Source organism: Patiria miniata, unplaced genomic scaffold (genome assembly GCF_015706575.1).
Source record: "Patiria miniata isolate m_02_andy unplaced genomic scaffold, ASM1570657v1 HiC_scaffold_19, whole genome shotgun sequence".
Classification (NCBI taxonomy): Eukaryota; Metazoa; Echinodermata; class Asteroidea; order Valvatida; family Asterinidae; genus Patiria; species Patiria miniata.
This window is the reverse complement of record NW_024037057.1, coordinates 7747391-7887771: the sequence shown is the minus strand read 5'-3', so window position 1 is coordinate 7887771 and position 140381 is coordinate 7747391. Positions and strand designations below refer to the sequence as shown.

Genomic DNA, 140381 nt, shown 5'->3' with positions numbered 1-140381 from the left:
CATCCGGTATATTCGGTAATAACGGTTACCGAATTTTTTCAAACGTTAAATCTTTTCAAACGTTTGGGGATTTTTCTCCGCATTTCATTTTACAAAAACACTTTGTATTTTGACTTTTGTAAGATTTTTCAATGACAGATAACTCAGGAACGTGCATCCCGGTTAAAGTACACACATGCAAGCATGATTAGTATAAAGGTAAAGTGCCTCGTTAATAAAAATAAAAAAAAAATAAAAAAAAAAAAAGTAAAAGCCGAACACGGTAAACAGAATGCCACATTCTGTTTTTTTTTTGTTCGATAGAATGGACGACAGAAGCGGAATTCCTTGAATTATGACTTCGGCATAATAATTATGTGTCCGTGAGAAAAGTGATTTTTTTTTTCGCTACTCGACGAACTCATTTCTGTTTAACATAACTTATACGTTTTGCCAAATTGTCATGATGAATCTCTTTAAGTTTACCTGGGTTGCTTGAGGCCATGTCTTTCAGAGCCTTTTCCAACGTATCCTTTGCTTGTGTGTCACTTTCCTGCCTTCTCCACCAGGTGGTTAGCATCTCAAAGCACTGCTTTACAACACTGCATCGGTAATCATGCTGTATTATTTCAATGTCTCCAGCTGTAAATGCCAATCGTTTGGCCAATGCTACCCAACGAACTCCTATCTCCTCAGATTTGTTCCAGCAGAACAAATCGCAAGATTCTGCGAATAAATAAGTAAGGTGCATCACAATTTATGTGCAACAGGATCTAGTTTTTTGGAAACGGGGGCGACATGAAGGTGGTATGAAATCTACGATGCCTTCTCCCGCAAAAGGCAATCTGAGAATACATTTAGGAAGCTATACTTCCGATGGATTATTTTGGGCCACAATTTACAAGCAACATAACATTAAACAGAGGCTAAAAGGGCTTGCACCCCAGCCCTAAATCCACTACTGCCCCCTTCGATACTGAGATCATGAAGACTGTCGTAACTCATGGATTCATTAAAGGCCCACGACGCGAGCGCGTCACTTTGTTGGGTCTCAGACTAGTGTTCGCTATGAATTATGTCCCTGCCTGATGTATAATTATACAATGGAGGACAAAAAGTGGCCATTTGCTTTCTGTTTTCAGAGGACCATGCCGATCGAACATTTGGTTACGACCATTGTCCTGCACTTCTGCTTTTCAAGTTGCTAAAAGAAGGCTCAACACAATTTACCAAGGTCGATCTTATATAGACAATGAAAGATCCCGGTTTTTCAATGGAAGTATATTGGATGTCGAGTATGACATGCATGAGGCAGCCAATTACAAACCGGATATGCCTACGTTATTGAAGAACACCTTTGTGAATTGATTGCTGAGAATGATGTATGCTCCTGTTATGTTACAAATTGTTACTTTTAATTACGCGCCATGGACCTTATTCACAATGAAGCCAATTTCGGTCGCGTTCCCTGCATGCACTTCATAAATTGGGAACAGTTGAAAGGGATGGTGCCAGACTATTAAGCAGTCTCGCCTCACTTTCATTTGTTTAATGGCTTAAAACATGAGAGAATGTTTAATCACAATTATTCATTAGAGCAGACCGGTATAAATTTTTAATGAACTTTATGTCATTGGTTTCATTTCTATTCGCAAGTTCCAAAATTGAAGATTTTACTTCGCTTTCAATTCAATATGGCCGACTCGTGAATAACGCCCATACGAGAGTTGAGCGCGCGTATCTGCTCTTTTTGTCACTTCTTGGGAATATTAAAGGGTTCGTGCGATACAGATTTCAGAGGAACACATTTGGTGCACATTTCCACTCTTAAATGTATAAAAGTAATTTGACACCCCTTTTTGGTTAAATTGTAAGGGTGCACTAATTTTTCAACATTTAAAAATGTCCATGTTTCTCCGGATACGGCGGACACCAAAATACTTAAAAACATTAAAACATTAAATGAAATTTAAAAATTAACAGGGATAAATGGGACACAAACGTGCATTTTCAAGGACAGAATTCAGAAATTACATTTAAAGCCCTTTAAAGCGCAATAAATCTAAGTGTCTGATTTGCCAATCTTCTCTTCAGTTACTGCATGGGCATACCTGATGTGTCTCGAACCAAGTCTTTCCTGCCCGAATCAATCAGAGCCTTCTCCAACGTCTGTCTTGCTTCTGTGTAATTTTTCTGCTTTCTCCACCATGTGCTTAACATCTCAAAGCACTGCGTTACAGTATCGTTGGAATGATTAGCCTTAATAATATCAATTTCTACTTTTGAAAATTTCAAGATTAAGGCCAATTTTTCCCAGTCTGTTCCAAACTTGACGGATAGATTCCAAACGGAAATTGTCTCAGGTTTAGTATCTATAAATGAATAAAATATAATCGCACCATTAATAAAGCGCGTACAGTTTATTTGTTGTAATGTATACATTGGGAATGACAAAATGTTACAGCATAGTCAAATATCATAATGCGCATGCGTCAGTTGGAAACGGAGGGGCTGTCGGACTTCACCTTTCCTTTCCATTCAATGTCTCAGATAAAAAAAGTGTAATTTATTGTTATCGATCAGAAGGACTTGATAATTCACAATTCAAAAGCGAAAATTCATTTTGGGGACAAAAAGAAAAATGTCAAACATTCTGGACAAATTGCAACATTGCGATCACTGATACCATGGGTTTGGCCGTGGAACCTGATACAACAATATATTAAGTTATTTCCAATCACGACATATGAATTCAATTGCCTGATTTGGGCAGGCAGCCTTCGAATGTTGCTGGCCCATAGAAGATAAATGTGTTTCCCGCCACTTTTACAGTCTCGATAATGAAGGCGCCTAGAACAAGTCTACACGCTGACAAGATATGGTCACGCGCAAAATATACCCAGAATTAGAGGTTAACAACCGCAGAACCTAAAAATAAAGGAGTTATATCTGTCATATATAACATTTAATAGTTGAAACTTCGTTGTGAGAAAAAGAGCAAATTAAAACAAAACATTCACAGTTCATCTTTGACATAAGTTGAAACCTTATAATATAGAGAGAAACAAATGAAAATAGAAGGTACAACAGTGTGCGGCATAATGGATTCTTTGCAATTATTTACCTGATTTGCTTTCTGTCTCGGTCACCCCCACGTGAGTCTCAGGTTTAGATTTGGCTGGATGACCAACGTCCTCCTTTCCCTTTCGCTGTCCCTCAGATGATGAAGTCCCTTGTCTCGGTCTCTGCTCTTTTAATGGGATCATTGAGACCAGGTCAAAACGCCCGGATGAAATACACAAGTTTCTCACAATCTGAAGAAATTGCTGTCTCGGTATCCCCCCCTTAGATGTCGTAGTCTCTTCCTGCATGCTCCGTTCTTTGGCCCCTCCCACTTGTACCTCTGGTTGCAGTTTGTCTGGATGACCAATTTCCTCCCGTCTCGGTCTCTGCCCCTCAGATGTCGTAGTCTCTTTCTGCCTGCTCCGTTCTTTGGCCTCTCCCTCTTGTAGCTCTGATTGAGGTTTGTCTCGTTGACCAACTTCGTCTTGTCTTGGTCTTTCTCCATAAGATGATGTAGTACCTTTCTGCTTTTCTTTTACCCCTCTCACTTGAATCTCTGGTTGGGGTTTATCTCGAGGACACTCTAATTCCCCATGCCTCGATCCATGTTCCTCGGATGACGTCGTCCTCTGTTGAACGTTCTTCTCGAATTCCCCTAGTTTCTGTTTTTTTGGCGGAAGCTCCTGACTCGGTCTCTGTTCCTCATTAGCTGGTTTTGACCGCTTCTGTTTGCCCTGTTCTTGAGCCATTTCTTCTTGTACGTGTAGCTGAGGTTTTCCTTGTTCGGCAACTTCCTCCTGTCTTTGTTCCTGTCCCTGAGATGATGTAGTCTCTTTCTGTCTTCGATGTTTCATAGCCCCTCCCATTTGTACATTTGTCTTACGTTTTCCTCGCTCGGCAACTTCCTCCTGTTCTAGTCCCTGTCCCTCAGACGATGTAGTCCCTTTCTGCGTGTTGTGTTCTCGAGATTCTCCCGTTCGTACCAATGGTTGAGGTTTGTGTCGATGACCAAGTTTCTCCTGTTTCATCCTCTGTTGCTCAGCTGATGGAATCATTGAAGCCAGTTCAGCACGCCCGATTGAATTTAACGCGTCTCTCAAACTCTGAAACCCTTCCTCGCGACTTGTTTGCTTTCCCCACCAAGAAAGCAACATCTGTAGGCTCCTTTCTTTGTTTTCTTGGGAGGTTGTTTGGAATTGCTTGATTTCTGCCTCTTCAAATCTCAGGGATTTGGCAAATTCTTCCCAGCATGATTCAGTTTTCGAAGCCAAGTCCCGGAAGAATTGATCATCAACAAGGAGTTTGTCTGCCAAACGAAAAGGAGCCTTTTTACTTATTACCTAAAGACGTATATATGAGTATGTGATTGATAGCTGCCATTTCCTAATGAAAGGCAATGAACTTTACACTTTAGTTGAAGTAAAAGCAAATATTAATGTGATTTCTGCTGACGGTTTAGATATCTGATTTTTTTTCTATTTTTGGTTTATCTCTTATGAAGTGAGTGGGTAGCAAATGCTGGGAAATGGTGAACAATTACAGCGGAGGAGGCGGTACAGCATATTAATTTATCTCGCTCTTTAACTACAAGTGCTTGCACCCCTGCTACTCACCATGTTGACAAAAATAGAGAATAGAGCGTCGATCATATTTTCATAACTGCACTTTCCAGGAGGCATTTGGAGGAGTTGCCGATGCCGTTTGTTTTTCTGTGACATGAATCTAGTTAGAGAGGCGGATGTGGCATCCCCAGCTAACATAATAAGGCCCGTAGGTTTTTCCCAGTCTAGAAACATTTCCCATGAGCATTTACCTTTTGGTCCACCGCCCAGTAGGCCATCAGTACACAGACGGAGTGAGATGTTCTCGTCCTGATGAATTCCACAATCTTGGAGTGTCAGCAAGTTACAAAGCTGGCAAAACAATGTTTAAGATCCTGATAAAATACACAGTCTTTGGAACCAATGTTTTTAAAACGACACTTTGGTTGTTGGGATTGCAAAACACGGGTAAAAAAAATATCAACGATAAACTTGACTTTTTTATTGTGAAACTAATTCATTGGGGCAAAAACAAACAATTAATTGTTGATTGTTTCTACTCAGCTGCTAAAAAAACACTCTATGTACTGACATCAAAAGCAGCACTTTTTTAATATACCCTCATGTTATTTTGAAACAGAAGAGATTGTGACTAAAACCCACGATGCATTGCCTTTAATTTGATCAAAGGTTGATTGGTATACTTTACGACATGTTTAATTTGTAAAATATGGAGCCATCTTTACCTCAAAGTTACGAAAGTTCCTTCGGATGTACAGTCGTTGTTGTTGAGGCTGGACACTGATTTTCTCTTTTATCATATGCTTCAAGGTAAAGACAGATGTCTCTGCATTCATTCGAAAACAAAGTGTCTTTGCTTTGTGTGATACGTGGCATTGGATGAAGACTTGCACATATCTGAAACTGTCAGAAAGGAGGATTTGCATGTTAAGGCCCTTTGAATAATTTCAATCACATTTAATTATATGAATGAAGATCATAAACCATTTGTAATATTCCGCCAATCGACATGTTGGCTACTCTACTAACTGTTATTGTGTACTGTCATGACCCCTGACCCGCGTACTGAACTCTGTTACATTCACACACGCGGTGTATACATTTTCGCTCTGTACATGTACGTGCATTGCTGTAGTTGTGTAGTGTGTACTACAGTGTGGAATAAATAGTGCTCTCCAGTGCCGAGCCAAGAAATCGAGAATAAACCAGGTTATCACAGCTCATTACAAATTGGCGACGAGGATAGTTGATTACCATGGCTGCCTTGATCGGTAAAATCGAGGAATTTCGCGAAGGAAAGGAGGAATGGTTGCAGTACGTCGACAGATTGGGACATTATTTTGTCGCCAACGATGTCACGACTGCAGCAAAGAAACAAGCCGTGCTTCTCACTGTGATTGGGCCCGACACCTACAAGTTGCTTCGCAATCTCGTGGCCCCCGCTAAACCTGGAGAAAAATCGTATGACGAACTGGTCAAATGTATGACTCAACACCACAACCCAGTACCGTCGGAAATCGTCCAACGATTCAAGTTCAACAGCCATGACAGCAGATATCGTGAAGAGGGTGAGTCTGTAGCCCAATATATCGCTGCTCTGCGTTCTCTCGCAGAAGTTTGAAACTATGGAGGCACATTGGACGATATGTTGCGGGATCGATTAGTTTGCGGTGTCCGAAATGACCGCATTCAACGTAGCCTTCTTGCTGAAAAAACTCTGACACTTGAGAAAGCATTGGCAACGGCTTTGAGCATGGAGAGAGCGGCCAAAAATGTGAAAGATTTGCAGGCCACGCAAACCCACAGTGAACGAACATTGAACAAACTGTCGCAAAGCCAACCAACAGTTGCACGAAAACCTGTATTCAGTGCAAGTAAGAAGCAAGAGCATGTGCAGAAAGCCTGTTATCGCTGTGGTAAAGACAACCACCATTCCGACAAGTGCAGATTCAAGAACAATACTTGTTTCAACTGCCAGAAACGAGGACATATCGCAAGTGTCTGTCGCAGTGGAAAAAGTGGAAAAAGACCACATGTCAAGCAAATGAGTGCCGCTGTGGACAGTAATTTCAATGAAAGTGAAAGTGATGAGAATGCGTCTGATCTTGACATGAACACACCCATGTACTCGCTCTTCGGATGTTCGACTGACCGCCCGGGCATGAAGGCAATCAAAGTCACCATGTCCGTTGACAACATCGACCTCGTCATGGAGGTTGACACCGGAGCATCGCTTTTGCTTGTATTCAGAACAGACATTCAAGTCACGGTGGCCAAACGCGAACCTGCAAAAGACAAAACTGAAACTCCGCACCTACACCGGGGAACAAGTCTCAGTTCTCGGAAACTTCAATGTGGAAGTTGACTACAACGCAAGTATGTTCAACCTCCCGCTACTCGTTGTTAAAGGCGATGGACCAAGCCTTCTTGGACGAAACTGGCTTCAAGAAATTAAACTTGGCTGGCAGCAAATCAACGTTCTGCACACGACTACAAGCGTTGAGGAAGTACTTAAAACTCATTCTGCAGTATTTAAGGATGAGTTGGGTACTTTGAAGGGAACAACCGCCAAGATCTACGTCGACAAGGACGTCCGACCACGATTTTGCAAAGCACACGTAGTACCCTACGCCATGCGAACATTGGTGGACAATGAACTTGACCGTCTGCAAGCTGCAGGAATCATCGAACCGGTTGAGTTCTCCGAGTGGGCAGCGCCCATAGTTCCAGTCCTCAAGTCAGACAAGTCTTCCGTGAGAATCTGCGGGGACTATAAGCTAACGGTGAATCAAGTCGCGAAGTTGGATAAATATCCAATACCCAGATTGAGGATTTGTTCGCGTCTCTCGCGGGTGGAACCAAATTCACCAAGCTTGATCTCTCTCAAGTATATCAGCAGCTGATTTTGAATGAGGAGTCGCGTACCTACGTGGTGATTAACACGCATCGCGGCCTATTCCGCTACACCCGCCTGCCCTTCGGTATTGCCTCTGCACCCGCGATTTTTCAGCGCACAATGGAGAACATTCTGCAAGGCATACCGCATGTGACTGTGTATCTGGATGATATCCTGATCACAGGCGCCGATGACCAGTCTCATCTCACTACGCTGTCAACTGTGCTGGCTCGCTTAGAACAAGCTGGCCTTCGCCTCAAGTTGAGCAAGTGCACATTCATGGCTCCTTCCGTTGTGTACTTGGGCCATACTATCGACGCTCAAGGTCTGCACCCAACCGCAGATAAAGTCAACGCTATCCGTAACGCACCAGAACCGACAAATGTGACTGAACTGAGAGCATACCTTGGACTGCTTACCTATTATGGTAAGTTCTTGCCTCAGCTTTCAACAACGCTCGCCGCCTTGTATCGCCTCTTACGCAAGGACACCCGATGGAGATGGGGTACTGAGGAAAAGCAAGCCTTCAGTGCTTCTAAGGATCTTCTGCTATCGTCGAACTTGTTGGTACACTTCGACCCCAAGAAAGACGTCATCGTGTCATGTGATGCATCCCAATATGGGATCGGCGCCGTTCTCGCCCACAGAATGCCGGATGGTTCGGAAAAACTAGTCGGTTTCGCCTCACGCACACTGGCTCCTGCGGAAAAGAAATACTCCCAGATTGAAAAGGAGGGCCTCGCCTGCGTCTTCGGTGTAACTAGATTTCACAGTTACATCTACGGTCGTCATTTCACACTAGTGACTGACCACAAGCCTCTTCTGAGTCTCTTCAACGAGGAACGCGCAGTACCGCCCCAAGCCTCTGCTCGCATTCAACGATGGGCACTTACCTTGGCGATGTATTGAATACACGCTGAGACCGTACTCCTAATGGAGCACATTGACGCGTCCCCTCTCTCCACCACGCACATTCGCAACTGGACTCCACGTGACCCCGTCCTATCAAAGGTACTCCAGTTCGTCGAGGGAGGATGGCCTCCACATGATAAGGTGAAGGACTTGAAACCGTACACCACTCGCAGTACTGAGCTCTCAGTACAAGACGGCTGTCTCATGACTTTTGTGGGGCAGTAGAGTGATCGTTCCGCCAAAGGGACGTAAACGCGTCCTACAGTGTCTACATGAAGGTCATCCTGGGATCGCTAGGATGAAAAGCCTCGCTCGAGGATTCGCATGGTGGCCAAAGATGGACTCTGACATTGAATTCGAAGTCAAGGGATGCCACAATTGCCAACAAAACCAACCGATGCCACCAAAGAATGAACTGCATCTTTGGAAATGGCCTGAACGCCCATGGTCGAGACTACATATCGACTATGCGGGCCCCTTCCTGGGCAAGATGTTTCTCATCATCGTGGACTCGCATTCGAAGTGGATGGAAGTCTTCCCACTGAACCATGTCACAACACACGCGACCATCGAGAAACTTAGGCAAGCCTTTGCCACCCATGGGTTGCCAGACAAAGTTGTGTCTGACAATGGCACACCATTCACTAGCGCAGAGTTTCACGAATTCATGACCAAGAATGGTATCCTGCATATTCGCACCTCGCCATATCACCCAGCCTCAAACGGATTAGCTGAGCGTGCAGTCCGTACCTTCAAGCACAATATGAAGCGAATGGACACAGGGACAGTTGAAACTAAGGTTGCAAGATTCCTGTTTCACTACAGAACTACTCCGCACACTTCAACAGGTCTGTCTCCCGCGGAAATGCTGATGGTTCGACGCTTACGCTCCCACCTTGATCAGATTCGCCCTGATGTAGCTCAGCGTGTCATCAAACAACAGGAAAAACAGAAACATCATCACGACAAGCACGCCAAGACACGTGTGTTTGAGATTGGTGACACAGTCCTAGTTCGCAACTTCACTAAGACTGGCTACTTATGGCTACCAGGCACCATCGCAGGCTATGCTGGTCCAGTCTCCTACAAAATTCGTTTAGTTCACAATGGTTGCGAGATCAAACGACATGTGGATCATCTTCGCAAACAAGACAGCGTACCACATGAACCGCATCACGAGTCGCACAACCTGGACGACGACATTGACTTTGGGTCTGCTACCGCCATCCCACTTCAAGAACAACCTCCCGTGGAAAATGTCATCCCTCCAGCAAGCAACGACCAGCCTGAACCACAAGCACCGGCAGAACCAGAACCACAAGCACCGGCCGAACCTGAACCGCAACCTGTTCCACCAGCTGACAGGAAATACCCAGCTCGCATCAGGAATGCACCTGACCGCTATGGATTCAAAAACACTTAATCTGCATGTTCACATAGGTTAAGTACAGCTGCACACATCTGAGGCAGAATAATCCTCAGTGCAGTTTGTTGCAAGTCAGGGTAGTCCACCCCTGTACTTACTTAAAAGTTTATCATGTTTGTTATTTGTTGCAAGTTGCAAACGTTTTTAAAAACACATAACAGTTTTCGATTCGGCCTGGATAAAGTGATTTCTATAACAATCAGTTATGCTAAGATTTTGAAATTGATCCATAACTTGCTTTGCATAAGTTAAAGCTTTAATTGGACAGGTTTCATTATAGGGAGGAGGAGTGTAATATTCCGCCAATCGACATGTTGGCTACTCTACTAACTGTTATTGTGTACTGTCATGACCCCTGACCCGCGTACTGAACTCTGTTACATTCACACACGCGGTGTATACATTTTCGTTCTGTACATGTACGTGCATTGCTGTAGTTGTGTTGTGTGTACTGCAGTATGTAATAAAGAGTGCTCTCCAGTGCTGAGCCAAGAAATCGAGAATAAACCAGGTTATCACAGCTCATTACACCATTATTGTACACATTATCTACACTATTGTTTAGGTAAGAAAAGACTGTTTTCCAAGGAATTTTAGCTGTCTTCAAAACAACATTTGATGCTGATTAAATTCTTCAAACACGGGGGCAGTACGAATAACAGCATTTCATCATGTTTTACCAGAAAGGCCGAGGTTTGTCTTGATTGCCAACTTGTTCCTTTTTCAGTTTCTCTTCCTCGGTTGATGCCGCCCCGTTTTGTTTGCTCTCCTCGTCTTCTCCTGCCTCTTGACGCCTTTCTGGCTCGGGTCCAGCTGCTTCGTCTCTCGAATAGCCCGTTACTGATGCAAGTAGGAATCAGAGTGCATCATAATTATTGTTTACAAATAATGTTTAACTAATTTCGAACTTTTCTTTTAATTAGCAAGGCAGTTTTTTTCTGACAATACAGCGTCTGATATAAGGTCTAGTCTTCATCTTCTAGCTCACCTGGTACATTTTGGGCCAAATCAGTCAACCCGATGGCCTCCAATGCTCGTCTCAGCTTCTTAGCTGCTTCGTCGCGATCTGTCGTCTTTTCCCACCAAGTGAGTAGCATGTGACGGCTCTCTTCAGTGCTGCCTTCGTTGGTGGTTTGGATTGTTGCAATTTCCGCTTCTTCATATCCTAGGTGTTTGGCCACTTCCTTCCATGATGATTCAATTTTCAAAGACAAGTCCTTGAGGTACTCATCATCAATGGCGGCTTTGTCTGCCAAAAGAATTTTCAACTAAACCTTCAGTGAAACATTTTCAACAGCTACAACAACAAAGGCCATCGTTTTTTTATAAACGGCTAAGTAATGATAACACAATCTCCATAGGAACGTGTTTTATTCCAGAAATTTGCCATTTACCTTTTGGTACTTTGTCGCAATTCTCATCGTCTTCAGATAGACGGAGAGAGATGATTTCATCCTTGTCGACACCATTCTCCTCAAGGGTGAGTAAGTCACAGAGCTGATAGTAGATAATTGTAAAAGTAAAGGACTTTGTTTAAACGACTATTCGTAAATACCTCAGACAGTTTACGCATTCCTATTGGTCGAGAGCCCGTCACGTGGCCGGTCTTAAACGGATGATAAAGACATGGCTAGCTGGTCTTAAACACTTTTCCAGTGTCACAATAAAATGTGGACTCCTAAAAATCCAGTGCCTCTTATCGTTTCACTGGATGAACGTTCACAATCCTCACGTAGGCATGCGCAACACTACCAGGGAGTCAAAATTTTATAGTTCTAAATTCAACACGTAACGCACCAGGTGCATTCTGCGCGACATCGCGCAGAACACGATACGCGCGCGTCAATCTCCATAAAAGGGTTGTTTACATCTTACTCGCCAGCTGAACACTCCATTATTTTGCAAGAGGGATGTTTCAAAAAGCATAAAGTGAATTTGTTGAACAAAATCGGGATGTTTTGAACGAATTATATGATTTTTTCTTACCGAAAAGGTATTTATGAATGGGAATAAATATGTGCTCCGTCGGTATTTATCACTCTGTTTAAGACCACTTAGAATCTGGGTACTGATAATTACCCGAGCCTCCGGCTAAGTGGTCTTAAACAGATTGATAAAAACCTCCAGAGCACACATTTATTCCCTTATTATTACACACTGTGTTGGTTTTAGGGGTTTCTTAAATATTGGGTTTAGGTTTTGTCTTTAGTTTTAGGTTGTGGTTTATTATCATGTTTAAGCTGGTTATTGGTCTTCGGTCGTATGTTTCTGATTTTAAGTAATTTAGCTCTTTAGTTATTGTTGGTCCCTTAGCTTACATTTTGGTTTTATTTTGGCCCTTGTACTTCCCCGAGGAATGAGGGAGGACATTTATCGCAGTCTTCATCAAAGCATGAAAACACTTGGAAATGGGCAGGTCCTCAAGCTGGTTAGACATAACGAGACTATGGGCTCTATGCGGCAGTATAGGAGGAGAGTGCAGCAACAGGAGTCGTCTACACCTGCATTTTAGATCGCCTACTGTAGCATTGCACCTCCAGAGGAGTTCCAGGATCCATGATGTGGTGTGTCATGGCAACTCAGCCAGAGTTTGAGCTATACTTGAGGATCCCGATAGATTCGGTGTCTGTGTCTCTATTCATTCAATTTCCTCGCGACCGTTCCCTTCAAAGATCCTGAGTTTAGTTTAGTTTGGTTAGTCAATAATCTTGAATTTTCAAAATGCAACTATGCGCAAACTTCGTATCTTTCAAATGTAATTATATTGTACATTAAAACATACCGACCTGAACGTTTCGCCGGATGTACAGACGCTGACGCCGCGCCTCGACACCAATTTGCTTTTCAATGAGCTCTTTTAGCGATTGGACGGATTTCTCCGGATCCAGTTGGAAGCTAAGCGTCTGTGGTGCATCATCGTTGGCATTTTCGGGAGTTTGGAGAGAGATGTTCAACTTCTGTTTCGCGTTACTGATGACACTGTCAACAAAAATATGGCAGTAACAGAAACAATAAGGTTCGGAATTTGGTTTCACAGCAAAAACGGAATATAATGAAACTAGTTTTTGATCACAAAGGACGAGTTTAACAAGGTGATTTTATTTCAACCGCAATTATTCTTTAAATGAAGATATAAACAAATTCATATTTATGTTGTAATAATATTTCTGTTTTAAGTTTAACTTGGAAGTTAAAAAAAAAATTCCTTTGCTCGCCACGCCCCACAATTTATATTTAAAAAAAATGTTTAACCTTCCAAGAATAAACCTTTTCACTGATAATAATTATATGTGCGCATGCGCATATTTGGTCGCGATGCATTGAAAATGTACAGGGGTACAAAAATTCGGGTCCTTTTTGTAGATTCCAGGATTTCTCGCCTTTTTCTGTAGAAAAGTTCCTTAAATCGTCACAGGTAATAATATTCATCCTAATCGTGTTTTCTTTTGTGATGCACAAAATAAAAGCTTACAAAATATTGCTTACGTCGCGTGCAACGGGGTCGAAGGAAATTAGCAGGGCTCCTTTTTCAGTGATCATTTTATTCGCGTGAAGAGCAATATTATTTTTTAGGGGCCGGTTTTCTATCTTGAGAGGGGCACAAGTTTAATGTTGCGAGCGGGGCACTAATTGTGCTTTCGAGGGGCAGTTTTCCATCTCGATAAATTATCGCGAGAGGAGCACTTGTTTTTGATGGCCAATTATCCATCTCGAGAGGGGCACATTTGTATTATTGCGAGAGGGGCATTTTGTGCTTTCGAGGTGTAGTTTTTCATCGGGGTACTTGTGTTTTTTGACATGTTTCTCTTAAAGAGAAATAAAGTCCCAAATTGTAAAACCATCTGATTCCAATGATAGCGCAAAACAAGACTAAGATAGAATTTAAATAAGTCACTGCGAATGTTCATGCATGCCTATGGCAAATAATTAGCGTTTACTAAAAGATAACCGGATCCGTTAAAAATACACTGCCTTTCTATTACGAAATCTCTTACCTTTCTTTCTTGGGTTTACTTCTTGGTTTGTGGGTAATCAATGATGATGTCTTTCTCTCATGGGAGTGGTGATGAGACGACGGTTTCCTGTATGGAAGCACAGAAAGAAACGCCTCCTTCCTACGCCTGCTGACTCTAGTCTTCCTGCTGACGAGTTTGGTGTTGGAGTGGTCGTACACGACGGCTGTTGCCTTAATGTAGGCATCCAACTGTTGAATGGTCTTTTGCGGCATCTTGGTATATCGGATTGACTGTGAAGAAAGGTGATAAGATTCACTCACAGACACAGAAAGGAAAAACAACTCGAAGACATGTACTGCTATTCAATGCCCTACTGCGAGCGATTGTGTATAAATCAGCTACCCCCCCCCCCCCCCCCCCCCCCATAATGTTTACATTAACAGCCAGGCTGCAGATGCGCACACTTCTCGTTTTGGTAATCAACCCTGGCAAGGTAGCACAGACTACACCCGACCTTCTCGTTTTTCAACTGGTTTGCACATGACGAGGCAGGACACCAGATCCTGGTTTTTGTCTTTGGGGGTTTTCGAAACCACGGATTTGTCTCCAGCTGCGGCTTTGTCTCTCACTAATTGAGAATCGTTTTTGGAGCTTATAGTATCAAAACTCTTTGGAAATGTTAAGAATATTGGCTAAGCATATTATAAAAATTAATGTTGCTGAAGCAAAACAAGGGCCTGTACGGAGCCGGATTGCCCTAAGTCAGGGGCCTCGATAGTTCGAACTTTCCCGAAGCAAAAAAACTGAACCGAGCAGTGCACAGGAAACCCACTTATACTTGGCTTTATCTAGCCAAGGCGACATCAGACTTTGTAAACTATCGCATTAAATCTGTAAACACTTCAATTTTGGACCTTTGGAACATGGCGTCAATAATTAAGCGCCAATGAAGAATATTGGCATTGTGAGAACGCGAATGATGCTTATACATGGACAACAACCAGTTATAACCAAGCATTAACCAGAAACTATACCCCAATTTGTGGGAAAAGCCGTTAATATATAAAACCCGGCAACCAAAATTTGGAAACCAAATCATTTTAATATAAACTCCGTAGATCAGCGCATTTTGAACTTATTATCACTAACTGATGGCTTTGCGTAGTTCTGATTTGAATCACCTTAGGAATCTATATAGTTCTGAGTCATTCAAATTAGTCCATATGTTCGCATACCACTTACAGCGAAACTTTTGGCATGGCATTACTTTGGGACTAAAGAGAATTGAATGCCTTGTTAGGCCAAAAAAAATATTCGGTCTCTGGTCAGACCAAAGTTCCGGAATTGACGCGGCCACGTGGCTTTTTTTTTTTTTTCCCCCCTTCAAGCTTGGATTGTACAGACAAGGTGGGGTACTATTTTGCTTTTTTGGTGTCCTCATGTACATTGGTGTCCTCCATAATTTGCCTTGGTGCTTTCGATCATTTGCCTCAGTGCAATTGCCCATTCCTTGGGGCTCTTTGGTAAAAAAAAATGAGGAGTTGCGGAAATAGAGGGCGCTGTTGGAGCTACCGCGGAACATTTTGAAGAAAAAAAAGATAAAAGATCGACCAATTTAGTATAGGCAACATATCCGCTGAAGCGGTAAATGAGGTTCATTTAAAGATCATCCGTGCGGCTGTTTGCAGACATTTATTGAAAATGTCGTGAGATATGCATAGGCGTAGCCAGTATAGGAGGGGAAGAGGGGTAAGGGGTGGGGTTATTTACCCCCTCCAATTATATGTTGTAAAGACTGTGCCTTTTACCGTTGTATAGGTTGAACGTTCACAGTCCTCATCTAGGCATGCGCTAATTACAGTGAGTCAGTATTATACAAATACAGCATGGTGTGAGGGGAAGTAGTGGGAATTACTGGTCCCGAGGTGTAGGTCAGCTTGACTACCTCCCGACACGAAGCAGAGGGAGGTAGTCAAGATGACCTACACCGAGGGACCAGTAATTCCAAGTACTTTCCAGAAAAAAAACCATGCTGTATTTTGTTTTACTACACCTCATAAATATTTAGCAGCCTCCCTGTCTTTTTAGTAGCCTCACCGCCATGTCGATAACGGCCTTCGTAGAATTTGCATCTTTATTAAGCACAATTCAAGTTCTTTGTCATAGGCCATGAAGTAGTCTGGTGCCAACCCTCTTTAATGTTTTTTTTTTTTACTTCAGTAATAACAATGATAACAACAACAGACTGGTTCTGTAAAGATTACAAGCCATAGACTACATGTCTACAAGGCGGGTTCCAGAGGGACTTTTTGGTGCTACCAGAAAAAACTACCGCACGGCAGCGAGCTGGATACTCACCGGGATGACGTCACCTGGGCGCGTATCATTTTTACTTCCCGGATGCGCGGCGGAAACGGCCAATGACACGCTCCAATTTGATCATGCATATTTATGAGGTGTAGTAATTGTATATTACTACACCTCATTTGATCATGAATATTTATGAGGTTCAGTAATTGTAGAAATTGTAAAGTGGAAAGATCACTCGGTGAGCTGAGCTGACACCCTCGCGCGGCCCCACGTACGCGCATTTTACTTCGGGTTGCCATTTCACCTAAATATTATTGCAGAATGATTTCTAACTATGACCTCCCCTACAAACACTCACGTTGAAATTGTATCTTGGTATTTTTGAGTAAAATTGAGGATACTTGGAAATGAGTGAATTTGAATTTCGTTTTCGACCTTTTACATGGGTCATTCCATGTCAGAGCAACGCACTTTTTTACCTAAGGTCTTTCGATTTTTATAGAAATTGCTGTAATTGTAGGTCCTGATGAGCAATGCATGCCCACCAATTTTTAGCCGAATCCGACCTACCATTATGGTCAGGGCAGAAACCGAAAAAATGAACATTTTTAAGTTAACAATCACCCTTTGGGTAAAAATATATCATAACCATGTCAATTTTCATCAAATAAATGCAAATTTGGTATTAAAATAATGAGAATTGCACGCTCACCTCAAACCTTTTGTCAAAATTAAATTTTCTGAAAAGTAGGCCACCATGACCGTTAATATGTCACCGCAACGTTTGACCAAATGTTTGTAACATTGTATCATTCCAAAAATCAACGAAATTAAAAAAAAGACTTGATAGAGCATGTCATCAGAATCCACTAAAAAAAAAATTGGATACTACAAATCTTATGTTTTGTTTGGATGTAAAAATGTTAGGATATTTAATTTATGTCTTAGTTGATTTCAAAGCATGAAAAGAAGACAATAATCGTAAATACAGTTTTTGAAAGGAATTATCCCCGATGCCATAGGCATGCAGGTAGTCATTGTTTATTGTTGGAATCAGCGGCGCAGCTACGGGGGGGGGGGGGGGGGGCGCCTGCCCCCCCCCCCCAACAAAGTTCGCGCCCCCCTAGTCACACCCCCACTAGAAATTTGGCATCCGGAGAAAATCACAGCCGTAAGAGTTTTCATGATTAGCTGGAAGAACATAAAATCCCATTTTCTGCGCTTGTGTGCGTATTTTTCACCAAACCCTGTCTTTTCGCGAGTGGCTGTTTATCTAAACGTCTGTGGAAAGCAAAAAGCGATAGTTTTTGTCTAACATTAAATATGAAATAGGTTTTGAACAGCGCCCCCCGGGAAGATGGTGTTTAACACCCCCCCCCCCTCCCTTAACCCGCTATTTGATTTTACGGAGGTCGGGTGGGCGCCCCTCCATTGTAACCTCAAGCCCAGGCGCGGTTCTAGAGCCAATAATATTGGGGGGGGGGGCTAGCAGGGATGGGATCCAGAATTTTTTTCAGGTAGGCGTGCTGAAATGTTGACCGGTTATTTTCTCCGGACAGTGGGGGCGGACACTTAGGCCTCCGAAAATCAATAATGGGTCGGGGGGGGGGGGCCTCGTGCCATATTTTCAATGGTGAGCGCTGATAAAATCCTACAATCAGGCACACTATATTAACTCAATTGTAAAAAATGCACCCTTCTCACGACTATTTATTTTTATGGATTTTTTTTAAGGGGGGATAGACACAATTTTTTTTGGGGGGGGGGGGGGCTAAAGGGGGGGGGGGCTAGGGGGCTTTTGCCCCCCCCCCCGGATGAGAACCCTGGCTACGCCACTGGTTGGAACGCTTTGCCACGGCCCTAACTGGTGTAGACCGGTTTGTATAGTACTCGGGGCGTAAACCAGACTTTGTTCTATTCGTTACCATAACAACCGGTGACTGCACGCACAGAGTTCAGTGTGTGAGGATGACTCTACAGTGGTGTGATTTGACGTAAACACTCATTAAACCATAATAAATATGCTTATCTTTTATTTTATCTCAAAAATGAATTATTCCTGCGTCAGAATCAACAAATAGATCAAGTAGTGGGTTAATTGGTGATACTGCGTTCTCAACGTGTGCGGTCATCATCAAGATTGTTAGTCGGTCAATAGAGCCTAAAAGTAAAAAGGTCACTCGGTGAGCTTCTGAAACCCTCGCGCGTCCCGTCTACGCGCATTTTACATCGGTTTACCCTTTCACCTGAAAACTATTGCAGAATGATTTCTGACTATGACCTCCCCTACAGACACGCACGTTGGAATTGAATCTTGGTATTCTTCGAGTAAAATTGAGATGCTTGGAAATGGGTGAAATTGACTTTCATTTGCGACCTCTTAAATCAGGCATTGTCGTTCGTAGGTCTCCCTGCCCTGGGCAGTTGTGTTTTCATATCGTCTACTTGCGTGGGAACGAGAATGCATAAAACGTTGAGAAAATGTACCAACCTACAGCCAATGGGTTCTAGATTAGCGGGGTTGGCTTGAGCAACTCTTGAGTGCAATCTGTAAACGGTCAGTTTTAGATTTTTTTTTTTAATGTCATCTAAGTCCTTTTATCAATTTTCTTGCATCTTAAACTCTTAAACGACATCTTAGTCTTGGTGGCATGTTCAGTTTCACCTAATGACCGCCACAAATTTCAAGATTTCTGCTCTACGTACACCGATGTTGGGGTATGCTTCCGTATGGTGCACACGTCCGCATGAAATTCGGACGTTAAAGGTCATTTTTGTTACGATATCTCTTTCGATTTATCAGTTTCCACAAAATGATATGGTAGTAACTATATTACAAAGAACCTTTTTTCGGATTTTCAGTGAACCTAAATAATTGAACTTTTACACGCTAATTTTCTTATTCAAGGTTCAGGACGCGCGTCACCAGGGGAGAACTTTCAGACTCTATAGCATTGCAAACCTTGGCGGTCTCCATGACAGTAGAGGGCGCCATCAAGTATTTACTGAATCAAATCCGGTCTTAGGAACTTTGGCAACGCTCCCCCCCCCCCCCCCCCCACAAAAAATATAATAATAACCAGGCATATTTCCCACTCACACAATTCAAATAAATAATTCACAATCCATCCGAAAAGAACCAGAAAGTCAATTTAAACAAAGTTATGAAGTCAGCCGTTTTGCAATATATATTCTGTTCATTTCAAGAAACAACCTTCCCCTTAAAATGGTGATTTGACAAATGACATTTTTCCAAGCCGCATCCGTCTAGTTGTATTTGCATCGTGTTGTATCGCTGTGATATGCATGATAAAAAAAAATCAGAAAATAAATTCAAATGACGAAGAATATCCTTTTAGACACTCGCAATGTAACTTGTTTTCAAAGGCATAGTTTTCTTACCTTTGACGGGCAGTGTATCTACGTTGAATGCAAGAATCCTTGCCTATCGAATAAATCCGTTGCAGGTTCCAGACGGTCTCGGTCCTGGCGGCTAAAACTTTTCCTAAGCTCCTGAAAAGGAATTATCTCCCGATGACATAGGCTCGCAGCTAGTCTGTGGTTATTGTTGGAATGCTTTGCCACGTACGTAACCAGTGCACACCGGATTTGAATTTTAGGGCGTAAAAACCGGACTTTGCTCGTCTCGTTACCGTAAGAACCAGCGATTGAACGCAGAGTCCTAGGTGTGACTGTTGACTCAACAGTGGTGCGAGTTCACGTAAATACTTGAAACCATGACCTTGTGGGTGATAAACGCCCGATTTATATAAAAAAAAAATAATGATTACTGTGTCAAAATCAATAGAAAGATCTATGGGTTAAGATGTAGGGCGTTCAACGTGTACTGTATAGATCGTATTCAAATGTATTGCCATCATCAAGTTTGTGGGTCTGCCATTTTTTTTATTATCGTTCCACGCATTATCACTTCCGTAGTAAAAAGTAGAATACGGAATTTACTTCTGTGTACGAAAGTAAATGCTGATAGTAATTTGCAACTTCGCAGCCATCGAGCCAATAAAATGCTGCTGTGTGTGTGTGGGGGGGGGGGGGGGGGGGGGATCGCCACACCTCCTCCACAACGAGTCTGTTCCCAGCATTGAATAATGCCGGTACCCATTTAACACCTGGGTTGAGAGCCTATTTTGAGGTAAAGCGCCTTACTCAAGGGCACAACACGCATGGCCACGGCGGGGCTCGAACCCACAACCTCACGATCATGAATCCTGTGCTCCACCACTAGACCACGCGTGCCCCAAACATTTTACTTTAAAAAGGGGGAACTGTGTTAATGAAAAAAAACAGTCTTAACAAAATATTACGGGGGTATATCTGCTGGTTGAAAAAAAGGGCACCTGTGTACGTGGAAAGGTACGCTTTATAAAATATTTAGGGTGGTAAATACCCCCTTACCCCCCCCCCCCCCGGCCCCCAATCGCCGCGCTGGCTGCGCCACTTGAGTTATGAAAATATTATCTCACAGTATATTTGCTATGAAAGCTACTTTAGCCCCACCCCACCCCACCCCACCCCACCCCCTCCCTTTGCTACGCCACTGAGAAGTCTAGACAAAAATAATATCAATCCGAACCCCCTCAAAAGTACAGAAAAAAGGAATGACAGGATGTTACACACGATAACTACATTGTTTATTCTCATAAAACAAACCAAACTATAGTGTCGAAAAAAATGATTCTGGGTATATAATTGATGATTTCTGAATTCTCTTCACATATTTTATGCGGAATAAGAAGTACTAATACAATCCTAGAATGGAAAATAATTAGCACAATGGCTCATTGAATATCTATACTCAATAATAAATACAATAGGGATGGACAATCAACATGTTGCATATGTTCAACAACAAAAAACACAACATGACATTCTATAAGGTTAGTTAAATAACAGGCAAACATCCCGCGATGAAACATTAACTTTGCGTCTCTGAAATGACTTATCTTCAATACAAGCTTAAAAAGTTGAGGCAGAATCATTTTATAAATTTTCACTAAATCTACGTGATCGGTCTATTATCAAGGCATATATTCACGACACACTCTACATCTTTGCGGAGATTTTCTGAAACTTCGACCTCACCTCCGGCTGCGGTTTCTGGAAATGAAAGTCAGCTTATTACTTGACATGGTGAACTCGAAATGAAACCGCAGCTGAAATGAAGCCGAAATTCCGAAACTGGTGCCAAATCTGTGAGCTTGCACGCTCTTGATTGAGCGGGAACCAGCGAAGTGCGTGTCGATACAAAATACCCGGATGCCTATGCAATAATGACAAAAACAAACTTTGCACAGTCATCCGGGTATTCTTTTTTTGCCATATGCGATATACATAGATGCATTTTTACTAAGTGCAAGCTTGTGAAAATATAATAAATAAAGAACTTTTTTTTCAACAATATTTGTACACTGCTGCCCATAAAACGGGCTTACTCTTAACACCATTACTTGGTAAATTGAATTCTCTGTGTAAAACAGAAACCATTGATTAGCATCTGTTATTGACAAGTCAATTAATGTCAATTCCAAATTCGAATATCTTCAAACAAACATAGTAACACGAATGTTCTTAAATAAATATCAACATTGCTATTTTTTTCATTACTTAAACATATGTTTGTACTCGCTCAGCGAAAAGTTATAAGAAGTACTTTTTTCATTACTTCAACATGTTTGTACTCGCTCTGCGAAAAATGATAAGAAGTATTAATAACTCAAGAATATCTCAACAAAAAATACTTTTCCGAATATTATTTTTTTGAAATGGAATAACTCGCTCAGCGAAAATTGATGATAAATAGAAACCGTACATGTTAAATAATATAGATTATCTCTAGAAAAAATAGTATACACTCAATATTTTGTTCATCAACATACTGTTCATATTTAGAATTAATGTATTGATGTTGTTTATATCAATAAATATTCATAAATAGTATAGTAAAAAAAATAAGAATTTAAATTGAATTCTAATTTACAGTCAATATTTTGTTCATCATCTTACTGTACAATATTTGGAATTACGTATCGATGTTGTTTATATCAATAAATATTCAGAAATAATATAGTGATAACCATAAGCAATATAAATTGAATTCTAAAGTCTTAACATTGATAACATCTTGAGGATTGTAAGCCATTGCATAAATAAAACGATTGTTGCTGTTTGGCAGAGAATAGTCTTTGAAGAATATAACAAATAAAATATTCTTCTGAAGTTTTCTTTGGTAAACATCCATAAAATATAGTCGATGACAGATCATTTATTCAAACTGTTTTAAACTGCAGCAATCATTAACACGCTTGTAAATCCTCGTTCACTGATTTGTAACTGTTGAGTTTTATAATGAACACCCTCGTTGCTAGGCAACCCTCTACATCACACGAGTCCGTAAACAAATGCGTTAAACTATCTTTGGATTGAGCGCAAAACTCTACAACGACTTTAAAAAGACTTCGGACAAAACCATAAACTCGTATAAAAATGTAAATCACCACAAACACACCTCGGCCAGTCTGTTCCGTGATGCTTGACAGAAATAGTAACGACAGGTTCGGAGTCTGAAAGAGAGCCTCGGTGTCAGTCCTGATGACGTCATTGTTTTCAGTGTACCTCGTGATTCACAAAACCTTTGGGCGAAGGCACGCACAGGCTACTGGGATGTCCTGGTACACGTTATGGTACCTGTTGGGAAACAACATAGATTTCAAATTAGAAGTGTCGAAGCAATAGCAGGAGTTTTTAAAATAGGACCGTTTAGGCTGGCGTGGCGGTGCTTTCTTCGCCTTCCACCGCTGTGACCCGGGCTCGATTCCCACCTGGGCCAATATGTGGATTGGGTTTTCAGTCCCTACCTGATTCCGTGGGTTTTCCCAGTATATTCCTCTGGGTTTTCCTCCCACTTGTAAAAGTTTCATTACTTTACGTGAAGAGATTATTTTGAAAACGCGATATATCCATTTGAAAAAAGGGTGGCACCCCCACAGTTGCAGGGTTTTGAAACTTTAAAGAATAACAACAGTATAACTGCTGTTTCATAACTGATTTTGTTATTGCTTTATTGTACTCTTAAGTTATGTTTAAATATATATAACAGCCGTCGAAATTGACTTTGGGGAGAGATTGGGATTCTAATAAGAACCAAAATGGGGTAATTGCGTTTTCGGAAATGAACTCTTCACATTGTCTTCTCTTACACTGGGCCCATGGGTGACCAGTGGATTCCAATGAATGGGCTACTTAGTTAAAATAAGGATTAAATAGGAAGAAATAAAAGTACCGCTCTTTAATATCCACGTAGGCGCCATGACGGTGCCATCGACATCATGGCGCATGCGCAACACCGTGTGGGAGGGCAGATCCAAAAATCATAGGGGAGGGAGTTTTTTTTAGCATCCCATCCGCCGGTCAGCGTTCGTGCTGGAATCACGGGGAGGGTTATTAAGAGCCGATCGAGCAAAACCAAGGGGCGGAGTTTTTTTGCCACTCCCCGCTCAATAATCTTGGTGACTTACATGTACATTCCGTTGACGCACGGCCCGCGGCGCAGCACCTTCATGCGAAACAAGACTTGATGACAGTCGTTCTCGTTGGAGAAAGCGCCCTCTTGCGCCAGGGATGTGTCAATGCATCTGGGACAACGGCACTTGGCGATCTGAATCGTGCTCGGATAACTGTGAGAAATGTAAAAGAAAAAAAAAAGGTCTCTCATGAATCTAAAAGGACATGGACATTTGGTGGTTATTCATTAATAGTGGTGGTTTTTTTTTTTAAGGAATACGAGTTTCTAATAGTACTGCAATCTCTAAATCGAGTAGGTATGTTTCCCATTGATACTGTTCGCCTTCTGAACAGTGGAATTTGGAAACAGCAAAACAAAACTCATTATTATATTATCATCTGCACAGCCTTTGACCATTGAAACAAACTGCCCATGTGGGGTAATACTACAATTGAAATGTTTACGTAAGGGGCGAAGGGCAAAACAAACACTAAAATTTCCTGCCGCAAAATTCCGTCGTTCAAGATTTCCAAAAAGACTGCTTAGTTCACACGTTTCACTTAGTACAAAAAATTGCTCTTCATGGGAAAAAAGAAGATACTCAGATAACATTGAAGCCTTCTGCTTTTTAATGGTCTATGTTTTTGAATTTTCTTGATGAGATTTCACTTACCGGTCAGGGTCGACATCAGCAACATACGTCCATGGGCACAAACTCCTCTTGTTGACGTCATCAATGCCGCTGACGTGGAGCAACTCCGTTGGGCAGGTCAAATTTACATACTCCTCCACGGGCGGAGCCACCACTGGCCCCGCCTCCTGGTGTGGGGCGACCTCTTGCGGCAGGATGGCGAGCGCGGGAAACTTCAGGTGCTGGTTGTTGCGCTTGAAGTTCAGCCGCAGCTGGTGCTCGGGCGGCTCCTGGCACAGCGTCACGTGGGGTTCCGGCTGAGTTTGGCTGGTATCCGCGCCGCTGCTGCAGTTCTCGCGAGGTGTCGCCGAGCTGTTTCTGGTAAGCGAAGCTGATGACGTCACAGCTTCGGTTGATGACGTCACAGCTTCGGTTGATGACGTCACAGCTTCGGTTGATGACGTCACAGCTTCGGTTGATGACGTCACAGCTTCGGTTGATGACGTCACAGCTTCGGTTGATGACGTCACAGCCTCGATTGATGACGTCACAGCTTCAGTTTGAGAAGTTGTGAATGTCTCATGAGATGTTGTAGGTATGTTTGTTGGTGTTGTGGATGCGACTGTTGAAGTTGTGGTCGAGTCCACAGTCGTTGCTTCAGTTGAGTGGATATCCACATCCTCGTCTTGGATTTGTGAGTCAAAAAAGCCGAGCTGACTATCACCTTCCTCCTCGTAATCTATGGGAAATGCCCCTGGAATGTTATTGACCTCTGAACTCTCCGAAGACTCCCAGAGGACTGGCAGCTGATTGGGGGCGTCGGTCACCTGACCCAAAGCTGGGTCACTAGTCCTAGAGGTCATGACCTCGAGTGGCCTCGTTCTCATAGTAACGGAGGTGGTCTCTTCAGGTGGTGCGTCCCGACGAATGACGAGACTCCTTGACGATGACAGCATGGAAAGGACGAGTAGAATTGTGGCGACATTGCACTGTAAAATAAAACACATTTCAGTAATATATAATAACTGTTTTTGTGTTATTAAGGGGGTTGATTAAGAAATAATTCCTATACTCTTTCCTATGTCCGTCGTATGAGGTTTTGAATACAGGAAGCGCACAACATAGGCCTAAGTGCAGTTTCACTAAAGCAATTTTCCAAACTTCGGCCTATTTTCCGGTTTGGTTACATCTGCTGAAACCGTACCGTAAACTTTGTCCATACTTTCACGTCGATGAAGTGAACGTTGGACACAATACTTAACCGAGGCTTCCTCTTCCGGGATCAAAATCACGAAATAGGAGCCTGAGGCCTCAACTGCAAAGGGAACCGAAGTTTCACAAAAGGGAACCGAAATCATTCTTTTTTTCCCGGCCGCCCATTGATTTTCACGGACCAGGAAGACCAATGGCTGTCAGGCATTAAAATATCTTGAATTTGAAAACTACTTATTTTTTTTGAGGTTTTTTAATTGAGTCTTTAATAAACTGGGGACAGAATCTCATTACTTTTTACCCTCTCTGTATTGACGTCATTACAAAATCCCGGATTGATCATAAAACATTATACGCTCATGAAGCGTGGCTTTTTCATAAAGGCCTATAAAAAAAAGATGTTATTTTTAGATGTCTTTATAAACTCTCGTTTATTAGTTGATTTCATCAAGGATTTTCTTCCTGTGGGCCATTGTGCTTGATGCTAAACATAGACTAGGCCTATAGTTCTTGACGTATCTTCTGGCCTTGATGCCTGTGCGCAGTCTATTGTTGTGAGAATATATCTCTTTATATAGCATTTGGCTACGTGCTCCTGTGGTTAACTTTTTCAGGAAGTTCCGCATAGATATATATTTTGTGTAATCATCGGTGCTTTTTATACTCAAGTTCATCGCACCCTGGGATTTTGTCGTGCCACACTCCGCAGAAAATATCACGAATCTCGTGAGAACGTCCTGATTATTGAGAAAGTCACGTGTATTTCCCGATCGCGTAATTTTTATTCCTAGGAGAGTTAGGAGCAATGTCATGAATAATTCATGTTTATCCATGAGAACGGATAATGTCATCAACAGCATTGTTGTTAGTTACTCAACTAGTTACAATACATTAAAGCATTTTAAAGAACGGTTGTCGTCGAGCTACCACACAGTAGCCTAGTGGATAGCGAGATGAGCTATGGATACAAAGATCCCTGGTTCGAATCCACGTCGTCGCTGCTCATTAGCATCAGCTATTTTTCTTCTCCAAATTTATCACTGAGATAATTTTAAATTAAGGGGAAAATGGAACGAGAACCTAAGTCTTGCAATGATTCAAAGGAAAAACTGAATTATTCATGACATTGCCCCTAACCCTCCTAGGAAAAAAAAATTACGCTTCCCGATCCCTGCCTTGTCTCTGCGCATGCGCCTGACCAATGAGCTCAGTCAAACCAGCAACACCATATATAGCAAAGTCGTTCCCGAAGGCAAAGTTTTGTGCAACCGACCCAATATTGAATTTACACCCCCTCCCCCACCCCCGACGCAGATTTCATCTTATGAATGTGAGAGTTCCAACAAAGTTTACCGATACTTATATTTTCTTTTGGTTCAATGCGAGAACACAATTTTTGAATGTTTGGATGAACGTGGCTACATACTGATAAATAATATTTATCAGTTTGTAGCTATAATGTAGTACGTGCATCCAAACATTCAAATATTGTATTATATTATGACCTTGTTTCAAATCAATACATTTTAAAGTGGGCTTGTTTTACATTTCTGATATTCTGACCGCATTGGAGGTTGTGAACATTCTTAAGATTCTGAGATTTGGAAACTTCTCAATTAAAAGGAGTGCGTCGAATGAACAACACGAATAGCCTTTGAGCTATAAAATACATAGCTCCATGGTATAACCATGCTACATTATTGTTATTATTGGGACAAGCATGCAAGCGTGTTGTTGCAGATTCAAAAAGAAAAGACAACTCTCAATTTTTTACATCGCATGTACATTCCATAAAAATAGAATGACTTGGCAGGTACTCGGCATGACGTCACGGCATGACGTCACTGTTTTAAGTATTGGCTTTCCGGACTTTCCCTTCTTGAGTGGACTCGGCCTGTGGAGGTTTTGCGGGTGAACTCCCGGTTCGTTCACGGGTGGCCACGCGGTGGTTTTTGTCATAAGCACGAGACCGCTGGCCTGAATAGGGGATTGACCTTCCGAGAGTCCGGCCATGCGGACGCAATGAGAGGTCATTTAGACGACCAATTGAAAGGGGTGTGGTGAAAGTGGTTCGAATTATTGACTTGGTCTTGTAACCTTTTAAGAAACAGAACAATACAATCGTAACGAAAATCACGACAGAAAACCGGGCAGAAATCTATTGAAAAGTGCTTCAAATTAATTCATTAGGCTGTTTCAGAATATGCCTAATTGTAATTGTGACATTTTTTTTTAATTTTTGATTGACTTTTTATTCTATTTCTTGATCAAATTATCGAGCTTGACTTTGCCCCAACGTTGATGTAAGCAAATGAATTATTATAGGGACTCGGCACATTTTGAAGAGAATTTAAATCAATTTCTCCATGACTAAAAAAAAAAGTTGCTCTCTGAAGACTGAACTAGAACCCTGGAATTTCTGGGGCTTTAATAAGAAAGGTTTCCATACGTTCACAGGCAAGCTATGCTTTTAGTTTGCTCGGTCACCCGGCCATTGAAAAGAGACCCCCACGCATATTAGGATTAGTGCGGATATGAATATGAATGGAGTGACGTCTTCCTCGTACGTCACAACTCCAGCCGGGAAAGTTCGGGGCTTTCCCTCCACACACGAGTTCCACTGTGCGTGAGCACTGAAGCATGGCACTCGCTAGCGAGTACAGCATCGAACGCTCAACGTGTGCAGTACATGTGCGGTTCAAAGGTCGTAGCTGTTTATGATCGCCATGTACCAGCTGAAACTGCGTGGTGCGTAAAATAGTGTTCGTATTAAACTGTGTATACCTTCCTAAGTCCGAGCCCTGGAAAACTGTCTGTTGGTTTTCTGTTGCATGGACGTGACAACACCCTTTAAGGATCTTTGGTATTTAAGGGACACTTCTTTAGTTTGTTAATTTTCCACCTCGATCGTCTATCGGCAAGTCTGGATGAAGTCATGGGCAGTTCCGTCTGTTTTTCATTTTCGTTTGCTGCAAAAGTTTCCGACATAAATGGATTTGAAGGGTTAGTATGTTATAGCAAATATTGTTAAACTGGCTTGTTTCACGTTTTGGGCTTGCAGATGCTGGAAAAACCAAGAAAACCAATCATGTTCTTGTAGTCTGGTTTCCTGACCCCACTTAAGATGAAACGGAGCAGTTTTAGACTTTGGGGAATTATAAGGTCGGGGAATCAGTCTAGCAGGCTTGTTCTCCTTCACAGGTGTGCAATCAATTGCAAAGAAAATGCGAAATTACTAAACATGAAATTTAGAAGCAGCTTTTGAAAAAAAGCAAGTTTTTCTCCAATGCTGGTCGGCCGACCAGCGTTGGAAAAATACTTCAAGTTTTCTTGAAAATGTTAGCACACCAGGAGCCACGATTTTACATGATGCTTTAGACTGTCAATCCCTAACAATCCAGTAAGGTATGTCGTGATAGCTTGGTCATTTCGTTTTTTTGATGTTTGCAAATGTCGTATCTTCCCTTTAACAGGGGTGGATCTAGGAAACGGGTTGTTGTTGTAAACGGGTGCAGTTGCAGGGGGGGGGGGCGTGCGGAAGGCACGCCCTGCTGGGGGGGGGGGGGGGTCGGGGGCATCTACGATGCTCTCTCCTGCATTCTAAGGCAATTCAAGAGTACATTTAGAAACTGCAGCTTACGCGTTGCATTTATTCTACTAGTATCATAACATATAGTCGGAGGCTGAACGGGCGTTGCATCCCCCGGATCCGCTTCTACGTAAGGACTTCGTAAGATACTTTACGAGACATTCCAAGGTGTTGACTAAGTAATAAGGAAGAGCTCGCTGATTTATTTCAATCCTGTAACTGAGTTACTCGTACCAGAAGGAAATCACACACGTACCCTTCTTATATTTTTTTTCAAGAACAAAAAAGAATGTTTTTTTTTTTTATAAGCTGAAGAGATTCAATGCATCATTCATTATTTTCCATTGCTTCCATTAGATCAGATTGTGAACTCAATGTTTTCGGAAGACACAATTAATATGAATTCGAGTGCGATCAGAATTGTTAGTTTTTATTTGATTATGTTTTTTTTTCCCAATGGATTTCCAGTAAAACGAAGTGGACTGATTGGTGTAGAAAAGTTAAAATATATAATATGTTGCATCATTCTGTCACCTAAGCCATTCTGGTTCGGGGATTATTATGAGACCCATATCATTGGGTAATGCACGTTTTGGTGATACTGATAGACTCCGATTGCTGAGTTTTTTTTATGGTTGTCGCTCCAGTCCCCTGCCCCCCCCCCCCTCACCATACCCCCACCCAAACCTAGGGCCTATCGATACTGAAGTTAGATTTGAACGATTTAATTTTTGAGGAGGAATGATTTCATTTGAGACTTTCTCATTCCCAAGTTGAACAAAAAGCCTTGTGATGTTGATAATAATGTTTATTTTGCATGAAGTAACATTAATTCGTTCAACGACTAAAATAAGAAGTGTAATGATAAAAAAAATGTTTAAAAATAAAATAAAAAGGACGACAGTAGCGGACCGAAGAGAGGGGCTGGGTGTTGCACCCCCCCCTTTCCGTCCACCCATTTTTCAAACTACGGCTTCGCCTGCAATGCGGCTTTCAAGTCCAGCTTCTTGATGATGTTATACACTCCTGAATTTAGAGAAGTCCCCATCTCAATGAAGGTCAAATTACTGTTAAAGACTAATTTGGTGCAAACATGGAGGTAGGGTGCGAACATAAAAACAAACTCAAAGAGCATAGCCTAAGCGGTTCTGGAGCCAGGTTAAAAAGCCATGGTTTCAGAAACGGCGCAGAAGTTCGTAAAGCTTACCAGTGGAGACATGGCTATCACGAAGCTGGCAGATATACTCGGAGATACTCCTTTTAGGTGATTGATGAAACACCTGTTGCTCCTGAACCGATGATGCGGACTGAATGATTCAATCCGGAGTCATCCCGGTGTTTTATACCCCATCCGGCCCAACTTTGTTCCCCTATGCCCAGACCCAATACCCAGGTGTTCCCCCATAAACCCCTTTTCCTTTTCACCCCTGGGATTTCGCAAGTGGACATCTTCTTTCCACTCCATCAGGGGATTCCCGCACTTAGACTATTTTTGGACAAGTGACGCAATTAATGGTAAAACTACCCGGAGCCGGTTTTTTTCCCCTGCCTGATGCACTTTCCACGCGTGTTTTACGAACCATTCCACGCGCCACGGAGCAGGAGGAAAATGTTAAGTCACGACATGAGTCATCACACGGCTTTCCCCGTTTCCCTTTCGAACCCCATAAGTTCCTCTCTACCAACACTTCAAAACTTCGATGAATGGCAACGCTACTGTTACTCCAGACCACACACGGTGCACGCTAACCCGTAAACTTCACAGTCTCTGTCATGCAAAGTTCCCCTTGTGTTCAGTTCACTGAAGCGTGGAGTGGAACTCCCAACGACAGAAAGTCTCCAATTTATGAATATTCATCACCTCGTTTACATTTTCCATCGCGTTCTAGTTTGGACTTGAAAGGTTTGTTTGAGAGCGGGAAGTACCGAAGGGGTTTGTGCTGAATTCTCCCGTCAAGAAGAGTGAACGGATATGGTTAGGATATCTGCACACACAAAACAAAAGGGGAGAATTAATGTATTTCTCCAATACGGATTGCATTGGAAATTAAGTTGGTTAGTATATTAATGCCCTCGGTTTGTTTTTGTACTCGCCGTTTTCAGGTCCTCCTGTTACATCATTTAGAAGCGGAAACTCCGACGAAGGAGAATGAATGTATTCCTCCAATACGGAGTGAGGAAATTTGGTTTTCTTTGGTTTTTGTTCTCGGCATTTTCAGGTCTTCTGTTACAGGACATGCAAGCAGGAACTCTTAACACGTGCCCCTGACGAAGTCTGTGGGCTTTTGACACAGACATGTCTTGTGATGATCACATGACACAGACAATTTCACTTCGTTCCTCAAACGCAAGGCTGATGCCACTGACTCGGTGCGGGTTTCGTAACTTTTACTTCAAACATAGCTTGAAGCGACCGCGGGCTAGGCTTATCTGGGTCTCATATTTCAAATACTGCATTTACCTGTCTTTAAAACAAATTCACATTAATTAGCGCCTTGAGTGACTAATTGTTGGTAGATAAGTGCGCTATGTAAGACCCCGGTATTATTATTTTTATAATCACTTTGACTTTAACCACACACATCTAACCCATGAAAACAAACGGAACATGGTAAGGGCTGTTCTGATAAATTATGATCTTTGAAAACAAAGTGCTTCGTGGGTAATTAAAGCGGTTTAACTTAAAGTGACTGACACAAATGGACATTTCTGATGCCAACTGGCTCTTCTTGTAAAAAAATATATGTCTTGTCATAGGCTCAGCATTTTTTTAACGAAAGGGTCTTTGTAGATTTTTTTTCTAACGAACAAATTAATTTTCAGGATGGAATATTGCTTTTAGATCTGTCAATTATATTCACATTAGACGTCGTGTTTCATTTTTCAGACGCCCCTGTTCACTTTTTCAAACGTCTCAGTTCACTTTTTAAACTTCCTATAATTTAATGAATGTGTTCTAACGTCTCGGTTCACTTTCTAAACGTCATATAGGAACGTTTTCAAACGCCTCGTTTCACTTTCTAAGCGTCCTATATGAACGTGTTTACACGTCTCGGTTCACTTTCTAAACGTCTTATGGCAACTTTTTTCTAACGTCTGGTTCCCATTTCATCCGTCCAGCCTCAAATTTATGTTTTAAATTAAAAAAAACAGCTTGCAAGACCAGACGAACTGGAAAATAAAATGAAAACTTCTTTCGGGAAAGTTTGTAGAATCGTGATCGCATGACACCTTTTTTTTTGGAATACTTTTTTTCCTCCTGAAAATGTGTAAGTGCCAAGTACGAGAAACTGTTGATATGCGAATAGTTATGATACGATTCTGTCGATGCTGTCATCTCGGGTGGGGGGACTGGAGAGGGAGATCCTGGTTATAGAAGTGGAAGAAGATGTTGACTAAACCTACCTCCTAGTTCCTGGATCTGTTATTTGAGATGAGAAAGAAAGCGGATCAGTATTGGACGCTTTGAATGTGCAGGTCGAAAGGAAAGACATTCCATTCAATCATTATTTTGAGTCCGTGCTACATATTTTAACAGGGGGATTTCAAAGTCTGGATCCTAGTGGAGAGAAAATGAATACACTTTTTGCTTTCGTTTTGCTTTCAAATTTGGTTTAACCCTAAAGGAGCCGGGTTATTGTGACACTCACAGCCCCCCCCCCCCCCCCCCCAGATCTCGGTGCAAGCGCAGCACAACTTAATAGAAATATACGCAAGAAATTTCATGACTATAGGTTAAAGGGTTTTTGGAATTATGGCTTATTATGTACCAATGGTAATTCTGCTTTGTGTACACTACACGATGGGGAATTCAGTGTTCACGAACAAAATTTCACTGAGCGACCAGTCGGAATTTTATGCTTTTGGTATCAAAAGATGCGCAAGACTCGAGGCTAAAACGTCAGGAAAGCTCGGGTCGGGAAAATGTTTGCAAGGGTATCGGGGAAAAAGGTTTTTTTTTTTTGGGGGGGGGATTCCGCCCCGGCCCTTTTAGGGTTAAACAGTTATAATATGCGGCCAAAGAATTGCGGTCTTCGATAACGTGAGGGGACGGTTTGAGAGGGGGAATTTTAGATGGAAATTAACTTTCGGGGAAACCTTCCTGGAAAAGTACCAGTGCCAAGCGACCAATACACATTCCGATCTTCACATGTGGCGTGCAATTAATAGAATTATTAGCGATTAAAACGAAGGTAATGCCTATTGTTCATGTTTCATGGGGGAGTAATACAAATTCATGATCACGAAGTGATCACATGAACAAAAATTTACAAGGAAGTTGTTGGTTGGGAAATAGACCGTGAAGCCAGCTATAGAAAGTACGTGAAACAGTAAAAAGCAACAGCAAACCACCACCAACGCACATTACCATATGAATAGCAGAGTCCGGGAGCCGTCCGTTCATTCATGTTTACTGCCGCGTTTGTCAAAACTCGGCTTCGTCTCCGCATTCGGCTGCTTCGGCATGATTTCATCTTCGGCTCCCGAATCCAAGCCCAAAAGACTTATAGCGTATCCAGGTTTTGGACTCCGAGCGCGAGCAAGCGCGGTTCTAGAGCCAATATTTCTGGGGGGCTAGCAGGGTGGATCTAGAACTTTTGGCAGGGAGGCGTGCTTAAATGTAGACCAGTTATTTTCTCTGGACACTTAGGCCTCCGAAACTCAATAGGGGGTGGGGGGGGGGGTGGCGCTGATAAAATCCTACAATCAGGCACATTATATTAACTAATATAAAATGCACCCTTCTGACGACTATTTATTTAGGGGAGGCCCGTTCGCATGTACGTCACATTCTTACATTTGCTAGTGAATGGTTTTTTTTATGGAATTTGTTTGGGGCGGCTAACTGCCCCCCCCCCCCCCCCCGTAGAACAGCCACTGGCTCTGAGGGAAGAGGGACAACATTGTGGTGGCCCTAAAGGGACATCACACATCGACATTTCTGCACAAATTTCTGACATGTCGCACATTTTTATCGCAGATTTCTGCCATATCGCATATTTTATTGCAGATTTATGTTTCAATTTCTGAGAAAAAAATTCCCCCTGGTTAAAAGCTAATTAGAGGAGGAGCCTCTGCCAGTTGCGGTTGAGAAGGTCACGCTAGCCAGTGGCAAATCTGCGGGGAGTTAGGGGGTCCAAACCGCCATCTTGGTAAGCAAAGAAAAATTTAAAAAAATCATTAAAAAGTACGGACAAATAGAAATGTCTGCAAACCCCTCCTCCTCTGAGTAGCTAATCCCTCCTCTTGATCCAAACCTGGTTCCGCCCCCAAAATTGTGTAAAGACCTCCGTCGTGAGAGCTCTCTCCTCTGCCCCTGTTTATTACCCCTGCTCATCAGGCAATGAGACCACTTTATGTAGCAGCTGGAGATCAGTGTATTTTTTGTCTCTACCCATTTTGTACCCCTGGGTGGAGAGAAAATTGTAATAAAGTGTCTCGCCTAAGAGCACAAGCCCTATGTTCCCCGTTTTACATGAGTCGAATTCTAGCACCTTCCTCATCACTTCTTTGCTTTCGATTTATCTTTGTTATTTACTTGTATGTTTTATGTTTATTTGTGGTCATTATGGAAATTATGAAATAAAACTGAATTGAAATAATTTGAACTGTAACCATTGGACCACAGCTTCCCAGTGAATATGTAAATTTTAAAAAAAGAAAGAGTAAATTCCACCTTCAAGCTATCTTTAAAAATTTCTTCTTGACTAACATCGGATGGACAAATTGAGCCTTATCATCAAATATTTCATAATTTGATCAAAAAAATCATTAATAGTTGGCGCATTTAACCTATCAAGCCAAAGAATGGCACAGATTCACGCAACAATACGAAGAAGATTTATGGACGAAAAACGTTTTTTTTTTGCAGCACAATTTTATTCTCCTCATTATACAATGCAGAACAATAACATTTTCACAACCTGTCCTTTGGCTGCATTATTTCATTAAAAATACTCTTTATTATTTATATTTTCGCAAAACCCACCGAGGAATAAGTCCATAAATTATTAGGCTAGTACTTTCGTGAATAGTTTTGGACATAAATAAGTATCAAATGAAGCTATGTTGCAAATACCACGCACAAAATTGCGTATACTAGTTAGTTAGGCTTTGTATATTTACTTATAGCTGATATATTTAATAACTTAAATAATATTTGAGGTATTCCTAACTTTCATAAAATGGGAATTGTTCAAATTATAAGAAATGTACAAAGTTTGCGGTATTTTTTTCAATTTATAAACGAATTTGAAATATATATATATATATAGAAATAGTTATCTTATACAAACTAAATTTTACATAATTTGCTACTAGCAAACACGGTAACAAGCACGTGACACGGTCACTACTGCGTTTTCAAGCCAAAAAAAAATCGGCTGAAAATATCATTTTGCGCACGCAAATACTGTTTTAGTCTTAGGCATTTTAAAGGGAAAATACAACATTTGCAAACATCAAAAAATAAAACTACCAAATCAGCTCCACTCACTTTGTTTTCTACATTTTGTAATCGTTGTACCTGTATATTTAGTATCTACGTACCCTACGGTTGTGTTAGTTAGTTCTGCGTGTTTGAGGAACTACATTGGAATACTTTTTAAAACAGAGTTAAGGGGATATAGTTGAACATGTAGATAATGGCAGGTTCGTTTGCACAAAATGTGCCAAAATCTGTCCGTTTATAATCTTCTCAGTTCGAAAAGAGGAAGCCTTTCTTAATGTTTGTTTACTGCTGTCTTCTGTTTATCTTCTGTATATTTGTTTACATTTTAATTTTCTGTTCGTCAGTCGTTTTGTTGCTTTGTCGTTTCTGATCGGTTTGCATTCCCACCCGCGCGTTCATCATGCGCGCATTATTACCTACTGTATTGGCTTCGTGCACGTTCAAGAGAGGGCGCTTTAAAGAAAAATACAATTTCAAAAGGTCCGTGGACGGGGCTCAACGTCTGCGCGGAACGGCTACCGTTCGCGCGCAAAGCATGAACCAATTATGCAAGACTTATTGTGAATTGACATCAAGCCACAGCCATTGATCTCCACAGTGGATACCAATGGCCACAGCGCCCTCACGTGAGCGTCCCTGTCTCCCTTCCTGTGATCTCCCTTCGCTCGTACCCCCGCCCTGCAAACAGGACGCTGGGATATTCTGATGAATTCACACTCTGATTGGTTGGATTTTGCGTGGCCAGTGACCTGCACGTCATCAAGGTCATGACTCTGCAAGGTTTGAAACGGCCGTTAAGACTGATTCATTACTCTTTTATTCCAGTTTAGAGATGTTTTTTCTCGTTGAAAAGCGCCATAATTCTGTAAAACTTCTCTGTGTTGTTAATTTACAATTCCCGTCACTCACTCAGGCTCCGTTTCGAATCACGAACGGCCGGATTGCATTATGCAACGCTCAAAATTTTGTCCACATGGTCCGCAATGAAACAGAAATCACATCCGGTATGGAATGTACGCAATTCTATGGGACGTTTTCGGATAGCATTTGCGCACATTGTCTAACTGCGGTTTTGAACAGCTGCAGCCAGATGCTTTAAACATAGGTCATAGGCCACTTCCTTCACACGATTTGTGAAGCTTATCAGAGTATCCCAGCGTCCTGTTTGCAGGGCGGGGGATACGAGCAAATGATCTCCCCCACTCTCCCTTTCTAATCGCTGAGGGCGCACTCGCGTGCACGGATCCAACACTGCGCAAGCTCAGTGCATGCCTTCAATGTAAATGATCTACGACTGTTTACACTTGTTGTTCATTCGCTAAGCTACACAATTTGCATCATTGTCAAAATTCTGAAAAATGTATAGTTAACATTTTTTTTAAAAGTCAATAAAATACAAGTTGGCATCCTATAAATTTAAAAACACCTCTCTCTTTAACTGAGGTACCTTCACGACTTTGGCAAGTATACGTTGACTTTATATTCTATCAATAAATAGCTGCATAGAATAAATATTTCATCATGTAAAAATATACACATTTCCTTGACATATATGCACACACATCCCATACACACTCGTTATTTACTTCATAAATAAATAAATAAATAAATAGCGGCGATATTTTTTTCTCCATAAATATTATAAAATGTTTCATTTAATTGCAGTGTCTCTTCAAGCAGTCCTGAATCGATTCTCGCGGTTTTCTGAAGCGAATTGCACTCACGTTTTCCCTGCACATTTTAATATCTTGCTAAATCGCAGACTTTTGAAGAAATTAAAATATGGAGGGGCAAAAAAGTTACCCGCCAACACGACCTCTCGTGAAAACCCGCGCATATTGCCCGTCATGTAGACCTGAGTGGCGCCCTCTTTCGGCGATACTCGTCCGTCCTCTAGTCCTCTTTGTCCAGAACGCATACTCTGGCCACGGCAATTTCAATAGTCTCGTCTCTCCAGCTAAGCAATGGGAAACAACAACCATAACACTCGTGAGAATTTCTCCGTGCTTTGCCTGAAAACTGAGGGCGCTGTTGCTGGAATGTCAATTAACTTGAAAACAGCTTGGCCGAAAAGTTGGCCGATTGGTTTATTGTCATTTTACTGACACAATAATGAATCACCACAGAAAGGATGATTAAATGACAGCAAAATCTGCAATAATGACAATATGTTGGTGCTGAAATAGCTGTGGCATTGCGGCTACTGTCTGTAAATTGACATCACACCTCGTGAATATGGGAAATCGCATAAGCAACACATGCGCATGGGCGTCACCGGTTTTTGTTGGGGGGGGGGGGGGGAATCAATCTCCCCCCCCCCCAATCTTCGTACATTTGCTAGCATATTCTCAATTTATCATTCTTTCGATAGTTGCCCACATGCACCCCACCCCCACTGACAACCCTGCGGATGCCCAGTTTGTCACATGTGTATAAAATTAACAGCAGTATGACCTCACACCTTTTTTTCTTTTCTATTTTTTCCCCAATTTTGTCGAGACTCGTGTTTTTCCCCTTTTTTTCTTTTTCTTTTGCTTCTCGGGGGGAAGGGATCCCACGACTGGCGACGCCCATGCACATGCATCAATTATTCTTGGATCATACCGGGCCAAATTCGCGCAAGGACTATAGTTGACCAATGGTTAACCATAGTTCGACTAATGCTTGCCCGAACTCTGTCTAGTCGACGGTGGTTTACTCTACATAGTCGACTATTTGGAACCAATTACCTACTGGGGCTGGTTGTATCTCTGGTAACCAATAGCCGCGCGCGACGCTAGCAGAGAGCCAGGATCCAGAAGTTTTGCGATGACATTTTGACCAGTGTTACGCTAGGGACGATCGCACGTTGCTATCAGTGCGCAGGCGTAAGGTACGTCACAAATCAACCACTAGTCGACTATAAATGGTCCGTTGCCCAAACTTGGCCCAGGTCTGCTCATAGTCCTAGAATGGCGTCGCGATGTATAGCGCGCTCAATAGTTCGAGAATCAGGCCAAATATTGATAGGTCGAAAATCATTACATTGTGTGCATAATTGCAACAATATCACAGAAGATTTCAGAACGCTATAATTACCTTCCCGTGTTATTCATTTGCACCTGGATGGAGTAATTCACGATTACACAACTGCCCTGATTCGCGGGTTTACCCGAGTTGGGGTCGAGGCACTTGGCACTGCCAGGGGTTGCCTTAGCGACCATCAATTGAGCAGGTCTCCTAGGGGTTAAGGTGGGAGGAGAACAAGTGTTAATGGAAAAGTTGTGTTTCCCCACATTGCATCATTGTGGTCTCCGTGCAACGGACAGCATTCGGTTCTACCCCTCCCCCCTCCCCCTCCCCAACCCGCAAACAGGTCGCTGGGAAGGGTAAATCCGCTTTACGGATAGGCCATTGATCTCCATGTGGAGATCAATGGGATAAGCTATCAGTTTCGGTCAAAAAATTGGGCCACCGGTATCAAATGATCGAAAAGAGCAATGTTCTTAATTATAAATGCAATTGTTTTGGCAAGGTATACACATCTAGAATTTGAAAATGTGTGGTAGCTTTGTAGTGTAAGCGCTGGAAGTTTTGGGGTGTTATCATTTTCATTTTTATTTTCAAAATGGCCGCCAATATGCTTGAAATGGACTAATTGTGGGTAACAAGCATGTTATGGCTGCCACTTTTTTTCTTCAAAAAGGGATAGCACCCAAAAAGCTGCCGCGCTGCAATGCTCTCACATCTTGTCCAACTACAGGGGGTGCATGCATACATTACCAAAAATCACAACGGAGCATTATTCCCCTCATTTTGATAGCGACCAACCCCCAGGCTGATGGCCGATTAAAAGTAGCTTTGGGCAAATCAGCCGACTCCTGTGAAAATTGGACTCCTTTTACCTATTATTGGTTAATCCCTCGCACGTGACCAGTCACTCTCCTAATTATCATACCTATACGCATGCGCAATACTGCGAGTCTATATTTTGTGAAGTCGGATGTTAACGCTTCACTAGTCTAGGGGCTAGACGTTGCCATGGTTTGATACACGATTACCCACCTCAGCGATAACTACTATGATTTGTTTTGAATGCGCGCTGCATATATTAGGGCAAACAGGTGCGCGCGCATAGCACAACCAGTATGAATTGTCCGCGCCTAGGGTTCCAGACCAGTAAATAAACTTCCATTGACCCCAATGATAAATGCTCCGAATTCAGAAATTCGGGAAAAATACTGACAACTCTCCAAGGTGTTCGAGACACACATCAAATTAAAGCTTATGTCATCATCTTTCATTTTCTTTTCAATTTACGGGGGGTCAACTAATCACTTTTAGGAGAAATTTCCATCCGAAGATGATCACCCCTTAAAATAGTCCTGAAGCCCATCGCCATTTTGAAAAACAATGCCTACACTCCATTGCAAAATAGAGCGCTTTTAGGGCCCCAATTTCATCCAAATTGAACGGAACTACAAGCTCACAGTCCTGTGCACGGCTTCCGCCCATATTTTTTACAAACCCTCCAGTTCATGACCCACAGCATGCTCAAATACTGAAGACTTTGAGTGGTCTGCAACCCTAGACGTTGTTCTGACGAGTTCGTGGGTGATATTGGTTGGTCGTGATAGCGCCCTCTCGCGGCGGCGGAGTATCGTGTATCAAACCAACAACGTCTAGCCCCTGAACCAACGCTACACCGATACATTGCACTTGTTTCCCATCCCAGAGATGCCGAATGGGGGAAGCAAATGCTGCTATATTTAGCTCCGACTTCACTCGTCACGTGGCTCAAAACTGCAAGGAAATAACTGGATCTGAAAATAGATTCAGGGATACCCTCATATAGATCCTTGTAGCCGACTTCCACAATGAATGCACATTAAGCGTAAATTACACTATCTACTTCCTTCCTGGGAAAGTGATTTTGTTTGTAAGGAACCCGGACTTATTCTAAAGGGGAAGCTTAACATTTTGGAGGGGAAATTGACACACTGGGCTGCGGTCAACAAGAGAGGGGGCACTTAAAAGTTCACGCATTGTAATGCGAAATACCGACAAATTTTCAGGTGTGCGTGTTACACTCATTCACTCTAAAGACAACAACAACAACAACAACAAACTTTAGCCAGATTTGACTAGAAACCAGTTAAATTTGACTAGCTGTTCAGCGTCAGCTGGGTGCAACTGAAAATCACGTAATCTGACTAGATTTTTCCAGTCGATAGTATTGACTATAGGACAAAATAATAGTAATGCAAATAATTAACATTAAGGTCAAAGCCAACTAATTTTTCTAGTTGTAGTATGAAACTTTAGATGTTTAAATAAATTCCCAGTCGATTTTCAATAACCAGGAAAACCAGACAATATTTTGATTTTGAGTTCTTTTTTAGAATTGAAAGAAACACGACAGATCGCTGCAGATGACACTAGCGCTCACTATAGCCTTAATTGGTTTGTGCTGCTAAGATATGACAGCGAAATACTCGAAATGAAATTTTGAGATCTAGAATGTTAGTACAAGGGTAAAAAAAAAGGAGAAGACTTTAATTACCTGGCTGTATTTTCATCTTTCACATACTCGAACGGGCAGATGGCCCTGGCGGGCAGGTCGTGGCGGTTTCCGTGGGGGCCAGCGGCGCGTTTCCCCGTAGTGGATGTCTCGCTGGCCTGCTGCCCGCTCCCACTCCCGCTCTGCAACAGAGACACATCCCCGGACTGCCAGTTGCCACTGGGGATGCCCTGGGAATTGTCTGCGTTTGTGTTGGAGGGGATCTGGCCCGAGTGGTTTATAGAGATAGAATCGTGATCGTTCTTCCCGTTACCGCTAAAAGCGTTGTGAATGATCTCGGGGGTGAGGAGGGGCTTGTTGAAGGCGGAGTCGCTAGCGCCTCGCTTGATGGTCCCTGCCTCAGCCACACACGCGAACATCACGGCTACGGCTACCAGACCACAGATGAGGGACTCTTTCTGCAGTGAGGCAAGAAACGAAATAGATGTGTTTTGGTTAATTTACATTCAAGTCATTGCTGAAGGTACTGAGCCTTATTGAATTGGTAGGGGACTTTCTGGAACACCATCCCTGCAAGCATTTGGGCATGTTGCTTCAATTGTTTTTAGCTATATCTAGCGTTCCATGGCGCCATCATTAGTTGAAGCCGTTTGCTGTGACGTCTAATTATATCCTATACTATAGTCTGGTGCCTTTATTGCCCGTTGCTCATAACATTTCGTGTTGATTGGGAGTTCAGTACAAATTAAATGCTTATGAATGCAATTTCCCGACCAATGAGGTCAGTGTATGTAGGGCAACTGAGATTCCCTGTATAAAGTCGTGCAGGAAACGAGGTGTTATTAACCCTCTATCGACAAGGAAGCCCTGGTTGTTGTCCCAGCAGACTGTTATTTCTACACTTCCGCTGTGTAGATGATGCATTGAGTTCAAACGAAGTTTAAACCACATTTGTGTCAGGCATAAAACGCCTGCATGATGGGTTTTCTTCATTTTTAAACTAACAGGTGGAATGAGAGTTCGATGAACCGACATCGACCAATTAGTGGCCATTGGACATAATGTCGTCACGCTTGTTTGCATGCGAACTTAAGTGGGGACGTACGCCAGACGCCAATATCCCATAAGAAAGCGCACATTATGTAAAAAGTCATGAATTCAATTCTCTGGACGTGAATATATAGACTACTTTCTCCAGATCTCCTTGTTTTGTTTCGGGAAGAAAGGATAAGTAATAGTTAAAGCCACATTCGGCAGGCAAAATTGTTTTTTACAGTAAGAAGCTTTTTTTTTTTAATAGATTCTTACCTTTTTTTTAACACTTTATTTTGCCAAAGTAGGGATAGTTTACTGGTGTTTTAATATCTTTGTTTTTCTTAGGTTTTGTAAAATTATTATGTGTTTTGATATGTGTACTTTTATGTACGTATTGAGAAGATGAATTTGACTTGTTTTGAATTGTGATGAAGTAAACTATTGTATTGCAGTGATTGCACCATTCAATTAAAACGTTCCGAAATTAATAAAAGAGAGAAATTCAACGAACTTTCCATACCGATTGAATGTCCTTGTTATTGCATTCTTATGGCAAACAGAAACTGAAAGAGCAGCAATGGCATATCTTTTTGTTGGTTGCTCAAGAGTGAAAGCAGTTGCTAAAGCTATAATAAGTAATGCAATGATTGAATTCGCGTCTCGATATCCGCCTGTTCTTGACGATAACAAACACGTCTTTACATGCAGTTTTGTGTTATGGACATTGCACGTGCGGATATAACGTACTGAAACAGATAGATATTCAAAGTTGTGCTTCATGTCACGCAGACATACTCTTACTGAACAAATTGCGAAGCTAACGACATTTAGCTTCCGAAGCTGCAGTAGTTCTGACACTCATGTAAACTGTAATATCTTTGAGCCGTCCTCAACAAACCAGACTTTGTTTCCTAAGTTACGATTGCGCATGCGCACGACGCATGCGCACGAAACGACCGCGCGTTACGTTGTTCATGGCGGTATCAACCTCGTTCCCAGGGTGTTGAGCAGTCCGCTTACACCACTACCTGGTTTTTCACTTTTGGAACGAGGTTGAAAATAAAGTAAGCCATGGGGATAGAGATTGTAGGGATAGCATTATGCCTTTTCTTCCCAGTATTCAGAATATTACTGGCAACGGTGGGTACCAGTGACGAACGTCGATAGCTGGTGCCCTATAGGCACAAAATGTCACCCATTCTCGCATGAACATTTAGGTCAGCTGGCACCATAGCAAGTAGCATATTTGTGCCCATATTTGTTAGAGACACTTCCGTGTCCAGAAACCCCTCGCAACTCGTTTCATGAATTTCTGAGACCAAAAAAAAAACACTATAAGGTTATTTTTATGGGTGTCGTAAAATGTGGACATAATTATGGTGAACAGTCGTAGTGCCCATATCGAAATAAGCACATACTTCACACGTGGCTTTGCATGCGGAAGTTAAGCGCGTCAAGTCTCCAGTACATGTGGCAACTTGAATATCCACTGCTAACGAAAATGATACTCTCAACAAAACTACGACACGAAAATGTAATTCAATCCAAAGGAATACACGGCGTGTGTGATGCAACATCTTGGATGGACGATAAGGAACCGGCTGGGAAACACGAGTGAAAGTCCCGAGTCGTTTATTGACAGACAAGCGAAAGGGAATCAAAATGATAGTTCCGCAAACGTCGTCGCTTGGTGGTAAAAAAAAATAGTGGATACATTTGGACGAGACGGGAACATATTTGTTCTTTTTATCAATAAATAAACACAGATTTTTTTAAATATTATTTTTGGCAAAACATAATCGGAAGAGTGATGGCAAAAATAAACACAACCTCTGACATGATTGAATCGGTTGATTTTCAATTGCCTGTTGTGATCAATAGAGTTTGATTGGTTGTTAAATTGAAATTTTGGAAGATCGGTCGAATGACATTTTGGAATAACTATTATTCGTTATGAAATTGATAACTTGCAGAAAAAATTGTCAAAGTCAGCTTATATACAATAGCATATTATGCATGCAGTTTCTAATAAGGTTCTTCCAAGTGTACAAGGAAAGAGGCTTTAGAGGCAGTAGAATACGATGACTGAAATCGGTCAGCCTGTAAGCGTCAATTGCATGGGAATTTTTGGCAAAACTGAATCATTGTAGATTTTCCGTCAATTTGCAAGCGTTGTCCGAATTTGACGCCGGATCCGATGCCATTTTATCGAATTGGTGACGTCACCTGACTGACTTTTGGTCATTGCACAATTATCCAGGAAATCCCGAAACTCGAGCGGTGGTCAAATGAAGCGGAAGTTCGACCATTGCCTCGGTCAAAGGTCATGACCTATTGACACACACTGTGACAATTATGTGTCCATCACAGATCTGTTTGATTGGATTTCGTTTATTCAAACACAAGCACTCTTCTTGTTGTTTTTTTTTCGTTAGCACAAGCGGGTTACTAGCAAAGCCAATATTCTGGAGATGTTGACTTTTTGCTTAACAAGTCTAACATGCTGAGTAGTTTTTAAGCAGCACCGTCAAATTGACCAGATCGTATAATGATCGCCAGCAGCGTCGTGGCAGATCGTGACAACAATATTAGCGAACACTCAGAGTTTGTTTCTGCATTCAATAGGGGACGTTGAACAATAGAGGACAATAGGGTCCCCAATTCCCAAGAGGTCCCCAATTTGGATTCTGTATGTACAAAACACATAGGAGATCTTCCTAAAAAGGTACATAGGGGGTCCCCCGGATTGCATGCAAATACACACTTGTATGCGTGTATATAGTGAACTGATCACGCACAGTGACATCATGCAACCCAGCTACGAATACGAGTACACGCTGCCAACTTTATGAATGAACTCTCCCCGCCTGTCAATCCACACGCATCGACCAATTAGCTCACGGCTTTCGGTCAGCTGACCACGGACTCAGCAGTCACTTGCGCTGTGAGGAAGGTAAACAAACCAAAAATGGGCGGGGCTTGTGGCCGAATCCGGGACGGTCCACCCGTAAAGTCAACCCAAGCAAGGTCGAAAATGTTATGACAGACTTTCACCAATGATATCAGGTTGATATCCTGGATGGCGCGTGGCGAGCTGATTGCATAATTCACCGTTAGTCTTTCGTCACTCGCTGGTTGTCTGTGTGAATTACACGCTTTACATAACCAGACGGCTCGAAAACCCCGATCTCTCGATCAGTTCCGTGTGAGATCAATGACCACAGAGATAATTGGATTATTGCGCACTAATTTCCTCTAACCTCATTGGGATGGAATGTTTTGCTGCTGTGTGCTTAATTAATCATTGATGTGGTTATTCCCCACTTGAATGATGGAGTCACTTATATTAGTATATATTAGGTGTGAACATCGAGGAATAAAAAAAAACATATTGCTCCATGGTGAGCAGATGCGAGTAGGTATATTCTGGTAGTTGCTGACAGATTTATTGTTTCATTTTATCCAGTCTCGCACAGCTACACACGCGTTAACCACTAGTCAATCACAACTCAATCGCAAGGTATCTCAAGTCAATCACAAGCCTGTCAAAAAATCAATCTAAAGTCAATCACAAGTCAATCACAATTTACTCACAAAAAAGTCAACAGCAAGTCAATCACAAGGCAATCACAAGTCAGTCCAAAATCAATCCGAAGTTAATCACAAGTCCATCACAAGTCAATCGCAAGTCCATCACAAGTCAATCACAAGTAAATCACAAGTCAATCGCAAGTCAATCACAAGTCAAGTCAATTTTAAATATCATGTGATCTTTTTGAATTGAAAGTGAGGTAAATTTTTAATTTTTGGAACTTGCGAAGAATGAAAACATTCCCTAATGTCTAAAGCCAGATTGAAAGGAAAAAAATGACAGTAAAATATAAGGCTGAATAATACCTGCATAAAATAGTCTGGCGCCATCCCATTCAACATACAATCAGGGAACTCGACAAAAATGGCCAACCTGTGCTTAAGGCCCATTGCCTCTTAAAATCAAATGATAATTTTATATACATGTATATCAGAATTCACTATTATAGGCGGAAACGGTGAATAGCGTTTAAACGTGTGGGACATTTCAAAATCAAGGACAGAATTTGCAAGCATGGGATTTCCCATGTTAACAATATCGTCATGGAAAAATTGTACAAAGCGCAAATTGACACTCTTTTTACGCTTTTGGTTTTAGTTTTAGGAGCATTTTTGCTTGAAGCCATGAACTTAAATAGTAATCTCTGATCTTAGAGTAACACTTATTGGAGAGCTTTTCTTTTTCATTATTAAATTTCAGGGAGGAACTGAAGCAGGCCAACGTTTTTGTGCCTCATGAGCCCACATCTTGGGAACTAATTGTGGAAAACTAAATTGTCCGAAAATCTCACAAGTGCGAACCTGTAGTATCGTAAATAAACCACAGAGCTTTTACTTTTTTTTTAGATATAAATAATTGTTACGCCACCCCAGAAAAAGTAGTGTCAAACTATTGCGTTGTTTGTGTTTTCTCTTAATTTCGTTAAATGGCAAAAAAGAAAGAATGAAGAAATTTATAATTGCATCTGAATGAGCGTGTTGAGTAATCCACACTTGCCTCATCGATGCATAAAATATTGCTATAAATTCTGCTGACAGCCGGCCTCAACCAATCTACATCGCATTATCGATTCCTGCTAGTTTAAAGTAAATATTTTCAACTAAACTTCAGGGATACTCCACAAGAATCAGTTTTCAAACCATAAATTTTCGGAGTCCATCTCAAAACTCAAATCAATGAACATCATGCTTGAGGGTTTAAAAAAAAGCAAAAGTCGACAGTCGATCCCACGTAGGCTTAAACAAAAAAATACAATAATGTCATCAACTGTAACTTATTTTACACGCTCAAAAAACTGTGTTTAGCAATTAAACACAATCTTGCTATCACTTTGTAAACATGTTTAGATGCTAAACATTATGTGCCCAATTCCTAAACATCAATGTTCAATAGCTAAACACTATCCATCCTCACTCTAAACATGTCAAGTATTTTAAACATGTTTACAAACTGATAGTAAGAAAGTGTTATAATTGCTAAACGCTGTTTTGTAGTCTTCAGTGAGCATTAACTATTTAGAAAAAAAACCAAGTTGCAATAATATAAACAATTGTTCAATCCAACTTGGATCAACAAATATTTTCATGTCTGTTAACTCACCTCCATTGTACGATACATTCTCACAAACTTTAGATTTGTTTTCATCCAATTCTAAGTTATCTGCTGAATCAATTAGAACTCAGTCGTCTCTCTTAGCTGTCAGGCGTGTTCAAAATTTCGTCTCTTGACTGATGAAAAATGATGATAAAACAATGACTTGGTCTGGGTTATGTTTCTGACTGAATGAATTCTGAAGTTGTCCGCATCGATGGCTTAAAACACAATGATTGATTACCATCAAAGAAGCTGGCTTTTATACACGTTGTCACTTATGTTCATCAGTTCGGCTCTGCGTAGAGCGGGTGGATCGGATGTTTCGGACAGCGCGCGTTCCTCCCCGGGGGAATCCCCGGTCGTTGTTTGTAAATAACTCGCAGTCATCCCGTTCGAGTCATCGTGGGCGGAGCCGGTCCAGAAACATCCTTCTCAATGAACAAGGAACCGGAATGCCGATATATTCTTTTCGGTCCATTGGATTATAAAGTATCCAATTATAATGTGACGCGAGCGAGAAGATAGTACACTTCGGATAAGCTAGATAATTTGGTTAAGAAAGGGGAAAATCGGCGCGCTTAGGATGTTACAATTACGCAATCAAAGTTGCCGATAATGCCTACGTATGCAGTTGATAACAAGCGTGGTATAATTGCCAGGCTATGCGGTTAATTTCGATAATTGAATAAAGAGCATTTAAGGGAAATTATGATTGGAAAATGATGGGGGAAACAGTGGATATTTTTTTTAGACACTATCAAGAAAAAAAGAGAGAAAAATACCAAATTGATAATATTATCGTTTCATGACATCAGCGTGGAAAACTACCAGTGCATTTCCTAATATAAACTAGTGTGAAGTTTTAAAAAGACAATGCGTTCGTCTCTCGTGTATTGAAGGAGCACTCCCCGCACTATTGTTTTTCTGATACGATATTTCATTAATTGTGTCAGTTTTCGTTTGAACAAAAGGAATTATAGCCGGTTGCGCTTAAATAACAGCCTGCATCGAGCTGAATACTGCTTAGGGGCTACGATAGAATTTGGATTGTTTTCAATGGCCCGATGAACAGGGGTAATAATCATAGTGTCACGTGCCTTGAGAACCTGTTTGATTGACTGTACGTTGTGCAAATCCATGTTATTATTATTAAAGGGAAAACGTTTAAAAACTACAAATGAAAATATGGCAAATTTTCGTTGATTTGTTTCGTTTTACAACAGGAATGGCCTTGACTTTAACTCGAAATTTTAACTTGCATCGTGGGAAAATCATGACGTTACAGCCTAATTAACTTCGCCTAATTAAACACTAAATATGGCATTTTTTACGTTCCGACACCGTTTTTGGTCCGACATCAAGCAAAGCCCGGAAGTTGAGGTGGGTGGGGAAGGGAGTGGAACATAAAAACCATTGAATGGGTTGAAAAGGGAAAATTCAACTTCGTTTCAGAACCCAACAAATCAAAACCACAAAAACCTCAAAAACGGACCAGGGAAAGATTAAAAAGCTAAGCTTTTTGGGAAGAAATTTGCGGTGCAATGGTCTTCCTGCTCGGACCGACAACTAGCCAAAGTGGCATCAATCAAACAAAACAAATAACTGGTGGGGTGGGGTTGCAACTCTCTCTCCCCCCCCCCCCCCCCCCCCCCCCCCGTTCAGCCTCCACAACTAATCTTATGATACCATTCAACAAGGGAAACAAGTACAATTAAATGTTAAATTTCCAAAATTTATTTTCCGAATTCTGTAGAATGCAGGCGAAGGTCTCAGTGGCGCACCCAGGATTTGGCTGGGGTGGGGGGAGGGGGGGGCTCAAAACAAATTTCAAAAGAATGTTTCCCAAAAGTTTTGGCCGTAAAAAAAAAGTTTTTTTCGACGTTGGTGGTGCCACTTATTATACTACTCGAAAATAGGCCACATACATATCATCAAGGTCAAATTGTGAGACTAAAAAAAAAAGTCACCAAAAAAAACAAATTGACAACCTCTGGGGGGGGGCTCAAGCCCTCTGAGCCCCCCCCCCCCCCCCCCCCCCCCCCTTTAGGCGCGCCACTGGAAGGCCTCGTAGATTTCAAAATATTCCGGGGCATGTTTCGGACCCTAGCTAGCTCCGCCCCCATGAGGATTTCTTTTAATGTCAAAGAATGAGTAGATTTCAAATTTAAGAAGACTTGTAGTCAAGGCAATTCGAAGATTTGCTTGTACAAAACTGAAGAATTACGATGGGCCAACTACACGTTCTTATGTCATCCGGCGCAGTTTTGTTTTCGTCATTACATTTCGTTTCCCATAAGTTTTAGACCTGATCCCTCGACTACACAACTTCCTGCGCGTAACAAAACCGAAAAAAAAGACAGATTTAAAAAAAAAAGGATTAATTTCGTGGATCATGTAAACAAGTTTAATTAAGGCTCACCCATAATCAACAATTAGCACATACGCAATTATAATTACCGAATGAGGATACGGACCAGATGCGTCAGAATAAATTTGTTGTACGGGAACTCATTGCCACAAAGGGTATCTCTGCCAAAAACAAATCTAAAACAATTTAAGCATTTATTATGATAATTACAATGTAAAAAGAAGCATAATAATAATACCAATGTAAAAAAAAAAACAGTGGCCAACTACGGTTACATTTCTGGGGCTATTACAGGATGCCACCAGAAGTTTAACCCATATAGTAACGTCACTGTTAATAAGACTCACCTTAAATATATACTTGCCTGCTTTCAAACATGATTTATGTAAAAAAAAAAATTAAAAAAGAAGAAAAGAAAGAAAGAAGGAAAGAAAAAGGCTACAATGAAAAGAGAACACAGGGGCGGAGTCTATATCTTGGGTAGGTTTTTTGTTGTTGATATTTTAAAATGGCGTGTCCATGCTATAAAGAAGTCTGGGGACATGCCTTCTTCCCCATTCTAAAGCATTTTCAGATTTTCGGAAGTTTGTGTCAAATGCGGGCGCCTATATAGACCCGCTTGTAGTGATCTGTTTCGAATGTAACGTGTTTGTCAATTTCGTCTCTGTTTATTTCTGCAATCATTAAAAAGGAACATGATATGGATCTTAGTCAAGTTTTATGTGACCTCTGGTATAAGCGTGACTTTATTGCAGAGGAAACAGCTTACGGAGTTTCGCTTATGCCGACACCCGTAGTTGACAACAAAACCTGCCTGAAATGCTGATGGAAATATAAGAACTGTTGCTGTGTACGTATTACAGCGCAGTTTATGTATTCTGAAACTTGATCAAATATCATTCTTACAACACGAGAAGACATTACAGAGGTGGATATCCACACACGTCAATCTAAACACAACTACAAAAATACAAATAATATTACCCAGAGGCGTATAACTAGGGGGGTGCATGGGCGTCGCGGGGGGGGGAGGGGCTGCCACCCCCCCCCCCCGAAAAGACACACACAAAAAAGAAAAAAAAAAGAAAAAAAAGGGAAAAGAGATGTGAAGTCATTTTTGCTATTAATTTAATACACATTTAACAAAATGGTTGTCTGCAGGGTTGTCAATGGGGGTGGGGCGGGGCCCACCCTCGATAAAAATGATAAATTGAGAATACGCAAGCGCAAGTACAACGGAGGAATGTGCTTTGCTCCCCCCTCCCCCCCCCCCCAAAAAGAATCCTGGCGACGCCCATGGGGCCGGGGGAGGGAGGGGCACGGAGGCACGTGTCCCCCATCACATCAGGCCCCTCCCCCCACATTTAATTTCTTAATAAGAACAATACGTATGATATGCCGTCAGTACCCCCCCCCCCCACACCCACCCAGCTTGAAAATGGTATTTCAATCAATGGCGTTTTACAGAATATATTATGTCACTGTCAACTACGGATGTCGGTAAAAGCGAAACTCCAATAAACAAACGTGTTTCCTCCGCTAGTCACGTCTACACCAGAATGTCACGAAAAGGACTGGAATTCGTATCATTTTCATTTTCCTTAGAGAAAAACAGAGACGAAAGTGACAAACATGGCTTCCTTTGAAATTGTAATAAAGATCAAATTTGTTTTCCAAATGATTTCAAGTTCAGATATAAGGGCCTATGCAATGCGATAAATAAATATATTTATCTATTTCATACAACATGCAACACCGCAAACGCTAGAATAGGATTGATAAACTGATTAATTTACAATTAAATTAACCCAAAAAATTACAATAAAACATAATCATAACACTTACATACACACATCTCAAATAAAAAAAAAATAAATATAAAAAAATAGAAACATAACCCCCACACTTGATGCTTGGATTTTAATAGCATTCAGTCGTTCATCTATCGTGAAACGTTTTACTCATTGTAATACAACCTTTATGTACGCTCTAACAAACGCTATTATAGGCTTTTAAATTATCGTTTGAAGTTTATTATTACGAAATAAAAAGAAAAAAAATCAGTTGAATCTAGAGGAATTTCAAAATGGCGCTGAGGCCGAGGCCCTCAGTGTCATTATTTGTTGAGAGGATTAAAACAAAGGAACGTTCCTCAATTCATACAATGGCTTTGCACTGCACTGCAAAAACTGTAGTGTAAATTTAACACCATTTGGTATCTATATAGGACAACACCAGTAAAATTCAACACCAGATGGTCCTATATAGATACCAATGGTGTATATTTAACACTCCAGCTTTTGCAGTGTGTGAGCCTTGCTTTCAATGCTAATTTGGATTCATCTATTATTTATTTGTGACCTGATGGCACCACGAAATGAGCTTAAACTCGGAATAACCATTCTGCCCATCCTGCTGCACAGTGGGACAGCCCAAATTGTTTTAAAGGGGTAGTAGTCGAATTTTGTTTTAGGTGAACCTAACCATAAGTCCTGTGCAACCTTTCTCCAATGTTTTTTGTTCTGTCAAACATCTTTAATATCTAATTTTTATCAGTTGACTGTGCTTTCAATAGAACACAACTGCGGGATATTTAAATGTCATTTTCTCAAGAATCGGTTTTACCACTTCGAGTAAGTCGGTGGTCTGTACTCCCATAACTGAACGCAGTGCTGTGAACTGTTGAAAATCCCGTGTTCTGCAGAATCCAGATGCTTAAAAAGTCAGACTTTAAGCTCATTCTGTGATGACAGGTTAGAAATGGCTGAAAAACAGACTTCATATTTGCTTCTTCTTTTTTTTAGCACTGTCAAACAATAATTTGTTTTGTAAAATTCTAACAAAATCTCATGATAATGTGGCCACAAAAGCCGACCAATTCCTTGCACCGACTCCCGCTAGCAGGAAATGCGAACTTTCGCAGTTCAGATTGAACCGTTTCCGCTTTAGTGTTTGTAGGTTTTGTCCTTGGAACCAGGGTACACGACGTGTCATTAAAACGACAAAACGGTCAATGGCTCGTTTACTGTTTTTGTTTTTGTGGAAATCCAAAATGGTAAAACGAAATAACGGTATGTCCCGGGATTGTCATTGACAATAGTTTTGTTTTGACGGTTGGGATGTGGCTAGTGGTGTTGACTGATTGAATGGTTTGGGTGTGGAATCTCCGAACATTATTACCCCAACCATAATATCCCAACCATAATGTGCTTACAACGAGGGACGGTAGTTTTAGACTGGATGTGCTGGATGTGGTGTGCGTGCTGGTTCACGTGTTGGGGAATTTTTGTTCAGTCTAGAAGCGTGAGATGCTAAAATGTGTTGGATGTTGTTACTTTCGTTTTGACTAATTAGTATTACGCGCGTTTACCGGGTCGCTCATATCAGTGCACGATATAAAGAAAGAAGAACTAGAAAATAACACGTGTAGGTAGGGCCTACACGCAAGGTATGCACTGCACGCAATTAGTAACGCACGCGACATGAACATTTTTTTCGTGAGAAGTATAACAATGGGCCTTAATATGCATGAGTTAGCCATTTGGGGGATTTTTTTCATTTAGCCATTTATGCACGAGTTAGTCATTTCGAGTTCCCCCGAATGTATTTCATTAATTGTTAACTGTTGAATGGGATGGCGCCAGATTTTGTTTTTGTGGAGGCATAACGCAGCCTTATTTTACTGTCATTTTTTGTTAATCTGGCTTTAAACATTATGGATTGGAATCAGCAGGACTGGCATTAATTAGTCATTAACTTGCTTTCATTTCTTCGAAAATTCCCCAAAAATTAAGATTTTACCTCACTTTCAATTCAATATGGCCGACTCGTACATAAGGCTCATAACATATTGCGGTAGAATTGCTTCAACGCAGCATCAACCTGTGAAATATTGTCCAAGTTACATGATACACAAATGGACGCGGAACGCGCAAAATCTGAGACCAACGAAACTTAACGTATAACATTCAATAGGGTTGTCTAAGGGGCGTGGTTATTACTCGCAAAAACAGTCGTATGTCAATAACAAAAACAACAACAACAACAACGATGATTTATAACCTCAAAATTACCTTACCCTTGATAATTCTAAGAATGTAATGTGGCGAGTTGAATACAACTAGTGTAGACCCAGGAAACTTTACATGTGCATGTGTGTCATTCATTCGTCGCCCGTTATGTGGTCAATAGATGACAAGTAACATGCTTAAAAACATTAAGTATTGTGTATTCTGCTGTTCCGGTGATTTAGGGCTAGATTAATGGAACTACTAATAATAGATATTTCATATCTAAAAAGAATTTCTTTGCACCCCCCCCCCCAATAAAAAACACCAAAAATCCCGGTTTTGTGAATTTGTGGTGTCTGCTTGTGTTGATAATTAAACTTTTCCCAGATATTGGGTAGTCCCCGTTTGTTATCTCAAATTTCCAACTTTTTGTCCAAAATAAGTAAAACAAAAATCTGTGCAGGAGATTCCACAGAAATTGTAAACTCTACCATGTGTTTTCTGACAATGAAGTCCTTCAAAAATGTAAACCAAAACTGTCGGGTCAAATTAAGTGGACACATGATGGATGTTCATTGCTTTGACTATTTTTGTGGTCATTGTATGAGTCTGCGACGTAGCCAAGGTGGGGGGCGGGGGCACACCCGCACAAAATCGTCAACCTTTCAGCACGGAAGCTCAGAAATTGAACCCCCCCCCCCCACTCATTTCCCTTTGGTGAGAACACTGGTTCCGCAGCTGATGTGACTATCTCCGAGTGGGATTTTCTGAAGAAAATGAATGTACCACTCTGGACAAATAGTTTAAAAATAAAACCCGACTTTTACCCGCTAATTTTCCAATTCGAGGGAGTTCGGAAGCGCGCCACCGGGAATCAGCTTTCAGGCTCTATTATTATACTCATGTAAAAGCCAACGAACATTCCAAGGATGAACTGCGAATGGCTCAGACGCACATTCTATTACTTCCGCTACGTTCAGAGCTAGGCATAACTGAGGATGTACCAAAATAGAACATCATTTACCAGAACCATATGATGTGTGTGTGTGTGTCAAAAGTTTCCACTATGCTATAGCACGCACTATTTTATCAATTGTAGCCCTACGTTTAATTCCATTTGACGTAGGCCGTTTAATTCCATTTGACGTAGGCCTTCTGGGAACTTTAGAAGAAATCTCTCTACCATATTTGGCTCGGAAAAAAAATGAAACCTGTGACTGGTTTATTCGGGTCGCCCTGTTTCTGAGAAGAATTAATACGGACGTAATTCCCGTGTTTTGTTGTGGTGGTCGCGGTGCACCGGCGTTGATGTTGTCGTTGTTGTTGTTTGGGGTTAAGAACACTCCTTAAGCCTTATTGGACGTTGGGAACAGGGGGGCAAGTCCCCCTTCCCCCACTTTAAAAAGTGGGGGATATCATATCATTTGCCCCCCCCCCCCACCCCACGGTCCCCGCATAATCATTGTAACCTACACATGGTTCTATTGCTCAGAATAGCTGATCCAGTGACTCCAAACTCGAAAACAATGTTTACATAATGATCTTTTAATTTGCTCAGAACAAAAATAGTGGTCGGAAATTGTCTCAGATGGCACCACAGAGCACCTAGATCCCAAAAATTGTCCGGCCCCCCGCACCATTAAGGCTTCGAGCACGCATCGGTTGTGATCAAGGTATTTTCCCCCTCTTTTGAGAAGCGATTGATAAACAGGCAATTATTCTTGGCAATGTTCTAGCGGTTTTTGTTTTGGAAGAAACCGTCAATGATCTGAAAACGGACGCAGTTTACTTCAGTCGAATCGTGATGACTGGACAATTCTTCTGCGATTTCCCATTTTCGGTTGAAATAGAACCATCGTATTTTTTTAAAAAGTTTAAATTGCAGTACGGAGGGAAGGGGATTCATATGCGTAGGATAGGACAGAGCACATCGAAGAACCGAACCCGAAGTACCAATTTCTCCCTGCCCAAACCCAGTTCAATATTATACTCCCTTTTCCTCTCAAAACAACCCCTATACTGCCCCAAACCACCCTGCAGGTTACTTCCTGTACCACCCTAAATCCACCCTACCTGTTACTCCCTGTACTGCCCCAAACCACCTTCTTATTACTCCCTGTACCGCCCCAAACCGCACTGCCTGTTACCCCCTGTACTGCCCAAACCGCCCTGCCTGTTACTCCCTATACTGCCCCAAACCACCCTGCCTGTTACTCCCTGTACTGCCCCTAACCACCCTGCCTGTTACTCCCTGTATTGCCCCAAACCACCCTGCCTGTTACTCACTGTACTGCCCCTAACCACCCTGCCTGTTACTCCCTGTACTGCCCAAACCACCCTGCCTGTTACTCCCTGTACTGCCCCAAACCACCCTGCCTGTTACTCCCTGTATTGCTTTAAACCACCCTGCCTGTTACTCACTGTACTGTCCCTAACCACCCTGCCTGTTACTCCCTGTACTGCCCAAACCACCCTGCCTGTTACTCCCTGTACTGCCCCAAACCCCCCCCCCCTGCCTGTTACTCCCTGTACTGCCCCAAACCGCCCTGCCTGTTACTCTCTGTACTGCCCCAAACCACCCTACCTGTTACTCCCTGTACTGCCCAAAACCACCCTGCCTGTTACTCCCTGTACTGCTTCAAACCACCCTACCTGTTACTCCCTGTACTGCCCAAAACCACCCTGCCTATTACTCCCTGTATTGCCCAAAACCACCCTGTCTGTTACTCCCTGTACTGCCCAAACCGCCCTGCCTGTTACTCCCTGTATTGCCCCAAACCGCCCTGTTGTAACTCCCTGTACTGCCCCTAACCACCCTGCCTGTTACTCTCTGTAATCCCCCTAAAATTTATTTTTCTCCAAACAATTCAGACATTTCGTTGAACGTCCAGAAATCGGATTGGTATTTGTTTTAGGATCCCTAAGACATCTTTCCAGCAAGTTTCAAGCAATTTCATTTTCTGGCCAAAATTGAAAAAAATAGCAAGCTTTTTTATCAAAATTTGGCAAAAAATTTACTTTTCTCCTAACAATTCAGACATTTCGTTAGAGTTCCAGAAATCGGATTGGTATGTGTTCTGGAATCCCTAAGGCATCTTTTCAGCAAGTTTCAAGCATTATCATTTTTTGGCCAAAATTGAAAAAAAAGCAAGGGGTAATAGTCTTACATTTTTATCAGAATTTGAACAAAATTTGACTTTTCTCCAAACAATTCCGACTTTTCGTTAGAGGTCCAGAAGTCGGATTGGTATGTGTTCTAGAATCCATAAGGCATCTTTCAATCAAGTTTCAAGCATTTTCATATTTTTGGCCAAACCCTTGAAAAAAAATGCAAGGGGGTTAGCCTTACATTTTTATCAAAATTTGGCAAAAAAAACTACTTTTCTCGAAACAATGCAGACATTTCGTTAGAGGTCCAGAAATCGAAGTGGTATGTGTTCTAGGATCCCTGAGGCATCTTTTCAGCAAGTTTCAAGCATTATCATTTTTTGGCCAAAATTGAAAAAAAAAGCAAGGGGGTTAGCCTTACATTTTTATCAAAATTTGAAAAAAATTTGACTTTTCTCCAAACAATTCCGACTTTTCGTTAGAGGTCCAGAAATCGGATTGGTATGTGTTCTTAAATCCATAAGGCATCTTTCCAGCAAGTTTCAAGCATTTTCATTTTTTTGGCCGAAATTGGAAAAAAAAACAAGGGGTTAGCCTTACATTTTCACCAAAATTTGGCCAAAAATTAACTTTTCCCCAAACAAATCAGACATTTCGTTAGAGGTCCAGAAATCGGATTGGTATGTATTCTAGGATCCCATAGGCATCTTTCCAGCAAGTTTCAAGCATTTTTATTTTTTGGCCAAAATTTGGGAAAAAAGGCAAGGGGTTAGCCTTACATTTTTATCTAAAGTTTCGCCAAAAATTCACTTTTCTCCAAACAAATCAGACAATTCGTTAGAGGTCCAGAAATCGGATTGGTATTTGTTCTAGGATCCCTAGGGCATCTTTCCAGCAAGTTTCAAGCATTTTCATTTTTTTTGGTCAAAATTGAAGAAAGAGAAAAAACAAGCGGTAAGCCTTACTTTTTTATCAAAATTTGGCCAAAATTTTTTTTTTTCCAAACAATTCAGACATTTCGAAAGAGGTCCAGAAATCGGATTGGTATGTGTTCTTCAATCCCTTGGGCATCTTTCCAGCAAGTTTCAAGCATTTTCATTTTTTTGGCCAAAATTGAAAAAAAGCAAGGGGTTTGCCTTACATTTTCATCAAAGTTTTGGCCAAAAATTCACTTTTCTCCAAACAAATCAGACATTTCGTTAGAGGTCCAGAAATCGGATTGGTATGTGTTCTAGGATCCTTGGGCATCTTTCCAGCAAGTTTCAATCATTTTCATTTTTTGGCCAAAATTGAAAAAAAGCAAGGGGTTTGCCTTACATTTTCATCAAAGTTTTGGCCAAAAATTCACTTTTCTCCAAACAAATCAGACATTTCGTTAGAGGTCCAGAAATCGGATTGGTATGTGTTCTAGGATCCCTTGGGCATCTTCCAGCAAGTTTCAAGCATTTTCATTTTTTTGGCCAAAATTGAAAAAAAACAAGGGGTTAGCCTTACTTTTTTATCGAAATTTGGCCCAAAATTGACTTTTCTTCAAACAATTAAGACATTTCGTTAGAGGTCCAGAAATCGGATTGGTATGTGTTCTTCAATCCCTTGGGCATCTTTCCAGCAAGTTTCAAGTATTTTCATTTTTTTTGCCAAAATTGAAGAAAGAAAAAAACAAGCGGTAAGCCTTACTTTTTTATCAAAATTTGGCCTAAAAAACCTTTTTTTTCAAACAATTCAGACATTTCGGAAGAGGTCCAGCAATCGGATTAGTATGTGTTCTTCAATCCCTTGGGAATTTTTCCAGCAACTTTCAAGCATTTTCATTTTTTGGCCAAAATTGGAAAAAAAGCAATGGGTTTGCCTTACATTTTCATCAAAATTTTGGCCAAAAATTAACTTTTCTCCAAACAAATCAGACACTTCGTTAGAGGTCCAAAAATCGGATTGGTATTTGTTCTAGGATCCCTAAGACATCTTTTCATCAAGTTTTAAGCACTTTCATTTGTTGGCCAAAATTGAAAAAAAAAGCAAAGGGTTAGCCTTACTTTTTTATCAAAATTTGGCCAACAATTGACTTTTCTCCAAACAAATCAGACATGTCGTTAAACGTCCAGAAATCGCATTGGTATGTGTTCTAGGTTCCCTAAGGCATCTTTCCAGCAAGTTTCAAGCATTTTCATTTTTTGGCCAAAATTGAAAAAAAAACAAAAAAAAAACAAGGGGTTGGCCTTACATTTTTATCAAAATTGGGCCAAAAATTCACTTTTCTCCAACAATTTAGACAGTTCGTTAGAGGTCCAGAAATCGGATTGGTATGTGTTCTTGGATCCCTTAGGCATATTTCCAGCAAGTTTCAGACAATTTATATTTTCTGGCCAAAATTGAGAAAAAAAGCAAGGGGTTAGCCTTACTTTTTTATCAAAATTTGGCCAAAAATTAACTTTTCTCCAAACAATTAAGACTTTTCGTTAAACGTCCAAAAATAGGATTGGTATGTGTTCTAGCATCCCTAAGGCATCTTTCAAGCAAGTTTCAAGCAATTTCATTTTTTAGCCAAAATTGAGAAAAAAGCAAGGGGTTAGCCTTACATTTTTATCAAAATTTGGCCAAAAATTAACTTTTCTCCAAACAAATCAGACATTTCGTTAAACGTCCAGAAATCGGATTGGTATGTGTTCTAGGATCCTTGGGCATCTTTCCAGCAAGTTTCAAGCATTTTCATTTTTTGGCCAAAATTGAAAAAAAAGCAAGGGGTTAGCCTTACTTTTTTATCGAAATTTGGCCAAAAATTGACTTTTCTTCAAACAATAAAGACATTTCGTTAGGGGTCCAGAAATCAGATTGGCATGTGTTCTACAATCCCTTGGGCATCTTTCCAGCAAGTTTCAAGTATTTTCATTTTTTTTGCCAAAATTGAAGAAAGAAAAAAACAAGCGGTAAGCCTTACTTTTTATCAAAATTTGGCCTAAAAAACCCTTTTTTTTCAAACAATTCAGACATTTCGGAAGAGGTCCAGCAATCGGATTAGTATCTGTTCTTCAATCCCTTGGGAATTTTTCCAGCAAGTTTCAAGCATTTTCATTTTTTGGCCAAAATTGGAAAAAAAGCAATGGGTTTGCCTTACATTTTCATCAAAATTTTGGCCAAAAATTCACTTTTCTCCAAACAAATCAGACATTTCGTTAGAGGTCCAGAAATCGGATTGGTATGTGTTCTAGGATCCTTGGGCATCTTTCCAGCAAGTTTCAATCATTTTCATTTGTTGGCCAAAATTGAAAAAAAAAGCAAAGGGTTAGCCTTACTTTTTTATCAAAATTTGGCCAACAATTGACTTTTCTCCAAACAAATCAGACATTTCGTTAGAGGTCCAGAAATTGGATTGGTATGTGTTCTAGGATCCCTTGGGCATCTTCCAGCAAGTTTCAAGCATTTTCATTTTTTGGCCAAAATTGAAAAAAAAACAAAAAAAAAACAAGGGGTTGGCCTTACATTTTTATCAAAATTGGGCCAAAAATTCACTTTTCTCCAACAATTTAGACAGTTCGTTAGAGGTCCAGAAATCGGATTGGTATGTGTTCTTGGATCCCTTAGGCATATTTCCAGCAAGTTTCAGACAATTTATATTTTCTGGCCAAAATTGAGAAAAAAAGCAAGGGGTTAGCCTTACTTTTTTATCAAAATTTGGCCAAAAATTAACTTTTCTCCAAACAATTAAGACTTTTCGTTAAACGTCCAAAAATAGGATTGGTATGTGTTCTAGCATCCCTAAGGCATCTTTCCAGCAAGTTTCAAGCAATTTCATTTTTTAGCCAAAATTGAGAAAAAAGCAAGGGGTTGGCCTTACATTATTATCAAAATTGGGCCAAAAATTCACTTTTCTCCAAACACTTCAGATATTTCGTTAGAGGTCCAGAAATCGGATTATGTGTTCTAGGATCCCTAAGGCATCTTTCCAGCAAGTTTCAGGCACTTTCATATTTTAGCCAAAATTGAAAAAAAAGCAAGGGGTTAGCCTTACATTTTTATCCAAATTTGGCCAAAAATAAACTTTTCTCCAAACAATTAGGACATTTCGTTAAACGTCCAGAAAGTGGGTTGGTATGTGTTCTAGCATCCCTAAGGCATCTTTCCAGCAAGTTTCAAGCATTTTCATTTTTTAGCCAAAATTGAGAAAAAAACAAGGGGTTAGCCTTACATTTGTATCAAAATTTGGCCAAAAATTGACTTTTCTCCAAACAATTCAGATATTTCGTTAAACGTCCAGAAAGTGGGTTGGTATGTGTTTTAGGATCCTTAAAACATCTTTTCTGCAAGTTTCAAGCACTTTAATTTTTGGCCAAAATTGAAAAAAAAAGCAAGGCGTTAGCCTTACTTTTTTATCAAAATTTGAACAAAATTTGACTTTTCTCCAAACAAATCAGACTTTTCGTTAGAGGTCCAGAAACCAGATTGGTATGTGTTCTAGAATCCCTGAGGCATCTTTCCAGCAAGTTTGAGACAATTTAATTTTTTGGCCAAAATTGAGAAAAAAGCAAAGGGTTAGCTTTAGTTTTTTATCAAAATTTTGCTAAAATTATTTTTTCTCCAAAGACTTCAGATATTTCGTTAAACGTCTAGAAATCGGATTGATATGTGTTATAGGATCCCTAAGGCATATTTCCAGCAAGTTTCAGACAATTTATATTTTCTGGCCAAAATTGAGAAAAAAAGCAAGGGGTTAGCCTTACTTTTTATCAAAATTTGGCCAAAAATTAACTTTTCTCCAAACAATTCAGACTTTTCGTTAAACGTCCAAAAATCGGATTGGTATGTGTTCTAGCATCCCTAAGGCATCTTTCCAGCAAGTTTCAAGCAATTTCATTTTTTTGCAAAAAATTGAGAAAAAAGCAAGGGGTTAGCCTTACATTATTATCAAAATTGGGCCAAAAATTCACTTTTCTCCAAACACTTAAGATATTTCGTTAGAGGTCCAGAAATCGGATTATGTGTTCTGGGATCCCTAAGGCATCTTTCCAGCAAGTTTCAGGCACTTTCATATTTTAGCCAAAATTGAAAAAAAAGCAAGGGGTTAGCCTTACATTTTTATCCAAATTTGGCCAAAAATAAACTTTTCTCCAAACAATTAGGACATTTCGTTAAACGTCCAGAAAGTGGGTTGGTATGTGTTCTAGCATCCCTAAGGCATCTTTCCAGCAAGTTTCAAGCATTTTCATTTTTTAGCCAAAATTGAGAAAAAAACAAGGGGTTAGCCTTACATTTTTATCAAAATTTGGCCAAAAATTGACTTTTCTCCAAACAATTCAGATATTTCGTTAAACGTCCAGAAAGTGGGTTTGTATGTGTTTTAGGATCCTTCAGACATCTTTTCTGCAAGTTTCAAGCACTTTCATTTTTGGCCAAAATTGAAAAAAAAAGCAAGGCGTTAGCCTTACTTTTTTATCAAAATTTGAACAAAATTTGACTTTTCTCCAAACAATTCCGACATTTCGTTAGAGGTCGAGAAACCAGATTGGTATGTGTTCAGGAATCCCTAAGGCACCTTTCCAGCAAGTTTCAAGCATTTATATTTTTTGCACGAAATTGAAAAAAAGCAAGGGATTAGCCTTACATTTTTTTCAAAATTTTGCCAAAAATTGACTTTTCTCCAAACAATTAAGACATTTCGTTAAACGTCCAGAAATCGATTTGTATGTGTTCTAGGATCCCGTAAGCATCTTTCCAGCAAGTTTCAAGCATTTCATTTTTTGGCCAAAATTGAAAAAAAAGCAAGGGGTTAGCCTCACATTTTGATCAAAATTTGGCCAAAAATTAACTTTTCTCCAAACAATTGAGACATTTCGTTAGAGGTCCAGAAATCAGATTGGTATGTGTTCAAGAATCCCTAAGGCACCTTTCCAGCAAGTTTCAAGCATTTATATTTTTTGCACGAAATTGAAAAAAAAGCAAGGGATTAGCCTTACATTTTTTGCAAAATATGGCCAAAAATTGACTTTTCTCCAAACAATTAAGACATTTCGTTAAACGTCCAGAAATCGTTTTGTATGTGTTCTAGGATCCCGTAAGCATCTTTCCAGCAAGTTTCAAGCATTTTCATTTTTGGCCAAAATTGAAAAAAAGCAAGGGGTTAGCCTTACATTTTGATCAAAATTTGGCCAAAAATTTACTTTTCTCAAAACAATTCAGACATTTCGTTAAATGTCCAGAAAACAGATTGGTATGTGTTCTAGGATCCCTAAGGCATCTTTCCAGCAAATTTAAAGCATTTTCATATTTTGGCCGAAATTGAAAAAAAAGCAAGGGGTTAGCCTTACTTTTGTACAAAATTTTGGCCAAAAATTAACTTTTCTCCAAACAATTAAGAAATTTCGTTAAACGTCCAGAAATCGGATACGTATGTCTTCTAGGATCCCGTAGGCATCTTTCCAGCAAGTTTCAATCATTTTCATTTTCATGCCAAAATTGAAAAAAAAGCAAGGGGTTAGCCTTACATTTTTATACAAATTTGGCCAAAAATTGACTTTTCTCCAAACAATTCAGACGTTTCGTTAAACGTCCAGAAATCGGATTGGTATGTGTTCTAGGATCCCGTAAGCATCTTTCCAGCAATTTTCAAGCATTTTCATTTTTTGGCCAAAATTGAAAAAAAGCAAGGGGTTAGCCTTACATTTTTATCAAAATTTGGCCAAAAATTAACTTTTCTCCAAACAATTCAGACATTTCGTTAAACGTCCAGAAATCGGATTGGTATGTGTTCTAGGATCCCGTAAGCATCTTTCCAGCAATTTTCAAGCATTTTCATTTTTTGGCCAAAATTGAAAAAAAAAGCAAGGGGTTAGCCTTACATTTTTTATCAAAATTTGGCCAAAAATTAACTTTTCTCCAAACAAATCAGACATTTCGTTAAACGTCCAGAAATCGGATTGGTATGTGTTCTAGGATCCCGTAAGCATCTTTCCAGCAAGTTTCAAGCATTTTCATTTTTTGGCCAAAATTGAAAAAAAAGCAAGGGGTTAGCCTTCATTTTTATCAAAATTTGGCCAAAAATTTACTCTTCTCCAAACACTTCAGATATTTCGTTAAACGTCCAGAAATCGGATTGGTATGTGTTCTAGGATCCCTAAAACATCTGTCCAGCAAGTTTAAAGCATTTTCATTTTTTGGCCAAAATTGAAAAAAAAGCAAGGGGTTAGCCTTACATTTTTATCAAAATTTGGCCAAAAATTAACTTTTCTCCAAACAATTCAGACATTTCGTTAAACGTCCAGAAATCGGATTGGTATGTGTTCTAGGATCCCGTAAGCATCTTTCCAGCAAGTTTCAAGCATTTTCATTTTTTGGCCAAAATTGAAAAAAAAGCAAGGTGTTAGCCTTACATTTTTATCAAAATTTGGCCAAAAATTAACTTTTCTCCAAACAAATCAGACATTTCGTTAAACGTCCAGAAATCGGATTGGTATGTGTTCTAGGATCCCGTAAGCATCTTTCCAGCAAGTTTCAAGCATTTATATTTTTTGCACGAAATTGAAAAAAAAGCAAGGGATTAGCCTTACATTTTTTTCAAAATTTTGCCAAAAATTGACTTTTCTCCAAACAATTAAGACATTTCGTTAAACGTCCAGAAATCGATTTGTATGTGTTCTAGGATCCCGTAAGCATCTTTCCAGCAAGTTTCAAGCATTTCATTTTTTGGCCAAAATTGAAAAAAAAGCAAGGGGTTAGCCTCACATTTTGATCAAAATTTGGCCAAAAATTAACTTTTCTCCAAACAATTGAGACATTTCGTTAGAGGTCCAGAAATCAGATTGGTATGTGTTCAAGAATCCCTAAGGCACCTTTCCAGCAAGTTTCAAGCATTTATATTTTTTGCACGAAATTGAAAAAAAAGCAAGGGATTAGCCTTACATTTTTTGCAAAATATGGCCAAAAATTGACTTTTCTCCAAACAATTAAGACATTTCGTTAAACGTCCAGAAATCGTTTTGTATGTGTTCTAGGATCCCGTAAGCATCTTTCCAGCAAGTTTCAAGCATTTTCATTTTTTGGCCAAAATTGAAAAAAAGCAAGGGGTTAGCCTTACATTTTGATCAAAATTTGGCCAAAAATTTACTTTTCTCAAAACAATTCAGACATTTCGTTAAATGTCCAGAAAACAGATTGGTATGTGTTCTAGGATCCCTAAGGCATCTTTCCAGCAAATTTAAAGCATTTTCATATTTTGGCCGAAATTGAAAAAAAAGCAAGGGGTTAGCCTTACTTTTGTACAAAATTTTGGCCAAAAATTAACTTTTCTCCAAACAATTAAGAAATTTCGTTAAACGTCCAGAAATCGGATACGTATGTCTTCTAGGATCCCGTAGGCATCTTTCCAGCAAGTTTCAATCATTTTCATTTTCATGCCAAAATTGAAAAAAAAGCAAGGGGTTAGCCTTACATTTTTATACAAATTTGGCCAAAAATTGACTTTTCTCCAAACAATTCAGACGTTTCGTTAAACGTCCAGAAATCGGATTGGTATGTGTTCTAGGATCCCGTAAGCATCTTTCCAGCAATTTTCAAGCATTTTCATTTTTTGGCCAAAATTGAAAAAAAGCAAGGGGTTAGCCTTACATTTTTATCAAAATTTGGCCAAAAATTAACTTTTCTCCAAACAATTCAGACATTTCGTTAAACGTCCAGAAATCGGATTGGTATGTGTTCTAGGATCCCGTAAGCATCTTTCCAGCAATTTTCAAGCATTTTCATTTTTTGGCCAAAATTGAAAAAAAAAGCAAGGGGTTAGCCTTACATTTTTTATCAAAATTTGGCCAAAAATTAACTTTTCTCCAAACAAATCAGACATTTCGTTAAACGTCCAGAAATCGGATTGGTATGTGTTCTAGGATCCCGTAAGCATCTTTCCAGCAAGTTTCAAGCATTTTCATTTTTTGGCCAAAATTGAAAAAAAAGCAAGGGGTTAGCCTTCATTTTTATCAAAATTTGGCCAAAAATTTACTCTTCTCCAAACACTTCAGATATTTCGTTAAACGTCCAGAAATCGGATTGGTATGTGTTCTAGGATCCCTAAAACATCTGTCCAGCAAGTTTAAAGCATTTTCATTTTTTGGCCAAAATTGAAAAAAAAGCAAGGGGTTAGCCTTACATTTTTATCAAAATTTGGCCAAAAATTAACTTTTCTCCAAACAATTCAGACATTTCGTTAAACGTCCAGAAATCGGATTGGTATGTGTTCTAGGATCCCGTAAGCATCTTTCCAGCAAGTTTCAAGCATTTTCATTTTTTGGCCAAAATTGAAAAAAAAGCAAGGTGTTAGCCTTACATTTTTATCAAAATTTGGCCAAAAATTAACTTTTCTCCAAACAAATCAGACATTTCGTTAAACGTCCAGAAATCGGATTGGTATGTGTTCTAGGATCCCGTAAGCATCTTTCCAGCAAGTTTCAAGCATTTTCATTTTTTGGCCAAAATTGAAAAAAAAGCAAGGGGTAAGCCTTGCATTTTTATCAAAATTTGGCCAAAAATAAACTTTTCCCCAAACAATTCAGACATTTCGTTAAACGTCCAGAAATCGGATTGGTATGTGTTCTAGGATCCCTAAGGCATCTTTCCAGCAAGTTTCAAGCATTTTCATTTTTTGGCCAAAATTGAAAAAAAAGCAAGGGGTAAGCCTTGCATTTTTATCAAAATTTGGCCAAAAATAAACTTTTCCCCAAACAATTCAGACATTTCGTTAAACGTCCAGAAATCGGATTGGTATGTGTTCTAGGATCCCTAAGGCATCTTTTCAGCAAGTTTCAAGCATTAACATTGAAAAAAAATTGACAAAATTGAAAAAAAGCAAGGGGTTAGCCTTACATTTTGATCAAAATTTGGCCAAAAATTGACTTTTCTCCAAAAAAATGCAGACTTCCTTTGGAAATAAGAGCCCCAAACCACCCTGTCTGTTACTCCCTATACCACTCCAAACCACCCACTTTTTTTATGGGCCCAACGGGGAATAATAAAAAAATGACATAGAAAATGTATCATTCTATTTTCATAAGTTATTTATTTCACGCAGCACTGTGTCTCGTACTGTGATATAAATAATATCACTTCACAAGTTTTGTTTTAGCCCTTAATAGGAAAAACACAAATAGAAAATATGGCAGAACTATTTACAACCACCTCGTTATTAAAAATGTCAAAAACCGTACATACACAAAATATTCATAATATATTTACAAACTGGAGCATAGTTTTTATAATAAACCTTTCTGCAAACTCTTGAAGAGACCTAAAACTTTCGTTGACCACATAACCCCTAGGAGTATATCATGGGTATACCAGCCAACAAAAGAAACGCAACTGGCTAAAAATAGCTTTCAAGATAATCTTGATTGCGATACAACAGTACTGCCCTTAACCCCATGCGCACGGGAAGCGGTCATGGCCGGGGCCGCTAATCCTCATTGGAATGCAGTTGCCAGCTGTGGTATGCCGTGGCACACGGCTAGTGGGTAGTTCCACAGCTGCTGCTTTTGTGCAGTCCCGCTACCACACAAAGGCTGTGCAGTCATGCAGGCCACTTGCTCTATGTGTGGAGGAATGTCCCCATTACACCCCATCCTTAAGGGGTTAAACCTCACAAAAACCAGCTGATCGGTGTTGTCACGCCTCAGTGACTCTTACTGAGAAGCCATTTTGCTGAAAAACAATTAACACCGTCTCCTGAAAGCCTGAATTCATCTTTACATTTGAGTAGGTTTTACAAAAAGGTTGTGCCTCTTTTGGGGGGGGGCTAATCATTAACTTCACATTCGTACTAAGAAGGGTTAACTGTGTACAAACCTATGGGGGTCTTGACCAATATTGACCCAAGTAATAAGCAGGCTGACAATGCATGTTTCCATGGGAGGATTAATGAATCTATACTTGACAATAAATATATTAAATGTAACACACCATCCCAAAACTTCACTGAATTCACCGAAAACAAAAACGTTCTTTGAAATAAGCAATCTCTAATTTCAAAGTTGAAGAAACAAATTGACTGGTGAGGAGTTTGAACCTGCAACCTTCGGATTTCCGTTCGAAGTTATTTCTGGTGAAATTACATCAAAGAAAAAAATGAACATTTCATAAATTTGATTTTACGTAACTAACAAGATTTCTGCTCGCAAACTTTTTACCGGTGATAAACATGATGTACTTGTGTGTACTAAACCAAAGCTTGGTTAATGAACAATCAATTAAAAAAAAGTCACTCTTGGGAATAGTGGGCTATAAATAAATAAAAACCAAAATTTGTACCGAAACTTTCTCTACAAAAAAGTTACTTCACACAGTATATTTACATAGTCTTTATGTACAATTTAATATTAAAAAAAAACATCCAAATGCTTTTAATACCTTGCAATCTTTATACAAATAGAAGAAATGCCAACATAAAAAAGTACATAAAACATTATTAATATTGAAATATTAAATTTATATACAGGCAATAATAATATATAAAAAAAATTGAAGACTTCATTTATGAGGCCCACTTGATTTACTGCACACGGCACTTATTTGAAGAAAAGGAAGATTTGTTGAAGTTTCATTATCTGATAATGAAACGTATCTCCAAGGAAACAGATGATGAAATATTGTTTAAATATGTTCTTAATCGTAAGGCATGTCTATATGAATATCAAAATTTAATATCAATGTGTATTTCGATTATTGCTAGCTTTCAGTCAGTTTTATAAAGCTTCAGAGAACGACAAACAAAACCAAAAATAACGAAATTACTTCAAACACTGTAACTTTTTGGCTTGGATATTAACAATCATATAATTAGTCATCAAAAAAGTTGTATTATTGATTGTTCAAAATGGGAGTATCTATCGAATTTCAACCAAAAATATATGTAGCAAAAAGCATTTTGAAAAAAAAAAAAAGAGTCGCACCACAATAATTACAAACTGCAATTCATAAAAAGTTTTTGGTAAAGGCATTTGAAAACTTGGTTTCCGTTCCATTATTGCAAATCAAAGACTAGTCGAACTAAAAATCATAAAAAAATTGGATGATACGAAAAATACTGAATGCATTGTCTAATAATTCATATCAATGTAATAAAAGTATTATTCTGGAAGGTTATTTTAAAGTGATTAAAAAAACTGTCAAATTTTCTTTTTTTTAATTTAATTTTAAGGCACCACAAGTTTGCTGGCAGGTTTTGAAATTTGGATGGAATTATGCTATATAAATCACAACGCTGCAGCTGTAGAATACACAAGGCATCAAACTGAGATACAAAAAAATTTGGACGAATTCCTTTAGTATATTAAAAAAAGACTTTTTAGGCACATGATCTTAAATCTGATACAAAATATTGACGATTTCTGGATGAATGATTCATGGCACTTTACGCAAACGATGAACAAGGCAAAGTTCGCAGAGGTCTAGGTAAACAAAAAAGTGTGATTTCTTACCAGAAAAAAATGAAGGTGATGCTGGTGTCTTCCATGGTAGAAAAGGAGACTCACATCTCGAAGCGATCGCGTCCAAGTTCCCCAACGTAGGAATAATTCTGAAAGACACTCACGAGAAGTGTTCCCGCTTTCAGGTTCTTTTCTCCGTCTCGTGTCTATCGTCCTCGGAGCCTACTTGCTCCTTGACAATGCTTGAAGGTGATGTTGGCATCTTCCCTTGTTGTGGAGGAGGAGATATGCTTCTTGAGAGCAACCATATCCCCGCTCCGTAAGACACTCACGAGAAGTGTTCCCGCTTTCGGGTCCTCTTCTCTGTCTCGTGTCTATCGTCCTCGGAGCCTACTTGCTCCTTGAAGGTGATGTTGGCGTCTTCCAAGGTGGAGGAGGAGATACACGTCTCAAAGCAATCGCGTCCTTGCTCCCTACCGCAGGAATAACTTCTGAAAGACACTCACAAGAAGTGTTCCCACTTTCGGGGGGTCCTCTTCTCCGTCTCGCGTGTATCATCCTCGGGGCCTACTTGCTCCTTGAAGGGGATGTTGGCATCTTCCAAGGTGGAGGAGATACGCGTATCAAAGCAATCGCGTCCTTGCTCCCTGGAGGAATTGATTCTGAAAGACACTCACGAGAAGTGTTCCCGCTTTCGGGTCCTCTTCTCCGTCTCGTGTCTATCGTCCTCGGAGCCTACTTGCTCCTTGAAGGTGATGTTGGCGTCTTCCATGGTGGAGGATGAGATACGCGTCTCGAAGCGGTCGCGTCCTCTCTCTCGCCTCTTCCGGATGAAGCTATGCGTCAGGAGCTGCGTGGCTGTCGGTCTCTCATTCTGTTCTCTAAATATCAAAACAAGAACAAAATTGTTCCCTTTTATAGCAGGGGCTAATTTCATAGAGCTCCAAAAGATAAAATATCAGCTTAGAAAATATATTTTGCTCAGCAAATATTTGCTGGGAACCAGACACAAACAATGTGCATTACATGATGGGTTGGCTGGTACCCTGTCTGTTTTAAGCAAATTATTTTCTGTGCTGAGCAATTTATAACAATGAGTTTATTTACTGAAGAATCAACAAAACCATAGAGTGCTCAAGCAGTTTTGGGCGCTACAGTGAGTATTATATAACCGACATGTATATCCTTGTTATTTAATTGGTGGAACTCATATCATGTGACATTCGTTATTGCTCCCATTCACGCCGAGGCTCAAAAAGTCCCATTCGCTCATGGTGAATGGGATTTACTATTCAACAGTTAGGATCATCCTTGTTCCATGACGCAGTATTTGTGTGCAAATACATGCTGGTGTGAGCGTTGAGCGTTGCGCGTAGCGCGTATTGTTCCAAAGAGCCAGTAGCTACAGAGTTGGGTTCAAACATTTCGTGAAGGGGTGGTTTGGAAGAGAGAAATGCATTTCCCACCAATTTTGTATTGAAATAGAAGTTCATTTTAACTGTAAATCAAATGAATATGCCAGTTAAATGTATATGAAACAAATATTGAGTGGCTTTAAATTGTGAAATGGGAGGAATATTATCGCTTGGTAAAATTTGGACTTTTCCGTTTTACTCGGCTTTGCCTCGTGAAATAATGCTACTGTGACAAAAGGGTTAAGACTTTGACCCCTTTTAGGACTGACCTTGTCAAGCAGGCGTTGACAAACTCTCGGGCATAGCAGGAGAATCGCTCCGGCAGTTGAGGGACCGGTCCTCCGGAGCCGATGGCAAAGATGGCCGACATGGGCGGCATCTCAGACCACGGAGGCTTCCTGGTGGCCATCTCAAACACTGTGCAGCCGATACTCCTAGGGAAATGGGTTGGAAGCAATCACAAGTCAGTCACAAGACATCATAGGTCAATCACAAGTCATCACAAGTTATCACGTTCCATCGCAAGTCAATCACAAGATGTAAGTTGTCACAAGTCAGTCACAAGACATCGTAGGTCAATCACGTCATCGCGAGTCAATCGTATGCCATCAGAGTCAACACAAATCATCACAAGTCAATCACAAGTCAATCACTAGTCATCACAAGTCAATCACAAGTCAATCACAAGCCAATCACAAGTCAATCACAAGTCATCACAAGTCATCACAAAATTACTTCCACGGGTCATTCATAAGTAATTACAAGTTCTTATCAACTATTACAACAATTCATCACAACTCACTCACAACTCACTCACAAGTCAACCAAAAGTCATCGATATTACTTGTTTGTCCATCGAAAGTCATTCACAACGAATTACAAGTCATAATAAGTCATCACAAGTTATCACATTTCCCGACAAGTCGATCTCAAGAAATCGAAAGTGATAACAATTCATTTATAAGTCCAATATCCAATTAAAAAAAAAAACCTTTCTGCTGTCTTACTACTCTCATACTACCCAACACTCACTCAGCATTCGCTCACTCACTCAAGACTCGCCATATATCGGATTTCTTGCCGACTTCCTGTGCCATCCCATCGGGTAACTCACTACCCAACACTCACTGATCATGTCGCCCACTCACTCAAGACTCGCCATACATTACATTTCTTCAGTGCCCGGTTTCCACGATAACTTCAATCAGCTAACTCACTACCCAACTCTCAACGATCATTTTGCTCACTCAGTCAAGACTCACCATATATCGGATTTCTTGCTGTGCCTGATTTGCATGACAACTTCCTGTGCCATCCAATCGGATAACTCACTACCCAACTCTCAACGATCATTTCGCTCACTCAGTCAAGACTCACCATATATCGGATTTCTTGCCGTGCCTGATTTGCACGACAACTTCCTGTGCCATCCAATCTGATAACTCACTACCCAACTCTCAACGATCGTTTCGCTCAGTCACTCAAGACTCACCTTATATCGGATTTCTTGCCGTGCCTGATTTGCATGACGACTTCCTGTGCCATCCAATCTGATAACTCACTACCCAACTCTCAACGATCATTTCGGCCACTCGGTCAAGACTCACCATATATCGGATTTCTTGCCGTGCCCGGTCTCCATGACGACTTCCGGTGCCATCCAATCTGATAACTCACTACCCAACTCTCAACGATCATTTCGCTCACTTAGTCAAGACTCACCATAATCGGATTTCTTGCCATGCCTGCTTTGCATGACAACTTCCTGTGCCATCCAATCTGATAACTCACTACCCAACTCTCAACGATCATTTCGCTCAGTCACTCAAGACTCACCATATATCAGATTTCTTGCCGTGCCCAGTCTCCATGATCACTTCCGGTGCCATCCAGTATGGCGTACCCCTCATGGATTTCAGGAGGTTCTGGCTCTGGCTGATGTTGATGCAGAGCCTCTTGGCGCAGCCGAAGTCGATCAGCTTGATGACGCCGTTGGACATGAGCATGATGTTGGCTCCTTTGATGTCTCTGAAATATTCAGGAAAATGATTGAAGTCAGTGACTGTGATCGTCAGTCAGTCGGTCATTCGGTCAGTCGGTCAGTCTGTGACTCAGTCTTGGTCTTATGAATCATATGAACAATATGGTACATTCACTTCACAGAAATGTTGTTGTCGGTACAACCAAGCTTACATTTCATGCAAAGCATCATCGGAAGAACTACAGGGTGAGTCAAAAAAAGCGGAACCCAAACCCCAAAATTATATTTCACAATTTATTGTGTATTCTGATTGTTTGGAACAACACAGAAAATGACACTGAATACTCGTTTCAACAACTGTCAACAACTGTAGTACACAATATCTTTATTAACAACCCTGGTTAGGCAAATAATATAATTTTATATAAAACCACTTTCTTTTTAAAAGACGGGCCTTTAAAGGACTTTGATAATTTTTTTTTAACTTTTGAACTGAGGTTTAATTGCTGGTGATGTTTGAAAACAATAGATTCTTGAAATTGCATTTTTTGGACGAAAGAGATTTTAGGGTCATTGTGTTTAAATGGTGATATTCTTTGAATGGATTGAGCAATTTCAGTAACTGTTTCATCTTAATGTAGCTTATGAAATTGCTTTCCAGTCATTATTATTTTTGGTGCCATAGATTTTTAAAATATGAAATATAGTGTTTGGGGTTTAAAAAAAAGTATATATCGAAGCACAGACATTACTTGTTTTGCATAAAAATGCGGCTTTCGAAAAAGTAAGACAATGTCGACCTCTTGTGACTAGTTTTTGGCACGTAAATGTGGTAAGCACAGAAATTGTGGGCTTAGAAAAAAAACAATCGCCGGCCAAAATGCCATGCTTTTGTCTATTGCAAGTCACTGGTTTCAAGCTAATTCACGCTTAGCACGTAAATCTGCCAAGCAATGTTTAAGCAAAAAGCCAGTTCGGTATTTCAATGAACCGAGGTCATTCGGGATCAACATAGCTGACATGAAGTCACGCGATGTCGCGCGCACGCCCATTCTGCTGGTAATTTACACGCAAGCGTCGTGCGCCCGCATTCACGCGCCTTCGAAACATTCGACTATCCCGAATGACCAGTGACCTATATCATTGTGCACATTCGCAGTTGAAATACCGAACTGGATTTTTCCGAAGGGCTTGACTTATCACATAAGACGATTCACGCTCAGCAAAATTTTGTATGCTTAGGCGAGCCATCAGATAACAGACCGTTCGGGTACCGGGTCCGGTATGCTAATTTCTTTCACCCCAATCGGTACGAAGCCAGAAGGCGCCCGGTCACTGAAGCGCGTGACGCCCCAATCGGTCCAAACTGGTGACTCAGGGTTTCACAATAGGCAACATAAATTGAAGTCTAGCCATTGTTGGGAGGATTATTCGGCCCGCTGGGATTACCAGCGGCAACTTCTATGAAGCTCATCACAGTCATTGTTGCCTACCGGAGGATTAGCGCGTCGCAAATTGGTTCCTTTGTGTTGAGCCAGAGCCATGGTGCAGAAGCCTGGTGGAGTTAATCCAGGCCGATCGGTTCCATGCAAGGTCCCAATCCCTTCCAACATACTGGGCGGGCTCAACCCCGAACGGTCTGGGGAGGGATTCTAATTTGAGGGCTCGCCTTAGCAATTCCCTCTGATCTCACCTGTGGATGACGTTCTTGGCATGCAGGTACTCCGTCCCTTGCAGGATCTGTTTGGTGTAGCGACAGAAGACGGGCTCCTCCAAGGCCCCGAAGCGTGCCAGGAGGGAGGCGATCGACCCACCGGGGATGTACTGCATGAAGATGTTGACCGTGCTGCCTTCAAGGGAGACGCCGAGAAACCTAGACGGTTGAGAAGGAAAAACAGAAAATGAATTGAGAAACTTTCAGGCTTTAATCATATGGACATCATATCAGTGTTCTCCAACTTTGAAATTAAAGGTTGGTGCTCCGTCAAAAAGGCAGGGGGGGGGGAGCGCTACATGCTAGGGGCGCTATTTGCAGACATACATGTACATTTCTTTATGCTAGGGGGCACTATTTGCAGATGAACATGTAATTTACGTACGGATAACCGCTTTTAGGCCATTTCTAACAGTTAAGTACAATACTGGCTGAGCATCATTTGTTCCCTTAACACATCAGTGACCAGGGACTCTGAGGCAGTTTGGCCTTGAGACTTTTGACCTGATGGATTGCTACAGTGGGCAGGCTTGTCATTTTGACAAGTGTTGCGTGTTACTGCTTTTGGCAGAGTTTCTGGCCAAAATATACCCTGGAGGGTAAGGGTAGTCTCTTGTTTGTCTTTTATATTATTTAAAAAAAAAAAAATCAAAGCATGGCGGCGACTTTTGAAGCATGGGGGGTGCCTCCGAAAGCATGGGGGGTGCCTCCGAAAGCATGGCTGGGCACCAGGGTATTTTTACAGGTTGGAGAACACTGCAGATGGATTACACTCGCCTGTCTCTACTTTTCTGTTACTCTAAGCACCCGAACAAAATGTTTTGAGGGACTTGTCATTGACTTGTGGCGAGCCTGTGATTTGACTTGTGACATGCTTTGGATTTGACTTGTGATTTGACTTGACAGGCTTGTGATTTGAATTGTGATGTGTTTGTGATCTGACTTGTGATCTGACTTGACAGGCTTGTGATTTGAATTGTGATGTGTTTGGGATCTGACTTGTGATCTGACTTGACAGGCTTGTGATTTGAATTGTGATGTGTTTGTGATCTGACTTGTGATCTGACTTGACAGGCTTGTGATTTGAATTGTGATGTGTTTGTGATCTGACTTGTGATCTGACTTGACAGGCTTGTGATTTGACTTGTGATGTGTTTGGGATTTGACTTATGATCTGACTTGACAGGCTTGTGATTTGAATTGTGATGTGTTTGGGATCTGACTTGTGATCTGACTTGACAGGCTTGTGATTTGAATTGTGATGTGTTTGGGATCTGACTTGTGATCTGACTTGACAGGCTTGTGATTTGAATTGTGATGTGTTTGGGATCTGACTTGTGATCTGACTTGACAGGCTTGTGATTTGAATTGTGATGTGTTTGGGATCTGACTTGTGATCTGACTTGTGATTGACTCTTTCCTCAAGCTTCCCCCCAGATGCTCACCCTACAATATTCCGATGTCTGAGTGTCTTCAGTAGCTCCACCTCCTCTTGTAGTTTCTCATACTGCTGTCTGGATTTATGCTTGTTGTCCTTGTCGCTCAGCTCCACCTGCTTGACGGCAATCAGCTGGCCGGTGTTGGTCAAGCCGCAATACACCTGATCAGGAAAAACAATTAGTTCCTTTTTAGGAAGTGTTGTGAAATGACTGATCCGTTGTGTTTCCACCAATCACAGCCATGAGTTAAATGTCTGAAATATTGTGAGGCAGTGTGGCGTAGTGGTTAGGGTTCGTGACTCATGATCAGAAGGTCAGGGGTTCAAATTCAGCTGCTAATTGTATGTTGTGTCCTTAGGCAAGCCACTTTATCTAAACTTGCCTCTCCAGGCATGACAACGAATTTCAATGAAAAAAAACCAGAAAACTTGTGCAAAAACAGAAAAAAGATGTGAAATCAGGCAAAAACCCCCAATAAAACAGACTCAAAATATATTTTTTAAAAAGCGCCAAAATTTGGGCAAAAAAAACAACAAAGGAATTCCTGTTCAAACAGGAAAATTCTCATGCCTGCCCTCTCCACCCAGGAGTATAAATGGGTACCAGCATTTAACTGAGATGTAACCAGCGATGGACTAGCATCCCATTTAGGGAGAAATCAGCTGTTAAGTGCGTTGTTATTAGTTTAGAAACAGGAGATAACTTCTTTGGAATTGCCCTTTTACAAATGTATCCAATGTCTTACCACTCCAAAGGCACCCCTGCCGAGGATGTTGCCCTTCTTCCAATGGAGCAACCCTCCCTCTGATTCGGACAAGTTGGTGCTTGAGCTGTGACTTCGTTCGCTGCTCAGACCGCTGGACTGAGTGTTCTGCAGCTGAAAAGCAAAACAATCACACAGTAAGCAGAAAATCAAGCCCAAGTTGACGAAACTTGGCACTAGATTTCGGATCCAGGTTCATAGAATACAGGTTAAGGGAGCGTCTGTCGGTAATTCCGCAGGTCCTGGGTTCGAGTCCAGCCTGGGGTCATGGTGTGTGTGTCCTTGGGCAAGGCACTTTGTCGCTCATTGCTGCTACCCACCCAGGAGTAAATGGGTACCTGTGAGGGCAGAGATGGTTATTGTGGTTGATTTAAGCTGCTTTGCGCTGAAATGGCAGCATCGTGCTCTATACTCCCTAGGGAGCTGAGATTGTCTTTGGAATGTTTCATTGGCATGACAATCAAAGGTAACAATAATGTAAAGTGCTTTGATTTTCAGTTGCAAGCGCTTAAAGGGAGAAATACCTATAATTAAATGCCTACTGGCAGTATGTCTTAAAGGGAATATACAACATTTGCAAACATCGAAAAATAAGTTTCCCAAGTTTTTACGAAATAATACTTAATAGGATGATGGTAAATGACTGTCTAAAGCATCCTGTAAAATTAAGGCACCGGATGTGAACTCATTTAAAAAAAAAAATGATATTTTTGTAAAAAATTTCCAGCGGTGGTCGGCTGACCACCGTTGGAAAAACCTAACTATTTTTCAACTACTGCTCCAAATTTACCATTAATTCAGTCCAAATTTTGTTTGCTATTGGTTACATGTTCATGAACGGGTGCAGGTCAGCTAGACCGGTACCCTTACCTTACAAATTTTCGGCATCTGTTAAATTGATCCATTTTATATTTAGTGGAGTCGAGGAACCAGACTACTTGAACAGTTTTGTATTTCTTGGTTTTTCCAGCATTTTCGAGCACAAAACTTCATACATGTCAGTGTAACAATATTTGATCTATTATACTAACCCCTCTAATATTTTGTTTCTGAAAATTACAACAAAAGCCAATGATGTATATTCCCTTTAAGAATCTCTTTAACATGAAACTCCAAATAGGTACCTCACTACTCATAGCTGAGAAAGTCCTGGTCAGGATGTCACTCGCCTCTGACGCTGCCAGGCTCTGGTTCAACCAATCAGAGGCCTCGGCTCCAAACCCGACGGACTCTGCGTCGCCCTCTCTGGACTGCGGTTGGAGAGTCGGCGACGGGAAGTCAAAATGAACGTCCCCGGTCTGCGACAGGACCGTGTTCAGCTCCTGCATGGCGTTCAAGGACATGTGCTGCACGTGCTCGGTCAAGAGCTGCTCCTTGTCATGTACGATCGCGTCATCGTCGTCACCATCGTCATTTTCGGCGACATCGTTGAGGAAGACTTCAGAACCCTCAGAGTAGTTGCTGGGCTTGCGTTGAGATGGCAGGTTACTTGACAGATGCTTGTTAGATGCCTCTTCCGAACTACTCTTCTTGGATCTGCCAAGAGAAACGCACACAAATAAATTCCTCGTTGGGAAGGCGGGAAGAGTGGAGAGCTGTTCAGATTACGAAGTAAAACGTAAGTACCCGAGAAAAATAATTACATGTACGTGCCATTCGCCAAGCATATGGGTCGCAGCGACACGGTTATCGACACAGGATGTGAAGTCCTGGCTAAGTTGGATACGGCATAGGACCCAGCAGATCACTGGATGGGGAGCCAACCGAGAACCAACATTGTCAAGTTTGATCATCAATTTGGTTGAAAAAAAAAGTGACTGAAACGGAAATTGCCAAAAAAATCAGCTTTGGAATCCCATAAAATCTTAACACCAAAAAGTGAAAAAGATTCATTTCTTAACCCAATCTATCTTTTACCGACTGGAAAAACAAAATTGAAGTATGACTAGCTATAGTAAAAGGCGGCAACACGCCAGGTAGCCTACAAGGGTCAAGATGTGATGATATGAAATGAACTCACTTGTGTTGCTCGTGATGATGCTTTGGACTGATGACATCCGGCATCGAATTCCCTCTCCTTCGAGTTGGTGACTCCTTGGACGATGATGGCGGGCTGAAGTTCTTATCAGGAAGTCGGCTCTTCAAGGGCGATATCATGTCCTGCACCTGGCTACGTTCTCTCCAATTTGACCTCAACTGTGACCCATGGTCCTCGAACCTTTGAGCCTCCAAGAAGGTTGATTCCTGGTTCGCAGTTGCGGACTCCTCCTTCCAGGAGTTCTTGACCGGAACGACATTTCTGATGTCTTCCTGCTTCTCCGCTGCATCCTGTTTGTTTTTGGAGACCTGAGCAGGAGGCTCGCTGTGTCTTCTTTTAATGCTCCCCCGAGGGACCCGTGTCAGCTCTGAGATGTTGGTGTTTATCTTGGATGGCAGAGGGGGTTTGTGAGATACCTTGTTAGCAGAGGTGGTGTCACGCTCTCCGTTTGGTTCCACAGGAGGCTCGGGAAGTGCACTCCAGTCTTCGGCATTCCCCATCTTTGATCTCTCCTTAGCAAGCTCTGTTCTTAACATCGTACTTCTTGGCGAGGCGTTTGGCGAGGTCGAATCCTGTAATCTGAGCACTCGGAGGAAGTCTGGGTTGGTTTCATATGAGGATACATCTTCGCCGTCTATGTCACCCATGCCTCGTTCTGCCAGGCTGTTTGGTGTCCCTGAGGTGATTATTCTTGGAGTATCGGTCTGACTTCCCCCATCCTCTCCATAGTCGACTCCGCCTGGATAAGTTTCTCTCTTTTCTGCTGATGCAGCCAACTCTGTGTCAGACTTTGATTCCTCTGTGTTGCCCAGTGAAAGTGGCTTCAGGTTGATAGATAATTGATGAGCATTTGTGGGGTCCATTCCTGGCTCAGTATTCTCCAAGATGTTGCAAGGTTCTTCTGGATGGTCGCTTCCTTCTATTGCCAGCCTTTCAACGCTCCCTTTCTCAAAAGTGAACTTCTTTGAGCTGCTTCCTTGGCTCTGCTGATCAGTCTCGACGGAGCTGTTGCTTTTGAGGGAGTCTCCGAACTCTTTGATTGCTCCCATTGTGTCCGGGATGAAGAAGGGCGTTCCCACCTCTAACGGACTCATGATGTTTGCGATGTTGTTAATGACGGCAGGACTGAGAGAATGAATCTTGCACAGCTCGTTCAGCATGAGAGTGTTGTGGGGACTGAGTTTGGGACTTCCTTCAGGGGCATCCTCCTCTGAGGATGAATCGCAGGAGCTATCCAGAGCAGACCGATTGTGGATGATGACGTCCGATGTCTCGTTCTTCTCCGTCTGGATATGCCAGCCCTGACCAGTGATAAACGCTTTAGTGGTAGAGTCGGCCTCACTCAGCAAGTGAAGCTTGCCAGATCTGAGACTGGTTTTTGACTTGGATCTCAGCGGTCTCAATTTTCCCTTCCTCTGCATGCTGATGGCATCTGGCTCTTGCTTCTTTTTAGCCTTTTGTCGCGACTTCCCGCCACTTCCAGGCCGCAACTTCCCACCACTTCCAGGCCTACCGGCTTTTCCTTTCTGCGTGTTCTGACCCATGATGGCGATCTTCCGGAGGCTGCCTTTGACTGAGGGTCTTTTTAGAGGCTCCTTGGTGCTTGCGATCCTTCGCCGCGTCTTGACGAGCGTACTGGACTTGGCAGGATTCAGGCAGCTGCTTGTGGATGAGATCTTCTCTCTCGGTTTCCAAGGAATTGGCGTGGGCCCAGATTGCAGCTGCCCCATATGCATGTATTCCATGATGTCTTGGATGACTGGCGTGTGCTCTTTGATGATTCTGGGGTCTCGTGGAATCTCCTGTGAAGAATCACTTCGCGGCGACACTTCGGGAGACTTGAACTTATTCCAGTGGAACTTTGTAGCAGCGGGATTCGGGAGTTTAGGACTGATGGGGCTGAGAGATTTCTTGGCACTCCCAGCTTCTTCTTTTTCTTCAGATCTGTCAACGAGAGGAATTTCTCTTCTCTTTCCAGGCATTAGGAGCTCCTGACCGTTTAACTTAGCATCGGAAACAGATTTCCCAACAGCCCTGAGTGCAGATTTAGACACACCTCCCATTTTGCTTAAAGAGTCCTTCAGATCTTTCTTGGGTTGTGTCTTCACAGCCGGGATGATTCGTCCTCCAGTCTTCCTAACAACCTTTCTTTGCTTCAATATTTTAGCCTCTTTTAAAATATCCACTTCTTTGATATGGACCTTGACAGTTTCTTCGGATGGTGCAGTCTCAATCACACCGACTTTCTCCTCTCCCTTTTCTTCGTCTGAGACGAAGACAACCGCCTCATAGACTTCTTCGATGCTCTCCACTGAATCCGACTTACTTCCTGTCGACTTTGGTCGTGAAACCTCCTCACAGTTCTTCTTGCTTTGCTGTACCTTCAACGATGTTTGATCGCTGGAAACATTTTTTATGAGTTTAGGATCTGTCTCTGATTTTCGAGGCATCCCAGTTCGATCATCGTTGTTTTTCTTGGATTTACCCTGTTGGGAGTGAATGGGTAGCACTTGCTTTTCGTTGCTGGTACAAGTTCTGTCTGTCTGCTCTTCCAGATCTAAACCAACACCCTCGTCAGAAGACAGAGGCTGTCTTGCTTTGGTTTTATTTTTGGTTTGCTTAGCAGCTTGAAGCCCTTGCACCACGTTTCGTAGTTCCGTCTTCAGCTGGGGGGAGCCGGAACCAAAGCTCTTGGAGAGGGAAGGCTCTCCCTTAGAGGTCTGTATTCTTGGCGAGGCCTTCTCCGTCGACCCCGCTGGTGACCTGGCTCCTTGCCCATATCCAGGTCTCGGACTGACTTTGGGCATATCGCCAGATGCCGACGGAGACTGGGTTTTACTGGTCGCTACCTCTGCTCTTGCCGGAGTCTTCTGAGGCAACAGTGATTCACCCTGTTTGTTACCCTGCTGGGTGGGCTTGCTAGTCCGAACACTCCCTTCTTTTGACGTACTGATACTCCTTCTTACACTGTCAGAAGATTGGACACTTCTAGCTTTCTGTTCAGACTTGGGGTCAGCGGTTTTTTTTGATGACCCTTGGCCTCCTAGCCGTCCAAACAGCAGTTTGGTTTCTGCACTCTTGCACTGATTAACAACACTGCTTACGCTGTTATCGCTGCTGGATTTTGCCAGACTGTCAGACTTGTTGACTGCTGTTTTATGTATCGTTTGTTCTTCTGTACTGGTCTTTCTTGACGAGCTACGGCTACTTCCCGAGCTGGACACAACTTTTGTACTGGAGTTCAACCGAATCGAATTAGACCCCTTTATACTTGCATTATCAACCTCTATCTTCTTCACCACACCTTTGTCCGTACTTTTACGCAGGTTCTCAGACTGATTGGTGACTGCTGTTCCATGTTTCGCTTTGTTCAATGTGACATGCTGAACATCTTTTTCAGATTGAGATTCAACTACCGTTTCGTGTTTCTTTCCATCAACAATTGGAGAAGCAGTTTTAGACGTATTTGCAGAAGGTAAAACAGACGTCTGATTTGAGGACTGTTTCTTATCTCTAGTCTTTTCAGAATTCACACCCGAGTCAAACTTTCTAGAGGTTGCTGCATTTTCTAATTTTCCTCCCGTGCCGAGTTCTCTAGTACTACTCATTTTACCGTGCACACTTGCTTTCGAACTGGCAGAACTGTCTGAACTGATCTTTCTTGCATTGTTTCCCAGACTTGAACTGGAAGGTTTAGATAAATTCTTGGCAGAATTGTGTGTCTCGACATTCGACGTTGGCTGCTGTTTCTTGGCAGTAGGAGCCGAGCGCACGTCAGAGTTTTCCACGACCAATGTTTTGGCCGAATGCAGCGATATTTCGGTCGTTGCTCGTACATCCATTCTCTTCGTAGCAGCCGTTTTCTGCGTACTCGACGGAGGTTTGGTGACTACGTTTCCAGTTCTTGCTTTGAAAGCAGAGTCTTTGACCCTGGTTGCGGAGGGCGTCATGTTAACTCCGAGACGATTCGTAACGAGACTTCTGATGGGTAGCTCTCCATCAGGTCGGGGCAGCAGGGGGCTTGGCGTTGACAGGGTGCTTGATGACGAGACGCTATTGGTCGTTCGTGACCCCTGACCCGAGTCGGTGGAGGCCTCCTTGTTTGGGTCCACGACGCGGGTGTCTTCGATGCTGAAGGCTTTACAGTGATTCAGAATGGACTTGGTCCTGGTCAGTGTCAGGTGATCGTTGTTAAAATTGCGCTCTCCCTTCCGATCCGGAGAGCTGCCGTGCGAAATTTGCGACTGCCCGTCTTCTGGCACTATGTCTTCGTCCTCGAACTCAAAAATGGTGGCCTGGATGTTCTCGGAGAATTGTGAGGGAGAGAGTGGCATGACGCTGCGTGACGTTGGGTTGAAGAGCTGCGTTGGATCCAGCATGGGGCTCGGGGTGCCCAGGCGAAGATGCATTTGTTCTAATTGGGAGATGGAGAGGGAGGAATTTTATGTTAGCTGTTATTTTCTCAAGGTGGCTTTGGCCTCAGCTTCATGTAAACAACAAAAAGAAACACTTTTGAAAATCAGGTGTGTATAAATTGTAACATCATTTACATGAACTGGTTCCAAACAATAATCTGCAGTCCATAAGGACACAAACTCCCATTTGACTTTAGTCTATAATATACTCAGGCATGCAACTGGGAATTTAGGGGGAAAAAGGAAATTCCAAACCACACAAGTCTTTGTACAGTGTTTTTCAATTTGTAATCGCATTCGTGACAAACAAAAAACAAGGAACTGAGCGGATCCGAGGAAAAGTTTCATGCCTGTATACTAAATCGGAACATTTAAGAATTGCTGTTAGTATTAGCTTTCACTAGGGTTATAGTCCCAAAAATTCATTATCGATAAAGGGTGTAACCAAATATTAACCCATTAGTCCTTGTAGATGTTGTACCACCCTAAGGAGCCCCAGCAACTATGGTTTTCTGGATTCATTTGGGAGTTATACACAATGTAGTACAATGTAATACAATGTGTACATTCTGCAACACACATTTCAACTGAAAGACGTAAGACAGGTTCTGCGACTGGGATGAATATGTGGAGTCGCCTTACCTAGATTCAGATGGTGAATCTGCATGTTGGACCGGAAGGGAACTCTCTTTGGAGGCGGGGTACTAGACTCGTCATCCAGGCTTATCGTGCTGCTAGAGCTCCCGACTGATTTGGGGTATTTTATTCCTGAAACAAAATATAGGGATTTGATGTTAAAACAAGCCTTTTCAATGGGAACTGTGTAAGGCCAAATAAAAAAAAACATGTTTAGCATCCTGCCTTTTGGAAAAAAAGGAAGGGGGATCGAGGCCCCCACCCCCTTTTTTTCTTCCAGACTGACTAAATGACTGACTGACTGACTGGCTGACTCCCCGACGGACAGACTGACTGACTAACAGATCCACTGGTGGTAGGCTGGTAAAGAGAGCCGGGCAGTGTTATCTTATAGGATTACCCCATAATGCCAATGAATGGGCTAAACTGGGCCCATTGTGCAGACCAGATGCATGAAAAAGACTTCAAGTGAACAGTCATTGTGAATCAAATGAATAGAGTTTTGTGGACTCTGACTTAGACTGGTCTGGGACTAATACTGGGCTTACAATATTTTATTTTAGGACCCGTCTCAATTCATATATACGGGGCGAGTTCCGGACAAGTTGCGTACATTGTATGGGGTATAAGTTGCAGGATTCTGAACAACTTCCCTGCAATCTTCCCGCAATGAAGTTATCAGTATTGATGAGTTAAGCAGTTGCTGATGAAAATTTCCCCGGAACATGTCCGGGACAAATGCAAAATTCTTCCAGACAAAGTGAATGATTCTACCTGCAACTTGTGTCCGGATCTCGTCCCAGATGTGAATTGAGACGGGCCCTTACCTTTCCTAAAGTAGTCCATGCAAGCCCCCGTTAGGTCCTGCACGCTGGGGTTGGAGCCCCTTCTCCCTGCCGAGGGTCGTCTCTCTGTGGGTGGGGTCGGGTTCACTGAGGCGTCCACCCTGTCCTGACGACGTCGCTCGAGAAACGGAGCAATGGGCCCAGACACTAACCTCTGAAATCTGGTTAAGGCAAAAATATCACAGACTTGTAGGTACCAGAACAGTCAAACGGAAACTTTCTTTAAGATTCGTTGTCTTTATTGAGACTTTGTAGGTTTGCATGGTGGATATGAACAAAGTATGGAAGGTTTGCGGTAACACCATGTGAAAAACATCTCGTTTGAGTTTCAAACAGTGTGCCCTGTTCGACATTAGGAGACAGTCTCATGATGACGAACAGAGCATACCGTTTGAAATGTTGAGTTGAAACGACTGGTTCTTCCCAGAACCACACAACTTTGGTTTTAATTGAATACATTCAATTTCTGAACAATATAGCTGCAATTACTTTCCGCATTATTGAAATCTGATATTTGAAGTTAGGTGAAGTCTTAGTTTGGAGTCCAAAAGATTAGTATCATTTGCCAAAATAGTCAAAAAAAGGTAAAAATAATAGTGGAAAATTTTCAATTTTTTTTTTTTTTAGTGGTGTCTGAAGTGGCTGCTAAGCTGATATCAAAATAGAACAAAATCTCAAAATACGTGCCCCCCCCCCCCAAAAAAATGATAGTTTTCAAAAGATGAAAACGTCCAAAACAGCTTAAGTCTGTCTGATACCAAGTGTTCAAAATGGCTGGCATCAGCGTCCAAAATACAGGTAGTACCTCTAGATATGTCCACAAAAGTAAATACCAGCATTTGAAATAATTAAAATTTGTACGCGAATATCACTAGGTTTATTTGATAATCCTACCGTATATCTCGCAGGTTTTCGTCCAGATCTAGGCCTACCACCGTGACAGGAACCTGCGGTGTGTCAGTGGTTACCTTGGAAACAACCGGATCAGCTGGACCAAAACGTAAGGGAAAGAACCAATTTGTTAATTTTACACAGAATAGAGATTTGGTACTAAATTTTCAATGTTGTATTGACACATTTTGTGATCACTTACAATTTCTCTGGCTGACTTTGGCGTGTGCCTTTGCTCTCTGGTTCCTAAGCTCCGTGGCGCTTTCTCCACTCGGTACAGTGTTGGTGCGTAACCGGCAACCAAACAGGGACCTGACCAATTATGAAAAAAAAAATCAGATAAGTGCTACCAACAAATTATATTGGGGGAATTCATTACAATACATTTGAATCTGTTTTACTGAATAGAACGTTTTTTTTTAATTTGTGAATATTGAAATGAAAATTGGTATCTGCTACCAGTAAATCCCATGCTTCATTTGACATGCTTCATTTGACATGAATTGTTGACTGCTGCGATGAAATTGTGCGATGTGGGAAGTGACGTTTTGAACACCCGATAGCACCCGAGGCGAATTTGTTATACCTCTATCTGGGATTCTTTGGATTCTGATGTAAAAATCCCAAAACAAACAACAGTAAATACCACAATCATGACAATTGAACGTCACTCACATGCATGCCGCGTGCTCAAAACAGCTAATCGTCTACAAGTTCATGTGTGAAAATATGGTGAAAACAGTGGGGGTACCAACGATACAAGTGTCTCACACGTACGTACAAAGTCATAGCACACTCCCTGATAGATATCACGTACTAACGCGACATGTGATATTCCACATGTCCAATAGGGAGCGTGCCGTGACTTTGAATAAACTTAACATGTGATCGTTCCAGGCCAATGGGAAAACGGTATCCAAGACAGAGGTATAACAATGTAAGTTGGCACTATGGAGTGCCTCCTGTGTCAAAAATTTACCTGGCCGTCTTTTTGCTCTTCTCTGGGGAGGCGGCAGGTGAGGAGGAATTGGATCCATGATCCAAGACGCGAGGGGTCTTGGGAGGGACGGGCAGCTTGCCTGGTGAGGTGCTGTTCCTGGAGGAGGCTCTGGGAAGACCCAGCTTACGAGGAGATGAGCTGAGGAGAAAAAAACCAAATAATGCATAGTAGGTTTCAGGGGTGCAGTCGACTCCATCACAAGTCCAGTCGCAAGTAAATCACGATTCCTGTCACAAGTGCGGTCACAAGAAACCGTGGATGAACAATAAGAAAGAAATGCCTTTGTCGAAGCTCATTTGAATAGCTTGTGAGTTGAATTGGGACTGGAGGACTTTTGATGGACTTGCAGGGACTTGCGACGGTCTCAACTACATCTCAGCTCAGTTTAGAAAAGAAACTCACTAAGAGTGGGTGTTAGAACCTTCAGAATATGGAAGTGGTGCTCTATCCAAGACACTGTGACCAGAGCTCTACCAACTGAGCTGCACAGTCCCATGTTGGCATTCTCCTGACTTTTTCAACAGCTATTCTACAACAGACCTAGTCAACAGCCCTAAACGTGAGTCATTTTTTGTCGTTAGCAACAAAACTTTAACATTCGGAGGCTTGGAATCAATACTTGGGAATGAAATTATAAGAATTATCTGGGACGTCTTTTGGTCACCCCTTTATTCCCATTTAAGACACCCAATTTTTGTAATGCAAAGTTGTATACAAGCATAAAGCTTCAACAAGTTTGAAACCTTTTTGTTTCCCAATTCAAGACAAATTTTAACACCCAATAGTCTACTGCTGACTGCAACCCTAATGCAAAACCCCATGGGCCTTGTGTGATAACCCAGAATAGATGATAGTATTACTGGATGTGTACGCCTGGCTCAATGTTAAACTGTGGCAGCTGTGCGGCATTTGTATGGGTCTACCGGCGAAAACTAAAAAATACCTTGGAGTGAAGCGTCCGCTTTCGATATCTCGCAGCATCTGTTCCTCGGCCAGCATGGCTTTATGGGCCTCAGTCATCTTATGGATGATGCGTTCTGTCAGAGAGAAAACCAAGACATCCACAGCATAATTACTACAGCTTGTGGTGCAACGTCTTGTCTCCCAAAATATGACCAGAATCGGAATGATGAATGCGTTTAAGTTTTTCAAATGTTCCATAAATTCTAAAGGCTTCACATTTTTCAAGTGTTCCATTTGTAAAACAATTTTCTAAGTGTTTCAAAAGTTCCAGCTTTTTTTCAAAGGTTCCAGCACTGCAAAGTGTTCAGAGTTTTCCAAGAGTAACAAGTGTTTGGAAGTGATTGGAAAAGCTTTCAGCTGTGACAAGCGTTCCTTGTGTAATGTGTTTGGAAGTGTTTTCAAATGTTCCAGCAATGTAAAATGGCTAAGTGTTCCAAGATCAATAAGTGTTTGAGGGTGTTTTCAAATGTTCCAGCATTGCCAAGAATTGAAAGAGCAATGTGTTTGGAAGTGTTTTTAAATGTTCCAGCAATGCAACATGTCACAGTGTTCCAAGAGTAACAAGTGTTTGGAAGTGTTTTCAAATGTTCCAGCACTGCCAAGTGTTCGAAGTATTCAAAGTGTAACAACTGCTTCAAAGTGTTATAATTTAAACACTTTGAAGAGTTCCAAGCGTTACTTACTTTCCGGTGTGAAGTTCATGGAGGATCCGGGCCGTGGGGTACTGCCAATAGATTCCTGGGTCATTCTGTCCTCCCCTCCCAGCCCTCGATGCTCTGCCATACGGGACGGCGGTTTGACTGGGGTGAGGACCAGGTCCCGTTTGGCTTGCGTTGCCTCCGTCCACGCATCTACGTGCACAAACAGAAATGTGACATTTAACAATCCGTGAAATCTTGCATTACAATTTTCCTGTTAAAAACCGAATCTCTATTTGCAGTAGCTGGTTCTGTATCAGATTCGAACCAGCCAGCTGACCCTGGCATGTTTGGTGGTAGAGTGGTAAGACATCTGCACTAGCAAGCAGGAGAACGTGGGTTCGAGTCCCACCTGAATTAGCTTGTGATTTTTTTTCCTCACAAGCGGCAACCCCTCCCTCAGACAGCACAGCACGGCACAGGGTACGCTTATGAAATTTCATCGACAAAACGCAACAATCCAATGTTGACCGAGCACGCCGTGGGTTCGAGTCCCACCCAAGCTTGAGATTTTTTTAAATTCTTCACGAGCCCTTGGACGGCACCGAGCATACAGCACTTGAAATTACATTTTTGAAAGGCAAAACATAATGAATAAACTCACCTCGTAGGGTATGTTTGAGCTTCTTCGTCTTGGCCAAATCGACCGGCGTGTTCCCGCTGTCGTCTACCAATGTCACGTCTGCGCCGTGGTTCAGCAGCTTGGTGGCTGCTTGCAGCTGACCATAGCATGCCTGAAAATAAATATGTATTTTTTTTTCAGTTTTCTGAGTAGGTCAAGACTTTTAGAGGATTCAGAATAGTGTGCAGCCAAACAAAGTGCAAAAAAACCCAAAAAGTCAGGGGCTTCACGGAGAGCTGAACAAAAGGCCAGCGGAGAACCAGTCAAAACTAATGTACATCACATGGTATTTGGGCCGGTAAACTAATTTTCTGTTTGCAAAGTATTGTGTGAAAAAAGAAGAAGTAAAGTCTGTCACGAGCCAATGTGGCCCATCCAGGCTGGCGTTTATCTCCGGTTTTAGTTGCATGAAACGACTGAGAATATTTGTACTCCCCCGGGACGGGATGCTAGTCCATCGCAGGTTACTCCCCAGCTAATGCCCATGCCCATTTATACTCCTGGGTGGAGAGAGGTATTAAAGTATTCTATGTACATGTACTTACTTACATAAAACTGTGCTTAGGAGGTTTCTATAATTGGCCTTAAAGAGTGTCAATAAAGGCCTGTAAAAAATACGTCAGTGAGGAGCGAAACTCAATATTGAGTTGCCAACTCCTAAATGCAAATTCCATGTTATAAATAGCCTGTACAGATAGTTTTTAGTGGGGAGTGTGGCCTAGTCGTTAGGGTTCGTGACTCATGATCAGAGGGTCAGCGGTTCAAATCTAGCTGCTGGCCATATGTTGTGTCCTTGGGCAAGCCACTTTACCCACACTTGCCTCTCTCCACCCAGGAGTATAAATGGCCACGGGCATTAGCTGGGCAGAAACCTTTGGACTAACCTCCCATCCAGAAAGTAGAAAAATTCAAAGTCCTTTCATGCTACTGAAACCAGAGATAAACGCTGGCCTGATGGGCCATACTGGCTTGTGACAGACTTTTTTTCACAGATGGTCTTGAGACAAGACGCAAAATCGAAGCTTAAACACAGCCGGGTTTCAGAAATACCCATAGGATAAACAATAAAAACTCACCGTTATATGAAGCGGTGTGGCCCCTGCATAGCCCCGTGCGTTGACGTCCGCTCCGCTATCCAGTAGCGCTACCAGTATCTCCACCTGCCCGCTCTGCGAGGCCGAGTGGATGGGCGCCAGTGATCGCCGGTCCCTCATCTCCAAGATGGCCGGATCGCTGATCAGGACTAACGCAATCTCCTGCGAGACCTTGGCCTTGGAGGCGGCGGCAAAGTGGAGCGGGGTTCGGCCCTCCGCGTCGTGAGTGGTCAGGTCCGCCCGGTGGAGGAGCAGCTCTCGCACTACGGCCTGCGGGTTGTAGTGCTCCAGTGCGGCACCGACTGCAGAGAAAACGTGAGAGATACTTATAAGTCTCGCTCAAATGACAGCATTTCCTACAGCCCATCCACGTGCATCGGCATTTTGAGCGTCAACTTGCATTAACCCGCATCAGCTGCGTCGTATTTTGAACACATTTGAAGCAACAAGCGCGCGTTTGGGACATTTTCAACACTGCGCAATATGCTTGATTGCGTAAAATACGTAGTTCCAGTTCTCCAACAGAGATGGCCGTCATTGAGCGAGCCCTAAAAATATGACATTACACTTAGAGGTTTGTCAAACCATGGTTTCAACGGCAGCGTTGGCTTCAGGCTTTGGTTCCATGACTTTGGAGACGGAGTTTAAGTATGAGGTCCAATTTTTGGCACTTCATTCAAGTCAGAGTGAAATACATTAAAGAGGTGTCATTTGGAATGAGGATTAATTGCTCCTTAACCTTGTGGGAGCCAGAGATGACGCTGGAGATGGCGACAAAGCAAATTTTTGAAGAAAAGGCCTAAGGGAGTATGTAAGAAAAGATATCGTCTCCAAGTTCATAATGATCTTTTTTTCCTTTGCATTTTGCTAACAATTTTAAATCAGTGTGGTTGGTGGGTTTAAATTTGGCTTTCATTTTTCAGTTTTTTTTGTTAGTCAACCATTTCTAAAGTTTCTTTCAAATAATGCATAATATGAAAGCCAAATGGTTTTATTCAAATTCAATTTCTAATACTTTATGCAGAAAGGCAATGTTGTTCTCCATTTAGGTGACTATCATGGCACGAATGCTACAGATCGTCAGCCTTACTTACTCTGCTCAAATAGATCCACGTCCCTGGTAACCAATAGCAACGGTGTGTAGCCATCAGCGTTACGACAGTTGATGTCCAACACTTTACTCTCATTCTAAAAAATTAAAAATAAAAAGACATGCAATATATGATTATTTTCAGAAATAATATGTTGCTTCTCAAATATGAGCAGTTTGGTCAAGATTTTACTCGGGTGTTTACTCAGATGTTTCTTCCGGTTTTCTTCTGCACAATCTATTTTTAATTAACCACTTTCTTTTTCTTGTTATCAATATTAGAGTGTTCTATATATTTGTGGAGCACTTTGGTCCAATGGTTACGGTGTTCGACTCGCGTGCCGTGGTACAGTACGTGGATTTGAACCCTGACAGTGATCATGGTGCTTGTGTTCTTGGGCAAGACACTTGCTACAATTGCCTCTCTCCACCCAGGAGTACAAATGGGTACCTGTGAAGGTAGAGACCAGATTGCGCTGATCTCGAGCTGCTGCAAAAACTGGTCTCATAGCCTGATGAACAGGGGTAATAATGGTAAAGCGCTTTGAGACCGTTGGTTTTTAAGCGCTATATAAGCAAATTATTATTATTATGTACAAAGAAGTTGACAGGAGCTAAAGACTTCTGGAACACTTGGTTCTTGGTTGGTTCTTCTCCTAAATACTCCACGTGGGAGTTTATACAGGAGGCCAGAAACACCGGGGCAAACCGGTGTTCCAACTACAGCTATCCAACACTAAATGGGTGATCTCCCAAATCGATGCCAATGCCAAGTAAGACCCGTTTTTTTCTTTAAAATACCGTCTGAAACCATCAGACCCAATCATGATCTATCTACGATCCTTCATACTCACTAATAATCGTTGGACCACGTCAATGTTCCCCTGCCAGGCGGCTTGCAGCAGGTGCCGGGGCGTGCACCCGACCCTCTCCACCGACTGCAGCAGGGCGGTTCGAATCCCCGGCTTGGCCACCTCCATGGCCGTCTCGTTGTCGTAGTTACGGATGGTGACGTCGGCGCCGTACTTCAGCAGGAGTTGGACTATCTTCAGGTGGCCGTTCTTGGCCGCCCACAGGATCGGGGTGTTGCCAGTTCGCTTCTCCTTCACGTCAATATTCACAATCTGGTAAAAAAAAATTAAAAATTTACAATAAAGTGAAACACACAGGGTACATTTTCGGAACTTCTGTTTCTGAGAGCTAGGTTAACATCCAACAACCAAGTTCATCACAAGCCAACCAGTCCCTACCGGTATGTTAAAGGTACAAAGACTAGTTGCTTTGTTTGCATTTTTCTTTCATTTGAAGCCAAAAAATTGCTCACAATCTTAAAAAGGGTGCATGACAACTAACATGTTGAAGTCTCAGCTCAGTGGAACTCTACATTTTGAGAAAAGACAGATAAAACATATGCACTAATTTGGGGTCTTGTACCGTAACTGGAGTTCGTTGCAAATGCACGTTAAAACAAAACTATGCCACAGGCACACTTCTTTAACCATCTTAAAATGACTGTTTTCTTCCGAATAATACCATTTCAGATCAGATAATTTTACAGGGAATTGAAATAATTTTACAGGGTTTTGGCATTAGTCAGTCCTATCTGCACTCTGAGAAAGCATTTTCTCATTTAATAGGTATGTTTCTGGGTAAGTGCAAATGTTCCTACGTGGTCTCAAGACAAATGATAGTCAACTTAACAGCTATGATGGCATTTCTTTGCAACTTTCCACCCCCATTACTTAAAGCTATTGTCCATCATTTGCAGCTATCCGAAAAGTAACTGGCGTAATTATTGTTGAAAAACATACTTAGTTGAAAGATAGCAAGGGGACTAAACTCCCTGCGAAATTATTCGTTCTGACAAGCTGTCAGTTTGAAGTAATCAACGAAAGAAGGCCTTTCCAACGGTGCTTCTTAAGACGCACCGTAGGAAATTTAAATTAGTAATTTGTTTTGTTATTCGGCGAAGCGCGCGCAAGCATTGACACCACGCACACGCACTTGCTATAATTCGTAGGATCAGTGCGCGACATCGCGTAGCTGCAATCAGCTCAGTGAGAACGTGTCTCGGATGCTGAATGCAGGCCCAATTCAAAACATGATTCAGCAACTTTTGACTTGAAATTAACATCCTAGAATGCTGTTTTTCTCGGAATATACAGCTGAAGCTGAGCTGAAACTTCATCAGGTTAGTTGTTCAGTACCCTTCTTAAGATTTTGAGCGCTTTTGTTGCTTCAAACGAACAAAATGCACAAATTACAAATGATGGACTATATCTTTAAGACCTAACTTGTGACTGGACTTGTGACGGACTCGACTCAAAACACAGGATGAAAACAGAGGGAGTATAATCTGACTAACCTCGCTACTCCTCCTGCGAAGGAAGTTCTCCACCCGCTCGTAGTCGCCGTCCTTGGCCGCGGCCAGGAAGAGATTCTCCACATCCTGGGCGTGGCCTGGGTTGAAGATCTGCATGGCAAAGTCGTGGTAGGTCTTGAGTAAGGTGCGGTTGCGGTAGGAGCCCGCGGAGCTGGTGGTGCTGCTTGTCGTGCTGCCGGAGGAGTCACTGGCGGCTGAGGAGGGACGGCCAGAGAGCGGGGCCGAGGAGGACGCCCTCGCATGGGCTACAAGAGAGAGGACCGGACAAATAACTTGGAAGCATTTCTTATAACAAAGACGCAAACATTATAGCACTGTAACAAAAAACACACTGAGAACAGTACTAATCTTTTTTTTTCTTCAAATTTTTGAGATCTTAGAAAGAGTTTATTTCCAAAAACGCGATTTGAAAAAAAAAGGTGAAATTTTGCACATTTATCAAAACGGTACAACAGCTGTTGCTAAACTTCATTTTTCGATATACGGGTATTGTCTTCTGTATTTAACATGTTTAACAACACAACCCGTCAAGACTGACTTTGGGCAGCCTGGAGCCAGCGGGGTTTTAAAAGGGAACAAAAACGACGTTTACGGTGTTTTGAAAATGATGTCAAGTCAAAAGAACTGATCAGTGATCTACAGTGCTCAATCTCAAACAATAACCAACTAGAAATGGTGCTCAAAAACATTATGTGCTAAGTGAAAATAAGCCTGTGCTTGTGCTTAGCATTAAGGCTTAAAGGCCACATGACATGGCCCGTCTGGATTTTCGCTAAGAAGAAACAAAAAGAGAATGGATTTGGAACATTTATCTACATACCTGGCCTGGGTCCGGGCCGGGGGCTGGACCTGAGCAAGTCAGCAGACATGCCGAACAGCGCCCTCGCGTGTCACTTCAGGAAAGACGTGGACGGACGGGGAGAGTGGACGGAGCATCGGTGACGCCATGGTGGGAAGACTGCAGAGGAGCCTGCATGGGTTGGCCGGAAGACCTGCGCAAATCAAACAGACAGCACCATTGTATTTTAAAGCTATAGTCCATCATTTGCAGCCATCCGAAAAGTAACTGGCGTAATTATTGTTGAAAAACAAACTTGGTTGAAAGATAGTAAGGAAACTAAACTCCCTGTGAAATTATTCTTTCTGGGAAGCTGTCATTTTGAAGTAATCAACGAAAGAAGGCATTTCCAACGGTGATTCTTAAGAAGCACCGTAAGAAAATTTAAATTAGTAGTTCGTTTTGTTATTCGGCGCAGCGCGCACAAGTATTGGAACGACGCACACGCGCGCGCGGTTGTTATAATTCGTCGGATCAGTGCGCGACGTCGCGTATAGCTGCAATTCAAAACAATTCAAAACATGATTCAGTAACTTTTGATTTGAAATTGAGATCTTAGAATGCTGCTTTTCTCGGAATGTACAGCTGAAGCTTAGCTGAAACTTCATCAGGTTAGTTGTTCAGTATCCTTCATTAGATTTTGAACTCTTTTGTTGCTTCAAACGAACAAAATGCACAAATTACAAATGATGGACTGTAGCTTTTTAAGTTAACTGTGCGATTCATGACCGTTTCTGCCGTACTCGTTGCGTGAAGGGCTGTAGCATTCTTCAGTGTGTAGTGGTCCAGGTTTTTTTCCAAGATCAAAAACGCGGTCTCGTCTCGATCGACCAAGTCACAACATATGCACCCGTGGATTGGTCACGTTACAAATACGATGCACAGAATTAGTGTAAACAAACATGCCAAAGGCGGTGTTTTTATTTAAATATCTGCCAGAATTCTCCAAAAACCTTTCATCCACTGAGCATTAAAAAGGAATGGCAGTTTGTTTTTTTTGTAATGTCAGCTTTCAAGCGACATCAAGCCTTATGTAACGTGGCTGGGCTCTTCCTTCGTTTATCTTTCAAAATTCTCCAAACCTTCCTGGTGTATGCTGGAGCATCTGGAAAAGGTTGCAGTTAAAAAGGAAAAGAAAACTGCAATGTCATTTGGAATAACACAGAGTCATTGCGATCACATTGACGTACATGTAGCAGCTTGCACTGGTCTCAGCCTAGATGTAACGTAAAGCATCCGACACGAAAATGACATGAATCTGTATACTAATATCTCTCCATCTCATTTCTTAAGGCCAAAAAAAAAAGTCTCCGGTTTCTGGTATGCGCGCGCGTCGCCGTAGCCATGCGCGTCGGCAAAATGATAAAGTTTTTTTTTCAATGAAAGATGATGTCTCAAAACCGCCAAACTCACTGGTTTGACTGGAATCCTGCTGCTGCACAATTTTAACGTGTTTTTAGATTGGGTTATGGTCGAGAAATAAGCTTTATGTGGCCTCTCTGGACTCTCATATATTTGCACGAAGTTTAGTCGGGCACCATTTGCAGTCATCAGCCGACATTTGAAGCAAAAAAAAAAGGTAAAAAAAAAAAAAAGCCGCGTCGCCGCACCACTTTTTAGGCAAGCTCCATACCAGAAACCGGAGCCTTTTTTTTTTTTGGCCTTATTCCCGTTCATACATTTCTCATCACCTTCGTACCCATCGACACCAGACGACAAAGCAGCTTTCCTGTCCCCCAGTACTGCTCCCATCTCATTACCACCCCCCCCCCACTGCCACCCCCCCCCCCCCATCATCACCCTCTCTCTATCCTTTGTTCTCCTCATCCTTTCCCCGCATCACCGCCTCACCAATCAACGATGTGGCAATAGCACTCAGAGCATCACTTGAGTTTGCTCCAAGAGCCGACACGTGGCTGGCCAGACGCTCGCCGTTGTAACGAGGTTGGCGTGTCTTTGTTTGGGTCCAGAGCGATTTGCTTTGTCATGGTAAACGGAGCTGTGCTGGTTTGATGAAGCAGCGGCGTCTTTTTAATAATTGACGAGTATGCATCAGCTAATCATGCTAATTGCCAAATAATTTGTCATAACTAGCAAGGGACCTGTGATGCAGGAATTTTGTGTGTGGATACATCACCGGTATCACTCCTCAAGTTGTAAAATGTGGAAATGTGCACACAAGTTTGCCACGATACTGAAACATTACATGTATTTTTTGTTTTAGTAAATGTACTTAAATGTACGTACATGTATAGTATTGTGCATAATGTACGGTACATAAAAAGTTTTAATTTAAATATTATGAAAAGAATCCAGAAAAAGTTGGAAAAACAAAGTGGAGAATCATTACAATATTCACTAGGGCCTATACGTACTGGTACAAAATATTGTATTATCCTATTACAATTCACACCGGTATCCATGTAGTAAAATAACAAGCTTTATACACTGTGTTATACAAATGTATACATTGTAATGATTTAAAACAAACTGGGTGAATTGCGAACAAATTACACTGAAAAAAAAAAACAACACTAAACCTGATAAATGATATCCAGGAAAGTTAGAAATCCAATACATTAAAACAAAATTGCAAGTACTGAAAAAAATACACATAAAATAGTGAAGTCTACATACCAGTATTTGTGCACGTTGAGAAAGTTACACAAAGGCCCCCCCAAAAAAGTCTCCGGTTTCTGGTACGGCGCTTGCCCAAAAAGTGGTGCGGCGACGCGGCTTTTTAAAATTTTTACCTGATTTTTTTTGCTTCAAATGTCGGCTGATGACTGCAAATGGTGCCCGACTAAACTTAGTGCAAATATATGGGTGTCCAGAGAGGCCACATAAAGCTTATTCTCAACCATAACCCAATCTAAAAACACGTTAAAATTGTGCAGCAGCAGGATTCCAGTCAAACCAGTGAGTTTGGCGGTTTTGAGACATCATCTTTCATTGAAAAAAAAACTTTTTCATTTTGCCAACGCGCATGGCTACGGCGACGCGCGTGCATACCAGAAACCGGAGACTTTTGGGGGGGGGGGGGCCCCTAATGTACTTGAACATTTACTACATGTACCGGTAACTACTGACAAAAAAGTGCTTGAAAAAAAATTAACAAAATATCTTGATGAACCTACCGGTACTAGTCAAATTAAGCTTCTCTGTTGAGAACACCAGTCAAAAGTACCACCAATTCTTGCAGGAACTGTACACGTATGTTTTAATATATGTACAAGAGCCAACATCAGATGCACCGACCAAGTCACCCATGAAGCATACATGTACCATACTATACCATACCAGTATCATACCATAATAATACCAGTAACACGTAGCATCTACATCACTCAATAGCACCACTGCCAGAAATACATGTTTAAGCGCCCATGTGCTGGCTACATGTAGACATCAGGCCAACCGGTATGCACATTAATTATGTACAATGCCTACATGTAGTACTGCACTCTTTCTCTACGGTGTAACAGATAGGCCTACCCCACACGCATGAAACTCTACAGCGCAGTAACGCAGGAAATATAAATTCCGCGCCATTTGGTGCGGATTGATCGTTAGCTTAGACCAGACAGACATTAATTATGAGATGAGCTCTGGAATGTTCCATTATGATTGATAGGGGTGCACTTAGTACACATGTGTAGACGCACCATCGTTCTGAATTTGAACACAAAGAATCATATAAAATAAATGTGTAAAGAATGGCTAAATTCTTTTGGTGACACGATGCTTTAAAAATGAATGTTTTTGTTTCACAGGGATGCAAAAGAACTACCACTAGTACCAGTAACTCACTGATAAAAAATCAACACAAGATTGCCAAAGGCTGTTTATGTACAATTCTCAAGTACTGGTAGTACATTTTTTATTGTCACTGTACAGTGTGTGCTGTAATGAGATCATTAAACTGTGCGGCCAAATGGTCAAGTGAACAGATGACATTTAATTACACTGTCAAATTATGCTAATCTCCTCATAAAAATGCGCAACACTTCAAAGCAGTCACTGAGGACAAAAGACGCTGCGGTGACTACTGGGAATTACAAATTAAGTCACAAAGGATGCCCCATACATGTAGTAATGATACAGGTGTATACCCTGGAAGGAATGTTCCATTGGCACTACAGGGGTGTGACCAATTAGTTGGGTGGTGTGACGAATCAGCATGTACATTGTACATAAGTAAATAAGAATATAACATTTTATGTGTGTATGTTACAATTGTAAAATGCGTACATTGTACCTGATACATTTTTGAAGTAAAAGATATTTTAAAAATGCAAAATTCTTTCATGATTTGTACGGCATAGATATTTTTGACAGATCTACCGTGGGGGGGGGGGGGGGGGGGGGGGCCGGGGGGGTGTCTTACACATGTATCCCCGCTCTTGGGCTGCAAAAAAAATATAAAAATCAGGCAGAAAAAAAAACATCTGCCAGATAACAACCCCAGCTTCCCCCTCCCATCCCCAACTGACCCATCGCTAAAAGATGATCTTTGAATACTTGAATTTTGGTGGAAAACAATAATCAAACATGTGTACACTGTACCGGTAGATGCCAAGTCTCGAAGAATATTTTACACATTTTCTTTCGGATTTTTACCAATGTCAAGACCTGGAGTTACATTAAAACGTTATTCTCAACTCGGTGGCTTCTCAAGAAAATGAATTTATTCTGGGTCGGAAATTTGTAAGTTTTTATAACAGTCTACTAGGCCTATTATCTGGATTGCAAAGTGTGACATTTTTCCTGTTTTACCTCAAGTGGTACTTTGTAATTTGCCAATCAAGTATCAATAAGAATGACTTCAAACATTTTTTTATTTGTTGAGTTGGTAGTTGCTGAACTCTTGGGGGATAATTGCATTAAGAAGTGCATCAGAATTATTAAATTCTAAATTTCAGATGTAACAGGGACAAAAAAAAGAAATAGAAGCCCAAATTTATTGAATGGCCTATGTATTCCCCTAGTAAAGGGAGGCATGTAGAAGACACGTACAAAGTTGTGCAATTTAAACAGCTACTGATCATGATACTGGTACATGTACAGTACAGGCCATGATGCGATCATCAGAGCAGAAAACTCTTTTGTTCAGGTTGTTGTGGCAAGTTTCACAACACAAACTTGGCTGACTGCCAGCAATAACAACCCACTCAACCACCCTGCATGTACATGTACCGGAACACCGAGCCAGATTTTGTTCAGACCGACACAGCTAATCCGAAATTTCTGTCTGTCTGTAAGTGGGACTAAATCTAAATAAAACCAGTATGCAGTATGAAGTTGTTGAAACGCTAAACAAAATTGTTTGATTTTTTGTTCACTGCCCAGACCCCCCCTCCAAAAAAAAATTTTGAACCCACAAAAGTGGACAAATGCAGTGAAGCGAAACCCACGCAACTGGCTTCACTGTAGGCACAAGGATTTTGTCATTGTCCGTTCCATTTTGCTTGCAGTTTGGAAAGAAGACCATAATCTTCCTGGTCCATTCAGCGCTGCATTTGTGGACCGCTGTATGCAAAACTAATGAGACCAACAAAAAGGTTGCCTACACGTCGGGCATTGTAGGAGGCTTTTAGACAAGTTTACATGTACATGTAGGTTGGGTTTGTGTTAGAATTGATAGGCCCTAGTGCTTGCATTACTAGTGCTCAACACTTGATCAATTACAAATGTCCGTCCATATGATTCGTATCTAGTTAGTAGTCTAATGATTCCATTCAAATGCATCACTTTTGAAGATAATAATAAAAACGGAGTCTTATATAGCGCACGTATCTACCAACAATTACATGTACATAGTATGTACAGTATGTAGGTACTCAAGGCGCTGGAAATCATGTCAATTATTAAAGAAAGGTAAATAAAGTCTATGAGAAATATGAGACCCATTATGTAGTACCTTATAAGGGTTTACAAGGTGCTGCGGCGCATATTGCAGCCACTGCCACTGCCAGAAACACCGGGGCAAACCCCTTCTCTTAGCGATAAGTGTTACTGGGTTCTTTAACGTGCATTACACAACACACGGGACCTACGGCTTTACGTCCCATCCGAAGGACGAGGCAATAATGGTAAAGTGCCTTGCTCAAGAGCACGAGCACCATGTTCCCACGGTCAGGATTCGAACCCATGCACCACGGCACACGAGTCGAACACTGTAACCATTGGACCACAGCACCCCATAATGACAAAGTCCACACATGTATGGGTCATTCTGTAAATTGCGGGTCCAAAGTGTGGCATTTTCCCTGTCCCTGTTAACTTGGTGGTACTTTGTATCAGTATCATTAAGAATGACTTCAAATGATTGTTTATTTGTTGGGTACATGTAGGTTTTTTTTTGTGATTCATAATCACTCTTGGAGGATGAAGGAGTGCATCAGACTCTATAAAATCATAGATGTCAGATGAACCGTTAACCTAAACAGAAAAGGGTTGACCAGAAATTCATAGATTGAGCAAGACCTGTATGGTATGCGTATTTGAAATTGAGCTACCGGTACGTGTTTGCCCTTTTTTAAATTTCCCATTACTGATATGTTGTATTCCAAATTAATTCCTTACACAAGTGATACATTTTGCAGGCCTACTAAAGTCAGGTGAAGTTATGGCAAGATTACCATATGCGAAGTTCACTAATTTTCCTCTGTATTGACTAACAAGCCCTCAGATAGCAATTTCATGTCATCAAAGTCAATTTGAGCAGTGAGAAAACACAAGCATTTTCTTAGAAAACACTTGAGATTTTTCAATCCACTCTCATAGGGTTTGTACACAGAGTGTTGAGTGAACTTCGTATGGAAATCTTTTCGAATTTATTGCAAATAACTTTTTGGCCAATAGTGGGCTGATAATTCTGTCTGGTACAATGTAGACCTGTACATGTACCCTATACCAGTAGCAAGAGTATTAAAGCTAACATCTTTTGCCTAAAAAGAGGGATGAACACACCCGGTGTTTTTTAATTATTATTTAAACCTTTCAAACATACCGGTAGTATTTGTCTGGTTCATAAAAACTCCTTCAAGCAAAATATTTCACCATTTTTTGCCCATGTGCTTTGGTTTTTACAACGTTTTTTAGTGCTGCATGTTACTGAAATTTTAGAACTTTCTAAAAATAAAATGGTATGAAGAAATCAAAGTTCACTTACCAATAAAGTAACCAGTAACAACTTGATGTTTGTAAATTGATCAATAACTTCTCAGACTAAATGTAAACATGATTCACAATCATGAAGTCACTAAGAGTAAGAATAGATGTTGAACGAAGTTCTGACTGAGTGACAGAATGCCCCAAGAACCAGCAACTTCCTTACAGTTGCACACGTTCCTCACTCTATGAAGTTCTCTGCCAACACCCATACGGACTACCGGCACCTAACCCTACGAATAAGTCTTTTGTCCTGTAAAGGTACACTGTAATAAGCTCCCTTTTTTGTCTGATTTTATTTGACCATGTCACAGTGATGTCAGAAATGACCTTCATTCCACCTGCAACTCCTAGTTCATTCATAAAAATGGCCAGGCTCTGGGTCAAGGTTACTACAATGTGTATGGTTCAACTTTGGTTCAATTATCAGATGTAAAGTGTACAGGTCTGTACTTAGTGCAAATTCAACTGTTATTTGTACAATGTACCGGCTGTACGTAATTTGTCAATTGCATCCTGAGTATTTATGACAACAAAAATATACAAAGATGTACACCAAAGAGCAAAAATAAGAACATTGTCCATTTTTTTCCTGACCATTTTTATCACTTACATTAACCCTCCCTCTCTGAATGGCAATTTCAAAAAGGCCAGCCTATTGGTCAACATAAATCATGTGACTGTTTTCAGCAGTTGAGTGCTCCCTGCCTCCATAAAGCAGGATTGACTGGCTGTGATTGTTATAAAATCTGCTCTATGCTTTGATTGCAGGAGATTGGTTAAGTCAGCTCTGCCTACCAGTCACCTGCTTTTGTCCGTTGATGGAATTTCTGTTCTTTATCATGTTTATGCTATGACAAGACAACATTATAATGTGTAAGTACTGTACATGTATACAAATCTCGCTGTAAAATAATTCATGAACATACATGTATACAGTTAGTACACTAAATTATCAAATTAGTGATCAGACTTGAGGTCGGGAAGTCAAGACCAATAGAATGATAAATTAGTCTTAATACGTTTAATTACTGTGCTGCAGCAAGTGCGTGAATCAATGAAGGAATCATAAAAGACCAGAAAATAAAAACATGAAAGCAATCAGACCAAACACAATAAAACAATCCAGGTAAACCTAAGTTCAAGGCTAAAGTCACTTCCGGGATTTCAGTGATGCTCAATTAATCAACACGCTTTCTGATTTTGACTCAATCACACATCCAGCCTCAGACATCTTTCAAGGACCGAGCGCGTTCCTGAAGACTACAGACTAAGTTAGAGGTCTTTATGTTGTGTCCCAAGGCAATCAGTGAGATATCACAGACTTTTTCTCAAAGTCTTACTGTCGGGAAAAACCTTGAGGATGGAGTCATGCTGTCAAACGATAAGATGACATCCGTAGTATTGTTTAATTAAGGGTGTAATTTTCCTGCTGAGTTGAAACCTTCTTGAAGACAAAGAGAAAGACTGCTTTTGAGATCAGATTCTGCCGGACGTGGGATTGGAACACGAAGGCCTTCAAACCTGTAAATCTTGTTAGTTTCCAGCAGATTTCTTTTTAAATCCCACACTTTTGCCGTTGAATTTGGCTAAAATTTGCTACACTTCCAACATCCAACATTTTCACTATCCTAACTATAAAAAGGTGTTGTTTTCTTGGTAACTTTGTCAAAGTTCTAAAAAAATTATTAATTGCCCCCCCCCCCAAAAAAAACACCCTGATTTTTTTGGCAGTTTTAAGATTCCTATGATCGATATTATGTTTGCTTAAAGCACAAAACTGATGTTGTTTCATTGTTTGACAGAAATGTACGCAGTATCGGTAACTTGAAGCTCAACAACCAGTTACTTTTTTCCCCAAATTTTTTACAGTAAATTATAAGATGATGAAAAAAACATTCAACGATTAGGCCCTATTTATTTTTTTCCGCAAGCAGATGGCCCATCGTGGGAATTAATCCGTGACAAAAATAAAACTACTGTGCAGTAATGCCAACAAAGAAAAACTAGGAACATAATAGGCCTACCCTTGGAGGAAAAAAGGAATAAAGCCCAAAGCCTCTAATCATATCTTCCTCGGCAGAATTCACCCCATTAAACATTTCTTGAATTGACGAGTTTTAGATAGTCAACGCATGATTGATAATTGAAGGACCAAATAGGATGACGCTTGAACCGTTGACCGTGCAGAAACAGACTTTTGTGTGTGTTAAGAAACAACAGAATGGAGAATAGAAGGATGATTGGCAGATAGACATATTGTCTGTTACAGCTGGGTGAGCTCAGACTTACAATCATTGTTACTTGGAGGAAAAAAAACCTTATACGCAGGCATTTGTTAAAGCACAAATAAACGCACCATAAACTTCGTTATTACCTCGTTTTGAAGGCCAAAGAAAGACTCTACATCACTAACATTTCAAAAAATTTGCGTAACGGCTTGACGTCCTGATGTTCAGTACAAAGACTTACAGTTGGTTACAGATGTTGACAAACTCATTATTAAGTTGCATTCTCTGTGCTAGCTTCAAGTTTCATCCCAAAAACTTTTTTCCCTTTTCACAATTGCTATTTAATTTCTAGCAATACAAAAGTTATATTCACTTTTGAATGAGACATTGACCGAAAAAAACTTGGCCAACATTTACCAGTAATTAATGAAGTATAAAATTGTATAATTACTTACAAAAAGGCATGCAACTTGCAAGAAACAAAAAATGAGGCAACTCCAATCTTTACAAGACTAAATACAGTGTTCTTCAATTTTTAATGGTATTTTTTAAGTGTGAAGTGAAAAACGAGGAAATCAGCTGACCCGAGGAAAAGTTGAATGCCAGGTACAAACTCCAAATGACTTGCGGCCTGACAACATTTCTGTTCTCCAGGGGGTAGGCTGGTTCCCGCCTCACAATCAGTATCGATACCAGTACAGACCTGACCAGGAGCCAGTCTGCTCTCATGACAGATCTGCTTGTGACCGAAATAAAAAGGGTTGCAGAAACACCCCCCACCAAAATGTATTTGGTCAGTTGAAAATCTGGGTTAGTTCAGACAACTTAAACTTTATTAGTTAAATTTTTTTAAGAGAAAAAACTTGAATTTGTTGAAAAGAACAGGGAGTGCAGCTTTAAGCTTCCCATAAAAACAATGTTGGTTGGTATATTTGCAATGTCACAATTAAAAACTGTTGCCATCTTGATTTCAAACAATTGGTATATCTCAGAAAAAAATTATAAATTGGAAATACTGTACCCTCAAGTATCCATCTTGTGCGTCAAATTTGACGAAGCCCAGAAATTAGAAACAGACCACGCTTTTAGTTTCTGTTCACAATGTACAGCGTTTCATGTAAATTGTGCACACACAATATTCTGCAAGGACACACACAGTGCCCTATTACTCATCTTCATAACAATCACGTTGTCCCTGTTTTGTCCAGTTTCTTTCTTTTTTCTTTCTTAGGTCAGAAAGCCACAGTATGGTCATTACGTGTCGCAGCTAATCAATACATTAACAAAAGAACGGATTGATACATGATACAATAGAGCAAGGACGTCTAGTGACACTCGATAGTCAGTTACAATGAGTGAAGAATATGCAAGACAGAAACAGCACCAGACTAAGGATTGACACCTGTAGGGCAACTTGATAATAACATCACGTCTAAATTTAACAAGCGGCACCTGGGAACCAAACAAAAAATATCAACAAGGGGAGTGGGGACCAATGTATTCAATTCTTTTCGGTATCTTTGCCACTTGTACATGTGTACATGTGCACTCTTACTTTCTAGTCAGTGGAAACTTTTCCACTTTAAATCAATGGCATTTCCACACAAATGGAGTACATACTACAATTGACTTTGGGATTTGAGAAGGGGATACTGGCTAATACTAATGCATTTTGTTGGGTGCATACGTACAGTACCTATTCCCAATACCCTACATGTATGTTTGACAACCCTAACCCTAACCATCTAACCCTAACCCTAACCCTAAGGATTTTGGGGAACATACACGTAGGTATTGAGGAACATATGTAGGTATTGGGGAACATCGGGTAGAACCCATTTTGTTCAGTATTTTCCTGCACATTCCTGTACATGTACATAGTCCTTAATGATGAATGTACAGTGTATAGGCCCTACAAAAAAAATATAGAGGACTTTCTCTGTACCTAGGTACTTGACGCAAACAATTGAAAAAGGACCGGTAATGTTGCCACCAATCCATCTCAAGTCTCCCATCACATAAATACGTCTAGGTTCTTCATACCCAAACTAGAAGTCAAAGTATCAAGGGTTTTTTTTGGCCAGAAGCGTATCGAAACGATGAAAAAGTCACATTTTGCATTTTCAATTGAAACGTTTACAATGTACATGTGCTTCCAAACCGCAAATATTCATAATTAAATTTTAAAAATGTTTATGGAAACTCTGTACACAGACGACCTATTATTAAAAAGCTGTTTCTTAACATGTAAAATGTACTGTATTCTTAGATTGTGTTTTACTATACGATATCCATCAAAACTGATTTTTGGCAGGGCGGGATTCTAAAAGGAAACAAAAGTGACATTTCTCGCATTTTGAAAAACAACTCTAATATTTCCGAGCTGCCAATGTACTTCTCCTCTAGTAACTATAACTTCAAAACTGTCCTTATTCTATGGAATGTTACATTCTTATTTCTAGTAGGGCCTACTGTCAATCATGACTGTTCACACATGTATCCTGATAAGCACTGATGACTAATACATGTAACTGCTAAGTGTTTAATGTCTCCCTGGACCTAGATTGAGTGAGGTGATAACAAGCAGTCATTCATGAAGTCAAGGTAGATGGTGTCATAAAACCTGGGAGATACTATCAGCCAGTCTCTGACCTGCTAAAGGGGTCAGTGATTCCAATGTTTACAAACATGAGCCAGGAACAAACTGTAGAATTTATGAAGATATTCTGCTAGTGTACATGTACAATATTACTGTTTTTGAATATAGGGAACCCAAATTTGTAAACAAAACCAGTACTGGATAAAAAAAAAGTAAATGGAAGGAAATTTAAACGTTAACGCTGCCTGTAAACTTGTAACACTATTTTGAAGCTTATTTTTTTTTTTAAAGGGAAAATACAACATTTGCAAACATCAAAAAATAAAACTACCAAATCATTTTGAAATACCATGCTGGACTGTTAGTGAATGACAGTGTAAAGCATCCTGTAAAATCATGGCTTTTTTTCAGTTACTGGCCCCAATTGACCATCGCACTTGTTTGCAATCGATTACACACCTATGAACGGGTACAAGCCAGCTAGACTGGTTCCCTGACCTTACAATTCCCCAATGTATGTAAACTGATCTGTTTCTTCTTATGTAGTCAGGGAACCAGACTACAGGAAAATGATTGTTTTTCTTGGTTTTTATAGCATTTTCGAACCCAAAACCTCAAAAAAGTCAGTGTAACCATATTTGCTATATATTTCCAACCCCCCAATTCCATCCATTTCTGAAAATTACAGCAAAAGCAAATGATGTATATTCCCTTTAAAGGTAAACAAAAACTATATTTCTTTATGAACAGGTTCATCCTACATGTGGGTGTTTACATTAAGTAAGGTAAACACCTTTATAAGTCCATTGTGCAGAAACTGTCAATGTGGTCTTGAATGGTCGGTCCATTTCTTATGAATGGAGATTGTGGTTTATTGGATTCAGTGAGGGTCTTAGGTGTTGTTGGGAACACTTGGCTTAAGAATACTGAAGGTTACAAAAATAAAAGGCGCAACCTCAAAGTTCCTTTTCTTTAAAGGGAATATACGGTACATCATTTGCTTTTGCTGTAATTTTCAGAAATGGATGGAATTGGGGGGTTGGAAATAAACACTGACTTTTTTGAGGTTTTGGGTTCGAAAATGCTATAAAAACCAAGAAAAACGATCATTTTCCTGTAGTCTGGTTCCCTGACTCCATATAAGAAGAAACAGAGCAGTTTACATACATTGGGGAAGTGTAAGGTCAGGGAACCAGTCTAGCTGGCTCGTACCCGTTCATAGGTTTGTAATCGATTGCAAACAAGTGCGATGGTCAATTGGGGCCAGTATTTGAAAAAAAAAGCCAGTTGTTTCCAACGCTGATCGGCCGATCAGCGTTGGAAATTGATACAAAAATACCACTTTTCTTGAAAATGACAGTATACCAGGTGCCATGATTTTACAGGATGCTTTACACTGTCATTCACCAACAGTCCAGCAAGCGTTTCAAAATGATTTCGTAGTTTTATTTTTTGATGTTTTCAAATGTTGTATTTTCCCTTTAAGTTGGACATACATTGTATGCAGAGACTAGAAATGGCAGAGCCATACGCAAGTTGAAGAGAATAGACCCGTTTCATGCAAATTGTCCTCCTAAGGCTTTATCACACTAGGCCTACTGTCACTGTGTAGTCTTCCGTACTGTGCTGAAATCAACATGGGCGAATCATAAGTAGGAGGTGTACGTAAGCAAAAAAAACCGATACCCAAATGTCGGAACCATTGTTTTACTGAAGTTCTTCATGTAGCACTTTCAAAATCTAGGATATAAAAGCCCAATTCGTAAGCTTTCTTTTAGTACAAGAATCATTTAAATCACTCATGTACTTTTCAAGTTACGGAATTTTAAACACAACCACCGTTTTACAGTTCTGTCCACACGGATCACAAGAGGGTAAGTGTTCTTTCAGCAAAACGAAAACAAATCACATAGGGATGTGTGTGAACTGTTTTCGTTTTGCTGAAAGAACGCACACCTTTTTTGTGATCCGTGGACAGAACTTTAAAACGGTGGTTGTGTTTAAAATTCCGTAACTTAAAAAGTACATGAGTGATTTGAATGATTCTTGTACTAAAAGAAAGCTTATGAATTGGGCTTTCATATCCTAGATTTTAAAAGTGCTACATGCAGAACTTCCCTAAATCAATAGTCCCGACGTTTGGGTTTCGCTTTTTTTGACGCACCCTGTACGTTGAAGCCGTGTTGGACTCTTGCTACATGTAGTGCGAATTTGGTTCCTGAAATTTCCGTGTTGGGTTGGACACAGACATTAATTTTTTTCACTTTGAGACAGTTAGAAATTATTTTGGAATAAGCCTCACACTACAACTACAAGCATGGCAAGCACTATTTATAATCTCTTAAGCACCCAGTCACAACACACACAGCTCCGACAGAGAACAAGGGTATATAAACAAAACTAGTATTTTTATACGACCAGCAGTCACTACATGAAAGAGCCCCAAATACAATCTAGATTTCTTTTGTAGGGTGCTGTTTCGGAATCGATAAGACAACAAAAGCCGGAGTGTTTGCCGAAGATAGCGATCAGAGATGAATTGAATAGACACTTGCAAAGAACACACACAAAACTGTGAGTGTTTAGAATCCTCTCAACGAGTTGGTGTACACAGTGGGAATTTTAATTTTAGGAAATTCTACACATGTGGATATCGTACAGTAGTCAGAACCAGTACAATGTACGGTACGTGAACACACTAAACCATAATTCAGATTGTAACTGGACACATTTCACAGCAACTGTAGGCCTACTTCTTTGTATTTAATGCACTGTGTTAACAGGTATAGATGTAACTGGGAATTTAGAAAAAAATCGAGGAAATTCGAAATTTGTAAAAAACAAGAAAATCGGTGGATCCGAGGAAAAGGTTCATGCCTGATACACCATCCAGGCTTGGGCAGTTTGGTGGCACTTTTTTTATACAGGGAGAAATAGACAGGGCAGTTTGGGGCGGTACAGTCTCTAAAGGACTATAATTTATAAAAAAAAAAATGTACACAAACGCTGGAATCTGGGAAAGTGGTTTTTCACCATCATTTTGTGTTTTTGTATATTTTTAGTCGTAAAGCCTGACAACAAGTGGCATGTACAGCAATGTGTTCACACGCTGAACAAAGCGTTGAATTTCTAAAGACAAGCTTTCTTCGCCCATTTCCGTAGCCTCTTCACAAACATTAATCATTAACGACGCCCGACGGCCAGTGAGTCATCTGTTCTTCACAGCCACCGATCATCGCATGCCAATACCATATTGCTCTGATTTATTGAGGATTGTGTGGGACGTGTCTGTAGCGCTATAGCGACTTGTTGACACGTTACCGTGGCAACACGTTCTGACCTTACCAGCTGCTGTCTGGGCTCGGTCTTTAAGTGATACCATGCAATGGGCTGCACACAGTGAAAGCCAGTCTAGGGGCCAGCTAAAATTGACACGATTGTATGCAAAATTTAATAGGCACGATTTCTGGTACTCTTCTGGAAACTCTACAAGGTATAATACATATGTACAGTATGTAGGCCTACATACATGTACTGTAGCATACAGAAGCACACTACAAATGTGTTGTACATGTACTGTACATGTTCATGTATGTGTTGGTATTAGGCCCCCCCAAAAAATACTCGGTCTCTGGTCAGCGTGCGCGTCGATTTTAATCATGCACATCAATTTTTTTTTTCTTCTTCAAATTAACACAGAAGCTACAACAGCGCCCTCTATTGCCGCACCTCCTCACATTTTGTACCAAGGAGCACCAAGGAATGGGGACATTGCACCAAGGCAAATGATAAAGGGCACCAAGGCAAATTATGGAGGACACCAATGTATAATGCGGACACAAAAAAGCAAAATAGTACCCACCTTGTCTGTACAATTGAAGCTTGAAAAAAAAAAAAAAAGCCACCCCAAAAAAAAAAAAAAAAAACGCGTCAGGCATCAATTCCAGAACTTCGGTCTGACCAGAGACCGATTATTATTTTTTTTTGGCCTTACAAGGAAATTTTCATTCAAGCACGAAACTATGTATCTTTTTTAGTTACAGTTTTTGAGTGCCTGATATATTCAAACATTTTACTTGATTTTTGTTAAACACCCTGACATACACTGTAAATCAGTACACATTCTAACTTCTTCTCTTTTTTTTTCTTTGGGGGGGGGTTGAAGGGGGTGAACATGTGACACATTGTCAATTGTTTCTACCACATCACTCCTTTGCCCTAACAACTTCCAACAAAATCTGTCTATCCACGTCTTTTACAAAGAACCCCTCAGCAAATTGATTTTTGTGTGTTGTGATTAAAATCACGCAACTGAAATTTGTTTTGGCCATTGTTTCCTGTTGGCTACAATTTCAAGTATAAGGTACCGGTATTATACAGGCCTGCACTAGAAGATTAAATGAAACATACATATTTGTACTGACTCCTCACTTCCTGTTTCCTGCACATGTATGTGTAGGGCACTAAACCCATCGTCCGTACAACAAGATAACATTATCAGTTTAAAAACATTGTAATATCAACTGTGCTACAGGGCGAGTCAAAAAAAGCGGAACCCAAACCCCAAAAATTATATTTCATACGTACTAAAAAATATGTAGCACCAAACATAATAATGACTGGAATAGCTACTTTTACATGTGGATGAACAAATTACTGAAATTGGTCAATCCGTTCAAAGAATATCACCATTTACATGTAAACACAAAAATACGTCCAAAAATACCATTTCAAGAATTGTCTTTACAATTGTCTTCAAACATCACCAGCGATAAAACTCCAGTTTAAAAGTTATAAATATTCAACAAAGTCCTTCTGAAGGCCCGTCTCTTTAAAAAAAAAGTGAATTTTATAAATCATATTGTTTGCCTAACCACTAACCAGGATTGTTAATAAAGATATTGTGTACAACAGTTGTTGACAGTTGTTGAAACAAGTATTCTGTGTCATTTTCTTTGTAGTTCCAAACAGTCAGAATACACACTGTATTGACAGCTTTTGTTGTTGGTTGTTTTTTTTTGGGGGGGGGGGGGTTTGGGGGGGGGACACGAAACAGATTTTAGGGTCATTGTGTATAAATGGTGATATTCTTTGAACGGATTGAGCAATTTCAGTGATTTGTTCATCTAAAAGTAGCTTATGAAATTGGCTTTCCAGTCATTATTATGTTTGGTGCTACATATTTTTTTAAATATGAAATAAACTTTTTGGGGTTTGGGTTCCGCTTTTTGTTGTATGATACAACTTGAGAATACATGTAGTAACGAGAAAACCACAACTAAGTCACTGAATATGAAACACTGGATGAAACGCTCACTAGAACATTTCTCCCTGGGGATCATCATGCCAAGCATGATTAAAGTTCTGTTACAATGAATCATGTTTGCAACCGAAACTGAACATTTTCATGGAAAATATTCTATTCACAAAAGATACAGAAATTTGAGTTCCTTTTATTTATACTTTTCTTTATGTAAAGCATCTGAGAGCACTTTAATGGATTTGCCACTTTTATCATTATTATTAAACATACATTTCAATATCCGTACATTTTGTCAACAGCTGTTGTGTATCAATAAATGAAGCTTCAGGCCTATTTATTTTTAATGTAGCGTAGGCCTACTTGTCATTTCCTTTCAATTTGTAAATGATAATGCATGTAATGACACATTTGATCTGAAACACAAGCAGTACAGACGGACAATTCATTTGCTAATTTTCCTCTGGCTGTATCATTGTTGTGATGAATCACAATCAATGGACGTGTTTTGTTGTGAACTAATAATTACGGCGCCAGAACAGTGCTGTGTTCTAATCTATATTCAAAAGTGTGCACTTCTGTTTAGTAAACTCGTCTGCCAAATACCATCAATGCATTGCCAAATCAGAGGCTTCACTCTGGCATGCATTCCGCCTTACATTATTCATGTTATTTGAGGGAAAAATTAGAAATTTACATATCAAATGTTCCGTAGTAAATCATTCATTTACGCTTAACTTCAGTATAAAGTTACAGAAAAAATTTGCAACCTGATGCCACTTTTTTCTTCATATCAAGAAGGTCGTTCAGTGCAAAAATGATGATAAGACATGAATGAATCTGGGACCGAGAAACATTTCCAATTTTGTTAGGAAATACTTTCAAAATTGTCTTGACTCTCCATAGACTTTGTACACAATCGCGGAAGTGGCGTCAGGTTGTAACATTTTTTTCCCCATCTGTATAATATGCTGGGGCTGTCAGCCGGCCAACAATAACAATACTGCCCGGCCAACACCGCCCGTCCAACATGCCGTTGATTCGGCAAAGCCTCCCCGACCTTCGGCCTCCATACCACACCGAACCGACGGTAAAACGGGACACACTGCCGTTAAATTGAGACCTCAAAAACAAACACATTTCCTGCCCAAATACCTTGTCTACTCCACCCACGATTACTCCTTGCTGCAAAGATACATGCACATTCAATGAAAAGGTAATAAATTCGGCTCACTTACCTACATTTCTGGTGCAAAATTGGACGGAAAGTTGATCGATTTTTCCCCGGTGGAGTGTGGAAAGTGATACTGTTTATTTTGGAGCAATGCATTTTCATGTGGGGGTGATAAACTATTGCATGGAAAGTTCAAAAAACTATTCTTGTCTGTTTACCGCCTCATACATACTTTGATTTTCGTGACAGTTGGATCGCGTAGACCAGTCTAGACTTGATTACACCAAAAGAGGGCGCTGTTAAAAGTTTATGGAAGGGATAGGGAACGTAGTGCAGTTTCAACACTTAAAATTTAACGAGAGTAAATAGTTGTTCAGATTTATTTTGTGCAGCAGTGGTCATCCCCCCTACATAGCCACATATACACGATATATGTAGTAAGCCTAAAATCCACTGCTGAAAATTGTAAGTATTCAATTTCAAAAGTGGGGAAACATTCCCATATCTGGCCATCACTTGTCACCCTCTGCTAGCCAGTAGCTGGCTGTGGCTGTGCACAAACCGTATGACTAGAGTACTATGAGACTTGCCTGAACATTTCTAGTGCTACTGCTGTTTTCTCAGTAAATACTTCAATATTTTCCCTGCTAGTTATCGCATTCTGATGGCTGATAATTAATATAGCCTTAATTTATAGGTCACTGCAGGGAAAAATTAGTGATGTCCACTAAAAGTCTAATGTATTGATTTCTTTCGTTAAATTTGTTTGGCTTAATTAACTTGTTAAACCCTTTTGTTTTTTGATATTTTTTTGTTGGGAAACTTTCTCATTTTAATGCAATAGGCATACGAATGAATGTCTGCATGCATGTGATGTGCTTTTATTGAATGTTATTTTTTTGATAGAATGTTGCAACCTGACGCCACTTCACTCTTCAGCGGTTGTGTGCAAAGTCTATGGAGAGTCAACAAAAGTATTTCTTAACAAAATTGGAAATGTTTCCCCGTCCCAGATTCATATCTTATCATTTTTGCAATGACTGACCTTCATTGACATGATATATGAAGTTCAAGCAGCGTCAGGCTGCAACATTCTTTCCTCTTTGCGTAATGTTGCGACCCACTGACCTCAGTGACAGTGGTTCACTACTCGTAAGACTTCCTTAATTCTATTTTGAAAGCCCAGAAGTCATGTACAATGTACTAATACTGTGTAACTAACCATGCTAACTCTACTTCCCTGTAGTGTACATACTTCTTTCTCCTGTACCACTCTGGGATTTGCTTACAATCCAGAATGGATCAGTAGTCCATGAGATCATGTATTTGAAGTTGATGAAAAACACAGTTGACGAAAAAAATCTGTCTTCTTCCAGGTTTACGATCTACCACAAGTACTTTCGTCGTCTTCTACAACTTTGATTGCTGTTGCTGATCACGACAAGACATGCGTGTGATGAGGAGATATGAGCAATAATGAAGGGAAGAGGGGTATTAGTTTGCGTAGCCTCAGCTTCAGGAATAAAAGTAAGGATGTTTATAATTCCTCACTTTAGTCCAAATAGACCCAAGACATAATGACGTCACGCTTTGTTTATATGCGCATTCCTATGGGAGCCCCCCCCCCCCTACCTGGCTTAATGCCTCATAAGCCCGACGCCTCATAAGTCCAAAATTTCGGACTTATGAGGCGTCAGACCTATGACATGTATGAAGTGTCGGACTTATACACGGCCCTGGAAAGCGCATATGTAAACAAAGCGTGCAAAATGTTGAGCAAAAGTCACCTTAATGAAATGACTGGAGACTTCAAACTTGGCTGGAGAGATACTGGGGACCTTGTCTGTGCCTCATAAAAATTTTGGAGAATTTTGTCAGCTAAAGAGTGAAGAAAGTTGGCCTGAAGTTTTGCAAGTTTTTCAAGTCTGTTGCAACAGTAGCTTTTGCAGATTCGGGGAAGGTAAATGTACATGTATACAAGAACTTACATGTACTTTATTTTTACATGCGGCTTGATGTCTTTTGAAAGTTGAAGTGCAAAAACAAATGTGCCATCAATCATTTCCTGCAGTGGTAGATAAAGGATTTGCCTCCCGTTAATTCTCTCCAGTTTCCTTATACATATTGCTGTCACTTCCTTCCTTGTAATAATGGCATTAAAGGTAAAATATACAACATTTCCTTTTGCTGTAATTGTCAGAAATGAATGGATTTGGGGGTTAGCATTTTATGGCAAATATTGTTTGAAGTTTTGTTCATTAAAGTTTTTTTATTCGTTAAAGTTTTGTGTTCATAGATGCTGGAAAAACCAAGAAAACAAACTTGCTCTTGTAGTCTGGTTCCCCGACCCTATTTTAGACGAAAGGAAGCAATTTATAGTCGTCTGAGCATTATATAGTCAGGGAACCAGACAAACAAGCTTGCACCCCTTCACAGATGTGTAACCAATTGCAAACAAAATGTGGTCGAACTAAATTCAGTAAATAGGGGGCAGTAATTAAAATAAGTCATTTTTTCCCCCAAGGATGGTCAACTGACCGTAGTTGGAAATTGATACGAAAACTCCACTTTTCTTAAAAATTACTACGCTCCAGGTGCCATGATTTCACAGGATGTTTAAGACTATTATTCACTTACAGTTAAGTAAGGTATTTCATAATAATTTGGTAGTTTTGATTTTTGCTGTAAGCAAATGTTGTATGTTACCTTTAAAACTTGGCTACCAGGCGTTGGTGCATACAGATAATGGAAATAGTGAAAGCAAATTGAAGATGATTTTGTTTATTTGTCTCTCTTGTGTGCGTGCAATACCCAACAATTGTATACATGTATTCTGAAACTGAAACTGGCCAGTTGTTCCTGCTAGTTACATGTATACTTTTGTCCTGTGGTACAAAAATTGTATTTAAAACCTCTCCATCAAATCAGATTTTGAGACAAAAGAACATGTTACTAAATTACATGCATGTTTGAACTTTAATTTGTCATTCGTGTTATATGCTATAAAAGCTTATGACAACTATTCATAGAATTATCTAGTGTTGATTTTTTTCAATGAATTACATATGTACACTTCAATTTGTGATGGGTTTTTATTTGATATGGTTTTATTGGAATATACATGTACACTATAATTACAAACAAAGTTGATAAAATGTACAATTTATAATGTAAAATCCAGTATTTTTATTTGCTTCTCATTCAAAATGTTTACATTTTCAGGCAGGAAGAAAAAGTCCTCAGATGGTCACCTGCAGCATCGACATTCTGTACCGGGTAGGTCAAAAGTCAAGCCTTATGATCGGATGAACAGAAACACTACTGCTGTTTTTAATATTGGGTCTTTGCCCTCAACGTAGTATTAATAAGCACCGTATGCTCAGTGCTATCCGGGAACTTGCAAGAAAAAAAATCACAAGCTTGCTCAAGTGGGACTCGAACCCACGACCTGCTTTCTAGTGCAGATAACCACTCGACCACCGCATTTGTCGGGATCAGCTGGCTGGTTCAAATCTGTATTAAAATGCATCTTCCCGACGCAAACAAAAAACCATCCTCAGGCACGTCAGGACTCTTTGCGGTACCCGCTGCTATACAGAGTCGAACCGGAGCGTCATGGCCTAGCGGTTAAGAACACCGGACTCGTGCTCTGGTGTTTCAGAGGCAACAGTAGCGTGGGTTTGAACCCGCTGGGTGGACACTTGTGCCCTTGAGCAAGGCACTTCACCATTATTGCTTCATCCTTCGGATGGGACGTAAAGCCGTAGTTCCCGTGTGTTGTGTAATCCAGTGCACGTAAAAGAACCCAGTAACACTTATCGCTAAGAGAAGGGGTTTGCCCTGGTGTTTCTGGTCTCCTGTATAAACTCCCACGCGGAGTATTTAGGAGAAGAACCAACCAAGAACCAAGAACCAACGAGCCAGCTAATCCCGGCAAGCATCACTGAAGCTAAATGTCTTGTTTATTATTATTATTGTTTGTTTACCTTTGCCAGAGTTGACAAACAACAACAACATCGCTTCCAAAGCTGCTCCCCTGTGCTCCGCCGTTGCTGTCCAATCGTTCACCGGGATTCTGCGGTGTGACCTCTCGTTCAACAAAGGCGATCGCATCGACGTCCTTACGAGGACCGACACGCGTTTTGATTGGTGGGAGGGGCGCGTGAACGGACAGACGGGGATCTTCCCTGCGAATTACGTAAAGATAGTGGAGTAGAATATAAAATGAGGGTGGTTTTTTTTTTCAAATCACTGGAGAACCGCAGTACTAAGCATGTGTATATGCCCAACTTAATGAACTAATAAGTTTGAAAAGATGCCTTTGCGCGGTAAGAAACAAAGACCAAATCAGTCACTGGTAGTCATCATATCATGCCTGTATGTTTTACATGATTATTTTTGTTTTATGAGACATTTCAGTTCTGTTTCGCAAACAAAACCTTGTGGACTTTAAAGGTAATATGCAACATTTGCTTTTGATGTAATTTTCAGAAATTGATAGATTTGTGGTTTGTAGTCTATAGCAAATATTGTTACATGGAACTATTTAAAGTTTTGTGGGAGAGAAGACAATGAGAAGACATCACAGTTTTAGAGGTGGGAGGAAAACCCCAGAAGAATAGTCTGGGGAAAACCCACGGAATCAGGTAGGGACTGAAAACCCAATCTACATATTGGCCCAGGCGGGATTCGAACCCTGGTCACAGCGGTGGAAGGCGGAGAAAGTACCGCTGCGCCAACCCGAGTCCTTGAGTTCCATTGAATTAATATTGCATTGTGTGCATGTGTTTTCTTTTGTTTAACATGACAAAATTATAGCAACTTTCCATGCTGGCGTGGAGAGTTGTGACTCCTCAAGTTTCAAATTATCAAATATGCTAATCGGACATGTCAGAAAACAACAGGTAAATTAAATGAAATTTGAATCTGTGACCTGATGGATACTATAGTGGGTTTGTAGCAAGTGATTCATCAGATCGAATTGACAAAGTTTATCTGTACTGTGTATGTATATTGCAGTCAAATAACTCTGGTAGTTAAAACTTGAGCCCTATGTGGATGGTTTACTGTACTAATATGAAAACCCTAAATTTGTGTAGGGTTGAGGAAAGATGTAAGAGCATCTTTTACTTCATCTGGGGAATAGGGATTGTGGCTTACTGTCCTTTAAAATGAACCCTTACCCTGCTGAATCCAACAGGATCCAACTATGTCACATGCCCGATGGAGCCTGTTGGATTGAGCAGTTAACCCCTTGTGTACATTCCTCATGCGAAATGTCGGATTCAGCAGGCAACTGAACCGCATTATAACGCCAAGTTGGACTCTGTTGGATTCAGCAGACAACTGAAAATAAGGCCCAGTGGATTGAGCAGGAAAGTTCGGTTGGACTCTGTTGGATTTAGCAGGGTAGTCCTGAGGAACTACTAGGGGGTTAGGGCTAATTAGTGAACATTCATAAATACCTGAGACAGTTTACTAATTCCTATTGGTCGAGAGCCCGTTGGGTGGGTGGTTTTAAACAGCTGGTAAAACACCGCTGTGCTCTGCGCCACATCATGCGAATACGTGCCACATTCATGACCATTTCCATATAAGGAGATTTTTAGTACTACGCGCACGAAGCACATACCATACACATTGCTAGAGTGGTGTTTCACAAAACACAAACTAAAATTGTTGAGCAAAATCGTTGGAAATTTGTGAAGTTTCGACTTGTTTTCACATTGTGACCGAATCCTAATAACTACGTATTCCCTTATTTAATACATAAAGTACAACTGTATGCTATTGTTTTTCGCAGTGGATTTAAAGGAAATTTGTTTATGAAGTTTGGGGTTGCTAGTCATGACAAAGTGACTTTATAAGTTTTATAGAAGCTGACAACTTATCTGAAATACAAAATTAGGGTTCTGGGTTTGTGGTTATTCCCACTCGTTTTGTGTAAAAAAAAAAATAATAATTTTGTTTTTTAATTTGTTTCTCAATGTGCCTGCTGTACTCCATCATATTCACTGAACTTCAGCGATAGATTCTCTCATTGTTACAATTTCCGATTTTGGTTTGAATTTGGGGTTCAATTTGTTCATGATTTGGGGGAATTTTCTACATGTATGAAATACTGCTACTTTCAGTTTCTGTGTGTTTGACTTTACATTTTACTACTTTTGTGTGTGCCTTTCTGTGCAGTTCTGCATTTTGAAATGAAACTGAAATTGCTAACACTATTTACTTCAGATTTTGCTGTGCCTTAGAAAAATAATTGAAAAGAAAGTAAAAACTGATTGGAAGAGTTTTCTGTTATAACAAGTCTTCTTGCTCCATTTTATATAAATATTATATTTTGCTAGGTTCTTTAAGTGTGTTATATTTTTGCTTTAAGACGCTAGACCAAAAAAAGCTGCTTAATTTGTGTCAACGCACCCTGTTTCGCCTAAAAATGATGAATATAAATGAAAAAAGTACCGAGTGCTTTGATTTGTCGTACACATTAATGTCATTTGAAAAATGAATACATGTATATTCTTCAGGAATTTCTGTATATATTGCCAATCTTTTTTTTTGTTTCAGATGATCTTTTGTACCTTGAAATATTTCTTGAATAAAATCAAACAAAATGAAAAATCCATTACATTTTTTTATGTCGTTCATGTGTGGTTCTTAGTTGGAGTTGTTCAGAAGTCTAGAAACAAATTACAGTTTATTTTAATAAAAAATGTAACCACTAACTAAGTGGGAGCTTCGGGGGGAAAAGAGTCAAAACTTTAAGCCAATTAAAATGCTCAATATTATGGTGATTTTTAAATGCAAATTTGGGCATGTGACAATATACTACCCCTCCCCCGGTCCGCCCATAAAAAAAAAAATCCCTTCGATGAAATACTGAATAGCGCCCTCTTGTGTTCATTTGCCATCTGTTTTCGTCTGGTACTTTCGCATAATAGGCATTTTGTTCGCTAAACTGTACAGGGAGTTCAGCTACCAGACTGAACACGGATAACAGCGGATTTTTAATTTTTCGTCTGCGCCGAGAAAACGGAGGTTGTTGACGATTGTTGACCGAGAAATGATTGTCCTTCTTGATGGATAGCACAGAGACGACCTTTGATATTTTAAAACGCCAAAATCTTTCTCAACGTGTAAAATATATGGATGAAAATGTGCCGTCTACGACGAAATCAAAGGCAAGGGTAATGAGTTTGAGAACATAAAAATAAACTTTCCCCGTTAATTTGTTATTATGTTAGATAGTGGATATTTTGCCGGAGGTAATGACGGCAAACTAACGATTACTAAAGGTTTGCCGGCGGCAATCCATAGCAACAGAGGGCGCTATACTCTTTAAAATAGGGCTGAATTATAAGATGTATTAAATTCCCACCAAAAGTTGTGTAGCACGTTTGGTGTAATGGTTAAGCAAAGGCTCTAGTAGGCTAAGCGGGATGACTCGCGTTCGATTCCGACCGCACCACATTTTTAAGGTTTTTTTTCTCATCCCCAAATAAATAAGAATATTCTTCTTTTATTATTTTAACATGTCTCAAACATTTTTTGCACCTAGTATTAGGCCTACATTTTCTTTTTCAGATTTGTGGCTCTGGAGGATTTTTTTGAAGAGGGAAATAAAGTCCGAAATTATAAAATGGTCTGAATCCCATCTTGTGAATACGAGGTAACAACGATAATTTTGGCATGGAGCCAGACTAAAACTTGTCACCGGAAATTGTTAGGGTACAAAAAAACAGTAACTGCGCATGTTCAGTGCATATCCGGCAAACTAACGTTTACTAAAGGTTTGCCGTCTCCGGCAAAATATACACTGCCTTAAAGAATTCACATTTTCTCCCTATTTCCTTCACAAGATGCCGACAATTGAAGACTTCACCATTCTCAAACCAATAAGCAAAGGAGCATTTGGGTAAGTAAATTAAAAAAAATAGAAAGTTTCAGATTTATCAGATTTTAAATCTAAGATTACAGCATTCAAAGCATTTAGTTTGTGTAACACATTTTCATCTGATTTTCTACGAATTATTTGTTAATCATTTTTCCGATTATTTGAATTCTCAGGAAAGTCTACCTTGGGAAGCGAGCAGACCGAGATGAAATATACGCCATCAAAGTCATGAAGAAATCGGATATGTTGCACAAGAACATGGTGCAGCAGGTCACGGCCGAGAGAGACGCACTGGCACTGTCCAAGAGCCCCTTCATTGTCAGGTTGTTCTACTCAATCCAAACAGCAAAGTGTATTTACTTGGTGAGGATTATTTAATGAATCGTTTCTTTCTTGTGGTATACTTGTGACTGTACTTGTGAATTACTTGTGACTGGTCTCGTGATTTACTTGTAACCGAACTTGTGACTAATTCAGTAATCTTTTCTTTCTTGTGATATACTTGTGACTGGACTTGTGACTGTACTTGTGATTTTATACTTGTGGCTGGACTTGTGAATTACTTGTGACTGGACTTGTGATTCCCTTGTGACTGGACTTGTGATTCCCTTGTGACTGAACTTGTGATGGACTTGTGACTGGACTTGTGACCGACTTGTGATTCACTTGTGACTGGACTTTCACCACCACGTCACCCACCAATATTACAATCACTATCACTGTCATCATTATCATTTTCATGATAATGAAGTGTCCCGATCTCTCTTCGTAGGTGATGGAGTATATGATCGGAGGCGATCTCAAGTCTCTTCTGCAAGTCTGTGGTTACTTTGACGAGGCGATGGCCGTTATGTACACAGCGGAGATTGTGCTGGCTTTGGAGTATCTACACAGTCACAGCATTATACACAGGTAGGAAGCAGTGGGCGTTTTTTTTTATTGTTAGGCAAATTAGGACCGAGTTGTAGGGACTTTCTGCTGTCCCCACAGCGGCTTTGGTCCCCATATGACCATGGGACAACGTGTGGACTACGCGTGTGTAGTCCACACCACTACTTAACAAGTATGTGTGTGCTTACTTTACATACACTCTAAAGACAACAGATTCTTTGTTGTCCTGGATTTTTTTAATATTTGTTTTAATATTTCAGATAAATTGTATTCAAACATTGCAGTTGTCAACTGGTTTATTTCAGGGATTTAAAACACTTGTCTGACTATGTTTTCTTGCAGGGATTTGAAACCGGACAATCTGTTGATAGCTGACAACGGCCACATCAAGTTGACTGACTTCGGACTCTCACAGATCACACTCAACAAAAGTGAACATCATTTTTTTTCCCCCTTATATGTGTCCCTCCCCATACAAATCCAATCCCAACAGTTGTCCATCAAGAAAATGGATCCATTGTTAAAACAGTTTAAAAAGACAAAATAAAACACTGTTATTTAAACACTATTATAAATCAACCTCATAAAAATACATACATTCCTAGTAGTCTACTTGCTGCCAACTACAAGTTCTGTCTTTGTTGTTCCATGGATTATTCAAATTAAGTATTTTAGTGTGAAATTTAGAACGGTGCAGAACTTTAAACGATCCGCTATTGGTAGTGAGTCATTATGTGGTCTCGTCAATTTGAGCAGATTATAACCAACTTTGTCACATACCCGATGGAGCCTGTTGGATTGAGCAGTTAACCCCTTGTGTACATTCCTCATGCAAAATGTCGGATTCAGCAGGCAACTGAACCGCATTATTAAGCCATGTTGGACTCCGTTGGATTCAGCAGACAACTGAAAATGAGGCACAGTGGATTGAGCAGGAAAGTCCGGTTGGACTCTGTTGGATTTAGCAGGGTAGTCCTGAGGAAGAAGTAGGGGGTTAGGGTTTCAATAAAGCTGTTGTTTGTGTTATTCTTTTGACCCAGGAATCAGTGTAGCAGACATCATGAGTACCCCTTCTGTTCCCAGGCGTGGATCCACGGACCACTTCCGCACCCCTGGCCAGCTCCTGTCACTCACAACCAGCTTTGCCTTCGTAAGAGTTTCCTTAATTCCTAGGATTCATCGGCCAGGAAATTATAGCTAATTCAACTAATGACCAATAAGTATGTCTGCCAAGAGTTAACCCTAACCCTGCCAGACGCAACGCAGTGCATTAGGTGTAAAAGTCTGTGGGACCTTGCTGCATTGAGCCATCAACACCAGTGCATAAACGGCCAATTCTGAGACATGACAGCTAGTCCAATTGAACAATGCCACAGTTGTATCCTGCTGCATTTGGCGACCACAGACCCTGAGGCACTTTTGCCTGGACATTTTGGACCAATGGATCACATTAATGCACTGGCGTGTTCACAAGTAGCGTTAAGGATACTTTCCGGCGTACAATGTGTTCATCATAATGCTTAAGGCTCATGTCAAGTTGGTTATAATTTCACTTTTGATTTTGTGTACCTCTCTGTGTAGAATCAAGCCTCCGCAATGAAGACCAGACCCCCACAGTCTCCCCACACCACACCCCTGACCGCACTGGGCAACAAAACCCACCACAGACCGTTGCCGAAGACCCACGAGAGACGCGACAGGTCCAACAGCTACATCAGCCTGATTAAATCCCCGTCCCCTGCTGGGTCCTGGTCAATGGTCACGGAAGAATCCTCCATCAGTAAAGGTCTTGGTAGCGTTCTCGAGGAGGAACCACGTGGCGGTGAGCCAGCTGACAACACTGGTGGTGATGTTGGGGTCAAAGTTCAAGAGAAGGAGAATCGATTCGGTCTGATGGAGACCCCGCTGAATTCTGGAGGGAGGCGGAGACTGGGGAAAGGGAAGGAGGGTCTTATCGGGAGTGGTTCTGGGCAAGGCGCTAAAAGGTTCTTAGACAGTGGATCGCCGGCACCGATTATGAGCCTGGCTTTTGAGAATGCTCGGGTTAAGACATCCCCGATGTCATCCCCAGATCTTGGGTACGATAGTAGAGGTTCTCACGATGGGTTTTGTGGTAGAGCCGGTGGCTCGGAAGCTGGTAGTGAGGACAAGGACAGCTTACATCCACACAGTCCTCAGAAAGTCACATCCTCAACTCCGCTAACGTCTCCGCAACTCGATGCACATCACTCTACTCCCGACGATGCTGCCTCTGGGAGGTCTTTGGCTTCTCCTGGAGATTCAAGCGACAAGATGTTGACTTCTCAACCTAAGAGAACTTACAGCACGGACAGCGACGAGTTTGCGTTGGCCGAGAGTCCAGAGATCTCTCGTGGAAGGGTGCTGACCTTCGGTTCCGGTGATGTCGCTGGACTGCACAGCGTGGCTGGACGAAAACGCAAACTCTCCGAGCTGTCGGATATCAGTCCTGTAGGAGAGGGTGGTTTCTTTAGCGGAGGAGGGCACACAGGTCTTACAATGGAGGTCAACGTAATGGGTCTTGGTGGATCAGGTCCCAGCACCGACGCAGCCAACAGGTCGGCATCTTCGAGCCTCACCTCATCCCTCAGTGAAAGCCTCGAAGAGTCATCAGACCTCAGTAAAGGTTCCGACGGCGGGAATGACCACCACAAAGCCAAGAGACCCAAGCGCAACGTCAGCTTTGATTTAGAAAGCGGGCCGACGCTCGTGCGCCCCCGACTGAACACGTACCTGGAGCGGACTGCCAAGATGGCAACGTACGAAGAGGAGAAACCGCTGGACCAATCGGACGCCAGCATGGATGAGAACGACGAGGAGCCCGGGAACCAACTGCCACACTTGCCTGTGTCAAGTGATCATGACATCATCACAGAATGGGCTGATAAAAAGCCGACTAGGACGCCATTCAGAGTAAATCCAAACTTTATGCTTTATTTTCAAAACCAAAAATTAATAAGCCGTTTAAACAAATTCATAAGCTGTTTAAAAACCAAAATTGGCTATTTGAAATTGTTTTCCTTACAAACTTCAAATTGTATGTTTTTTTAACGAAAAAAAAAAAAAAATTGATTCCAATTTTGGGTGTCTGCAACCTTCTGAAAAAGGGATTTTATTTTACACACAAACGAACACTCCGTGCGAGAGCCGAATTATTGTCTAGCAGCCAATAATTCAAATTATATGGAAAAAAAATTATATTTAAAACGTGGATTGATTTTTTCATTCAATGTCTCATTTTAAACTGAATAACTTTTATTCAAGGAAAGTAGCAATTCAAAAAATGAATCTATTTTTGAAGGCAAAACACGAAAGTACATGGAGAACGCATTTTTACGTTCAAGCTTGTCCTCCCGTACAGTCCCACAGTGCTACCCCAGCCAAGTCTACCTTCAAGACCCCGGCACACACCCCCTTCCGGACACCGGCGTGCACCCCATACCGTACTCCGAAGAGTGTGCGCAGGGGACCTACGCCAAACGAGGCTCACCCGGAGAGAATTCTTGGCACTCCGGACTACCTGGCTCCGGAACTGCTGCTTCAGAAACCACACGGTGAGTTCCCAATGTAAAAGTTCGTACCAAAACAAATCTTAATATATGACCGTCCTGCACAAAACTAGTCACTTGGACCAATTTTTTACTTGTGATTGACTTGTGATTGACTTATGATTGACTTGTGATTGACTTGTGATGGACTTGTGATTGACTTGTGATTGACTTTTGATTGACTTTTGATCGACTTGTGATTGACTTGTGATTGACTTATGATTGACTTGTGATTGACTTGTGATGAACTTGTGATTGACTTGTGATTGACGTGTGATTGCCTTGTGATGAACTTGTGATTGACTTGTGATTGACTTGTGATGGACTTGTGATGGACTTGTGGTGGACTTGTGATTGACTCGTGATTGACTCGTGATTGACTTGTGATGACCTGTGCAACACTGGTGGTTATAACATCCTGAAATTACTATTGGGCATAAATATGTTTATTTTTTGGTTGGTCGACAGGTGTTGGTGTTGATTGGTGGGCGCTGGGCGTTTGTTTCTTCGAGTTCCTGACCGGGATTCCGCCTTTCAATGACCAATCACCAGACCTGGTCTTCCAGAACATCCTGAGCAGAGGTAGGCATCAGCTTATTAAGCCCCTCCCTCCCTCCTTTGAGGGGGAGGGGGTTAACAGGTATCGCCCAATCACAAGGCCAAGATGTGCGAGATGTGCGTTACCAAAAAGAAAGATTAACAAAGAAGTCATAGTGACCAAGGATATCTGTCCACAGTTTGAGTTGCGAAAGATTGTGTAAGGGAAACAAGATTGGGGTCAGGCGTTTCAGAGAGGCAATACGTCAATACTTGACAAATGTCACTTGGTATATGCCTTCAGAACTAAAGTATTGAATTGATGTGACGACAGCCAGGAGATTAGAATGCTTGAAAATGTTGTCCGGGAACTAGTGATGAAAGGCAACTGGAGTGTTTCCAGTATCCCAAAGAATTATCTCTAAGACTTAGAGAAGTCACAGAGCATCAGACTACCAACTATATTCAGAGCTTTTGCTGACAATCAAATTACATTTGCTGCTTTGGTTACTTTTTCAGACATTCCGATTCCAGAGGGGGAAGAAGCTTTGTCCCACAATGCTTTGGACGTCATCGACCGTCTTCTGACCATGGACCAGGACAAGAGAGCTACGGCCAAAGGTAGAAATGCGTCAACTCTAGAGGGCGACAGCCTCTTATGCTATTTCAATATATTTCTCAAGTACAACACGATGCCCTCTCAATTTGTTGCACTCAAATCGGACAATCCGTTGACAAGTTATGGCTGTTTAAAGTTCACATTTTATCAACATGTCAAAGAATAAATTTACTGAGAAAGAGGCCTAGTTTCGAGTGAAAGATGTCAATTGTTTTTCCTTTATAAAGACAATTTTATTTTGCGGTTTTTAGTACCATTTCTTAAAAACATGTGTAGTAGACATGGGATCCTGGGAACACGGTGCTTGTGCTCTTGAGCAAGGCACTTTACCATTATTGCCGGATGGGACGTAAAGCCGTAGGTCCTGTGTGTTGTGTAATGCACGTTAAAGAACCCAGCAACACTTATCGATAAGAGAAGGGGTTTGCCCCGGTGTTTCTGGCAGTGGCTGCAATATGCACCGCAGTACCTTGTAAACCCTTATAAGGTGCTACATAATGGATCTCATATTTCTCATAAACTTCATTCACCAGTCTTTAATAATAGACATAATTTCCAGCGCCTTGAGTACCTAATTGTTAGTAGATACGTGCGCTATATAAGACTCCGTTATTATTATTATTATTATTTAACAGATTACAAATATCATCAAATCTGAAAATCGAAAACAAAATCACCCCATTCAGTTTTCTATTTTTCTCCACTACTGAGCCCATTTCCATCTCATTCTGCCACCATGCCTCACACACAGTGTGTGTGAATAAGCAAGGTCCTTCAACATCTTTTTCCCTTTTTTTTTTTTAGATTTGAAGCCCCACCCCTTGTTCCAAGGCATTGATTGGGCACACATCCGTGAGACCGAAGCCCCATTCATTCCTGCGCCAGACGATAAGACAGACACCACGTACTTTGATGGTAAGTACATGTCTTGGATTTCATGTAAGGGCCGTCTCCTTACATATCCAGGACAAGTTCTGGACAAGTTGCGGGTAGAATCATTCACTTTGTCCGGAAGAAGCTCTGCATTTGTCCCAGACATGTTCCGGGGAAATTTTCATCAGCAACTGCTTGACTTGCCAATACTGATAACTTCACTGCGAAAAGATTGCGAGGAAGTTGTTTAGAATCCTGCAACTTGTACCTGACATGGAAACCTTCAAAATACTTCTTCGGCAAACAAAAAATAATAAAAACTTTTTATGGGATTTTTCAAAAATTTGTTTTACCAAATATTCGTTTATCTTCTTTTTTTGTCCAGCTCGGAATAACATGCAGCATCTCCAGATGTCATCGTTTTCACTTTGACCGAGGAATACTTATGTCAAGAAAAGGGTAAAATGTGTGGAAAAAAAATCATACATGGCATTCTAACAATATAACAACTCAGGTGTACAGTAAACTTTGTGAAAAAAAATGTAGAACTAAAGTTGATACGCGTATTTCTGTTTAAATTTACATATGAAGAGTTTCTTTCCAAAGCACAGTATATCCATTTGGAAAAAAAGTGAAAAATGTGCGCATTTATCAAAGTTTATGTGAACAATAGCTAGCACAATGCTTTTGCCATTATAGGGGGCCTCTGTGGTAGAAAAGATAGGCGGCCCATATTGGTCCAGAGACAATTCTTTGATTCAAAAGGGCTCAGACGCGAGAAGCATTGGCCATTCTAAATTTATAGTCGAGCTTGTTGTAAGCAGTGCAGTAACGCACAATTTATTTTAAAGAAAAAGAGCAAATTAAATTTAAAACAATGAAAGCAAAACTACTTAAAAATTGACTCTCTTTTTACCTTTGTTAGACAAATGTAAATGAATCATAAACGCAAAATCAGTTTAAAAACTTAAAAACAAATGAGTGATTTGCTTTAATAGTTGATAGAGGTAAATTACATTAATTATGTAGTTAAACATGTATACTCAAACATATTTAAAGTGAAACTGTCATAAATTTTCTTACAAAATTGATTGTCGGGTGAAAAACAACGGAGAGAGTCACTTTAATTTACCTTGACAGTAAACCTTCAAGTGTTAACAGAAATTGTTACATTTCATTGTGATGCATTGTGTATTTGTATATTAACTAAACCAATATAAGTGTACATGCATACATATATGTACTGCTGTTTTTTGATAGCATATAAAGAAATAAATTCCAAAACCATGGTATGTGGGTAAAATATCTAAGCACTGTTTAACACTCGTCATTCCTATGTCCCTGTCTTTAAATCTTCTTTCTAAATTTAACATTTTGAAGAAACAGATATACAGTTGCGGGGATACTTTAGTAAAAGAAATGCCTTGAAATTTATACTCTCAGTTCCCACCAAACCATATCAAGGCTTTAATAAGTACATGTATCAAGAACATGATCGAGTAGACCAATGTTTTAGTATAAAGTATACGTACAATGAATCTTCCAGCTAGTACATTATAAATAAAACCAGCAAGTTCGATCGCAAAATCCCAAGTCTCAAATTCCTACATGTACCTCAGACCCAAGGCCTCTGCCCCTCAGCACAACCTGAGGGTTTTCAATTATTAGAAACCTCACTTCTATAGCAAGAAAAAGACCAACAAATTTCCAGAAAAAAAATTCCCATCAGCACTGTGAAATGAATCAATCAAATCTTTAATTTATTGTATTGTATTGTATTTAACATTTGAATAACTGTGTATGGATGGATGGAGGTCTCCAAAAAGCATGAGCTTGTAGAGTGGAGACCATGAATATTCATGAAATGCAAATGAAATTTTAATAAGATGTCAGCACTCAAATTTCTGTGTTTAGTTCAGCATTGCCAAGTGTTATTTTGTATTACATTGTTCGTATACAGTCACAAGAAATACACAAATGAAAACTGACAATCCAAGTTGGCTTTTGTGTAAATTATAAAAGACGAATTCAGTGAACGAAATACAGTTTAAGGAAAACATCCCTTTTTTTACGGTACAAGTGATTACTACAAACAAAGCAGTACTTTAGCAATTAGTTTTTGAAACTATAAGACACATAGATAAATAAATTGTAACTAATATTTAGACACAGTTAAGTGTTCCATCTTAAATTGAATGGATGAATCGCATTGTTCTCAGACAATGGTTCAGCCATATTTGTTGTGCATGCATTTACAAGCACATTCATGCCTTCATATATAATGGAGGGTTCGAACAATGAAAGTACCTTTCAAATTGGATTTCGGTTGAATTAATCAGTTAGCTGTTACAATCAAGTAAAATCTGTGGGTGAGGCGTTATAAAACAAATATTGACAGCTTTATCTTGTGGTGTAGTAAAACTAGCCTCCGTCGGTGATCCATGGAGCATTCTATTTTCCCTCGGCTTCGCAAAACACAGGCATGCAACTGGGAAATCACAAAAAAAAGAGGAAATTCACATTTTTCCCAGACTTTGTACAGACTTTGTACAGTGTTTTTCTATTTTCAATGGCACACATGGGAAGTAAAAAAGAGGAAATCAGCTGATCCGAGGAAAAGTTACATGCCTGAAAACAGAACACTCAATAGATCACTATATGTTTTCGTGTTCTTAAAAAGGACACGTTTTTATCACTTTTGAAAGCTCCTTGGACAGGACACCACGTGTGCATCCTGTACTGGTTCCCGCACGAAGTACACACGACTCATTTGTCCTGAATGTGCACAAAGCTAAGCCATAGCGTCTTTGTGTGTAAACATCAGGCGTCGTCGGCACAGGTCGGCACGTTCAAATTTAACTTGCAATGGTCTCCTAGACTAATCCCCGCCCCCAACAACTTTGGATCATTCAAAATACGCAGTGCATGGACCAGGAACCAGTCTAGGTCTCCCCCAACTCTCCTTTTATGGCCGTTGAGGGGGTACTTGTGCACGGAGCCCATAGGGACCCCGGTACCTCAAGCACGTACAAAATCCATGAGTTTTGCAAATCCTGTTCTGGTTTGATCTTGCTAGCTCTTCCAGAAGTTGACGTCTTGCGACATTTTCCTCTTGAACGTCTCGTACCACTTGTCCAGGACGGTCAGGGGCACCCAACTCACGTCTGGCTGGGGCGTCATCTGTGCCTGCGTGATGCCGAACGAGGAGGCGAAATTGTAAAAATTCTCCAGCATTTTCGTGGTGAACTCCGTGAAGTTGCTCACGTTGGACGTCTGCGCAGAACACAAAACACAAAAGGAAAGGACACATCTCACGCTCAGAAACTGCAGACAAAACTTTTATTACTACTTAGTGAAGGACATGTTACCTTAAGTACTACAGGGTGAGACGTAGACAAAAAAGCGAAACCCAAACCCCAAAATTATATTTCATATTAACAAAAATACGTCTTATCATGCCACTGTAACCTAAGCAATAAGCATAACGGAACAAAGCTCCTCCTTAATGAGATGGCCGCGTGACCACAAACATAGCGGTATCCCGAAAGGATCTACCTGTATGTCGGCTCTTGTATTGTATTACGCTCGAGGACAGACAACAAAAGGAGCACAAAGGGGCCTTTCATCCTCGGACGACGGTGCCTATTGTCCTCGAACGCCGGTTTGTGCACTTAGTCTATGGGAAAGGTTTAGATCAGGGAACAAAGGAAAACACAAAGCCAATCCTCGGAAGCATAGCAAAACACGACTGTGCGTACATTTGTACATGTGTATTGTCTCCATCTGGCTAGTCTGGCCACTTCCAAGTGGGTTCATTCCAACATGGGTATATATTCCCACCTGGGTATACACTCTTACCTGGGTATTCTTTGCCGGTATCTGCTGGGCTATCTGAGCCGTTGGTTCGACAGCAATGCCGATCTGTGACACGGTGTTCATCTGTTGACCGGGCTGGGTAGCTTGCATGAATGGGTTGTTGGCGGAAATGTTCCCTGATAAAACAAAATGAATAATGACTGTTAGCAGAAAAAAACAATTGACTTTGAGAATCTCTGCTGAAAATTGGTTGCCAAGCGAATGCAAGGGCACCACCAAAGGCAAGACTTGATTCCACAATCGCTTTTCACTTGAAGTCTTTTCATGGGTCTGGTCCACACAACAGAGTTGTAATTAACTCCACTCGAGTCCTTAGGCCCAAAAAAAAAAAAGTTCTGCTTCCGGTTTCCCTACCTACCCTATTCTGACAGCCCCTACCCTAATTTTTTTTATGGGAAAATGAGGAAAAAAATACCCAAAACCATCGATTTCTACCTTTTTCCTTTGACTTTATGCAGACGCCTCCAAAAAACAAAACAAAATGGCAAAAAAAAAATTCCTACCTACCTACCCTATTTTGGAATGCCATGTAATCAGAAGCACAACTATTATTTTTTTTGGCCTTAGGGGCAAATGACTCAACTCGAGTCACTGCGAGCAAATGACTTGACTCGACTTGAGGAAGGCTAATAAGACTCGAGTCCCAAAAATGAAAGCAAAACTTTGGGGAAAATTGTTTGCAATGACTTAGGCCTACGCCGGTGACGGTTTTGTTTACTTCATATTAGAATATCCGCGAATAATGTATACATAGATACGTGGTTTGATCAGTGTCCCCATTAGTTGAAGGACGATCAGCTGGCACCCCTTTTTATTTTCATTAAGAGTCAAAAGTGGTGTCACCACATGGAGTAGCCCGAATGTAACTTAAAAAAGCCCCCCAAAAAATGACTTTCTCTCTTTTGTTTATTAATAGTGTTCAAATATTTGTGACTCAAATTGACTCGAGCTAAATACTTGACTCGACCCGACCCGACTCGACTACACACTGTGACTCGACTCGACCTTCTTGACCGAACGACTCGACTCGACTTGAGTCACTTCTTTAAAATGACTCAACTCGACTCGAGTCCCAAAAAACAGTGACTCGTTACAACTCTGCTACACAATGGGCCAGATTTAGTCCATTCATTTGTGTTAAAGGGTTATCCTATACAATAGCACTGCCCAGTCCATGAGTCAGTCAGTCAGCCAATCAGTGAGATAGGGATCAGCAAACCATTTCAGCAACCCACCTTTCTTTAAGCCTGAAATCTTAAAAATCGCGCTGGGTTTCTCGTTGGTGATGTACCCCAAGAACTGCCAGGCCACCCCCTCCGGTGACGGCCAGCTGAAGTGGATTGCCCCGCCCATCCCCTCGGGAAACGGCATGGTGCCCGTCAGAAAGACGACGATGTGGTTGACGGCGTCCGCGTTCTCAATGTTGAAGACGAAGTGTGTCAGATCCACTTGCTGCATATCCGTCTGAACCTGAAGCAGTGCACGTTAGGCCAAGTAAGAAAATAAACTAGTTTCCTGTCCCCGCCCGCTTCCTTGTTCTTTCCTGCCTCCTTTTCTTACACTTGCAATACTTATATATTTTGCAATTGTCAATACATCGTCTTTTTATTTGTTTCAACAAAAATTGTAGCTATGTAGAAAGGGTTACGGCTCCTTAGGACACAATTTTGTACCTGGCAAAAGAGATGAGAAAATGGAAGAATCCAATCTGCCATCTTGGGGGCAGGGGAAAGAGTGCCCGCCTCCTCCAGACGAGAAACTATTTTATTTTTTTATTTGGCCAATAGTGCACATTTACACCTGTAGATGAATTTGGAAGTTAATCACAACTTAAGGCCAAGTAAAAAAAAAAATTAGTAGTTTCTCGTTCTGCAAACAAAAAGACAATGTGTTGACAATTTACATGATATAATTATGTGCAAAATATATTGCAAATGTATGAATTAAAAAAAAAAGAGGGACGGCAGGGAAGGGGGTTTTATTTTTAAACTTGGCCTAATCAACAAATAAATCACTATATATAGGCCTATCATAAAGTCAATCACAGTTTAATTAAGTCAGGTCAATCACATGATAATGTACATGTCAATTACAAGTCAATCACACGTCAGTCAAAAGTAAAATCACATGTCAATCAGCATTAGACATGTTATTGTTGGACTTTGTCTTAAATTTAATTCTAGCATAAGACGATAAGTCAATCACAATTAATTTAAAGTCAGCTTAGGCGAAGTAAAAAAAAAAAAGTTTCTCGTCCCCGCCCGCTTCCTTTTTGGAGGTCGCCTGGATTTTTTTATTATTTTTTATTTTTGAAAAATGTAGTAGAAAAACACCGAAAAAGTCTACAAATTCATCGGAAAATAAATACCAATACCAATACAACTCTAAATGACACTGTAAATATGTTCAGTTCTCTTGTCCAACTTGTCTTTCATCTTTAAAAGTGTCTTTGAACAGTGGAACACCAACGGTTGCAGAAAATTTTGAAAAGGCGGTCATCTTGAAAAAAATAAAAAATAAAAAATAAAAAGCCCCGCTTCCTCCCTTTTTTCAAAAACCCCGGACAAGAATCTATTTTTCTTTTTTTACTCGGCCTTAATAGATTTAACAATAAAATTAAAAGGATGACACAGAATTTATTAGGCCTACTACGTTTATACTGATTGATTTGTGACTTGATTAACATGATTAACCATGTTGGTGTACTCAACATGCATCATGCACGGCATGCTGATTGAGTAATATAATGTCATTAATGTGAAACTGAAACAGCTGAACTTGTATAATATATCGCAACCAGTCAAGGCAAATTTACGCAATAATGACTGTTTGCAACTAAGAAAATTACAACTCTCACCAGACGGCCAGCAACCAAACAGCCAAACATGATTCCACCTCCTATAAATATTCAGTTCCCTAAATAAAAAGTAGTTCATATAATAGCACAGTTTTTCACATTTTTGTTGGTGAAAATCATCAAATTCCCGAGTAAATGATCGAACACATGTACACATGCGATGACTGGCAGGTGAAATGTACCCAAAAGCCATTAACATGTTACACGTGAGATAAGCAGGGGGTACCCGACTGTCTTTCGCAATTTTGATCAACAACTTCCGCGGTACAAAGAAAGTGCAGTGACATCCGTAGACATGGCTAGACAACGCGGATGTTTTGTAGATTTTTAGACAATGTTTTGATGTTTGTCACTTTTTATTGTGATGTTGTTCCTACACAGCATGACTTGAATAAGTAGCCGTAACGGTGATAAAGGTGCGGCTGTCTGTATATGAACAAATGATGAACAATAACTGCCGTAACTAAAATGATAAGTCAATGTTCTGCTGGCTGGTCTGCCAACGTGTACGCGTGAACGACTCCGAGGCGTTTGCGTACTTGAACTCGGTGAGTTTCCAATTCCATGGCATAAGCCTTTATGTAGCAAAAACTGCTTGAGTGAATTTGTACAACGGACAACGAGTGTATTGGGGGAAGAGAGAGACGGGCCCAGGCGCGGATCCAGAGGGGGGTTTGGGGGGTCAACCCCCCCCCCCCCCCCCCAGCTCTGTGACACTCCCCTGCTGTGACACCCAAAAAAGTTATACTGGTATAATGTTTGCCTGTTCAAAATACGGTACACCATTCTGTAATCTAGTGTTAACAATCATCGAATGTGAACAGCGCCCCCTTTTGAAATATGTATGCATGTACTTCAATAATACAAATATTAGACTGTTTTAGGAGACTGTGTGATCTGTACATAAAAAACTCTCGAAATGTGCGTACAAAATGAGTGATTGTATTAATTTACCTTCATGAATCCATCATGTCCGTATATGTATGCAGATAGCAACTGGAATATTGCGCTAGTACCGAGTACCAGTCGTCGACATTGTGCCATCCATCCATCATGAGGGTTCCCAAACTGACTAGGACCAGGTTCATTCTACTGTGGGGTGCGGGTGTCGTCTTGTTCTTCCTCATCAGCTGGAAATCTTACTTCAAATCAGGTAAAAGGAAATTGTCAAATGTGTTGTAAGCATCAGACAAACATGCACGTGCGATGTGTGTTGCAAAACCAAGTCTGAAACGAAACTCTTTTGAAAATTGAAGAATGATTTTCAAATTGGTGGAAGGTCTATAGGCCCTACTGTGTTGGATCACACAAAACTAATAGAAGCTACAGGGTCATAATTTTTAACTTAAACAGGAAATTGTAAAAATGATATTTTTTTTATTTCACTTTACAGGTGAAAAGGTGCAGAGTGGACAGTATGTTGCCAGTGAGCGGAAAAGTTCCGATAACGCCCAGATCCCAGGCTGGAATGCCAACGTACTTGATGCAAAGGTCCAGGTGCACCAGGGCATGCAGCCTCCTTCCTCTGTTCTAGATGCCAGGAAGCCAAAGCTAGACGCTCACCAAGACCCAAACATCATTGAGTTGGAACGACCTGATGTTGCTAAAGACATCAACGGCATTCCGCCCCCTCTGGAAGATGATGGCAGGCTCAGACCAGATGCTAAGATCCCGAATCGATTAAACCACAACTACTTTCTGGCCGTGCCTCGTCAAGAGACGGACGATGACAGCAAGTCTTTCAGTAGAGATGAAGGGCCGGATGATGAAGACTCGAGCACCCAATCATCGGACGTCTCATCTCAAGATGATCAAAATGCGGAGGTTGTTGTGAAAAGAGAGAATCCTGCACAGGCTGGATTGTTTGATGATAACAACCGTTCTGTGCCTCGAAATTCTCCCTTTCATCAGGATGAAGAGAAAGACAAGGTTGCTTTGGCAACAGTGAAACCTTCTAAAGAAGGGTTATACGAGAAAAAAATCCATCAGCCTCAGAATGCTCTTTTGTTTTCTGAAAGTCAGAAAGATGTTTTGCCTCATCAAAAGCAAAACCCACCCCAGCCCCCACAAGATGCTCAAACTTTGCCCAAAGTCTTCCATGTGGACAGAAATGATGGCAGAATTGATGTGCCGTATACAGTGCCAACTTACTCTACTCTAGGTGTCGTGCCTAAAGACCGAATGACAAATGAGGTTTCTCAAGACATGGCCAAGTCCTCTGACTCTGGCTTGCTCAACAAAGAGCACGTCCACTATCCATCGGCAAATGTCTCTCAGGATGAGCTTGATAAATGGCAAAGGCAAGTTCTGCCCTCTGGTGTGCTTCATGGAGAGATGACGGATGCTGTTGCTACAGCTTCTGAGGCAGGGAAAATTCCTGTGGTCAACAGGAAGCCAGTCGACTCTCAGCCACCTAGGTCTCGTTTTGCAGAGAGCAATAATCCAGTGTCTCATGAAGAGCCAAAACAACTTGTCCCTGTCTTTCAGCCTCATGGAGGAAGAAGAGACCAAGTTGCCAAGGATACCGTGATGCCAAATGAAGAACGCATCCCTCATCCACCTCCAGACACGCAACTTGATGAGCACATAGTTGTCACCAAGAAGCCAATAAGAGCAGGTTTTCATAAAGACGGTGAAACCCTTCTTGCAAATGCCAGTGAACACCTTGAAAGAGAGAACACAAAAGTTGTTCCTGATATATCCAAGTCATCAGATGACTCTAAATTTCACAGTGGTCTCAATCTTGCCAACGTAGCAAATCGGGACCCAAGTCTGTCCAATGTGATAATGAACCAACCTGGCCGCGATGACAACATTGCCTACAGAATCCCTGGCAGAAACCTGCCAAGGAAGATCACTATCCAGAAGGATGGAAGGCCGGTACCACCAAATGCAGCTCAACTGAGGAGTGGTTTGGAGTTAAGACAATCCGAAAAGCCTGTCGTGTCCAGAGAGATACAAGTAAATAGTCACAAAAGTACTGGACTACATGGAAAGGTACGAAGATGGCCAAAGTGGTTTATTTGTCAAAATGTGAAATAATTGCTTAGTTTCTGTACTGTAAAATAGATATCAGTTTGGACCAGGGCTGTTTTAAATAGTGTACATTAACGTAAAACAAGCTTTCAAAAGTGCAATTATGATAAATTGTTTGATAGATACCTGGACCTTTTGACCCTTTTGAGCTGCATGTAATGTAGGAGCTGGAACTTATGGATTTGGTTGGGGGTAGTTTGCAGTAAAGTGAAGGTTTAACATAAAAACGTGACAATTTAACAAGCCACAAACGTTTTGTTTGCAGGTTGTTCCACCTGAGAATGAAAGTGAAGAGGAGTTCATGCAGCGTATGGAGACAGTTCAAAGAGAACGACGCGACCGAATCAGGCAGCAGTGCCAGACGAGATACAACCTGACCCCCTTAGACTACCAGCGTGATCGTCAGAAGATACTCTTGTGGAAGAAGTATTACGAGCATGCCTATGCCAACGACGACCACCAGTTCATCATTTGCCGCGAGCTCAAAGCAGCCTCCTTCAGTTGGCGCAAAGTCATGATCTCCCTCTATACCAAGGGAAGTCTCCAGTTTCGGCGCTCGCAGAAGATGGGCGATTTTCCCATAAGGGACTACGATGATGAAACCTTCATGTTTAAGCTGCAGAACTACAAGAAGATCTTGTTTGTCCGGGAGCCCTTTGCGCGTTTCCTGTCAGCGTACCGAGACAAGTATGTCGAGCTGCGTCACTTCCCATACTACCGGCCCATCGGAATGTCCATCATCCAGAAGTACCGTAAGAATCCCACGCCAGCAGAGATCCAGTCGGGAAGACCGACCTTTGAGGAGTTCACAAGATGGGTGGTTGCAGAGGAGGTCCCTGAAGGAGACTTCCACTGGCGACCTCTCTTCAACTGGGCCCACCCTTGCCACATCTCGTACGACTTCATCGGGAAGGTGGAGACGGCCACTGAGGATACAAAGTACATCTTCAAGATGGTTGGGATTGATAAGCTTGAGACGTTCCCGTCAACCGAGACGCATCATAAATTCAGCTCCAGCGCAGATGTTCTTGAGGAGTTTTACTCCCAACTGCCGCCCGATCTTTTGCCTCAACTCGTCAACCGATACAAAGAGGAATTTGAGCTGTTTGATTATCCCATACCACAAAAGATAAGCGATATTTGGACCAAAAGGTAGAATACTCTGGTTTAGAAAACCAAGGCAAGCCCTAAGTTAGTATCTTGGCCTCATTTGATTTTTTTGTGTGCGCCACAGAAAATTGCCCTTTCAGAATCATAAAGGACATAAAGGTACAATGTATGGCTTATTTAGCTGCCTTTTTTGTTGTTACCGATACTAAATGGTGATCTGAATCCAAGGTGCTACGTTGAGACTTAGAGCTATTTCGAATTAATTTATTTTTGTGTGCCAAGGTTAAACCAAGAAGTTACTAACTTATTTTGCTTCGTTCTTAAAATAAAATCATGTTGTGCTCAAATTTTGTTTTCCATTACAACTACAACTTAAAAATAGGCTGCATATTTATGCCGTAAAACAGCAAATGGGAACTTCCCTTTACTTGGACATCCATATTTTATGAATTAGTGTAATAACTGTTTGAAAACATACTCGTATTCGAATGCATGAATTTTACTATGTATCAATCTTTTGCCACTGCAGACAACTTTTTATAATGTTTTATAATGCCATTTTATAGTCTTGCAGAGCAAACTTGTCTGCCATGAAGTATTATTAATACAGACTGTTTTCGTTTTGAATGCTTTTATCAAGTTTTTTTTGTATTATATGTGAGTTAAGTCCTTTTTAGAAAGAATGCTGCATCCAGACGCCAATTCTTGGTTGTTTGAGTCGAGCGAATTTTCAAATTATTTTTTAACAAAATTGGATATGTTTCTCAGTCCCAAATTAATGTCTCTTCAACTTTTTTTGCAATGACTGACCTTCATTGAGGTAATACATTTATTATCATGAAAAAAAGTGGCTTCAGGATGCAACTTTCTTTCCCATCTGTTTACATTGTTTTAAATTATAAGACGTAGATACAGCATTTTCAGTATTAATTATCATGATATCAAGTGAGTTTTAAGCTGTTATAAAGACTAGAGCAAGTGCAAGCTCGTTTTTTGCATAAGTTATAGTGGGATTGTTTGAAATTGTACACGTAGCTCAATAGTTTGTTGTGTAGTAGTTTACAGCTAATATACAACATTTGCTATTGCTGTATTTTATAGCAATGGATGGATTTGGGTGTTTGTATTTTATAGCAAATTTGATTAAACTGACCCGTTTAATGTTTTGTGATCATAGATGCTGGAAAAAAAATATGCCGTTCTAGTAGTCTGGTTCCCTGTCCCTACTTCGGAGACAATGAAACAGTTTATTGACTTCGGAAAATAGTCACGTCAGGCAACCAGACTATAGCTGGCTTGCACCAGTTCACGGATGTGTAACCGATTGCAAAGAAATGTGGACTAAACTAAATTTTGTAAACTGCGGACAGTATTTGATTTTTAAAAACTGAGTAAGTTTTTGATACCAAAACTACTTCTTGTTGAAAATGACTGCAAACCAGGTACCATGATTTCACAGGATGCTAGATAATATTTAATAATAATTTGGTGGTTATTGTTCCTTGTTTGCAAATTTAATGTTGTATATTACCTTTAACAATAGGTTTAAAACCATTGAGATACATTTCAAGTCAAACGTTTTATAAAACACCGGCTGAAGTATTTTAAAACTTCAATTAAAACAGGCATGTAATACCGTTTCCTCAACAGTTAATCGATTTCCTTCCATGTTATTGCCCCGTTTGTCATTAAAAATCTAGTTAAGCTTGGAATTTCTTCATTAGTGACCTCCCAGCAATGAACCTATATCGCGGTAAAATCGCGTCAACGCAGCTTGTGAAATAATTGTCCAATTACACGATGCATAAAGGGACGCGGACGGGCAATATCTGAGACAAACCAAACTTAACGTACAAAATTTTATAGGGTTGTCAAATAACGGCAGAGATGCCAACTTTACAGACTACAAAATAGTAATGAATCTTCCTGCAAAGAGTAATGCTAATGTAAATACATAGGACAACAGTCAACGGTTTAATTAAGAGTAACCACAGTACTTTCCAAAGTAGCCACAATGTTGGCGTATAGGACAGCTGGAATTTTCTAGAGTGCCTCAAAATCCTAATAATTACTCCAAAAGAGTAATGGTTGGCATCTCTATCTGTAAGGGGCGTGGCTAACTCGCAAACGGCGATAGGTCAAACTCGATAAAACGACCGACGAAGTGGAGCAACACGTGCTTGTACATGAACTGGTTATTTTGCCGCGCTTTTCCGCCACATAACTTGCGTCACACTGATACATGTGTACAACAGGCGCGCGGGCTCACGATAGGCGCGCGTCTTGCATCTACTCAAGCGCGCTTGTAAACGCACAATTCATTCATAAAAGAGCACGCGTATAAACAAGGGAATAAACAAACATTACCTTTGGAGTAATTAATTTCACAGTAGTATTTTGTTTTTGCTTTGGCTTACAAAAAAGTCACCGGGCGTTGGAAAAATGACGATGAATTGTCTTGTAGGCCTCGGTGTATTTCAACTTTTATTGTGAATGTTCGAATAAACAGTGAACGACCAAAACTGATAAAGTCGTGATAATACACTTCTAGAGAATGACTTCATTGTCTCCAGTTGAATACGTTGCTGCTGATCATCACATGAGACGATCTCCGGTACTTGTAAGTAGGCCTTCTCTTCCAATTTTCTTTCTTTTTAAGTAAGAGTAGGCTAGTGCATTAAAGTTACTTTTGGAGCCCTCTAATTTTTCGATTTGCTATTTTTTTAAGCGTCTGATAGACCCATTCA

At 40.9% G+C, this 140381-nt stretch overlaps 7 protein-coding genes and 1 long non-coding RNA gene across 10 annotated transcripts; 3 read left to right on the top strand and 5 right to left on the bottom strand.

Moving 5' to 3' along the window:
- Positions 1-11043: 11043 nt before the first annotated feature.
- On the bottom strand, positions 11044-12760 carry LOC119725623. The gene is made up of 3 exons (XR_005270717.1): positions 12625-12760; positions 11233-11335; positions 11044-11087 (listed from the first exon to the last, which is right to left on the bottom strand). It is a non-coding gene; the product is annotated as an uncharacterized LOC119725623 (long non-coding RNA).
- An 8732-nt stretch (positions 12761-21492) lies between these two features.
- LOC119725621 (probable GPI-anchored adhesin-like protein PGA55) lies at positions 21493-30782 on the bottom strand. The gene is made up of 4 exons (XM_038197101.1): positions 30266-30782; positions 24300-25246; positions 23640-23798; positions 21493-22809 (listed from the first exon to the last, which is right to left on the bottom strand). Exons 1-4 carry the CDS (start codon positions 30275-30277, stop codon positions 22746-22748), a joined length of 1182 nt encoding a protein of 393 aa, XP_038053029.1. The 5' UTR covers positions 30278-30782; the 3' UTR covers positions 21493-22745.
- Positions 30783-36698: 5916 nt separating this feature from the next.
- On the bottom strand, positions 36699-47508 carry LOC119725620. The gene is made up of 4 exons (XM_038197099.1): positions 47236-47508; positions 41052-41467; positions 38588-38728; positions 36699-37466 (listed from the first exon to the last, which is right to left on the bottom strand). The coding sequence occupies exons 1-4, from the start codon at positions 47278-47280 to the stop codon at positions 37403-37405; spliced, it is 666 nt and encodes a 221-aa protein (XP_038053027.1). The 5' UTR covers positions 47281-47508; the 3' UTR covers positions 36699-37402.
- Positions 47509-68067: 20559 nt separating this feature from the next.
- On the bottom strand, positions 68068-112557 carry LOC119725619. Of its 2 annotated transcripts, none has more exons than XM_038197097.1 (22): positions 112437-112557; positions 93918-94089; positions 93080-93342; positions 91569-91838; positions 90719-90812; positions 89607-89926; positions 88513-88642; positions 87894-88061; positions 87191-87284; positions 86227-86385; positions 85450-85559; positions 85251-85344; positions 84339-84517; positions 83518-83643; positions 78443-82874; positions 77547-77958; positions 76405-76536; positions 75666-75820; positions 74200-74379; positions 72362-72553; positions 70795-70959; positions 68068-69991 (listed from the first exon to the last, which is right to left on the bottom strand). In XM_038197097.1, the coding sequence occupies exons 2-22, from the start codon at positions 93964-93966 to the stop codon at positions 69784-69786; spliced, it is 7932 nt and encodes a 2643-aa protein (XP_038053025.1). In that variant the 5' UTR covers positions 93967-94089; positions 112437-112557; the 3' UTR covers positions 68068-69783. The 2 variants fall into 2 exon arrangements, with proteins under 2 accessions (XP_038053025.1, XP_038053026.1); XM_038197098.1 differs by having other exon boundaries at positions 112441-112557.
- Positions 112558-112668: 111 nt separating this feature from the next.
- Positions 112669-116943, top strand: LOC119725617 (SH3 domain-containing YSC84-like protein 1). Its single transcript, XM_038197096.1, has 4 exons — positions 112669-112837; positions 113749-113899; positions 115595-115648; positions 116368-116943. Exons 2-4 carry the CDS (start codon positions 113839-113841, stop codon positions 116586-116588), a joined length of 336 nt encoding a protein of 111 aa, XP_038053024.1. The 5' UTR covers positions 112669-112837; positions 113749-113838; the 3' UTR covers positions 116589-116943.
- A 2414-nt stretch (positions 116944-119357) lies between these two features.
- LOC119725616 (serine/threonine-protein kinase greatwall-like) lies at positions 119358-128060 on the top strand. The gene is made up of 12 exons (XM_038197095.1): positions 119358-119562; positions 120235-120290; positions 120443-120632; positions 121042-121181; positions 121503-121591; positions 122201-122310; positions 122742-124091; positions 124540-124732; positions 125195-125308; positions 125783-125884; positions 126687-126797; positions 127141-128060. Exons 1-12 carry the CDS (start codon positions 119455-119457, stop codon positions 127185-127187), a joined length of 2610 nt encoding a protein of 869 aa, XP_038053023.1. The 5' UTR covers positions 119358-119454; the 3' UTR covers positions 127188-128060.
- Positions 128061-129685: 1625 nt separating this feature from the next.
- LOC119725615 (protein Hikeshi-like) lies at positions 129686-133980 on the bottom strand. 2 transcript variants are annotated; one of them, XM_038197093.1, is made up of 4 exons: positions 133489-133980; positions 131867-132101; positions 130614-130747; positions 129686-130028 (listed from the first exon to the last, which is right to left on the bottom strand). In XM_038197093.1, the coding sequence occupies exons 1-4, from the start codon at positions 133516-133518 to the stop codon at positions 129828-129830; spliced, it is 600 nt and encodes a 199-aa protein (XP_038053021.1). In that variant the 5' UTR covers positions 133519-133980; the 3' UTR covers positions 129686-129827. The 2 variants fall into 2 exon arrangements, with proteins under 2 accessions (XP_038053021.1, XP_038053022.1); XM_038197094.1 differs by having other exon boundaries at positions 133953-133971.
- A 5-nt stretch (positions 133981-133985) lies between these two features.
- Positions 133986-139288, top strand: LOC119725614. The gene is made up of 4 exons (XM_038197092.1): positions 133986-134036; positions 134478-134641; positions 134882-136485; positions 136790-139288. The coding sequence occupies exons 2-4, from the start codon at positions 134542-134544 to the stop codon at positions 137678-137680; spliced, it is 2595 nt and encodes an 864-aa protein (XP_038053020.1). The 5' UTR covers positions 133986-134036; positions 134478-134541; the 3' UTR covers positions 137681-139288.
- The last annotated feature ends 1093 nt before the right edge of the window (positions 139289-140381 follow it).

Excerpts from the sequence above, each read along its gene's own strand:
- LOC119725621 (XM_038197101.1), bottom strand. Across the intron at positions 23,799-24,299 it reads GCTGATGTCGACCCTGACCG|TTATCCGAGCACGATTCAGA; the intron begins GTAAGTGAAATC and ends CATTTCTCACAG. Across the intron at positions 22,810-23,639 it reads TGCGTCAACGGAATGTACAT|GTACCATAACGTGTACCAGG; the intron begins GTAAGTCACCAA and ends GTTTCCCAACAG.
- LOC119725620 (XM_038197099.1), bottom strand. The coding sequence starts at position 47,280 with ATGAAAACAAATCTAAAGTTTGTGAGAATGTATCGTACAATGGAG. Across the intron at positions 41,468-47,235 it reads GAATGTATCGTACAATGGAG|AAAGAGTCCCTCATCTGTGG; the intron begins GTGAGTTAACAG and ends GCCTCACTGCAG. Across the intron at positions 38,729-41,051 it reads AAAGATGAAAATACAGCCAG|GAGACCTGCTCAATTGATGG; the intron begins GTAATTAAAGTC and ends CTTAACCCCTAG.
- LOC119725619 (XM_038197097.1), bottom strand. The coding sequence starts at position 93,966 with ATGTCTGCTGACTTGCTCAGGTCCAGCCCCCGGCCCGGACCCAGGCCA. Across the intron at positions 89,927-90,718 it reads CGTGGATCTATTTGAGCAGA|TCGGTGCCGCACTGGAGCAC; the intron begins GTAAGTAAGGCT and ends TTTTCTCTGCAG. Across the intron at positions 76,537-77,546 it reads TCTCAGCTATGAGTAGTGAG|CTGCAGAACACTCAGTCCAG; the intron begins GTACCTATTTGG and ends TTTGCTTTTCAG.
- LOC119725617 (XM_038197096.1), top strand. The coding sequence starts at position 113,839 with ATGAGCAATAATGAAGGGAAGAGGGGTATTAGTTTGCGTAGCCTCAGC. Across the intron at positions 113,900-115,594 it reads CCTCAGCTTCAGGAATAAAA|GCAGGAAGAAAAAGTCCTCA; the intron begins GTAAGGATGTTT and ends TTACATTTTCAG. Across the intron at positions 115,649-116,367 it reads GCATCGACATTCTGTACCGG|AGTTGACAAACAACAACAAC; the intron begins GTAGGTCAAAAG and ends TACCTTTGCCAG.
- LOC119725616 (XM_038197095.1), top strand. The coding sequence starts at position 119,455 with ATGGATAGCACAGAGACGACCTTTGATATTTTAAAACGCCAAAATCTT. Across the intron at positions 120,633-121,041 it reads CAGCAAAGTGTATTTACTTG|GTGATGGAGTATATGATCGG; the intron begins GTGAGGATTATT and ends CTCTCTTCGTAG. Across the intron at positions 124,092-124,539 it reads CGACTAGGACGCCATTCAGA|TCCCACAGTGCTACCCCAGC; the intron begins GTAAATCCAAAC and ends CCTCCCGTACAG.
- LOC119725615 (XM_038197093.1), bottom strand. The coding sequence starts at position 133,518 with ATGTTTGGCTGTTTGGTTGCTGGCCGTCTG. Across the intron at positions 132,102-133,488 it reads GTTTGGTTGCTGGCCGTCTG|GTTCAGACGGATATGCAGCA; the intron begins GTGAGAGTTGTA and ends GCACTGCTTCAG. Across the intron at positions 130,029-130,613 it reads TACCGGCAAAGAATACCCAG|ACGTCCAACGTGAGCAACTT; the intron begins GTAAGAGTGTAT and ends TGTTCTGCGCAG.
- LOC119725614 (XM_038197092.1), top strand. The coding sequence starts at position 134,542 with ATGAGGGTTCCCAAACTGACTAGGACCAGGTTCATTCTACTGTGGGGT. Across the intron at positions 134,642-134,881 it reads GAAATCTTACTTCAAATCAG|GTGAAAAGGTGCAGAGTGGA; the intron begins GTAAAAGGAAAT and ends TTCACTTTACAG. Across the intron at positions 136,486-136,789 it reads GTACTGGACTACATGGAAAG|GTTGTTCCACCTGAGAATGA; the intron begins GTACGAAGATGG and ends TTTTGTTTGCAG.